At 41.7% G+C, this 109034-nt stretch overlaps 5 protein-coding genes and 2 long non-coding RNA genes across 16 annotated transcripts; 2 read left to right on the top strand and 5 right to left on the bottom strand.

Annotated features, from left to right (window-relative positions):
- Nucleotides 1-7254: 7254 nt before the first annotated feature.
- LOC119490348 lies at nucleotides 7255-28351 on the bottom strand. The gene is made up of 3 exons (XR_005207382.1): nucleotides 28342-28351; nucleotides 26331-26337; nucleotides 7255-7399 (listed from the first exon to the last, which is right to left on the bottom strand). It is a non-coding gene; the product is annotated as an uncharacterized LOC119490348 (long non-coding RNA).
- A 16785-nt stretch (nucleotides 28352-45136) lies between these two features.
- csrnp2 (cysteine-serine-rich nuclear protein 2) lies at nucleotides 45137-55497 on the bottom strand. Its single transcript, XM_037772533.1, is given in 6 exon segments — nucleotides 45137-46464; nucleotides 48389-48607; nucleotides 48609-48686; nucleotides 51832-52094; nucleotides 52217-52389; nucleotides 54798-55497. Coding segments are annotated over 5 exon segments (1626 nt in total). The 5' UTR covers nucleotides 52377-52389; nucleotides 54798-55497; the 3' UTR covers nucleotides 45137-45558.
- Nucleotides 55498-56655: 1158 nt separating this feature from the next.
- Nucleotides 56656-72491, bottom strand: tfcp2 (transcription factor CP2). 6 transcript variants are annotated; one of them, XM_037772535.1, is made up of 17 exons: nucleotides 72091-72472; nucleotides 71823-71970; nucleotides 71523-71717; nucleotides 69968-70119; nucleotides 69314-69390; nucleotides 68410-68515; nucleotides 68043-68149; nucleotides 67585-67737; nucleotides 67370-67480; nucleotides 65535-65626; nucleotides 65303-65351; nucleotides 64447-64540; nucleotides 63257-63347; nucleotides 63043-63149; nucleotides 61354-61496; nucleotides 58248-58299; nucleotides 56656-58116 (listed from the first exon to the last, which is right to left on the bottom strand). In XM_037772535.1, exons 3-17 carry the CDS (start codon nucleotides 71642-71644, stop codon nucleotides 58079-58081), a joined length of 1494 nt encoding a protein of 497 aa, XP_037628463.1. In that variant the 5' UTR covers nucleotides 71645-71717; nucleotides 71823-71970; nucleotides 72091-72472; the 3' UTR covers nucleotides 56656-58078. The 6 variants fall into 6 exon arrangements, with proteins under 6 accessions (XP_037628463.1, XP_037628462.1, XP_037628464.1 ...); XM_037772534.1 differs by having other exon boundaries at nucleotides 71823-71949; XM_037772536.1 differs by having other exon boundaries at nucleotides 71823-71910.
- Nucleotides 72492-76815: 4324 nt separating this feature from the next.
- Nucleotides 76816-91223, bottom strand: pou6f1 (POU class 6 homeobox 1). 3 transcript variants are annotated; one of them, XM_037771737.1, is made up of 12 exons: nucleotides 91085-91126; nucleotides 90289-90382; nucleotides 88562-88642; nucleotides 87991-88180; nucleotides 87704-87843; nucleotides 85568-85793; nucleotides 85167-85402; nucleotides 84935-85063; nucleotides 81016-81351; nucleotides 80713-80848; nucleotides 80459-80627; nucleotides 76816-78136 (listed from the first exon to the last, which is right to left on the bottom strand). In XM_037771737.1, the coding sequence occupies exons 4-12, from the start codon at nucleotides 88169-88171 to the stop codon at nucleotides 77791-77793; spliced, it is 1899 nt and encodes a 632-aa protein (XP_037627665.1). In that variant the 5' UTR covers nucleotides 88172-88180; nucleotides 88562-88642; nucleotides 90289-90382; nucleotides 91085-91126; the 3' UTR covers nucleotides 76816-77790. The 3 variants fall into 3 exon arrangements, with proteins under 3 accessions (XP_037627665.1, XP_037627663.1, XP_037627664.1); XM_037771735.1 differs by lacking the exon at nucleotides 88562-88642 and having other exon boundaries at nucleotides 91085-91223; XM_037771736.1 differs by lacking the exons at nucleotides 88562-88642; nucleotides 91085-91126 and adding an exon at nucleotides 90503-90685.
- LOC119489402 lies at nucleotides 89850-90662 on the top strand. The gene is made up of 2 exons (XR_005207170.1): nucleotides 89850-90277; nucleotides 90592-90662. It is a non-coding gene; the product is annotated as an uncharacterized LOC119489402 (long non-coding RNA).
- Nucleotides 91224-94142: 2919 nt separating the features above from the next.
- Nucleotides 94143-100956, top strand: dazap2 (DAZ associated protein 2). Its single transcript, XM_037771738.1, has 4 exons — nucleotides 94143-94334; nucleotides 95770-95888; nucleotides 95975-96223; nucleotides 97923-100956. Exons 1-4 carry the CDS (start codon nucleotides 94322-94324, stop codon nucleotides 98049-98051), a joined length of 510 nt encoding a protein of 169 aa, XP_037627666.1. The 5' UTR covers nucleotides 94143-94321; the 3' UTR covers nucleotides 98052-100956.
- A 2287-nt stretch (nucleotides 100957-103243) lies between these two features.
- Nucleotides 103244-108139, bottom strand: LOC119490243 (cell adhesion molecule 2-like). Of its 3 annotated transcripts, none has more exons than XM_037773511.1 (6): nucleotides 107866-108137; nucleotides 107183-107297; nucleotides 105288-105341; nucleotides 105102-105161; nucleotides 104198-104245; nucleotides 103244-104102 (listed from the first exon to the last, which is right to left on the bottom strand). In XM_037773511.1, the coding sequence occupies exons 2-6, from the start codon at nucleotides 107187-107189 to the stop codon at nucleotides 103930-103932; spliced, it is 342 nt and encodes a 113-aa protein (XP_037629439.1). In that variant the 5' UTR covers nucleotides 107190-107297; nucleotides 107866-108137; the 3' UTR covers nucleotides 103244-103929. The 3 variants fall into 3 exon arrangements, with proteins under 3 accessions (XP_037629439.1, XP_037629438.1, XP_037629440.1); XM_037773510.1 differs by having other exon boundaries at nucleotides 107183-107260; nucleotides 107866-108136; XM_037773512.1 differs by lacking the exon at nucleotides 107183-107297 and having other exon boundaries at nucleotides 107866-108139.
- Nucleotides 108140-109034: the final 895 nt, after the last annotated feature.

The following is a 109034-nucleotide window of genomic DNA, read 5'->3' as shown; positions in this document are numbered from 1 at the left end:
GCTTTTTCTCAAAGATGGAAAAGGACTCTGCAGATCAAGTGGAGTTCAGTAACTCATTCCACCACCGGGGGACTACAGAGGAGTCGGGTGATCGGAAGGAGTCAGGTGATCTAGAGAAGGCTCTTTAAAACTCTACAAAATGAAGTTTGTCTGTGACTCTAACTAAGCAAACAATCACTACATCTATCTGCCACTTTCAAATGATCTTTAGTCCCCGAGGCACCAGCCTCCACCCTCATCTCTTTGTCTTTGTAGCACAAACGGTGAGCTGACACCGATGACACCACGGGGGGGCTGGGTGGGGAGACACCATTAGGCAACTGTTGTTAGTGTTTTAAGTCTCAGAATAAACGCCGTTTTACCACTCGGGAACAGACAGCAAACAAAGGCCACAACAGGCAACTTGATAGTTTGTAGGCCTACAAGGACAATTTAACTTGTGTTTGTTCCTTTAAGCAGTTTGCCAGTTCCTTTCGGATGGATTGGATTTGTGATTTATTTAGCTGCAGATAACCAGTTTTGTTAAGCAAGAAAATTGAAGGTAATGATGGAAAACGTGGTTTCTGAACAGAGGGCTGTACTGTTGTGTCATGTACAGTATTTCGTCTTTCAGAAGAATGGGCTACTGTGGCTTCTTGATCTAACAGTAAGCTTGAAACCTGCCTTTCATACACATTGTGAACTTTCCTTCCTCCTCCCCCTCCTTCCTCCCCTCTCCGTCTCTCCTTAACTGTAGAAACACAGTGATACACATCTTACAGGCAGGAAATTCCTCCAGTGTAAAAGCCTGCCTGAGCTTCCTGTTTCAGCCAGTTGCTACTCTTTGCGTCTCCATTATGCTCACACACACAAACACACTTAATTCCTATCTGCTTTGCTTTTCCCTCAGCTCTGTAACATTCCCCATGTACAAGAAGGAAAGGGTGGTGAGGTGTTGCTGATCGCTCCAGCCAGTCTGATGCATTGCATACTGGATGACAGATTTGTCATGAAAGGGTGGAAGTCCTGAGCTGGCCCGTGTTGCTGCATCCACTGTCCACTGTTTTCAACACAAGCTCTTAGCAACATAGTAGCTGAGTGAATCATATGATTGTTATAGACAGAGGAATCACCCGGGAGGCTCCTTACAAGGCAAAGTTCACCCACCCTTCTGCATTATGGTTTCCTCTTGTAAACTTTAACTGTCAATCCGGACAAATTGAGCCAACGTGTGTGGGGAGCGAGATGATCCGAACAGTGTCCATTGTTTAGTTGCCTTGTTAAAACCGCCACAAACGTCTGAAAATGAGCTGTTGTATTTTTATGTACATTTGCTAATCAGTCCAATAAGGGAGCAGAGCAGTAAAGCAGCAGCCTGAGAGCTGCTGGGGGGAAACGGCCTCGCTACCAGCTCCAGCAGCCTCATCCAACACTCCATAACACACACACAAGTAGCCCCTAACCTATTTACAGCCAGCGCTCTGCTTCCTGCAGTGTTTAGTCTCTGTCCTAGCTCACTGAACTTGTTTGCTTAGAAACATAACTCCTTAAGAGGCGGCATAAAATTCTTCACACTGTTTAATGGGAGGTCACCGAGGCAGAGTGGCCAAGCTGACGAACCAAGACAAGATGCAAGCACTCAGCTACAAAAACAAGACTCGGTCAATATGGCTGGACCGTGTACGGTCAGTCTGTGACATTGTGGCTAAATTGTTGCGCAAATAGTCAGTGGTCATGTCTATAATGTTAAATCCAGCGGTACATGTCCACCAGGTCAGGCGAGGACACTAGGGAACGCGCTACTCCACTCAACTGGCCGTTCAAGCGGTGACGTACCAACTCATGGAATGCACCTGATTGGTTCCTGGTTTTCTGCTTGCCGTTTCAAACAGGAAACAACATGGCGGCCTGCTCGTAAACTTTCTGTTATACCTTCTAAACAATCCACCAAAATCTACTTCTGAAAACATTTTAAGCAAGAAACTGGCTATGCTACTGCTGAATCTCATTTCATTTCAGAACTAGATCGCCTAGTTTCACAGCTTGGTCCATGTTTCGTGAGCCAGACGAGTTGCGCTGGATGGGCTCATTTGCATAAAAGACTGTTCCCTGCCTTTTCATTTTGAAAGAGCAACAGCCAATGAGGAAACTCCAACACTCTGCCAACCAATCGTGTAACTTCATCACTAAGTCACTCAGTCACAGTGACAGACCTTCTGCGTTTGTAGGGCTGGCCCTCTGCGGTTACAATGTAGGCTTATAAGAAAATCCTCTTCCCAACAGCAATTAATAAATCCAATGCTCTGACAGAAAAGCAAATGTGGTAATTGTGGCTGTTGCAGGAATGTAATAAGTCCATCCAATCATTTCATTTGGGCCGAATGTAATGATTGGACGGTCTACCGGTCTACCAGTCTACCTGCCTGCCTGCGCGTATTCTGTCCGAGCCTTCTACAAGCTGCTAGCTTTACAGCTGTGAGTACTAACAATAGCCATGTTCATTGTTTACCTTCATAATAATAATTTTGAGGGAGTGGCTTTGGAGGGAGGCCTAAAAGACCGGACTGTCAATGTTGCCGACTTAGCGACTTTCTCTCTAGATTTAGGGACTTTTGGAGCTAGTGCTGCTAGCTACTTTCATTGGAGAAGAGTTGGCAACACTGGGCTGGGTTTTTCAGTTGGGTCATTTTTAAAGAGGTTCTATCATGCTTATTTTCAGGTGCATACTTGTATTTTGGATTTTTAATAGAACATGTTTACATGCTAATGTTAATTTTTTTTTTTTTTTTTCTCATACCGGCTGTGCTGTAGCACCTCTTTTCATCCTCTGTTTGAGCTCCCAGTCCGCTCTGATTGGTCAGCTGGCCTGCTGTTGTGATTGGTGAACCAAACCAAACTTTTCGGACTCCACTTGAGCTCCACTCTAACTAACTTTGTTTAAGGGCGTTCCAAACTAGCCACTAGACAAAGTGGGTTACTTGGTAAGGAAAGGTGGGACTTCAATCAAGGCGTTTCAGGCAGCTCAGGTGCAGTGTTTCTGTGGGGAGAGTAACTCCCTTTGGCTTGGACTTTGGGCTAAGTAACTTTGCAGACCTTTCACATGCACCAAAAACTATACAACACACTAAAGGAAAGGAAAAAGCACAAAAGCATAATAGGTCCCCTTTACAATCTAATGTACTAATTCCTCAACATTACCAACCCTAGCTTTAAATACTAGAATCAACAGTGAAACACAAAACTGGTAACACTCTGAGCTGGATCACAGCAGGCAATATGTGCAGGTTATCATAATGAAAGAACAACAAATAAACCACAGACTTTCCAAAACCAGGTCAAAACTGTTTCGCTGTGTAAACTTGTGAACAGGAATGTTTGAGTTGAAACATGACATTGAACGAGACATGTGTGCACAGCCACTTTTGCATTCATGTCCCGTGTTCGGGGTGTCATGTTTTATTTGGATGGCCTATTTGTCTCTCAGAGTAATGGCGTGCCCCCTGACCTCCTCCTGTGTTTTGCTGTTGGGGCGGGCGGCAGTGCTGCGGGGCCGCCGCCGGGCCTCGGAGTGAAGGAATGCGGCTGTAAAAGTGTGTGTGTATCTGAGGGTACAGCAGGAGAGGGCAGTGAATCATTGTGATCACTGGGGAGCCTCAGGGTATTGTTTCACATGCAAATAAACACACACACACAACACACGTATAACCATTCACACATTCCCTCCAATTTGCCGCTGTTGCTTTCCCACACCCGCCCCCTCAGCCAAACATGTTTGACACAATGCACATGGAAACAGTCACACCCGGCTTCCCATGACAAAAACAAACTGCACTTAAAATAAAAATAAATAGATATAGAAAGTGTTTCTTCTTATACTCATAGACATAAACACCAACAGTTTCTATATTTTTACTGCCTTGTTATTGTTACCAAAACAGCACGACCACTGCTGTTTTAAGCACATCCAGATTTGTATTAGCTGTATGATTGAAGAGGGCACAGCAGCCTTAAAAGGCCTTCGGCTGCTCCACTCGTGTTGTGACTAGAGAAATCTCAAGATAATGGATGGGTGATAATACCACCGCCGTGACTTTCAACACTCAGCTGAATGGCGACATGCACTTCCTCCGCTGATGGAGACATTTCTAGATGAGATTGATAGAACAATGTCGGCTGATGGCAGAAAACAAAGGCTTCCCATAATGTATCCTCTATATGTTTGCAGTAAGACAGGTTGACAAAAAAAAGCTACATTTGCTATCATCATGTATCATCTACACCGACAGGTGTAACATAGCTTCCTGAATGTTTCTGGTTAATATGTCCAAGTTCCTTCCTGTGGTGGGGGTTCACATTTATCACTGTGGTTTATTTTTTGACAGTCGAGCAGTGCAGGATCCTTCAACACAGCATGCCGATCATCTTTACAGATTTCTTTTTTATTCACTACAAGTAGGGCTGTCAATCGATTGAAATATTTAATCACGATTAATTCATGATTGTCCATAGTTAATCGCGATTAATCACAAATTAATCGCACAATTTTTAATTTAATACTCTTATCAACATGGGAGTGGGCAAATATGCTGCTTTATGCAAATGTATGTATATATTTATTATTGTAAATCAATTAACAATGACAAATATTGATCCAGAAACCCTCACAGGTACTGCATTTAGCATAAAACAATATGCTCCAATCATAACATGGCAAACTGCAGCCCAACAGGCAACAACAGCTGTCAGTGTGTCAGTGTGCTGACTTGACTATGACTTGCCCCAAACTGCATGTGATTATCATAAAGTGGGCATGTCTGTAAAGGGGAGACTCGTGGGTACCCATAGAACCCATTTACATTCACTGATCTGGAGGTCAGAGGTCAATGGACCCCTTTGAAAATGGCCATGCCAGTTTTTTCTCACCAAAATTTAGTGTAAGTTTGGAGCGTTATTTAACCTCCTTCGCAACAAGCTAGTATGACATGGTTGGTAGCGATGACTCCTTTTCTAGTTTCATATGATACCAGTATCTTCACTCTAGCTTTAAAGCTAAGCTCGCTACAACCTAAAAATCGTAAGTTGCGTTAATGCGTTAAAGAAATGAGTGGCGTTAAAATTGTTTTACGTAAAAGTGTTATTCTTTGACAGCCATAGTCTGTAGTAAATTTGATGACAATCCATCCAATAGTTAGGACATTTCACTCAAAACCACAAATGTCATCCTGATAGTGGCGCTAGAGAAAAAGTGAAGGGATGACCAAAGTCATTAGGATTCATTATCTGGGGACCATGCATGTCTTTCAAATTGTTGTGCCAATGGCCCCTTACCCATTTCCTGCCCTCCTACTTCTGATGCCCTTGCTGTGACCTCCATTTTGATCTGAACTACACATCTGTAAAGTTTTGTGACTGCATCTTGCATGGATGTGACGCTATCGCTGTGACAAAATCTGCCCACATCCTGCTAGTAATTAGGATTCATCCTCTGGGGACCATGAATGTTGTACAAAATTTCATGGCAATACATCCAATAGTTTTTTAGATATTTCAGTCTAGATCGAAGTAGTGGACTAACCATCAGTCCAACATCGCCATCCCTCGAGTCATGCCGCTAACATGGCTAAAGATATAAAAATAACATGTTTAGCATGTTGTGTTCTGGTGACTCACATTTTAAGATCACTATTATTCCAACCCTATCTCTGATCTAACTACTTCCTGATGTATTGTGTGTTATGTCCTGTCCGAACTGGGCTGAAGCTGATGAACAACACAGTGGGTCTTGAACTAGGCCTCAAAAGAATGTGCCATACTTCAGCTGTGTCACCTTCTATAAACATAAAAAACAATGTTTGGGATGGTGAGTCACAATGCCCGTTAGAATGTTACACCTACCCCCCTGACTCCCGTTAATCTGCGCTGCTCCTCCTTATAAGTCAATGTTGATGTTAATGCTGTCCAGACCACCGAAGTGTCAAGCACACTCGCACAGCCTTATATAGCAGCCATCGGGGGTTTATGATCAGTGCATTAGTAGTATCAGCCGGTGTGAACCAACATGCGGAGGGAGTTCTGTCATCTTGCTAATGTACGAGTCATAGCAAGGTCACAACCCGTAGTCTGGTGGACTAGCTCCTACCCTTCCCTTATATGAGTAAGGGTCCCAGCAAGGCAGAGCATGACAGGTCCTGGGAAATGACTGGCGTGGTAATATCAGCTTTTTTAGTGGGAGTCGTGATTGATGAAGGCGTTAGAGGAAGACTTGGCACGTAAGCATGTCCTCTGCCTGGATAGGGTTACATCCCAAACAAACCAAAAGCATGCACACAAGCAAACACTAGCACAGAGGGGAAGTGTCTTCTCTCATGAAAGGGGGCAAGGTCAGCGGCATTATTATGGTTCAACTGCAGGTTTTTTCCTCCACTTGAAATCTGACACATCACAGGATCACGTGTTAAAATATCCGAGAACACCCAACTCCACCTGTTCCCAAAATGTATTTGTTCAAATATATGACAGGAGCCTTTAAAGCATTATACGGCGGGATGGATGGTTCTACCCGGTCTGGGAGGTCTCAGACAGACAGTTGTCCGATTCCTTGGCATCTCATGCCTCTGTGACTATCGATTCCTCTTATTGATGTTTCCGACAGTTACGCATGCACAATGACGCATACGCAGGCTGTATCAGGTTTCAGTTTGTTTGGGATCAGAGCCATGGGTGAGAGAAAAAAACACGCTCAACAGCATGGCGCTACTACCAGAGATACGAACGTCAACAGAGGTGCCATTGAGTTATTATTATGAGGTGTTCAAAGTCGGCTCAGGAAAAATTACTATTGGGCGAAGGTAAATTACAATGTTATCATGATGTGTTTTAGTTTTTGCAGAGAAACTTGAATAAATATGTTTTCACAGCAATATAAAATAGATAATAAGATGGAATTATGACCTGTTTAACTTCCTGACACTAGCACTAAGCAGCTTGCCAAGATTTCTTTAATTAAAGTAAATATTCAAATAATCATAATCATTGGAATTGTGTGTTTTTATGCAAACAACCACTATAGATGACAATAATAAAGTACATTGCAGTACTGTGTACAGTACCATCCGTGCCCCAAAAATAGGGCATATTGTATGCCCATGTATTTTGGCATGCTGGCAGATTTTTGTTAATGGAAACATTACTACCTAAAACAGTCAGTCCTGTACGGTTCAAAAACTCCTGTTAATTTTCTTAATAATATGCTGTATGGAATGATTTTCAGTATAATAAATGCTGAAAAATAAGTGTGCAGTATGTTTTCTATAAATTAATCTAGTGATAAAATAGAGGTTACGTCTGACAGAATTTGTTTGGCCCCCGGCAACAATCTGGGTTTCTCATGTGGCTCCCCAGGAAAAATATTTGCCTACCCCTGCTTTATAGCGAGCGTAGGCAGAAAGCTTTTGGCATCCTTGGGCAAAAATTCCATAATAACCTTCCAGCATATTGTCATTGAAGTGTTCTGACACAAAACTCAGCTCTGATTGGTTGTTGTCCTCCGGTCTGTGAAATCTTGCAGATATCATTAGGAGCACCGGAGGACACCAGAGGACACCGGACAGATTACCTGTCTCATGCACTACTGCCACGATATAGTGACCGTTTTATAAAAATAACTTTTTCAATCATATTTGCTCCAATTCTACCTACTGCTGCTTTAAATACATCAGCAGATGACTCTATGATGTGAACATTTAGTTTGAAATCATCATTGAAATTCAAATAATAGCCAGGGGGAAGAAATCCAGTCAGGTAATTTTATTGCGGCTTTATCCAGCTCTGGGATGTCTCCATGGAAAATCTTTTAGTAGGCCTTTTAGTTTGTGGGACGGTCGTTAATACTGAATCTGCTACAGCTTGTACGACCACTCTCCTGGCTGTAAGGAATTCATAGCCCAAACAGCCTGTTTTGGGCTAAAAATAGTTTCTACGTCTTGCCTTTTATTTTGCTCAGTAAAGGTAGGTTTATCCAAACACAGAACCGGGTTCTATTCACCACTTCTGCGTAACCCTAATTTATGAATATCACATTGATTGGGCACTCTTGGCATGTTTTATCTGTGAATATATGCTGCATTATTAGTGCCATGCTGCCACAGCCAAGTATTGAGCAAACAAACAATCCCAGTCTTCCTGTGTTTGTGTTGCGGAATGTTGTGTTTTGGTGCCGTCTTTTCCTTTGAAGGGCAGGCGATTCATTTTGCAGCTTTTAACGTCACATGTTCGGCCGAAATGTGTTGACGTCTTCATGTGTGATTGCTCTCTGAGGCCATAATGAATGCTGCATTATTTCTGTCATTGGAAAAACATGACAATCACACCCACTTCACTTTAATCTGCCATTAACGTAATACTGCTGTAATTATACTATAATAGCATTGACAAAATGCATTTTCCTGACCGCACATAACTGGCTTAACTGGTAATGTAATATAACACAGCTTAGGGCTTAGCGAAGGACCACCTACTCACCGGAGCAGCAGTGGTGTCTTCCCTGTGGGGGAACAGGACAAAAATACATTTTTAACAACAGAGATTTAACTCTCACTGAAAGCAAAAACTCAATAGTGGAACACCCAGGTGAAAAACAACAGGAACACATTATTTGCCAGTAGCCAACTTCCTTTCAAACTACCTACTAATGAGTACAGTTCCGAAACATGTGCATGAAATTTCACCTTTAATTTATCTGGGAAAGACTTGAGATTACTTAAAGTTCCCCTCCACTCAAAAATGTGTTTTCCTTATGTTTATGTTCCCTAAAATGTAGGACCTGAACTATACTGACTTCACAATCCCCCAGAAATGATGTCAAGGCTTCGCGTAACATTTGCTTATATATTAAAAATTACTATATAATATTTACATTTAATATTATATTATATAGGGCTAATTATGATAAAATGTACAAAAGTATGACCCCAAATCACAGCAATTATCACATGACCTCTGTGTTTGGCCAAATATGGTAGGTAATTTGCGGTGGAATTACTTGACAAATTGCGGACGTGGCAGATTCGCACAGGATTTACATCACAGATGACCTTATTATAAATTACTAGTGGTCCCCAGGTAATACTAGACCCTTATGAACAGGGCTTAATACGCAAATGACCAACACGTTCTCATCCCAACTCGTCATATACTAATGCTTTGTCAGACCCCTCAGCATCCCTTTTTTTGCAGTAAACACATGCTTAATGTTGTGAATTATATAAAAACACTTGTTTAGGTTTAGGTAACAAAACAACATGGTTGGGCTTAAACTTACTATGTTTTTACAGCGCAAATGTGACTTGACGCTGTGAACAGGACACAAACTAACAGCTGATTGTAACGTGAAAGTGAAACTTAATGCACGGGACATAAACAGCGTTCTCCTTGACGAAAGCTCTGTGTTTGTTGGACCCATCACCTTCCGCCCACCCTGTATGTGTCTTTCGCTCTTTAAACCATGTCACCACAGCACTGTGCCTTTGCATTTACTGTTGCTGCACAAAGGTTTACATTGTAGTAAAATGGAACGCCCAGTGCGTCTACCATTGCGAAAGGGTGCCTGGTGCGGCGGTATCGAACGCTGATGGCCATGACAAATGGTGCCTTCAAATGAAAATCGTGAGCTTGTGTTTACAATGGGAAGTCGTGTACACAATATGCTTGGCGTTCATAATCTTTACCGGCAGTCATAATCAATTTTCAAATTAAGATCTTCTTCCCACTTTCTAAAATAAATAAATAAAGGAGAAAATTAGTCAGATCTTTGTTGTATCCTTCCCCTCCATGCTTTTTATTATTCAAAGCATCTCTACATTACAATGTGTGACACTAAAATAAAATATGACCTTTTTGTTTCTACTTTGTCAGACTCATTCAGGAAGTGACAGCACAGCTCTGACAGCTGATTCATCTCCACCACCTGGAGACTAAATGTCTGACTCTGAGGAAGAATTGACCATTCATGGTAATACCTTTCTCACACAAAGACTGCTAAACACCAACACCTAATGTTTGTGCTTAAACGCTGATTCATTCTCTCTAATAAATTCCCTCGGGAGAGACTGTGCTGCCCATGCCTTGTGACTCAAAGCTTCCTCCAGCTGGGATTCTAAATAAGGCAGTGTACTGCTCAGTAGCGTTTATCAGTGAGTTCCCAACTCACTAGCACTCACTGTCCCTGCTTATGACCTTGCATGTAGTTCAAGCAGGCAGAAAGACCCTGAAGAGGAGGCTCTGTTCTTAATCACTCGATGTCTCACACATGACCGGCATGGAGCTTCTCCGGGCAAAGAGAGGGAAGATAGTAGAAAATGTGATGGGTTATATAAAAATGAGAGGAGACAAGAGGAAAGGAGAGGAGATGAGAACAGCGGAAAGAAGAGGACACAAGAGGAGAGGAGACAAGAGGAGAGGAGAGAAAAGAAGAGGAGAGGGGATGAGACGAGAGGAAAGAAAAGAAGACGAGAGGAGAGAAGAGGAGAGAAAATAAGAAAGGAAAGGAGACGAAATGAGAGGAGATGAGACATGAGGAAAGAAGAGGAAATGAGACGACACAAGTCGACACGGCACGAGACGACAGGAGAGGAGACTACAAGGAGGTTAAAAGGTCTGGTGGTCTTGACAAAACATCTGATTCACAAAATGATGATGATGATGATGATGATGATGATGATGATGATGATGATGAATCATCTGATCTGAAGCCCCAATGTCCCAAATTACACAAGTTCTCCAGTTCTTCCCCCTCTACTCTCATTTCAGACTTTTTCACTTTGTCTAATAAAAGAAAAACACCATTACACCATACTCAACTTTGCACATTTTGTATATTTTCTAACACGCTGCTGGCTACGGTTCAGTACAGTGTCAGTCGAGAATTCAAAGCTGAAGCTGGGTGGTTATCTGTGTGTGTGCATGTGGTTGTAGTTAGGTTGCTTTATCCGTTAAGCCAAATCCAAAAGCTGTCAAGAAGAGTAGAGTATTTTCTCACATATACAGTTTTAAAGAATTATCTCAGTTAAGCGCTATGCCGGCTTCCCCCCTTATCAGCTAGTAGTGCTCATCTTCTGAGTGGATGGAGAAATGTCAGATACAAATAGGGAGTTAACGCTCCCATTTCGGGAAGCCTCCGAGGGCAAATAACGGTTAAAAGTTTGTTATCTGCCCGATTCTGTCTTTCTTTTTTTGCCTACTCGACTTCCCCTCCCCACCTCCTCTCCTCCGTCACTCCTCCAGTGGTTCCCTCTAGAGCTGTGCAGTGAAAGCCTCACTCCTCATGCGCCATGTGTCTGGTTTCTATTAGTGATTTGGCACCGGCCTGTGCGTGCGTTCTGCTTAGGTACGGGAGCTGTTAGGGCAGAAATTTCCCTTTTACAACACAGCCCCCGTCCCTCAGCGTGTCTCACTCACTTTGACTCACACACATGTACTATATATAATGTATAAATCCACAGCGGACCCCCCTCTCCACCCCCACTGTCACACCCCTGCAACCAGGGACATGCACAACCCGGAACATTTGAGTCTCCCAGTAAACTTGTGTGTGTTAGTACACTGGTTTCCATGGGTAACAAGGAGGGGCGGACTCCCTGAGGAGTTGCTGTCATGGGCGCGTCCACTTTCTTTGGACGGACCCACCCCAGCTCATCAGGATCTGGCCGGACCTCAGCCACTGAGGAGTTGGGTAACTCCTGGAAGAAATACCTTGTTGTCTTGTAATACCCCCGTGATGTGAACGATAATGACCTCTGCCTGGGTGGAAGGCCAGAGGAAGAAAAAAATAGTACTGGTATGATGGGAGGATCAGAGAAAATGTCGGAGGAGCCTGTGAGAAGTGAGCGGTGAGAAAAATGATCATCTGGATTTGGAAATAATTACATGGATCTTGTGAGAATGAAAGCCGCTGGTGTGGATCCAGAAACAAAAAAATATTTCAAGACCATATCATTGGCCTTGCATTTTTTTTTCAGCACATTAACTGTAAATTCCAGATATTATACATTACTGCTGACCATTTTCAAAGCATACCATAAGTTCTTGGATTGATATGCTTTTCTTATGGCAGCTTCAGTTCATTACAGTAAGAAACTTACAGACTTTGTTGGGCTCAATCATACTTCCTTAATTTGTTGTCAAAGTTATGATATTGTTGAATGTTATGAATTGTAGTGTAGAAAGAGAAGTCTGAGGAAGAGCTGAAATGTTACAGCATAATAAAAACTCTTCTAACAGGAGCTATTTGGTGTTCAGATCTATCTATTTTATTCATGAATTGTAGTCATGAACGTATGACATCATGCTTTGGAAAAGCACTGAAGGCAAAGTATAAGTAGTTTGTAGTTAAAGGATAGGTTCACATATTTTAAAGGTCTCTTGAAGATACAGTGTCTAACATTTCGGGGATCTATCAGCAGAAATGGAATATAATATTCATACCTATGTTTTCATTAATGGATAAAACACCTGGAACTAAGAATCGTTGTGTTTTTGTTAGCTTAGAGTGAGCTCTTCATGTCTACATAGGGAGTGGGTCCTCTTCACAGAGTCCACCATGTTTCTCCTCCATGTTTCTACATTAGCCCAGAACAGACAACCCAAACACTGACTCTAGAGAGAGCCTTTCGAGTTTTTACATTACCCGAAGGCCACCGTAGTTCTCCGACACGCTTGTTGAAACTGCGGTAGCCGCAAAGTGCAAAACCATGGTACCGCCAGCCGCTGTCTGACTTCTGCTGCTCCTATAGTGTTTTTATGGTAAGGATGGCCTCTGAGCGAGGCGAATGGCGTTACCACGGTTTTGCACTCGGTGGCTAACGTTACCGCAGTGTTGGAAAGGGTGAGCGGAGTGGAGGGGTAATCAAGTTGGTTGCAATCTGCAACCACACCACTAGATGCCGCCAAATCCTACACACTGTCCCTTTAAAACAGTATGCTCATGCCCCTATGCCTCGTATGCCCATTTTTGTCTGTGTTTCCATAGTGTGTTTCCGTGTCTGCTTCTAATGACCTGCGAAGATTAGGCCAATTAGTCCAATGACAACGAAACATGACTTGAGACGAGGGCTGCTGGTGGTGGCAGCGGTAAACACACTCTGCAGCCTGTAGTTCAGTGTGTCTGCCCATTTCATCTAAAAAACACGTTGGAAAAAAACCCTCACTGCGATGACATTTACTGCTGCATTACTGATGCACATTGGATGTAATGAATGAAATGCAGAGGAGGAAAATGAAACTAAGAGCGTCTGCCTCCACAGTAAATCATCTGTTGAATATTTATTTGTGCTTTAGAACATAATCCATGAAACAATTTCCAAACATGCAAAAACAACACGTATACTTCTTCTAAAGGGGCACTCAAATTTAGCGTTACAATTCCATAAAATTGGGGGACTTGCAAGAAAAGTGGTCAGAGTCAATGCAGCAGAGGCTGAAATGTCCTTACATTTAATCTGTAAACTGAGTCATCTTCCCCTAATCCAACTTGATAGTCAGACCCTCCCTGCATGGTAAACACCCACTTTCAAACTCTACGTCCACAGTTTGTAATGCAGGTTGAAAATGTGATGGCTCCTAGCCCAAGCTGAGATAACCCTCATGACACCATCAGGGTTATTTTTATCTATAGCTCCTCCAGAGCCAAAGAAGACATTAAACTGCTGTTTTCTCTGGCTGAGTAGTACTCGATATAACAGGCAAATTGATCTAAGAGTTCTCCTTCTCACAACACAACTCTTCCTGACGGCCTCCTGAATCACTGATCAGCACCCTGGCATGCTAACACAGAGGCAGAGCTTTGATTCTCTTGCTCAGATTCGACTTCACCCTGCCTACACTGTGTGTTCCCGTGCCTGCTGCTATAATTGCTTCCATGTCTCTCAGTTGTGGTCCGGGCCATGCTGATGATGTTAGAGAGAGGTGGAGAGTGAGGACAGCAGCTGGGTGGGGTCATTTACTGGCTGAGGAGGGACCCATTCTCTCAGCTGAGAGGCTCGCACGTTGATGACACAACTATGGAGAGTAGACCTCTCTGTGTGCGCTGTATGAGTAAGGCTTTCCTCTGCTCATAACGTGCTATTTCCATAGCAGTCATGTCGGGCATCCTTACGTCTCGAACCGCAACCTCCTACAGCCAATTAAAGTCATCACGCTCTTAGTAAAAAAGTTTTGAATTGTGAAAGGCCCTCAGATGTCAAACGGAGATATATTGATTTGAAACACATTGAAAATAATCTATAAAGTATTATGTTTCCAGTTAAAGAGACATTTTTGATCCGTGGCTCTGCAGAAGCTTCTGAAGATGATTTCTTTTTTCACTTTTTCACTATCAACACATGTCAGTCTGATAAACCCTCAGCCAGACAGTCAAAGCCAGATATTTTTACAGATGAACTCAGTGCCCCCAGACTATATCCAGGTGTTTGGATGCTCCACACCCTGGCACCAAGTGAAGAGGCTAAATTCCACAAGTGCCATCGGGTTCCTCTGACCTCGCTTTGCCAGGTGTTCCCATCTCTCTGAAGACACCTTCTTATAAGAGCAGATTTGAGGTGATACCAGGACAAACATGTGCGTCTCTATCGAGGAGCAAAAAGAAAATGACAACTGAAACCAACCTCTTTTTAACCCCACATCACAGAGAGAAACTCGAGCAAGACAAGCTGGAGCTTCATGAGAACAAGAGCCTACTTTGTTCCCCCACTCCTGGGATCTGGAGTGTCTTTATTCACCACATTACCACTGATCTGAGGGTGGCCTGCCCTTTCTTTGCTGATGTTCACCACATGTAAAGCTTTATACTCATATCATCTGTTAATAACACAATTGAACGCACTGTTAAATGGAGTTTGGTCATAAAGACAGCCTTACAGATGAGGGAATGTGATACAAAGATGCAGAACTGGGATTGTGGCTTCAGCCTGTGACTGCACTCCGACTCACTGCCAGCGTCAGAGGTCGAGTTCAGGAGACGTCTGTTCGTCGGGAGACTCAGCTGAGTCGCACACATCAGTGATGCAACACAAACAAGTTGTGGTTTTACAGGCAGTTACGTGCTGTAACTGTTTGTTGACCGGGAGCAGTGACTTCCTGGAGCCTGGTCATCGGCGTGAGGTTGCTGACTCTTTCTGTGGTCGCCTTTCGAACATACTTGACAGAGTGAATAACAGAATAACTACAGAACATTAGCGTGTTCAAAGAAAAATGTTATAGAAAACTGAACTTCTGCTTCAAAGCTGCTGAAATGCTTATCTGTCAGGAAGATATTCTCTTAGGAAAAAAACCACAGAACATCCACAACCTGACTGTGAGAAAAGAGCAAGCATCTTATCAGAAAAAAACGACTTAAAGCTGAAATATGATTAAAAAAAGTTATTTTTATATATCGTGACATTAGTACATGAAAAAGGTAAGCTGAAAAAATGATGTGCCTCTGTGTCCTCCGGTGTCCTTCGGTGCTCCTAACGGCATCTGCAAGATTTCCCAGACCAGAGGAAAACAAGCAGTAAGAGCTGATCTGAGGTCTCCTAGGCAAACTAGGCAGTGCTGATCAAATATGAATCAATATTCTGTTACTGTAATGTCTATTTCTCACCTCAAATGTTTTCAGAAACATCTTGTAGTGTACTGTTTAGCTGTAAAATGAGACGATTGTGACGGGGCAGCCATTGTGAAATCTGTTGAAGGAACGCCAAGTTCCGGTCACATGACCGGAGCACAGCCAATAGGAACGCTCTCTCTCAATGAAATGATCTTTGATTGGTCAAAGTCTCTCGTCACAGGCTAGATGTTCTAAAGCCTGAAAACAGAGCCATGAGGAGGAGCAGAAGTCTAGTTTTCTCTCAGAACAATTGAATTGCAATATGCCGAAAGGTTATTATGGAATTTTTGCCCAATGATGCCAAAAATATACTGCCTACTGCCACTTTAAGTGAATAGTTTCACTTTTTGGGAAATACTTATTTTCTTGCCTAGATTTGATGAGGAGATTTAAATTACTCTCATGCCTCATGCCTGGACAGTAAATATTAAGCTAAACATTGGCAGCTGGTCCATGGATGTATAATGAGTAGGGCTGTCAAAGTTAATGCAATAATAACGCGTTAATGCAAATTTGTTTTAACGCCACAAATTTCTGTAACGCATCAATGCAACTTGTGATTTTTAGGTTGTAGCGGGCTCACCTTTTAGCCAGAATGAGTATCCTGGTATCATATGAAACCCTAAGGAACCCATTGGTAACCATGTCCTACTAGCTTGTTGTGAAGGAGGCTAAATAACGCACCAAACTTACGAAAAACTGGCATAGCCATGTTCAAAGGGGTCCCTTGACCTCTGACCTCCAGATATGTGAATATCCCATAGAATGGGTTCTATGGGTACCCACGAGTCTCCCCTTTACAGACATGCCCACTTTATGATAATCACATGCAGTTTGGGGCAAGTCATAGTCAAGTCAGCACACTGACATACTGACAGCTGTTGTTGCCTGTTGGGCTGCAGTTTGCCATGTTATGATTTGAGCATATTGTTTTATGCTAAATGCAGTACCTGTGAGGGTTTCTGGATCAATATCTGTCATTGTTTTGTGTTGTTAATTGATTTCCAATAATAAATATATACATACATTTGCATAAAGCAGCATATTTGCCCACTCCCATGTTGATAAGAATATTAAAGGGACTCTATGTAAGAATCAGAAATTGCTTGTTAACAGCGACCCCTGTGGCCGCTAAGTCAACGAAGGTCAGCATCCTGTTGCTCGCGCTTGTGCTCGCTCTAAATAGACATGAACGAGCATCGGTCAAAACAGTGAGGAGACACACGTCAGCTAAAAGCACAATATCACTCTATATTTCAGCTGCTTGGCAGTAATGTTAGCTGACCAGACGAAGGTCTCTCCATGAATCAATGCTGATACTGTGTTGTCCTGCTTCAGACTCCCGTCTTCTGCAGTGTGTAGTGTGCACGCACGCACGTGAGAGGTGGAGCAAGTGAGAACGAACGCGGTGTGTGAGTGAAGGCAGGCAGGCAGAGCAGCATTGATTCCGTCCCTGAAGACCAAAGCTACGGTCTCCCCTGTGTCTTCTGACCACAGTCGGGGGGCTGGAGCAGGAAGAGTTAACACTGTTTAACAGACAGGCTTCACTAGTTAGAACTTTGCGGTTTTGGTGATTCCATGTAGTTTATGTTGGAACAGCGTAGCCACACGCGAGCGCGCATTGGACACAGACACGATTTATACGTGTAAGAAGTTACAGTACCTTTAAATACTTGACAACCTACCTTTAAGGTACATTTTGAACAGAAAAAAAATGTGCGATTAATTTGCGATTAAACAATTTAATCGATTGACAGCCCTAATAAGATGTATGGTAAGATTTTCTCCGTGGCCACTCTTGGTATTGCAGCAAAAAATCCCCCTGCGGCCCAAAAAGCATTTTCCCCATAGACCACCATTGTAAAAGAGACGTCCGTAAAACTGTTGACAAGCAAACGAGGTTGATTAGGAAACTCTCAATTTTTGATCCTTGTATGTTTTATATTTGTAAAACTTTCCTCAAGCCGAGAAAAGCGATTTGAAAATCGGTGACATCATCCCGATATAAAGTCTATGGACCAAGCGGGAACTTGCGGAAGGGGCCAGTGTGAGAGACACTACTGCGCATATTCAGTGGGCTGCATACTCCGAAGTAAACCCGGAAGCTAGAAAACTTTTTTGGCGTATGTGCCAATTCTCATTGGAATGAATAGGCGCCATCTTTGGGTCTGGTATGTAGTTTTTATAATACATCCATAAGCTGGTCTCAATGCTAAGTTAGGCTAACTGCCTCCTGGCTCTAGCTCCATACTTAATAACGGTGGTATCAAACTTTCATTGAATCTAAGCAAGAAACTAGTGCATATTACCCAAAATGTTGAAAATGGGAAAACTATTCCTTTATAACTGAGGGCAGGGAAAGTTTTTACTCAGTTTTGTGTGTCCTTGGACACTTGCTAAAAAGCAAAGTGTTGAAACATCATGGCTGTGGTTTGAACACAAACAGCAAAGCCAAGCTAAAAATCTGGGTGTGTTTCTTCCTGTGTTTCATTAACATGTCTGTGAGAAGAAGTCACTTTGAGGTGCCATCTTTCTCACATCGTGTTTAGCCCTGTTGACTAATCTCTCATCATCATCATCATCATCGAGGTCAATACAGAAGCTTTGTGGTTTCATTTTGCTGCTAACTGCAACCACACAGAATCTAAATGTGAGATGCTGAGACACACATGTTATCCATTAAAAGACCAGTGTGTAGCATTTCTGGGGATCTATTAGCAGAGATGTAATATATTCATAAGTATGTTTACATTAGAGTATAATCACCTGAAACTAAATAATGTTGTGTTTTCGTTAGCTTAGAATGAGCCCTTCATATCTACATAGGGACCGGGTCCTCTTCACCGAGTCCGCCATGTTTCTACAGTAGCCCAGAATGGACAAACCAAACACTAGCTTTAGAGAGAGACTTTAGCGTTTCTACATTACCTGAAGGCCACCGTAGTTCTCCGATACGCTGTGTAAAACTGTGGTAATGTGAGCCGCAGAGTGCAAAACCGTGGTACCGTCAGCCGCTGTCTGACTTCCGTTGCTCCTATTATTATGTTATTATGGTACGGATGGCCTCTGAGAGAAGCGAACGGCGTTACCACGGTTTTGCATTCGCTGGCTCACGTTACCGCAGAAATTGAAACGGAGGAGTGAGCAGAGGGGTACTCTGTTGGTTGCAATCTGCAACCACACTACTAGATGCCACCAAATCCTACAAACTGTCCCTTTAAGACACATAATTTGATTTAATAATTTTTGTTCAAAGCAGATTATTAGCAGATTTATTAAAGCAGAGGTATTTCATTTGCCATAGTTACTCAAAACACTTTCCTTCAGCCGAGGCTTTGAAGTGGGGTTGTATTAGGTTCCTATCCAGTCAGTGTATTACCTACAGTAGATGACGGTTGGCACGCCCCCAGTTTGGAAAAACAGATTCCCGTACTGAAGCAAAGCAATGTACTGCTGTGGACGGGGCCGGCAGCAAAGTTCCCCATCGTTGCCTCACGACAAGTTAACTGGCAAAAATATTTTAAATATAGCCTATACTTAACTGATATTGATTTGTTTAGGTGGGCCTTTCTTTTAGGTGGCTAAAATATGTTTTGCTGCTGCCCCCGTCATTGTTTTGCTCCTGTGCTGGTACTCCTGTCTGTTTCTCCAAACTGGGGGCATGTCGACCGTCATCTACTGGAGGTAATTCACTGACTATGGATAAATAAAGTAAGTAAAGTGGAAAGACAGTAAAATAAGTAACAACATTGTTTTGTTTTCTATGACATTAATCTGATGTGAATTTAATAGTGTGAGCTTGACAAATTGAAAATGTATAGAAATGCATACAGAAAAAAAACATGAACATGCTGCTGAATTTAAGATGTTGATGATGTCAAAATGTGAGTGTTGGATATCAACATTTTCTAAATGTTAACACAAAAAGCTGGTTTGGGTGGAGCTGAGCGATGTGAATAAATGTTACTAATAATATAAAATATGAAGAGCTCTCGGCCATTTTCATTTAGTCAAAGTAGCTCTCAGAGGACAAAAGGTTGGAGAGCCCTGCTTTAATTCACCTACCAGCACCTCTAAAGCTCTTACACTTTTCTGTTACAGTTTCTGTTGAGATCAAACAAAAAGATTAAATGCGTGAATTATTGAGCTGCTGGTGGGCACATTCTGTTACATTTGGAGAGAGCTGGGCTAACTGTTTCCCCCTATTTCCAATCTTTGTGATAATCTAAACTGACTGGCTGCTGGTAGCTTCATATGGCTTCATAACTGCTAATAAGCGTTCTTCCCCAAATGTTATTCCTTTAACATTTATAATGCCCATGGATGTGGATGACTCATCAACCATCCAGATGAAAGACACACATATCTCCTGACTTCAGTTTCCTCATACTAACTTTCTAAGACTGTGGAACATTTTTCTTGGTGCTTCTCTACCCAGATCCTGTAGACTTCCTCTCTCTGCGGCTCAATTTTCCCGCAACCTTCTCCACATGTAGGAGCACCCATGCTGGGCTAAGGCACCGGGCGCCCTCATTAGCACGGCATGGGGCTCCAACTTCCCGTATTCTCTAATAGGGACACACCCTGCTGCACCGACAGTGATTTAAAGCCAAGCGTCGACGGCAAGGGTTCCTAAACCTTCCACATTCATATATCACAATCTTGCAATCATGATTCTCCTTCCTCCCTCTCTGTTCTTCCTTCCTCCCTCTCTGATATGTGAACTGATTCATTATTTTCCCATCTTCCCTTCTTTAGTTCCATACACAATTTGCGAGGCATAAATTCAGGATTACACAGACGGAGAGAAATTGGAGAATATCTTGGTCTGATTCTAAACATGAACACACACTCACCACATAAATACAAGACGATGCCTCACAAGAGTCCTCTGTGATGGCAAAGAAAGAAAGGAAACATTAAGGTAATGAATGAGGAGCAGCTGTTAGTTCAAACCCAACAACGGTGCGTCTCTGACTCACTGGCTTTTACCCCTTAATCAGTAACAAAACAAGGATTCAGGGGGAGAAAACAAGCCTTCAGGTGATTTGACAAAGAGCACGTTGATTCACCTGCCAGCTGCTGGTGAGGGAGTCTGTGGCTGGGATTAGGAAACGGCTGGGAGATGACCTCCCCTCCCTGGGTGAGTGGCCACACTCTGCAGGAGCTTAATGACGGGGCCCGAATGCAAAGAAAGACCTGCAGGGTCAGAGTCTGATGTCAGTGAGAAACTACAGAACCCTCTAATCTAGTGACACCCAACACAGGGAACTGTGTGTGTGCGTGTGTGTGTGTGTGTGTGTGTGTGTGTGTGTGTGTGTGTGTGTGTGTGTGTGTGTGTGTGTGTGTGCGTGTGCGTGTGCGTGTGCGTGTGCGTGCGCGCGTGCGCGTGTGCACGCGCACACACTGCATGGCTCCAATGATGTAGCCATGCAGATTGCTTTGGTGTAATTTGTCCAGGTTTTCAGTCTCACACTTCCCCCCCTAGCCCTATATATTGAGGGGAAGTAATTCATTTTTAATTCTTACTGCATTGAAAAATTACATTTTTAAAAATTCAACAGCAACATGTCCTTTCAGAAACAAGTTGCTCTGGATAATCTACACAACACACTGTTAAAAAATAGTTTTGATGTTTTGGTAAATACACTTATACCCCTACCCCCAAAAATAAGCACGTATATGCTGTTTTTTAAACATCGGAAAACCCGCCAAAAATAGGCAATAGAAAATGGGAAGTCGGACATTTTTGGAGGGTAAAGGGTAAGCCATCCGCTGACTGTTTACTGCAAGTGCCAAAAGAAGTGCTGAACTAACAGAAACACTACACAATGACTAAGATTCAATGAAATGAAGTATATATAGCATACAGTCAGACAGGGTATAGGCTAACGTTATGGGTTTCATTTTGAATTAGATGAATTATGCAGTATTAGCCAACGTTTTGTTAGCATTCAGTGAGCATAACATTAGCTAGCTTGTCTTTGTCCGGATGATTGTGTAGGTGGTATTTGGCTTGTAGATCGTAATGTTATATACCTACCCATTTGTAAGTTGGACATCGGCCTCCAGAGATTGACATACAGTATTTTGACCTGCTGACAGGTGTTCACTAACGCCAAAACACATCAATGACAGTTAAGGGTGGCAAACTGTCACGGTCCTCCTAATTTGTAAGGATCGATATCTTAAACTAACTTCAATTTTGTAATATACTTTGCCTCTGTTAGCTTCTCTTTATATGGGCATTTGTCATTCGCATGTACTTTATACATTTCTGATGATGAACGATTGACAGATGACCGATGAATAAACCAGTGACCGATAATGACAATTAGCTCCGTAAGCAACTCTCCAAAAATGGAGTTTCCCTATAGTCTATTTTCCCATTGCAAGTATGCCGTAGCCGTTTGCACTGGCCTTTCTGGGGTTTTTTTGCTGTTGTATCACATTCAACGTTACGGATGCACCGGCTGGCCCCGGCAGCAGGTTTAGTTAACAGTGAAAATGTTACGGTGGTTACTTCTTTTTTTATATCTGTTACTTGTTCAGTCTCTCTTTCGCATTCTAAGACCAGAGTTGGTGATTGATGGAACAGTGGAAAGACTAACAAAGGCGGTTTTGATGAGTTTCATCTTGTTTCTGTCGTCTGGATTAAGTGTGTTTTACAAAAATCAGCAATGTAAAATTGTTGTTTCTGTCAATTGAGTCTGTGGCTTTGAAGAGAACATATTAATTCTATGTTTTGTATGTTAATAAATAAAATAAAATAAAATAATTGTCCAAATCCCTGTTGATTTTTTGTATTATATATTCACTTCAATGCGCGTCACATAGCATAGCGCCGAAAAAAGGGGCAACAATTAGCGCGTTTACCCGGGTGTAATGTTTCCATCACTGCCTATCCGAGTTGGAGCCGATAAATACCTGTTACTACTGCAGTCATTTATCCCGGGAATGAATGCCGATTATAACCTTTCCCAATAAAGACAAAAGCCAGATGTTAGTGCATGTTGGTTAGTGAGTTATTTGTGCAGTTGGAAAGGACTGTATTCTCTTTTCTTAGAGTTAGACGAGGACATCAATATGTCATCTGTATGCTAAATATGAAGCTAGGGCGATATAAGAATTCACAAGAAAGCAAATAAGCATGTTTCCCCAAAATTGTTGAACTATTTCTTTAACAATTTTCATGGATACTATTTCTTTGGTAGACAGTAGTTCCAATGAAAGTAATGGTGAAACTGTTTTTGGAGAGAACCTTTTGATTTTGCTTCAATGTCATTTTCCAGTGCTGAACTGAACTCCAATCACCTGTTGACGAACATGCCAAAATAAATAAAACCAAAGTTGTCTGTTGGCAGAACAATCTCACCTCAAGGACCTGCAGCTTTTGATCACATCACGTGTTCTTCATCTGTTCATCAGCAGTTGGAGTTTGCTCAGTCAAACTGTATGCAGGGGAAACATGGTTTTTCATAATTAGGGTGAACCAACCCTTTAAAGGGCACTTTGTCTAAATCATTTCCTTTAAAGAGGAAAATCACTTTAATAGTGGAACAGTTGGGAAAGAAACCCTTCAGCTGAGGGTATGAAATATGGGGAATACCCTTCACACACTGGGATGTCAGCCAGGGCATCTGCTGAGAAAAGAGTTAGCATAAAATATATCCTCTTAAAGATACAATCCTCAAGTCCTCCAATATGTACAAGCAAAGATCTAATCTTGTTTCATCAGGCCGGGAAGAGAAGACTAATTGCAACTATTTAAGCCTTTGTGCTCACTCCAAACAACCACTTTTCAGTGCTACAACCTCAAGGAAAAAGTGGTGGCCTGTGGGAAACAGAGCCAGAGGGCGAAATGAGGCGGATCGGTACATATTCTAATCATTAACCATCTAGCTGCTCTCCATTTCACGTTACTACTCCAAGAATTTATGGCAGTTTGAACTCCTCATCTCTCTCTCTCTCTCTCTGTCTCTCTCTCTCTCTCTCTCTCTCTCTCCCTCCCCTGGAGCTTAATCTCTGGGAGGGCGTTTTGGGTTTCTATTGAAATACTTTATCAGCTCCCAGGATGCTGCCTGACATGGGAGTCAAGTAAATCTGTACCAAGATCACAGCGGCGTCCTCTGATGTTTTTCAGGAACGCCTCGTCAGTCTCAGTTAACTCTTAAAAACCCAGACAAATGAAGATCCCTGGCAACCAGATTACTTTGTGATTCCCTCGAGGGGGGTCAGTGGGAAAGCCATCGCATCTCACGGGAAGTGCTGAACCATAACATGCTCTCTGGGAGCAGCTGGGAGTGTGTGGTCATTAAAAGGATGAAGCAGGAGATCAAATTGACATTCAGCAGTGTTATGACCTTCTAACTCTGCATTCTTGCTTCTGCATAATCTCCCTTCTTTACCAATTTCTACAGCTCAGGTGACTCTGCGTGCCAGAATGATATCTTCTGAATCCTGCAGACACGATGAACAGAAAGTCTTTTAGAACAGATATGTGTTTGCTTCTGTTGTGTTGTCTTTATTTCGCACCCATATTGTTTTTTAGTGATTTATCTGAGACATAAACTTAAAAAACAACCCAGAAGGAAGGAAGAGTAGAGTAAATAGAAACCGATTCGAGATTCCAGAGCATTAGAGAGCTTGACCTCACGTTCATTTGGTGGATTTGTTATCTGTTACTGATCGCTAACACTTAAACTTGACATCAGCTCACAGATGCAGAGCAGATCTCTAAAAATCCAAACTATGACTGACCTCACATTACTTTGTTTAGTCCACAAATGGAAGGGGTGTTGCTCAGTGTCCAGTTTATTCCTAGAGAAAGGCCTCTGATACTTTCATTCTCTCCGAGGGGATCCTCTTTCCACTAAAACCCCTGAGAGAGGCTATAAATAACCTTCTCAAGTCATCCCTGATGCGTAATTAATTTTCAGCAGTAGTTCCTTGGTGATGAAGCACTGCAGTGTTATGACAAGTCACTAAATCAAGCCCATCACCTGTTGGACTCATGCTACGCCTGTTTTTCCAGCAGTAACCCGAGACCAGGCTCTGATTTCCAGCACGCACTGGCACCAATGAGACAGCACGTACAAAATAACATTAGACAAAATTCCCTTACATTTAAGATGGGAAAATGTTCTTAATGTATTGTTTAATGGCAGTTAGGATCTAATATATGATCAGATCTTTTTTTTGTTGAGTTTACCAGTTTTTTTTATATTTGTGTCCAACATTTTGTTATAACATGAAGGTTAAAAGACATTTCTTAGGACATTTTCATATTATAAACACTCCCTCATCCACCTACTCTACCCATCCTACATCTCCATGACTAAATAAATGATACAAAACTCTAAAGATACTAAGCAGTAATACAGTACAAAGAGATAGGTTTGTCAGGAAAAAAATAAAATAAATAAATAAATAGATACATAAATACGATAATGGGCTATCTTAGTTGACATTTGCTGTGCATGATGCGATTAGAGGCCTGTACTGCCAAGTGAGTTCAACATACCCAGGCTATTTTCTCCTTATCTGGTTTAACTAACCCTAACAACCGTGATCACACTAAGCTGTCCTATGATGGTGGTTATCAACTTGATAAATCAACCCAGGGTTTCTCAGCATGGACAACTCTACTTTCAGCAGAGCGACACATTTTACAAAGGAGGAGCGAATTATAATATTAGAAAAACACTAACAAGTTAAACACATAATCCAGACTAAAAGTAACACAGTTGAAGCTGCAAAATGCATGAAGGAAAGCTGGTGAAAGAAAATAATGCTGAATGCGTAAATCAACAGACTAATATCACTGCCCCATCTAGAGCCAGAACAGATCAGACTATAATGACTTTGTGTGTTCCGTTCAATAGTATGTTACTTTAAGAATAGAAGTTTATTCATTATTACCTTTGGAGATAATGTGTCTGTATGACAATTTAACCTTCTTTCAGCTACATCCCCACTCCCGATGGTGTGAAATAGATTTGGGAGCAAATAAAAAATAAATATGAAAATATAATTAAAAATGGTAAGCAGGCTTATTGCCATCTGTCCTTTCTGTATTTGTCAGTTTAAACTGTGTTGCTTTGATTGGTCAGTAGCTTTATCTGGTCTTAGACGTTGTCTGTTGTTGATGTGGTCCAGGAATGGGCTCCATATTTTCAGCAACAAGTCTTGGCCCCCTGAGAGTCTGAGAATGACTCGTTCGTAACCTGCTATGTTGGACATTAGTTCAATCCAGTGCTTGAAAGACAATTTTCCATTGTCTCACAAAAATTCTGCATCCTTTAATCATTTGGCAGCACAGTTTACTGAAACCACGTATTTGCAGTTTTTTCAGGGAGGTTACCCAACATACATAGGGTTGGGCTCTTGGTCAGGGAGACATTGAACAGCTTGTTTATAAAGTCCGAACTTTATAAAATGTGATTCTGAGAAACTGGTTCATACCTTCATTTTTAACAGATTAGATTACTGCAATGCACTTTTCACTGGATTATCAAAACAGTCAATAGGAAGATTTCAATTTATACAGAGTTCAGTTGCCAGAGTTCTTACCGGTACAAGGAAGCATCATCACATTACTCAAATACTTAAATCACTTCATTGGCTTCCCATTCAACAGAGAATTCAGTTTTAAATCCTCCTATAGGTTTTTAAGGCACTACACAGCTCAGCTCCTCAGTTTATTTCGGACCCACTCACTGACTATACCCCCATCAGACTTCTCAGGTCTTCAAACAGTGGCTTTTTGGTTGTACTGCCCAGAATAATATCAGGAGCAGGTAACATTACTTTTAGTTACTGTGGACCTGCCCTCTGGAAGGCTTTGCTTGTTGAACTGTGATCTATAAAAAACTGTATGTACATTTAAAGCTAAACTCAAAACCCTCCTGTTTTCTCAGGCCTATGAACAGTGTTAGTGTGTGTGTGTGTGTGTGTGTGTGTGTGTAAATATGTTGTCAGTTTTTTTTCTCTCTTTATTGTTATACTACTGTGTTGCATATGCTTGATATTAATTTTGTAATGCCTCTTCTTTTATTTGTTATTTTAAAATGTACAGCACATCAAGTTTCTTTGTAATGAAATGTTCTCTATAAATAAAGCTGCCTTGCCTTTTCGTCTATAAAAGATATTATCTTCCCCCATACATCCTTATCCATGTAACAGTCATATAGCATGTGTATCATTGTTCCAACGTCTTTATGACGTCAACACGCCGACACAAATCATCATCATCAGCCTAGTCATTCTGCTCGGGGTCCAGTAGCATCAGTTGATTTTATAGTTGGTGAGTTGTGTCTGGACTTCTGGGGCGGGGGTGTGCCAGCTCTATGACTTCTTTCCACTGTTTTTCGAAATATTCCCCAATATCTTTCTGCCAAGCCAATTTAACAGCACCAAGTTGCAGTGGCACAGTTTAGTATACCAGGTTCATTTAAGCACGGATGGAACCTTTTCCTCTAAAACCTGATCTTTGAAAACAGTTATCATGGAGCAACACACTATATCAAGCTAGTGCCAACAGACAAAGGACTCAACATACTGAGAGGTAGAGAACTAAAAGTCTTTAGCTGAAAGTAGGGTACGGCACACAGGTAGCAGTCCAAACACTGAAGTTTGGTCCGAATTACACTCGTAAATCACAAGGAAAACACAAGGAACTTACAGCTGGAATGCTCACTGAAACACATTACTGTTACAGACGAAGGGGAACACACAGACTAAATCCACAATGAAAAGAGGGTGAGAATGAGGGAAAGGTGACAGCAGGGCTAATGAGGGACAGGTGAACACAATAAGGGCGGGGCACACAATCACACAGGCAAGAAAGGGAAGTGAAGTATCTGAAACGATAGCAAAATAAAACAGGATATAATAACTGAAAACAAGGAAAACATAACTTTAGAGGAGAGCAGGACATGACATGAAAAAACCTAGAATGTAGCAAGAATTGAAAAATTGTTTTCATATATAGATATATATATATATATTTACAAAAAAAGTGTATACTTTATCTCATCACTTTAATCCCTCCAATGACAAGCAGTTAGTTAAGATACAAGATTGTTTATCAGCTTCAAACTAAACTCCACCTGTAACCTTAAGCGGCATGTTTCCTGAGTAAACCCCACCCTTTGAGATTATTCCACAAATGGACAGCGTCCTCCACCCTCCAACATCCCTTCTCTAAACACATACTTCTGCTTCTGCATACATGTTTCCATGACACCGAGGGCAATGAGAGGGAAAACAAGTTGTAGCCCACCACACACACGCACACACACACACACACACACACACACATAGTATGGAAACAGGGGCAAAGCATTGTTTTTACAGGTAGACCAGCGAAGCCCTTTGTTACAGGAAATGAGGTCATTTGTATAAAACAATCACAATACAAGAGCGCTACTGAAAAGTGAACCACGATAAACGTCAGCACAGCCTGGCCTCCTGCTGGGAGTGACTACCACTGCCAGCTTTGCCCAAGCAAAAGAAAAACACAAAAAGTGCTGTAGGAATATGGAATTAATTAAGGTTGACTTGTCGGCCGTGGGGTTAGACATTTGCCACAAGCAAGCAGGGAATTTGACATGATTCACTTAATTGTCCATTAGGGAATAGGGCACATGGACAGGAAGTGATTCTACATCCTTTCCCAGATTTGCAAACACACATATCCCTCTTATTCCCACCACAGCTACAACACAAAGTCTGACCTCCACAAACATGCTATTGATCACGTGAGCCTGAGGCGACAGCAGCATCAGGATCAAGAGCACAACAGAGCTGGAACAGCATTGTTAGAAAGTGCAGTTAGACAAAGACACATCTGTTAAAACACATTTGAAACACTTTGATTTCGTTCTTTCTTCACTCTGTCAGCTGCACTAAGGGCACAGCAGTGTTCTGAGCTAAATGCTAATATCGCCATGCTAACATGTTCACAATGACAATGCAAACATGCTGTTTTATCATGTTCACCATATACTGTAGTTTAGTGTGTTCCCATACCAACATTTGCTAATTAGAACTTAAAGCGGCTATAATATATATATTAACAAAAAATGTAGAAACTTTTTGACAATGTCAAAGGGGTCGAATCTGCAGCCCCTCTTAGCTTTATGGAATTTCATAGTGAGTTCATTGTTTAGCTGTCCGATCCACAACTTTACTTTTCTGCTGCAATCTCACCGCTCTCATAGTGTCATTTTCAGCCGTAGAAGGCAGCTGTTTACTGCTAAAAAGCTCTAAAAACCAACAGTACAACACCAGCTTCTGAGCACCTACCAGCACACATGCAGAGTTAGCGACCAGTTGGTGAACATAGTGGAGCATTTAGCTGCTTAAGAGCCAGAGTCCGAATGTGTTTTAAATGGTAAGGTTTTAGCTAAAATGCATGTGTTTTGGAAGTACTGAGCATACGACTGGATAAATGAGTCTTGGATTATAGGCCTACTGCACAAGTTGTGTGGGAGTTTGTAAGTGGATGTTTTGATAGAGTTTTGCTGTTGTTAAATGTGGCCCCCATTTACTTCAATTCATCCAGAGTTTTCTCTGCTTTTGGATTCTCCGTTCACCATGGAGGCATGCGAGAAACACAAAGTTTTCTTCAAGAACTCAAGGTAACACAGGGTGAGTCATTGATATACAAATGGTCATTTTGTGGGTGACGTATTCCTTTAAAATGCAATAATATGTTAATGTTGGATTCACAACTTGTTTCTGCTGCCTCCAAGAGGCCAACAAAATCAGTTATTGCAGGTTTAACACAAAGTTCAACTGAGGCTAATGGGAATGAAAGTTTTGAAGGTTTTTGAACCAAGTATATACTGTAAGTAAACTTTGACCTAGATGAGGCGTCAGGAGATCTTCAAAATTATTACAATTTATCCTGAGGAAAATAATTCTCTGTATCAAATTTCATGTCAATCCTAACAGTAGATTTGGAGATATTTTCTAGAAAATTGAAAACTAAAAGTTTTCAGTCTTGACCAAAACAATTGACCAACTGACCAACATTGCCAAGAGCCTCGCTGCTAGTGTGGTAACATGAAATGCATTGTCTGACTAATATTGCAACAACATTATTTTAATGACAAAAAATAATATTACCACATGAGGGGGATATCATCATTTCATCCATCAGTCCCTGAACTTTGCCACTTTTTTCCGGTTAATTAACGTCGTAACTATTCAGTTGCCAGATGAGAACTTAAAAAAAGAGAAGTAATGATGAAGAAAACCTCAAACAAGAACAGACAGTCAACAAACAACATGGCTCACCACTTTCAACAAATTAACAACAGACAATTTGTAAAGACTGACTATATGTTTCCATTAATTAAAAGTATCCTGAAAGCTTCAAAGGGTCCGACAACTGATGCGGATTCCTCTTTCTCCAGATACTTCTGATATGAAGTCACCTTCTTTCTCTCCTCGGTAAGATAGAAAACATCCACATGAGGTTACCCACTGGTTGTTGTTAAGAGACTATGTAAGCATATAGATATTTAAACTTCCACCTCGAGGAAAGCTGGGCATGCAGCCAGCTGCTTAGCTAATGGGATGGTTTTTATTACGGGACTGAAAGAAAGCGAGAACATCTAACAATAAAAACATGCACGGAACAGAAACTACGTGCTGTTTTCTTTCAGTATAACCTCCACAGTATATGGAATTTCAGAGTTGTTGTTGGGGGAACTTGGATGTAGCCATGACGGACATGTCCTTGGGGACCAGCAGGCAGAGCGAGATGCACCATATTTCACACAGCTGTGGACACACAGCTGTTTTTCTGGTTCTGCTGGGAGTCGCTCGGCTGTGCTGCCTTACTTTGCTCGCGTTCAGTTTTTCTTTTGTACTTGTTCTGGCGGTGCCATCTTATACCCACAGCTTGATGACATAATAGAAATCTTCTGGTTTTGGCCTCAGTGTGTTATTGCACATGTCAAACCTGGACTGCATTCGATGCTACAGCTGTCCCAAATGAATCATATCCAACCCATTTATATCAATAAGGGTAGAGTAAATCATAAAACACCTCTCAGTAAAACATAATACTATTCAACAGCACCATAAACTGCAGCCTCCAAAATGATCTTACAGTTTGAACAAAAACTGAACATTATAACCTTGATGGAGGTGAAATGTATAGCAGGGCTATTGTGATGGACTGCATTAGTTTAACCTAGCTGCACTTAATAAACTGGTACCCTGTAACCACAGATAAACTAAAAACCTACTGATCTTTGCTACTACCTCCTGTTAACAGCCCATACCACTATCTCTGTGGCAACAGGGAGCTTTTACCGTAAAAATCATGATAAATGGGAAAGGGAATTGCCCTTCGCTTTTGAGTGGCTAAATGATTAAGAGGATAAAAAAGCAATGAAATATTTCTGTTCCATGAAACTGATTATTTTTCTCTAATTGTCTTGCTTTTTACATGGGAAATACTGGGTTATTTCACATCTTCAGGCCTAAAAATTCCACAAATGAAACAATCTGAGAAAGAAAAATCTCTCTAATGTCCAATAATGTAATAATGTCACCGTTAGCTACAACTGTTGCCATGTTGAGAGCCATGCGGAGGCAATAGAAATGCTCCCAATCACGTATTTAGCACCTTTAGGCATCCTTAAGATACACATACATTACACTATTATAAAGATACAGATAACAGAGTTTTTTTTTGTTTTTGCATAGAGGCACCAAATATGAAGCCAAGCTTAGGGAGAAGTATTTCCATTTCACTGAGCAGCTTTCAGTTTTGTGCTGACCTTCACTGCCCCCATTGTTTCCTTCTTCCTGCTTTCAGGAGGGCATTCGGATCCTCTCTCCTGAGCACACGGAGTGAACTTTGTGTTGGAGGGTCTGTATTTCCCTCCTCAGTTCAGCCAGCATGTGAAGAGCACGGCAGACTGGTGAACATACCACGAGCCAGTTTTATGAATAGTGCTATTTAAAAGGGATTGGTTTCGGTGAAGGCCTAATGATGCCATAGCACTGGCGTCACAGAGAGAGAGGGAAAGAGAGAGCATTCTTTCCAGGCGCTGGAGCAGCACTTCCAGACTGGTAGACTGGAGTGGGGTGGTGTGGCAACTTTCCACTTCACATACGTCACTCCTAATGCCCAGTTGCTCTCTGTCCAGTCACAACAGTTAAAGCCCAGATAAAGCTGGTGATTTTGCACATCTGTCAACATGCTCTGAGGTGGCTGTGGGAGCTATTCTCTCCTCTGATTATGATCATTTTTGTCTTCTCAAAATTTCCACAAGCTCGTGAAGGTCTCCATCATCAACCCTAAAGCTATCCAGCCCATCTGACTTCTTCCGGCCATTGGAGAGGTGAAACAATAGAAAGCCAGCTGCCGGATAGTTACACAGATGATGCAGTGTTCTCAGAGCTGTGGACTGCTGCCACAATTGTTCCAAAGGTTCCAGAGGTAATCTGTTTTTGCATGTTTGTGGTGTTTGTTTGTGTGTGGGGGCCTACTCTCAGACTGTTGACTCATTACATAATGGCACACAGTGACTGGCAAAGAAGAGTAGGGGAATTTTGGTCAGATAACTTCAAGTCAAGAGACACACTTAAAGGTACAGTGTGTAGGATTTGGCGGCATCAAGTGGTGTGGTTGCAGATTGTGTAGCACCTGAGAGATATATCATTTTTTATATATCTATTCCTAGTTACATTTATCTAATATGTCATTCAGTAATATGCTGTGATATTCAGTCTTTTGTTTAAATATGTATAAGTACACCCGCCAGCAGGGGGCAGGGTGAAACTCTCTGTCGTAAATGACTACCAGCGAAGAAGAAGAAGTTTCTGTTGTTAGACGGAGCCCTTGTTCGGTGAAGTGTGTGTGCCCGGTGCTGCTCGACAGCTAGTTTGGTTTTGCCAGTTCTGCCGGTGAATTAATAAAAGTGAACTCTCTCTTCTACACCAAACCGTGTGTGTGAGTGGTGTAACAATTTGGAGGTCCCACCGAGATGAGTATGGATATTATTTCACGGCGAAGGACTTTTTAACTCTAGAAGAACACGGTGACGTTGGACACGTGTGAGAGCAGCAGGTCAACTAAGTGAGCTAACGTTAGCTACAGAGAACAGTTGAAGTCTAGCTAGCACGACGCCGTCTCGTTTTATTGTTTTCCAAGTGTTGACGAATTAAAAGCGCTTTAAACAAGATGTCGGAGCACCGAGAAGAGTTTCTGTCAGAAATAGAAACTAAATTGTTTGGACTGACTGTGAAAGAACTGCACAGAGTTTGTGAGTACTGCAACATTGCTGGCAAAGACTCTGAGGACATTAAGAACAAAACCCGCCGTGCAATGGTGAAGCACATTGTGGAGTTTTGTGAACGTGAGGACTTTCTGGAGAGGGAAGATGAAGGCATGTCTGTGCTTTTGGAACTGAATGATGTACTGGAAGCTCTGCCAGAGGACCCGGCGGAGACCGACGTCGCGGGAGCGGCGCTACTCTTCTCTTCACCTGCGGCCGACGAGGAGGAGGAGGAGGCGGCTCGCTCCGCACAGCCTGCGTCGGGACGCCGACAGGGAGACCGCGCACCGCTCATACCGGCGCCGAAGCAGCGGGTCGCCCGGGAGACAGCGCGGGACGAGGGGACGCAAAGCAGAGGCAGAGACTCCATCAGCAACAGCTTTCTGGCTTCCAATGGATTCAGAAAGGACTTCAGGATAAATGGACATGTTGGTGAGTCAACATCAAGAGACACTTTGAGCTATAGCAGCCTTGAACACCAGATTGAAAGTGGTCTAAGGAAGGGCTTTGCAGAAGAGGAAATTATGGAGGTTGTCATACGTGCTGTGAATCCTGGCTTGAAACTGAGGAGCTATTTAGAGGGGAAAATGGATCTCACCTTAGCCACTCTCAGACAAATATTAGGAAAACACTATGCAGAAAAGGATGCAACAGTACTGTACCAACAACTGACAAAAGCTGTACAGGGACCTGGTGAAACTGCACTTGATTTTCTGGTCCGAGTACTTGACCTGCAGCAAAAGATCCTGTTTGCATCTGAACGTTCCCAGTCTGGCCTGAAATATAACAAAGAGCTAGTTCATAGCCGATGTTCTCAGTCCATCATGACAGGCTTGTCAAATGATAACATAAGAGCAGAAATGAGGATTTATCTGCAGGATGAGAACAGTAGTGATGAGCTGCTCCTTCAAAAAATGCAGCTAGCACAGTTGTATGAAAATGAGAGAGCCCAAAAGAATAAAGCTACAATTAAAGCCACTCATAAAGCAAGTCTGAGCACAGTAGAGAGGAGTGAGGATGAAAATGACCCTTTGACAACCCCAGTCTCAGCTAAAGCTAACAAACCCATTAAAGACAACTCCCTATTTACAAAGATGGAGGAGAGCAACACAGCAATAAGGGAGCTCACAGGTCAAGTAGCATCCCTTGTGCAAACTGTCCAGCGGGGAAGAAATACTGTTGATGACGGCCATACCAAAGCTCCAGCTGATGCTTTTAAGAGGCCAAGGAGACAATGTGTAGCATGTCAGCAGGACAAAAGGGACTGCAATCATTGTTTTAAGTGCGGCAGTGACACACATTGGGCAAGAGGGTGCAGAGTAGGGGAAAGACAGAAGCCGTCGGGAAACTACCAGAGGTTGTGATGGAGGGACGTGCCATGACCTCGGAATTAAAGTCCCAAAATCACCCAAAGCGGAACCCTCAAACAGAGCCTGTAACCCTGTACGCAGTGAAGGGGAAAAGAAAAAAACTGCCCTCTCATCACCCATTAGCACCATTAAAGTCAAATGTGAAACTTAAAGGAGACCAACCCTCTCACTCACACAACCCTTGCACAAAACGCAAGCAAGTAGCACAACTGGTAGGCAAAAAGTGTCTTGTCTGGTGCAGAATGAACAGTGTCAAGACTCAAGCCCTGTGGGACACAGGAGCACAAATGTCCATCATGAGTGAGACATGGAAGTCACAAAACTTACCTGATGCAAGAATCCGTCCCATCAGTGACCTGCTAAGTGATGATGAACTGCTGGACTTAAGGGCTGCAAATGGCACAGAAATCCCCTTTCAGGGATGGGTGCCAGTTAGTTTCAGTCTGTGTGATCCTAAAGCTAAAGCAGCAAGATCTGATGAGATACTAGTTCCAGTACTAGTGAGCAGGGACATAGTGCAGAGGCCCATAATAGGATTTAATGCCATTGAGGAGATGTTGATAAACAGAGAGGACCAGGTTCAGTCTAGTGAAAGAGTAGCTTTGCTCAGAAATTCACTCAGACTAGGGTCAGTAAAGGCAGAAACATTGCTTAACCTCATTCAGGGAGCTACAAATGAGAATGTTACTTACCCTGTCCTCACAGGACGCACATCTGTTGTAGTTCCAAGGGGGGAAATAAAGTGTATTACCTGTCCTGTCAAAACCAATCTCAAAGTGAAAACTGAAATGCTCTTTGAACCTGAGGAGAACTTGTCATTGGATGAAGGCCTCAAAATCACCTGTCAACTGATAAATGTTTCCTGTTCCTCACGTAAAGTGAACATTTATGTGAGAAATACCACGCAACATGACATCACAATGCCAAGTAAAGCTGTGATAGGAAGCATGCAGAGAATAACAGACTGTTACCCAGTGTACTCAGAAGAACACCAGGTTAATTCTGTAGTTGTTGAAAATTCTCAGGCTCCACCATGCTCCACCACAGAATCATCTCAAGGTGATCCCCAGGACAAACTGCTGGATCCACCTGTCAAGGTAGACCACTTGACCAGTGAACAACAAGCAGTGGTCAAACAAATGCTCAGGGAGGAATCAGGAGCATTTGCCAGACACAAAGATGATGTAGGTTACATTAAAAACTTAAAAATGGACATTAAGCTAACTGATGAGATCCCAGTAGCCAGAACATATAATGCCATACCTCGCCCATTGTATGAGGAGGTAAAGAACCACATCCAGGACTTGTTAAGCAAAGGCTTCATCCGCAAATCCACCTCCCCATATGCTGCTTCAGTGGTCTGCGTGAGAAAAAAAGATGGGAGCCTAAGGCTTTGTATTGACTACAGGGGTCTTAACAAAAAGACAATCCCGGACAGGCACCCCATACCACGCATACAGGAGATACTTGATGGCCTTGGTGGAAATGCTTGGTTCAGCGTGCTGGACCAAGGCAAAGCTTATCATCAAGGGAGTGTCAGTGAGGACTCAAAGAAATTCACAGCCTTCTCAACCCCATGGGGGCTGTACGAATGGAACAGGATTCCATTTGGCCTCACAAACGCACCGTCAGCTTTCCAGCGCAGTATGGAAGAGAGCCTGGAAGGTCTCAGAGACAAAACATGTATTCCATACTTGGATGATGTCTTAGTTTACAGTAAAACATTCACACAGCATGTTGAGGATGTGAGGTCTGTCCTCAAACAACAGCAAGCTTGGGGAATTAAGCTGAGGCCAGACAAATGTGACCTATTCAAAAATGAGGTACGCTATGTTGGAAGAGTGATTTCAGCTGAAGGCTACAAGATGGACAGTAAAGAAATCGCAGCTGTGCAAGCGCTTAAGACAAAACCCCCTACAAACATTAAAGAGTTGCGCAAACTTCTGGGTTTCCTGGGGTACTATAGAAGCTATGTGCAGGATTTCTCTCGTCATGCAAAATGCCTGTATGAACTACTCTCAACAGATGTAACCCCAAGTCCTAAGTCAAAGCCCACCTTTCGGTCAGCAGGGGCAGGACAGCTCCCCCCACATCAGAAAATAGTGTGGAGTGACACTCACCAGAAAGCCTTGAACTATCTAGTTGATGTCCTGACTAACCCACCTGTAATAGCTTATCCAAGGTTTGAAGATCCCTTCATTCTCCATGTTGATGCTTCAGAACAAGGACTGGGAGGAGTCTTGTACCAGAGGCAGGAAGGCAAACTCAGAGTTATTGGGTACGGCTCACGGACATTGACACCAGCAGAAAAAAACTACCACTTACATTCAGGGAAGCTTGAGTTTTTAGCGCTCAAGTGGGCTGTTACAGACAGGTTTAGGGATTATTTGTTTTATGCCCCCTCTGTAACAGTATAAAGTGATAACAACCCTGTTACTTATGTTTTGAGCACAGCTAAACTGAATGCGACCGGACATCGCTGGGTGTGTGAGCTTGCCGACTTCAACATAACACTGAAGTACCGTCCAGGAAAAACAAATACAGATGCAGATTTCCTGTCCCGCACACCTGTGAGTATGGACTCTTATATGAGCGAGTGCACAGAGCAGTGCTCCCCTGAAGTTTTAAGTGTAATATTCAATGCAACACAAAAACAACACGAAGTGGACTGGGTTTCAGCCATTACATGCAGCCCACATGTTCAGGAGTTAGCTGCAGATAATCAGCCAGACATAAAAGTAACACAGCAAGAGTTACTACAGGCACAGCTGCAAGATCCTGTCATATCCCATGTACTCCAGTCGAAAAGGTCTGGGGAAAAACCAGACAAGAGGATCATGCATATGGAAGCAGCAAAAACTAAGCAACTGCTACGTGAATGGAAAAGACTGTATGTTTCTCAAGAAGGTCTGCTGAAGCGCAAAACGGCGACCTGTAATCAAATTGTGCTTCCAGAAAAATACAAAGAGCTTGTGTACAAGTACCTTCACTGTGAAATGGGACACTTGGGGGTAGAACATGTCTTACACCTTGCTAGGCAGAGGTTTTATTGGCCTGGGATGCAAAAAGACATTGAGTTTTTTATAACCCAAGTTTGTAAGTGCAACATCCAGAAAAAACCTGCCGTGCATAGCAGAGCCCCTATGTGTCATGTACCTGCAACAGCACCGTTCGAAATGGTTTCTATAGACTATGTTCACCTTGAAAAAAGCAGGGGAGGGTATGAGTATATTTTAGTGATTATTGACAACTTCACTAAGTTTGCACAAGCCTACCCAACCCGTAACAAATCAGGCAAAACAGCAGCAGAAAAGATCTTCAATGATTTTTCTCTCAAATTCGGTTTCCCTGCTAAAATACATCACGATCAAGGCAAAGAATTTGAGAACCACCTATTCAGACGCCTGCAAAAATACTCTGGCATGACCAACTCAAAAACAACTCCCTATCATCCACAAGGGAACCCAGCTGAAAGATTTAATCGCACCTTGTTGTCAATGCTGCGGACCTTGGATGAGGAGAAAAAGGGGAATTGGAGTGACTATGTGAGTAAAGTCGTACATGCTTACAACTGCACAACCAGTGAAGCAACTGGATATTCTCCTTTCTACTTGCTTTTTGGCAGAAATCCCCGTTTGCCTATTGACTTGATCTTTGGAATAAATGATGAGGAAGGATGTAATTCACACCAGGAATATGCTCAAAAATGGCAGCAGCAGATGAAAGAAGCATATGACATTGCATCAAAAAACCATCCAAAAGACTACAGCAAGAGGAAAAACGTATTATGACCAAAAGAGACAAAGTTCAGTGCTTTCTCCAGGAGACAGGGTCCTTGTGAGAAATATGTCAGAGCGTGGCGGACCAGGAAAACTGCGCTCATATTGGGAGGATCAAATACACATTGTGGTCTCTCAAAAGGGGAAAGACAGCCCAGTCTATGAGGTAAAATCTGAACGTGGCACAGGGAGAGGCAGAATCCTCCATCGCAACATGTTAATGCCATGTAATGCTTTGCCACTTCAGGAACCAGCTCAAAGCACTGTGAGAGGACAAAATCCTCATACTCAACAAAGAAAGCGACACAAAGAGAATACACCAAATGAGATATCAGAGGACTCAGAGAGTTCAGATGAGGAGGAATATTACTGGGCTCATAGACTGAGGCACCATCACCATCAGCCTGCAGAGCAAAATGTTGCACCTCCCATTACTCCTGAAACAGTACCTCAGCCTGAACTTGACGCTGAAGCGGAGGAGTTCAGAATGGATGCTCCAGCGCAAATGCTTGTGGACAATGACTTTACCGGAGATGTCACAGCTGGACATGACACTCAAGAGGTCGCAGAAACTGTTCAGTCTGAAGACCTGCCCAGCGAACAGGAGTCAGAGCCTTCTGACACACAGCCACGCAGGTCACAGAGGGAAAGACGACCGAAAGAGACATTGACCTATGAATCATTAGGTCAGCCTACTCGTCGTGTGGTGGGGCTTCACACTAACCCGCTGTATGTAAATGCACTGGTACCAGTATATGGACAATACAGTGTGCCCTGGCTACCTCCACAGATGTTTGGAACACAACTGGTTTATCCTGCTCTTGTTCCCGCAGGATATTACTGAAAGACTGCTAATGGGTTCATTATGGACTGTTGCAGATTATTCTGGAAGAACAGATACAGTAACATGGACTGTTTGTGAACTGAGTAGTTACTGTCCAGTATGGATGTCATGGGACAATGAGGACTGAGATAAATAAAGTATACAGAAGAAAAGAGTCTGAAAGTAATGTGAAGTTATCTACTGTGATTTAATTGTTGTTTAAACTTACCTGGTTTAAACAAAAAGAGAAAAAAAGATGCATTTAGTAAATTGCTTATATTTTCAAAACGTTACTCATATGGGATATGCAACTGAAAAGAAGTTTAGTCATAAACTATATAGTTTGGATTAAGATATGGCATATTTAAGTAATGCATATGGAATGTTTTTGGTACATGTGTGTATGATGTGAAGTGTATAGCGAAGTGACAGAAATGTTTTGTTCAAAGTATCAATTTAGTACTGTATATTGTTACAACTGCTCAGAGTTAAGACTATTCTTAAGTTTAAACACTGTGGTGTTATTTAAGAGCAGAGTGTGATGAGATCACATGGTATACAATAGTAATGTACACTTAAGGTAAAATCTGTTCAAATGCACTGAAGAACATTTACGTCTTGCTAACTTTCAGTGAAAGCCATTGCCATTATATGACATGTTAAATGTAAAGTGTTGTCTTAATGACGTAGTTGTATTGGTATACATCCGATAGTCAGAGTTGCACTGAAATTGAATGCTAATGTTGAGGACAACATTCATTTGGCAGGGGAGGATTGTAGCACCTGAGAGATATATCATTTTTTATATATCTATTCCTAGTTACATTTATCTAATATGTCATTCAGTAATATGCTGTGATATTCAGTCTTTTGTTTAAATATGTATAAGTACACCCGCCAGCAGGGGGCAGGGTGAAACTCTCTGTCGTAAATGACTACCAGCGAAGAAGAAGAAGTTTCTGTTGTTAGACGGAGCCCTTGTTCGGTGAAGTGTGTGTGCCCGGTGCTGCTCGACAGCTAGTTTGGTTTTGCCAGTTCTGCCGGTGAATTAATAAAAGTGAACTCTCTCTTCTACACCAAACCGTGTGTGTGAGTGGTGTAACAATTGCAACCAACTGAATACCTCATAATAGCACTACTTTAGGAGCAATGGTAGCTGATTTTACCATGGTTTTGCACTCTGCGGCTCACGTTACCGCAGTTTCACAAGCGTGTCAGAGATCTACGGTGGCCTTCAGGTAACGTACAAATGCGAAAGTCTCTCTCTAGAGCCAGAGTTTAGTTTGTCTGTTCTGGGCTGCTGTAGAAACATGGCAGAGCAACATGGCGGACTCCGTGAAGAAGACCCGCTCCCTATGTAGATATGAAGAGCTCATTCTAAACGGAAACACAACGATTCATAGTTTGAGGTGATTATACACTGACGAAAACATAGTTATGAATATTATATTCCATTTCTGCTAATAGATCCCTGAATGCTACACACTGGCCCTTTAAAAGAGTGAACCAGTGATATAGTATTGCACTTCCAGGTTGGGGAACTTAGTAAGAAACATATTATAAAGCAGAATGGTCAACATTGAAGCAGCAGAAGCTGAGTTTTCCTGACTTTTAGCATGGGGCAAGCTCCAAAAACACTGGATCCTACACTTTGCATGCAACGCAAAAGCATCTTTTGTTAGAAACCTCCCCGCCTGATGAATGCCCATTTCTTTAAACTCCACACTCTCAGTAGTACTACTCAGGGAGAGTAAACTGAACTTCATGTGTAAAATTGGTGGATTGTCCTTTAAATGTAACAATGTAATCACCATATTTAATATAATAGCAATCTAATAGGAATTCTCACTGCTGTGACTGTTATTTGTAGGGGTTATCAGTATTTGGTTTGCAAAGCTAGTTGAAGGGAAGTAACAGTGAGTCAGAGCAGTGAGTCTGCATTCTGCATCCCAGAGCAGAGAACGCAGAGCTGTGTGGGTTCCACTGGCAAAAAGGCCGCTCATAAGAAGCCACTTCTGGCTCAGGCCGATGGGGAATACAGGCATTGTGTCACTTAGCAACTTCCTGCTATTGAAGAGAAAAGAGAGCAAATATTTTGGCTTCCACAATCAGCTGTTGAACATAGTGAAAAGCGAGAGGCCCCCAATAGACCGTAAGATAACATTCTGGAAAAGATGTTACTCGCTGCCACTGATTATTCTGAGGAATCAAAGCCAGGTCAGTAAGAGTGGAAAACTGGGCTGTGAAAGAGAAAATTTAAATAAACCAGATGAGCTATAACTATGGTACTATATAATCTGTGGGGTGGATAAGATGTACCGCCTCAGATTTAGAGTATCAACTGCAGTGAATGAACCCTATATGTGACACACATATCTGCATGTGGTTGTGTTTAAGACTGCGCTGTGTTTATGCTGCCATCTAGTGGTCAGAGATTGTACTGCAACCAGCAGAAAGTCATTGTCATGACCTCCAGCGTCTGATTGAGGACAAAGGGTTCACATTTTCTCCTTTGTTTTAGAGTGACTACACATAATCTACAGATTTCACACTTTAGGCCAATCACATCAGTTTGAAGTGAGCAAATGCACTGACAAAACAAACAGATAAACATTCATTAAAAAATATTATTTAATCATTATTTTCTAAATTAGAAACAATTAAATCTGAAATATAATTGTATTGAAGATAATTTCTGAGATGTCTTTGAGAACATTAAAATCACAAAAAAATGGATCATCATTGGGGTCATGCTTTTAGGAATAAATATTACATATCACATCCATGTCTAGCCATACACAATAACGCGTTAACACAAATTTGTTTTAAGGTCATCAATGGCACGCGATAACGCGTTAACACAGATTTGTTTTAACGCCACCAATTTCTTTATTGCATTAAGGCAAACGGTCTTTCAGAGGTTGTAGCGGGCTCAGTTGTAAAGCTAGAAGCTGAAGATACTGGCATCATATGAAACTATAAACCTGATGAATCCATCGGTACCAACCATGTCCTACTAGCTTGTTGTGAAGGAGGCTAAATAACGCTCCAAACTTACACTAAATTTTAGCGATGAAAAACTGGCATGGCCATTTTCAAAGGGGTCCCTTGACCTCTGACCTCCAGATCAGTGAATGTAAATGGGTTCTATGGGTACCCACAAGTCTCCCCTTTACAGACATGCCCACTTTATGATAATCACATGCAGTTTGGGGCAAGTCATAGTCAAGTTAACACACGCTAAATGCAGTACCTGTGAGGGTTTCTCGACAATATTTGTTAATTGATTTCCAATAATAAACATATACATACATTTGCATAAAGCAAGCATATTTGCCCACTCCCATGTTGATAATGTAAAATAAAGATTTATTATCCACTAAAATCAACACGACACATAAAACGTCATCCTTTTTTAAAATGAGTGTTTTATTGTTTTTATTTTGTATAAAAAAAAAACTTTTTGTCCACTTTAGGCAACAGTTAGCATGAGAGTAACTCTCACAGCTTTTAGATGAAGTCTAAACTTGTCAGTCCTTTTAAACAATCATACCCCCCTTTCACACAGAGAAACACACAATCACATAGTGTACTTGAGTTCATTCGATGCAGTGGTCCCAAACCTAAAGTCTATTAGTAGAAAGCCAAGGACAAAAGCAGCTTTTAATCATCATCACTTTAAAAGATGGTGCGATGTCAAGGCGAGTCACGCGAACACACAAAAGGGCCACAATAAATCTAAAAGCCTCACAATAACTACAGGAGACAGCTTTGTTATAAATCGGATGGTTGAAAGCGTCATCTAATTAGGTTTGAAACCACTGCTTTGGTGCAACTCTTAAGCAGATTTATATTAAGACAATAAAAAAAAAGAAAAGGCAAAGAAATCAGACATCTCATACACGGCAGCGCGTCCTGTTCCGTGCCAAAAAAGCAACAGCTGTAATTTTAGGCGACAAACCAAAGGACTGGTTTTGTGTAAGAAGAGTCGGCACACTTACACGCAGATCAGTATTAATCAGACGTGGCTTTAAAAAAAGACATTTAAAGACAAGAAATGTTATACGATTGCATTTACATACACCTCATTCCAGAGTTAATAATTTGCAGTGCAGTAGCTATTGCGTTCCTACGAGAGGCTCTCTAACACCTCTAACGTCAATCATCGAGAAACATCTCCAAGAAATCAGATTTCTCATTATGGTGATGAGGAAAAAAAACAACAACAGTAAATTAGGGATGCACCGATACCGGATTGGATATCAGGCCGATACTGACTCCAATAGCAGGATTGGATATTGGTGACAATGGTGCCGATCTATTCAATTCTATGTTTATATAACATATACATCATATACCGGAATTTTAATTCCTGATGAAGTTTTGACCAATTTGTTGCTGCATTAAAAAGGTTTACACTTGAATTGTAATTCTTGTTAATTTCAAAGATTTTTTACCAATTTACTGGTGTATGATTTAGTATTTTAATAATAAATAACATTTCAGTAAATTTAGATCTATTTATTTATGTTAGGGCTGTCATAGTTAACGCGATAATAATGCACATTCGTTTTGATGCCACTAATTTCTTTAATGCATTAATGCAACTCAGGAGTTTTAGGTCTAGAGTGGAGATACTGGCATCATATGAAACTAGAAAACCTAAAGAATCCATCGGTACCAACCAGGTCATACTAGCTTGTTGTGAAGGAACATAACCTCTGACCTCCAGATCAGTGAATGGGTTCTCTGGGTACCCACGAGTCTCCCCTTTACAGACATGCTCACTTTATGATAATCACATCGCAGTTTGGGGCAAGTCATAGTCAAGTCAGCACATTGACACACTGACAGCTGTTGTTGCCTGTTGGGCTGCAGTTTGACATGTTATAAATTGAGCATATTGTTTTATGCTAAATGCAGTACCTGTGAGGGTTTCTGGATCAATATCTGTCATTGTTTTGTATTGATAATTGATTTCCAATAATAAATATATACATACATTTGCATAAAGCATCATATTTGTCCATTCCCATGTTGATAAGAGGATTAAATACTTGACAAATCTCCCTTTAAGGTACATTTTGAACAGATAAAAGAATGTGTGATAAATTTGCAATTAATCATGATTAACTATGGACAATCATATGATTAATCACGATGAATTATTTTAATCAATAATTGTTACATTTTGTTCTTCAAATTTAGGAAAGCAATGTGTAAGTCCAGCCTGATGTTGCCTCACACATAACAGAATGATCCCAGTCACGTCCACACAGTGAGGCATACAGCTGATTATTAAACACTGGTATCAGATCAGTACTCGGTATCGGCCGATACCCAAAGCCCAGGTATCACTATCGCTATCGGGACTGGAAAGTCACATCGTTGCATCCCTACATGAATTGTAAATCTGTAACATCAGCACCTTTCAGGAATAAAATATGTATCCTCACTAATATACTCCCCCTCCACCTTTTCATAATACAGTACATACACATGTACATGCACACACACATTCTCTCTCACATAGACACACTAATGTAAAGTACACACACATACTGTACAGATTAAACATAAAATATACAAATTCAGGTTTTCAATCTGTTTCATAAATTAGTAACATCACATCATTTTGTATAACTACTTTCTTTGACTCTTTAAATGCTATTTTTCTTATGGAATTTGATTCATCTTCTTCCTTACAGTATAACTTATTAAAAGAGGAGAGGATCTATTCTGGCATTTCATCAGGACATGACTGACTACAAGGTATTACAGTGTAGCAGTATGAAGGAAATTCCTTTCGCTCAAAAAGAACTGCGCGGACTCCAAACCAACAGTCTAATCCACAAAAGACACAAAGAAATAATATCGTAGGCATCGGAACTACAGGTAAACTAGGTTTTTGTTGACAAAATCGCCCGCGTTTGCACAAGCAGCCCGCGGTGAGCAAGAGCAACAGCTAAGGCCAGTGTCAGTCCGTTGCTCTGTGTTGGTTTAGCTTCATTACAGCAGAGCCACAAACACCCACTGCCCTCGGTTCACAATGTGCATACAGATCAACAACAAAAAAAAAGCAGCAACCTCGGCTCCGTCTTGCACATCGCATATACAGTACACAAAAACAAGTATTTCCAGGATTATTAGGTCTATTTTCAGCGGAGGATGCTATCGGAGGCCTTCATTTGGCTTGACTACGGCACAGGCTGCCGTAATGGAAATGTGAGTAAGTATCGAAATTCACCAGCGAAACAATTTGTATTGATAGCGTTATACATCACCAAACAAAAAGGCTTATGTCAGCATTCACACGTGTTTTTTTCTGTTCGCTACGTTGGAAATTAACTACTTGCTGCACTGTGTCATCGACACTTCTACACACAAATGTTTTTTTTCCATTAAGGCCGCATTCATCACCCCCAACGACACAATGACGTACAATGTTTTCTTGTAGCTGCATCCATATTACTTCTGGGGAGTGGTCTGTATGTGCTTTCAGCATCCCCTCCACTCATGTATTGTAATACTCCACATAATTCAGTCACTACAAGATTGCAACCTGTAATAATTCATGATGATAGCAGTATTAAATGTGTGAAATGTGGATTTTTTTTCATCCTAGATGAAGCTATTGTGCAAAATGTCTGCAGAGAAGCTAGAGCTAAACTTCAGGAGGCAGTGGGTTTACTTCGTCCTCGGAACACGCCTCCCGTTGGCACTGCAACTCAGAGAGGCTCTGCTGGGGACTCTCCTCTACGATGGACATGCACTCCTCTGAGCACAGAATCACGTTGGTCAAAGACTTGCCTGAACTCTGCCTGCAGGTGATCTCTTCAGGCTTCAACACCTCTTGTTTCCTCTCGCCTCCTCCTGAATCTCTCTCCTCTTGTTCAGCCTCCTCAGCTCTGGGTAGGGTCTCGAAGGCTCCCGGCTCTATGGGGCTGAGCTGATAGTAGAGCAGAGAGGTGGAGTCTTTGAGGAGGTCAGAGGGGCTCTCCTCCTGGTTGTCAGTGATGCAGAGCACCGTGGCCCCCGTGGGGAACGGCCCCTGCAGGAGGACCTGCTCCACACCCGCCACCTCCGCCTGCTCCCCTCCCAAAGCGCCGGGCAGCAGGCAGAGAGGCTGCTCCGCGAGACCTCCAGCGCCCAGCTCCCGCTGCACCGCCTCCCCCTCCGCCTCCTCCCTCTCCCTTCTCTCCTGCTCCTCGGCGCTCTGCAGGTGCAGCACGGCCGTCTCGTTCTCTCGCTCTAGAATGTCCTGCTCCACCAGGAGGTCCTGGACCTCCACCACCATCTGCACCTCGTTCTCCTCCAGCTCGGAGTCCAGGCCGGCGACAGAGGATAGGTCTGGAGAAGTGGGGCAGGTGGAGGAGGGGGAGGACATCTGGTCCAATTCAGCATACTGGTCTCCGGTCCCCTGTATCAGCATCCTCCTCTTCTCCAGGTCTAGCTTCATGATGGTGTGCAGGTAGTGAGTTCTGACGCGCAGAGGGTTGAACTCGATGCGGCCCGCTATGTTGCCGCAGCCATCTCTAGAGCAGCCACACGGGAACGACATTCGATCCACCTGGGGATGAAAGGAGAGGGAAGATCAGTTCAAGTTTTAACGACTTTATTATCTCGTTATCTCAAGATAACGGCTTTAAGAAAAAAAGGTTTCAATCATGTCCGTGTAGGTCTTCCATAGTAACCACTTTACTGTGTTATAACAAAGAACGTATATTGATCAGAAGTGAAAGTCAATTGTTCGTTCCATTGCAACATCAGCGCCCAGCAGCAGAGCTACGCTTCCGCCATTTTGGACTGAAAGTGACTACCGGACGCCAGTAAATCGTCCGCCTACAAAGTGCCATACAAAAGTAAAAAGAATTATTTCTTTTCTATTGTCATATTCTGCCGAAATGACCTGTGTTGAAACAATAAACATATTATAAATATAATAGGCATTTTCAGTCTAAAATGGCGAAGGGGCTGTTGAGTTTTGTCTCTTTGCTTCTATAATCTTTGGTTATAAGTTATATGGCAAAAGACAAAGACAGATGACAGAGCACATGCCAAGTTAAGAGAGAGAGAGAGAGAGAGAGAGAGAGAATATCTGGTTACTGTGATACAAACTTACACTATTAATCAATTAGCAAAATAGTTGCCAATTCATTTTCTAATTTTGTAGCTCTAAACAATAGAAGAATACAGCCTTTAATGTTTTATATTCTTTCTTTTTAACAAACATTAACTATATATGTTTAATACTTGTTTATTATAACTTTAAACTCTATTTGAACATAGTGAGTTGTTGCATGGTTTCTGTCAGCACACAGACATGCACTTGCACATGTGCAAAAAGAGGTAAAAAAGCATCTGAATATTCTGATTGGATCAATATGCTTTGACAATTAAGGGATAATGTACAGCGAGCCGGTCATTGTCTTGTCAAGCCGGTCATTTTCGAGCCCTTTCAGGGCGATGCAAGACCCCAACGCGAAGGGGTTTATTTCACAACAATGACCTGCTAGCTGTACATTATCCCGTACGTTATTATTATTACACAACAATAACCTGCTAGCTGTACATTATCCCGTACGTTATTATTATTACACAACAATGACCTGCTAGCTGTACATTATCCCGTACGTTATTATTATTACACAACAATGACCTGCTAGCTGTACATTATCCCGTACGTTATTATTATTACACAACAATGACCTGCTAGCTGTACATTATCCCGTACGTTATTATTATTACACAACTACTTACTGAAGAAATCAATCATTTGAAACAAAAACGGTCCGCCAGAGTCCGACATCAGAACTGCACTCGTAGCAACGGTCTGTTATACATAGCAAAGGTCTGTTATACATAGCAACGGTCTGTTATAAAGAAATAACGGACCGTAGAATGCCGTGATTGACCAATCAGAATCGAGTATTAAACAAAGCTCTGTAATAATTTTTGTTCATCAATTTTGTTCATCATCTTTAATTCCAGTTAATTGAATACATGATTGTGTAATGATTATTAATTGATCAATTGATCACTGCATTGATACGTTGATTTATAGGCTACATTCTGCTGATTTCAATGCATCGATCAATTCAGGAGAAATTGCATTTCAAGCTCAACGAATCAATTTGGCTGCAGCCCTGTATCAGATGGAAATGCTTTGAATATAATATTCACATTCCCTAACAAGAAAGAGAACAAATTATCGCTGATTTATTTTAACAAATTGAAACAGTCAAATGTGACAGAACTACTGTATACATGCACAGAGGCAGAGGGTCCTTTAGGTTGTTCTCTGGCACGTAGAGAGTTTTTTGGGGGGGCCGAAAAAGGCTTATGGGAAAATAAATTGCACATCACTTCAAATTAAAAATGATATATTATCAGGGCACACATTTTATTGAGCACTGATTCATTTGAGTCTCAGCAAACTGCACAGTGGCCCTTGTCTCTCTGTACAGGCACACAGCCGAGCCAACAGCCCTTACCTGGCACTTAATACCGGCCTGGCTGCAGCCGCAGTGGCGAGGGTCGCAGTACAGGCGGCAGTCGCAGCCGCATTCTTCCCGCGAGAGGCGGATGGTTCTGAGCTCTGCCTTCTCCCGCGCGTCTATGCGGCCAATGCCGGAGGCTCGCAGGAGGGCTCGGCGGCGCTTTGTGGGCAGCGGCTGGAGGAAGAAACAGTCGTCCACCTCCACGCCGTCCACAGTCGAGGTCCTCGTCTGAGACATCCTCCAGAGTCAGCAGGTCGGCCTGAGCGCACTCCACCGTGCCGTTCCTCGTCAGCTGTGGATGACAGTTAGTGTAGAACTGTGAGCTGGACACAATGAGAGACTGATTCCCTGTTTCAAGCTCAAGTGCATAATAATTATCCTTCAAAAACAGCTTCATCATTTCATACTGGAACTTTCAAACGGACAATGATGGAAAACATTTAAGTAAAAGTACCAACACAACAATGTCAAAAGTCAAACTTCTTTGGGCCTCAAAGAATTATTTAAATGTAAATGGGTTCTATGAGTACCCACGAGTCTCCCCTTTACAGACATGCCCACTTTATGATAATCACATGCAGTTTGGGGCAACAAACATGCAGTATTATGAATATAGTATAAATGAGATATTTTCGCCTATTCTAAAATGGTGTACTTGAATTTCTGCATACTGGGATCCCTAAACAGTCTTGGAATTGCATACATCGGGTATGACTGTAAAGCTGAGACTCTTGTGGATCCAATGAGCCCAACTGTATTCAGGTGTGATGATGTTAGTCCCCATAGGAGACATTTCATATAGTGAGACCATGTTTTGAAAGTTAACCCACCGTATAAAATGACCTGTGGTGACCTCTAGGATAATCACAACCTCATGAAACTTTACAACCACAAACTAGAGACCTAGAGCATTCAGAGTATGGATGGATCAAACTAGAGACCTAGAGCATTCAGAGGATGGATGGATCAAACTAGAGACCTAGAGCATTCAGAGGATGGATGGATCAAACTAGAGACCTAGAGCATTCAGAGGATGGATAGATCAGACTAGAGACCTAGAGCATTCAGAGGATGGATGGATCAAACTAGAGACCTAGAGCATTCAGAGGATGGATGGATCAAACAAGAGACCTAGAGCATTCAGAGGATGGATGGATCAGACTAGAGAACTAGAGCATTCAGAGGATGGATGGATCAAACTAGAGACCTAGAGCATTCAGAGGATGGATGGATCAGACTAGAGACCTAGAGCATTCAGAGGATGGATGGATCAAACTAGAGACCTAGAGCATTCAGAGGATGGATGGATCAAACTAGAGACCTAGAGCATTCAGAGGATGGATAGATCAGACTAGAGATCTAGAGCATTCAGAGGATGGATGGATCAAACTAGAGACCTAGAGCATTCAGAGGATGGATGGATCAAACAAGAGACCTAGAGCATTCAGAGGATGGATGGATCAGACTAGAGACCTAGAGCATTCAGAGGATGGATGGATCAAACTAGAGACCTAGAGCATTCAGAGGATGGATGGATCAAACTAGAGAACTAGAGCATTCAGAGGATGGATGGATCAAACTAGAGACCTAGAGCATTCAGAGGATGGATGGATCAGACTAGAGACCTAGAGCATTCAGAGGATGGATGGATCAAACTAGAGACCTAGAGCATTCAGAGGATGGATGGATCAAACTAGAGACCTAGAGCATTCAGAGGATGGATAGATCAGACTAGAGACCTAGAGCATTCAGAGGATGGATGGATCAAACTAGAGACCTAGAGCATTCAGAGATGGATGGATCAAACTAGAGACCTAGAGCATTCAGAGGATGGATGGATCAAACAAGAGACCTAGAGCATTCAGAGGATGGATGGATCAGACTAGAGACCTAGAGCATTCAGAGGATGGATGGATCAGACTAGAGACCTAGAGCATTCAGAGGATGGATGGATCAAACTAGAGACCTAGAGCATTCAGAGGATGGATGGATCAAACTAGAGATCTAGAGCATTCAGAGGATGGATGGATCAGACTAGAGACCTAGAGCATTCAGAGGATGGATGGATCAAACTAGAGACCTAGAGCATTCAGAGGATGGATGGATCAAACTAGAGACCTAGAGCATTCAGAGGATGGATGGTTTCCTAGCTAGATTGACAAAAAGGGGTTTCTGAGCAGTTTACACAACATAAGTGCTCACCAATCAATCACCGAAAAATTAATTCTTGCAGAAATCTCCAAATGTCAAAAGTTTTTGATCCCAAATCACAGCATGGCTTTTTTATGGTGTTTCCTCAAGTTCTTGGTGTCTTCAGGTGGTATTTTGGAGGGATTATTGATCATTTTTATCAATTCTCCAGTGGTAAAAAATGGTTAAATTTAGCACCAAATCTGTGGAACAAATGCTACAACAATTTATGAGACATAATAGAGCATGGGGATGACCATCATATACTACCATCATAATGCTCTTAGCCCTTATACACTATCACAATTTATTTTAATTCATTCATCCATTCCTTCATGATTATTTCTGATTTATAACTAGAACAAATTGACACACAGTGCTGAACAAACAATGCTCAAATTAATCTCCATGTTCCAGCTTTCAGATGATGTACACCACTTCTATGTGACATCTACTGTTGACCTGCTATCTCCCCCCCAAAAAAGGGACAAAAACCGCAAGAGGAAAATTGATGACTAATTGAAGAGACGGATAATACGAATGGTAACCAAAGAGCCCAGAACAACTTCCAAAGAGATTAGAGGTGAACTCCAAGGTCAAGGTACATCAGTGTCAGATCGCACCATCCGTCACTGTTTGAGCCAAAGTGGACTAAATGGAAGACGACCCAGGAGGACGCAAATCATAAAGAAGCAAGACTGGAATTTGCCAAAATGCATATTGACAAGCCACAAAGCTTCTGGGAGAATGTCCTTTGGACAGATGAGACAACACTGGAGCTTTGTGGCAAGTCACATCAGCTCTTTGTTCACAGACGCAAAAATGAAGCATCCAAAGAAAAGAACACTGTACCTAATGTGAAACATGGAGGAGGCTCGGTTACGTTCTGGGGTTATGTTCTGATTTCAGTGATTGCCTCAAAAGGTTGTGCAACAAAATATTAGGTTATGGGTACCATCATTTTTGTCCAGGCCAGTTTCATTAGTTTGTTTCTTAAAATGATTCTGTTGAACCACAATTCAAAAGCAATGTCTGATTTTCATTAGTTAATTTTCAGTAAATTTTTATTTATTATTACTATTGTCAGTTTCAAGTTATTTTAGTGACCATTGTGGGTTTTTCTTTCTTTAACGGAAGGGTACCAACAATTTTGTCCACGTGTGTATGTGGGTCTCAAAACAAGGCCCCTTGATTTACTTCAACTCATCCCTTCAGTCCCACACTCACAGATAAAACGTGAAACCTACCTTCATCTTGCGGGCGTTGAGCTTCTCTTGGCGCAGGTGCTGACGTAAAGTGTGCCGGTGGCTTGTCTCCTGCTCGCGGGCGAACTCGCCCAGCGTGTAGTGTCTGATGGAGGAGTGGTGGCGGGCCATGCCCAGGGAGCTGCCCCCCTGGCTTGGCACACTGGTGAACCCCTGCCGCCGGGGGAAGTAATACACCGTCACCACGTCAAAACGTACCCGTTTCCCCCCCGGTGACGGCTTGTGCTGTCTGAGGATGGACGTGGCTGAAAAAAGGGGAGACATTTGGGATGTTACACATGAGTAATTAAATACTTGTGCTAATGAGCTGTTTGAGTGTGTTTTTAGAGTGTATTGCCTTTAACGTGTGTCTCCTGTTGTTCCTTACGGGTAAATGCAGTGCTGGAAGGCGGGTTGAGGCTGTCACAGCTGTCGGCGCTGTCACTGCTGGAGATGTCATCGTCGGAGTCCTTCGGTGTAGAGAATGGAGAGCTGTTGTCCACCTCTTCATATCTTCGTTTGAGGCTGAGGGACGAACCTGCCTCCATGGAAACTCGTTGTCTGCGAGTACAGAGGAGCACACGTTGAGCCAGAGACGACACAATCATGTGAACCAAAAGGTGTGAGAAAATATGGGTTCTTAGTGGATGATTCAAACCCCTTTCATCAATGAGAGGCAGAGTGGATAATGTTTGTTGGCACCATGTTATATTTGTTTACCAATTGTACACCTTAAAGACAAAATGTTCCTGGATAACCTGAATCAAACTGCTCCAGCATCATGTCAGCTCTCAACACCAGAAACAAAAAGGTGGCATGAGCTGTTTGGTCTCCTTTCATCTGTATTCCAGCTCCATCATTTCCTCTCTCTGCCCCCCCCCATCTCACATGAAATCCTACTTTGAAATCATCGAGTCTAGAAACGTCACCATGGCAACTAGGCAAGCACTGTTTAAGAGAACAGCCTTGAAGCGAATGATCTCAATGGCTTCTCACTCTTTTTTTCCTTTCTAGTTACTGCTATATGAGGGAACCTGAAAGCTAAAGCTGTTCAATCACACCGGCGGGTTGAGGTCAAACAAGGTTAATGTAAGCAGCATGGTATATTATGATCTGTGGTTATACCTGCATTTCATAAAGGTTGGTATTTTCAATCCAAATAAAAGAACAATCCCAATCATATTCCATATAGACATTATATTCCCTATGAATAAAGTACTTCCATAGATCATTAATAGTTTACTATGCAACTTTACATCTGTATGAGGCCCATTTTAACTGGGTCTGGGTTACCGTGTCACGTGCTGCAGATATGCTGCATCTTCATCCCTAATTGGGACAGTTACAAATGAGGCATTTTCCAGGTGGTCAAAGGGAAAATCCAGCATTAAATAGGACTAAATATGTACCATTTGTATAGTAATGTACAGTGGAGTTGGTCCTTAAGCTAGATAGAGAGGGGTGGGTGATGATAGATAGTTAGGGGTGATGTCATGTAGAGACAAATCCTGGAGCTGACTCTGAGGACGGATGTAATTAGGGCTGTCAAATTTGCCACTAATTTCTTTAGCAAATCGATCTTTCGGAGGTTGTACCGGGCTCAGAAAAAGAATCCAATGATACCAACCATGTCGTTCTAGCTCCTCGCGAAGAAGGCTAAATAACGCTATTATAACACTGTTATGATTTGAGCTTATTTTTTATGCTAAATGCATTACCTGTGAGGGTTTCTGGACAACACCTGTCATTGTTTTGTGTTGTTAATTGATTTCCAATAATAAATATATACATACATTTGCATAAAGCAGCATATTTGCCCACTCCCATGTTGATAAGAGGATTAAATACTTGACAAATCTCCCTTTACGGTACATTTTGAACAGATAAAAAATATGTGATTAGCTTGCGATTAATCGCGATTAAATATTTTAATTGATAGACAGCCCAAGATGTAATATCTCAAACTAAAATTATGAACCCAGTAGGGCTGTGCATTGGCAAGAATCTGGCGATGCAACATGTATCATGATACAGGGGTTACGATACGATATACTGCGATATATTGCAATACTGCAATATATCGATATCCATATATTACGATACTGTAAGAAAGGTGATATATTGCGATTTTTTTTAATCTAATTTCAGGAAAACTGTCATAGTATAAAGAACACGCCACCATATGCATAAAATCTGAGTAAAAAAAGTTTACTTTTTTTATGCAAGCAGAACAGTGGGATCTGTATCTGCATTTATTACAGTCCCTGTAAAACACTGGGAGGGGACGTCTCTTTGCAAATGAAATAAAGTATTGACCGAGTTAATCTTTGCATGTAAAGTATTGATTAAAAATTGATAGAGTTTTTATTCAATTTTTTCAATATTTTCTTACACCCCTAGAACCCAGAGTGTGTCAATTCCCGTCTTGCTGCTTAGGAGGATGCTGTTTGTGTTGTGCACTGTGCAAAAGCATTGAAACGGCATATAAATTCAGTTTTATGTGGATTTTCCATTCATGTTCACCTGAAGAGGCTGCAAAGTCTTGAATGTTCAGTTAAGATGCTATAGTGTGCTTATAGCATGCATGTGAACCATTTTCCACCTGGAGAATAGAAATAGGGCAAATACAGCAGAGGCTGCATTCTGATAGTGGGCTCACACCAGACTTCCCCTCCTGTTCCTTTAAGGACTTCTAGTGTGCTTACAGACAAGTGGGACTTCATGGTGCCTTCAGGGACATGCAGTGTTGGTGGGGTATATGTTTAACTGTGTGGGCTACATGCAGCAACTGTCTGTGTTGGGGGAGGTTAGATATCATCAGTCTGACGGCTAAAGGCTCAACCGCCCTCTCTCCATCTCTCTCTCTCTCTCTCTCTCTCTCTCTCCAGTACACCAGCTCCCCCATTTTTACACACACTCACTCACACAATGGCAAACCGGCCGGTTAATGAAATACTAAACCCTCTTACCTGGGGCAGAAACAGGGAGCCTTATTCCAAGCAACTCGCCGGTCGTTTCCCTCTCCAATGTGAGCCGCACACCAGTCTTTCAACGCCCTATGAGATGCTGTTCTGTGTGCCAAAACCGGTATCCCTGAACCGAGACTGCAACCGTGAAGCAATGAAAGTAATCTGGCCCAAAGCTTGTGTGACTGTCAATTTACACCACCAATAGGACAATATGAGGCTACTAGATGAGGCTACTCCATGCTCATTGTTCTGCACACTGAAATAGGAAGACAGAGCCGGGGCTGTCTGCTAGACCTGCGGCTTTTCTTCAAATGTTGCATGCCCATCTATTTAAAGGACACACGGCAGAAAGAGGGAACGTCGTATGATTAGCTGCGATTTATTTCCCAACATTTTCGGTGCAACGCGACTAATGTGAATGAGCCGAATGTCTTCTCTTCTCCTCCTGATGTCAAGATGCTGGCGATGGAGAAATCCGCTGACATCTGTGTTCCTTTCTCCTTCTCTCTCTCTTCCCGGGGCGGGTTCAGTCGGCGGTGCTTACTTAGCTGTCTTCTCGCTTTAACGCGGGTTTTGGCTGCTTTTTTTTGTTACCGAATGGTGTCAAAATGTTGCTAATGTTGCTAATGTTGGGACGAGAAGACGCCTTTCTCCTCGCTTCGCCCCGCTTCGCCCCGGCCCCGTCTGTTACAATGTAACAATGGAGGAAGAAACTCTTCCCTGTAGCCGTATATATACTTATTGTGACGTCACAGGCATGCCCTGCACCGGAGCATGCTGGGAAATGAAGTGGAGTTTTTTTTCCCCTTTGCTTCTTTGTTCATATTGTACAGAAACAGACGTGTCAAATTTGACAGTATCTTGACACGGATGGTATTTAACATAAACCTGACTCTGATTTACAGTATATAACATCGTTATCGTGTTAAAGCTACAGTTTCCATGGCAACAAAATGACATGCATGTCTGTAGTAGGCCTCTACATCTGTCCAGCAAAAGGAAAGCTATTCATTTAACGCTGGAATAAGTAAATTGGAGCAAATATGATTTAATTTTTTTATAAAACAGTCACTATATCCTGACAGCAGCACATGAGACAGGTATTCTGAAAAAAAGAATGTGTCTCTGTGTCCTCCGGTGCTCCTAATGGCATCTGTAAGATTTCACAGACCAGAGGAAGACAAGCAATCAGAGCCGAGCTGGAGCCTTGCCGTCTCTGAGCAGCATTCAATCACTCGCGAACTCCTATCAAACAGTCAAACTAGGCAGCGCTGATCAAATATTAATCAATATTATGTTACTTTAATGCCCATTTCTCACATCAAATATTTTCAGAAATATCTTGTAGTGTAGGCTACCGTTTAGCTGAAAAATTAGAAAGTTTGTGACACAGCCGCCATGTTGAGATCAGTTGAGGAAATACCGAGCACTGCCCACTAGTCAGAGAAAACCTTATCATTTTACAGCTAAACAGTACACTACAAGATGTTTCTGAAAACATTTTACGCAAGAAATAGGCATTACAGTAACAGAATATTGATTCATATTTGATCAGAGCGTCCTAGTTTTACCATTTGATTTGAGAGTGATTGACAGCTGTCTCTGTTGAATGAACAGCCAATAGGAACGCTCTCTCTCTGAAATTAACTGTGATTCGCAAAGTCTCCAGTCAAAGGTTAGATGAAAACAGAGCCATGACGAGGTGCAGAAGTCTAGTTTTCTCAACACTTGAATTACAATATGCTGAAAGGTAATTATGGTATTTTTGCCAAATGATGCCAGATATATTCTGCCTACTTTAATATGGATAAAATAATTTGTCACCTTTTCTCCTGAGGAGGTTAAAGAACATTTAGGATATTGTTAAAAATCACATTTTTTATTTATTTTTTTGCAAACATCAAAAGGAGACAGACAACAGATGGCTGCCAGTACATGGGTAAGTATTTTAATAATGCTGATGAGCTGGGGCTCTAAAGATGGGTATCTAAAATGTCAAGCTATCAATTTCATGTAAGCAGCACAATGGACTTAACATAAACTAACCATATATCTTTTCACATGCAGCTCTGGTGTGCCCAACAGCTCCATTACATGTATTAGTATTTGGAAGTGGTAACATCCCAAAACAATGATGAAGAGACAAGTATGTTAAGACTATTTAAAAAAAAGAACTGCCTAAGAAACACATGAATCCTCATGAAAACATTAAAAAAATTATCTATTTACAAATAATGTTGGAAAATGGCCAAAATAAAATTGAAATGTGCTAAATAAGCGGATAGGGATAGGAAGCACATGGACCAGAGACAGTTTGCTGGTGTTGCCACTGTAATCACTAACATAGACAGTGTTTCATCATTATTCAAGGTTCACCACGAGTGGCAGTATGCGCTCAACACTAACTACAAGGATCTAACAGTGTTTGGGAGTTCTCAAAAGTAACAGTTCAAACCAGTGAAAGACTGACATTGTTCTCTTTCAAAAAGGAATCACAGATGTTATGGCGGACAGCTGGATTCCAACAGTTTCCCTTCATGTCCTGATTGTGGATTTGATGCCTCTTGTGGTTCTTTGATGTCACTGTGATTGTGTTTGCTCTACCATGTTTCTTGCAGACTGGCTTTAAGTGGATCCCTGTCAGGGTCGGAAATTAGCACTAGCCAAATGCTGGTAAAATCATTAAGTGGCTGCTAGATTTGCTCTGGTAGATTTTGGATCCACCAGCCACAGTGCCAGGTGGACAAAAAAGTTAATTTCCAACCCTGATCTCAACCTAGCATGAAGAGGAGAAGTCATGCTGCATTGCAGGCTGAAAGTCAAGTACTGTCAGAGTAACGCTCTCTTTTTGTCGCTTTGATTTTCTTTCTTTCTTATTTGGTTGTTTTTTAAAGAGACAACAAACTGTTTCTGAAGCACAGAGCTTTGGCACACCAGATGCTCAGCTAACAAACAAACAGTGATAGCAGCCTGTAGTGCCACTAACCTCTTTCATGAGACATAAGCAACAGAGGGAAATGCAACCATTTAAGGGAGACAATGGCAGGGCGAGAAGGAGATCGTTCACTTCACTGTGGTAACAGTCACTACCTTTAAAGTAAGACAATAAGGTATAGTGAGGAGAGGGCCAGGTGCTTCAGTCGCATGTTCCTCCTAGCAGCCTCAAGACGTTTCTCAGGGCGTCTCCACGTATTCCAGTAACAGCAAGGAATGTGAAGCTCTAGAGGGGCAGACTGGATCGGGTCTAAAGAAGAGAGCAACGCTATTCTCCTGCCCAGGATTCATTTCAAGATGATGTGGTAGCCGTCATTTGTGTCATCTGGAAAGAAAAGAAAAAGAAAACATAGCAGGGGGGAGGGGGTTTATAAATAAACTTGGAATGATAAAGTTTATCAAGGCTTAAATATAGAAACAGATAAATCATCATTTATTAATGCCACACTCAAATACCTTTCATTGTGTCCAAAACGAAACATACTTCATCCTGGAAGTTCTGAATCATCTGTTAAAGAGAATAGATGTTTAAAGCAGGAAGGAAACAAGCTAAAAGCAGGTTACAAGAATGTGTAACAACTAGTCTATATCAGTTTCACACCATCTGTGACTGTGATGTGAAAGTGTAGCCTTAAAGGGACTATTTGTAACTTTCAGAAATGCTTGTTAACAGCAACACCTGTGGCCGTGAAATCAACGAAAGTCAGCGTCGGGCTCGCGCTTGCTCGCTCTAAATATACCTGAACGAGCATCACTCAAAACAGTGAGGCGACACACGTCAGCTAAAAGCACAATATCACTCTATATTTCAGCTGCTTGGCAGTAATGTTAGCTGACCAGACGAAGGTCTCTCCATGAACATGATTTAGATCTGATCCTAGTGTTGGCTTTTCCTGCCTAAGTGCAGGCTGAGGCAGCGGGGCTCTGCAGCATGTCTCCCTGCTCTCTCCGCCCACAGCCGGAGAGAGCAGAGGAGACACCGGCACCCGGTCGGTAACGAGAGGGTAACATAACTCTCTGAAGAGCTCCGTCACTTCACAAGACACGGGGAAAGCTCTGTTGGTCTGGAGGAGCTGCAGCAGTTATTTCTGCACAAACGTCCCCTGTGCATTCACTAGATATTCTCAGAGCTAAACTAACTCTTCTGCAGTGTGTAGTGAGCGCGCGTTCACGTCTAGAGGTGGAGCGAGACAGCGAGGACGCGCGCGCATTCTGAGTGAAGGAGAGCAGGCAGCGGAGACGAGGCTCCAGCCACACGCGAGCGCGCATATGCGAACGCGCATGTGTAGCGACCCGCTACATTTATACGCTTAAAAAGTTACAAATAGTCCCCTTAAGCTGGGCATATACACTGTACGATTTGAGTCCGTTTCTAACTCGATTTCTGAGCCGCATGACTCATTTTAGAGTAAGACCAAACTTCAGCTTCGTCAGGCGTCGTTAGCTTTGCAGTGTACAGGGGGAGCAACTGATCAACTTATCAACTGCTCCCGACCAGCCGTCGGACGTTTGGTTGAATTTTTGACATATTGGAAATTTAAGTCAGCCATCATCAGGCTCTCACAGTTGAAGCAGAGCCACAAGTTGATTCCCCAAGGTCAGTTCTCACTGCGCCTATGCGCAGTGGCAAACAGAGCATCTGAAAGTGCCATAGCAACACAATGCATCATGAAAACAGAAAATATCAAAGTGGTGCGTGTGCTGTCGCCACAGCTCGATCAACCTGGCCTCCAGGTTTCCTCTTCCTCCTTTTACCACGACCGATATGAATGAGAGAAATGTTGGCAGACGATGTCTTGTTAACAGCATTGTGTGTGAACCTTACTGTTGCAACGTTACAGACTTCGGCTACCAAACAAACTTCTACCTGCCTAGTAGTGATCGTTCACAAACGATTCGTTCAAAAGAGCAAATCTTTTGGGTGAATGAACTCAGCTGAAGTTCTTCTTGAAACGATTCGTTCATTTCTCTGTTCAGTTGAGCTCTCAACTTGCGAGCAAATGTGCAACCATGGACTCGCTGAGTGATTCAAGTCATTTATTAGCAGGAGGAATGGAGTGTGTTGTGTTCAAGACAGTAAATACACAGTTGATTCAGGTAGGGTTGCTAACACACCAACAAACAATGTACATATAATATAAAAGCTTTGATAAAAATAGATATATTAGGGATGTCAATCGATTAAAATATTACATCGCGATGAATTATATGATTTTCACATTTTTTATCTGTTTAAAATGTACTTTAAAGGGAGATTTGTCAAGTATTTAATACTCTTGTCAACATGGGAGTGGGCAAATATGCTGCTTTATGCAAATGTATGTATATATTTATTATTGGATATCAACTAACAACACAAAACAATGACAGATATTGTCCAGAAACCCTCACAGGTACTGCATTTAGCATAAAACAATATGCTCCAATCATAAGATGGCAAACTGCAGCCCAACAGGCAACAACAGCTGTCAGTGTGTCAGTGTGCTGACTTGACTATGACTTGCCCCAAACTGCATGTGATTATCATAAAGTGGGCATGTCTGTAAAGGGGAGACTCGTGGGTACCCATAGAACCCATTTACATTCACTGATCTGGAGGTCAGAGGTCAAGGGACCCCTTTAAAAATGGCGCGTGAACATGGTTACCAATGGATTCTTTAGGTGTTTTAGTTTCATATGATACCAGTATATACACTCTAGCTTTAAAACTGAGCCAGCTACAACCTCCAAAAGATGGATTGCGTTAAATGTTAAAGAAATTAGTGCAATTAAAACAAATTTGCGTTAACTTCAACAGCCCCAGTAAATAGTTCTGTTTTCTGTGTAATAGAGACTCTATGAATAGAGATTGTATTTTTTTGTTTTTCACCTGAGGGCTTGGGCTACAAATGTGAAATAATATTTGCACATTAAAACGAATATGGACGGTTGTGATAAAAATGTTTTGTATCACAACTGTAGAAATTATTATTTTATAAAGAAAAGGATTATAAAGAAACTATTACTTCTTGCTTTCATTTCATTGTAATAAAAAATATTTAACAAACATTTAGTTGCATACACCTTTTATTTGCAAACAGAAACTTTATCCAACTAAATTCTCCGTTCTCAGTTCAGTAGTTCGCGAGCTGAACTGAACGTTCAGTTGTGTTTCAGTTCAGTGAGTGAGTTTACGTGTAGTGCAGTTGGTGCTCCGCACTGAACGATTTAGTGAACGAATCTTTTGAACAAATCTTTTTAGTGAACGGATTCTAGTGATTCAGTACACTGAAAAGAACTGCTTTGCCCATCACCACTGCCTAGGAGCTTTCAAACAAATCTTTATTAACAATTGCCAAAGCCAGAACGGTCCACAGGGGCCGACGGGACGTTTTATTTTCGATTTTACACGTACAGTGTAAGCATTCAGGTCGTGGCTTGATGATTGGACCGTACAGTGTGAGCACATTTGGCTTTACATTGAATTGAATTGAATTGAATTGAATTGAATTGAACATCAACATCTCTAATATCGTACAGTGTATACCCAGCTTAAAAGGCAGAGAGCAGGAGGATTTCTTACCTCGTCACTGACCAGCACATGGATGCCAGTGGGACCCTGTTTGAAGATCTGATTTATCTGCCTGGGTGAGATATTGAAGAGCTGAGCGATCTTCTCTGTCAGCTCAGCAGCTGTGAGCTCCTCCAGGTAAATGGCGTGATATACTGCAGGAAAAAGCACAAACCAAAACAATAATTAAAAAATGTTCACCTGCCATTTCTAGACCGTAAAATCTGTACTTAATGTGTGAGTATGTGTTGTGATTACAATGTGACTTTAGTGAGATTTTAACGATTGTAAAAACTGTGTCCGTATTTTTTGAATTAACATTTACTTTGTAAAAAACACAACACAAGTAATAAACTTGAGTCCTCTTGTGCACAGCAAGTGATACTTCAAAGGCTACACCAACAGCAACTTGTTTGACATAAATTCAAGAGCAAGGTAGAAGGCATGAGCAGCTACCAGCAGAACAAAAATAATAGTGCCTACAGATCATTTAAAGGTGCTAAATGCGAGATTGGGAGCATTTCTATTGCCTCTGCTCTCAACATAGCGACAGCTGAACCGGCATCTCGCAGCTAACGCTGCCAACAGCACTAACAGTGAAAACAATGGCAACACTGCTGACAGAGAACAGGAGGGTGGGTGCTACGCTTCCTCGTCGACGCCGTCGGTCGGTACGGTGTTATCCGCTGTAACCGCCATGAGTGCAGTGCATGCGCAGCCGGTCCAGGTATATAAACAAAGCGCGGAGAAGCTCCAATTACAACACACAAACAGCGAGAGTAACTTCATTCTCTGCTCAGGTAGACATTAGTCCTCTATATCTTTACATAGCAAATAGTTGTTTGATGCTATATTAATGCTCTGAATATTGTATAGAGCACCTTTGAACTAAAATGAATAGTTTGACATTTTGGAATAATAATAACAATAATAACAATAATAATAATAATAATAATAATATGCTATTTATTTCTCTCCACGAGTTAGACAAGATCAATACCATTACCATGCCTGTATGGTAAATATTAAGCTACAGCCGGCAGCCAGTTAGGTTAGCTTAGCTTAGTTTAGCTTAAACCCTGGAAACAGTTGGTGTGGCTCTGTCCAAAAGGTAACAAATTCCACCTACCAGCACCTCTAAGTGTAAACACATGAAGTTGCGGTTTTGTTGCCCAACTATTTTTGAGCCAGGGCCACAGTCTCCACTGGTTACCTTCGCGATGTCACATCATGTGAGAATCGCTGGCTCACACCTCAGACAAAAATACATCTTGTCAGGCTTAAAGTAATGTGTTTGTGTCCTGCCAATCAGCATCCTCTGAGGAGCTACTGGCAGCTATGGGCGTAGCTTAGGTGTGTGTGAGGTGACACGGAGAAGCAACTGTTCGTTCTAAACAACAATGGCGGCTCCTGAAGAGGTTAGCGTAGATGCTGCAATAGCATCAGTTATTTCAGAACCGGAGAGTATTTCTTCACTGAAAGAGGAGCAGAGAACGCCACTGACGGCTTTTCGCGATGGAAAAGATGTTTTCACTCTTCTACCGACTGCAAGAGTTTGATTGATAAATGGTTCATCCTATCACCTGCTAAGTATTTTTTTTATAGCGCCTGCCCTGTTCCAAACAATTTCAAACAACGGCTTCTCAGATGGTTCTGTGTAACAAACCATCTGGTGGGTCAGGTTAATGAACATGCACTGACCAAAGAAAGTGTTGGCGGCACCATCTCCGTTTTCATGTTTGGGTTGCTGCTCCCGTGCCTGCTGAGACTCCTGGCAAACGTAAATGGTCAGCCTCGGGCGCACCACCCTGTAAACAGCATCCACAGAGAGGAAATAACATAATGTCCATTAATGTGTTATGTGTATTAGTTAAGTGACATATTATAAGATGGGATTTGATTAAAGAAGACCCACCGTCCCTTCAGTGCATTGAAGAGTCTTATACCATCTGCTGGCCCACAGATCTGAATGACGTCCTCCCTGGTCAGCTTCAATAGGTCTGCCCCTGGTACACCAAAACAAGACCTTGCTTAGAGCATGAAAACCTTCCATCTACATGTGACCCGGAATTATACAACAAGTTTGTTTTGGGGATTCAACAGTTAACATGTGGATAACACTTCATAGATCCCTGTAAACAACAATAGGACATATAGGGTCAGCTGCAGACCAGAGTCATGGAGGCTTTAAGGGATTTGGTGTGTCTAGCTAAAGGACACTTAAGGAACAGTGTATAGGATTTGGCAGCATCTAGTGGTGTGGCTGCAGATTGCAACCAACTGAGTACCCCTCCGCTCACTCCTCCCTTTCCAAGACTGCAGTAACATGAGCCACCGAGTGCAAAACCGTGGTAACGCCATTCGTCTCACTCAAAGGCCATCCTTACCATAATAACACTACTTTAGGAGCAACGGATCTCAGACACCAGCTGGCGGTACCACGGTTTTGCACTCTGCAGCTCACGTGCCGGAGAACTACGGTGGTCTTCAGGGTCAAAGTCCCTCTCTAGAGTCAGTGTTTGGTTTATCCATTCTGTACTACTGTAGAAACATGGTGGAGCAACATGGCGGACTCCTTGAAGAGGACCAGCTCCCTATGTAGATATGAAGGGCTCATTCTAAGCTAATGAAAACAACGATTCTTACTTTAAGGTGATAATGCACTAATAAAATAGATCCCCCAAAATCCTACAGACTGGACCTTTAAGCAGAATGGATGCTTTGTGCCATGCAGGGTTGAGGTCTCGATCGCCTCACTTTCTAACTCTTCTTGCAGGTTTTACCCCACCCTGTTGTGGCCTTTACGTTAATCAGATGGCATTGAATTCAGTCTTGTGCCATGTTGAAAGTGATACAGAAATATTACTAGGTCTAACTGCTGTTATGACATTAAAGTAAAAGTGACTCATGCGTTTATTCAGACATGAGACCCACATGTACAATCGCCATCACATTTACATAACAGGATTTCCACTCACATTCCTCACTCTTTACTCTCTGAAATGACCAGAGCCCATGAACAAGCAGTTTTGTGGCAGTCACAAGTGATACTAAAATGAATGGGTGTTTGATTTGTAATAATTCTATATATAAGAGCCATTTTACCTGAGAAGTTGGTGAAGAGCCGACAGAAGGGTGAGAAGCGGTTTCTTAAAAGCCACTGTTGTGCGTCCTGTGGCGTTGCTGTGGGTAACAAATTCTGAGGAGGAAAAAAAGACAGAACTCAGAATAAAACACTTAATTGCAACAATCTCAAAGAGTATCTCAGAGTTAGCTTGCACAATCACGTTTCAAATTGCTGGCATTTTATACTGTATGGCAGTATAGCAATTATAGGCTAAATGTTGGCTGTGTCAGGTAAAAAATTCAGGTCACCTGCCACCATGGCATACATTTAAAATAGTCAGGGATTAAGATTACATGATATATTCCATATTTCTACTGTCTGCTACCACTGACTCAGTGTTAACAATTCTAAAGCGTTATACGGATTTCAGAAGTGGCAGACAAAAAATAATTGAGTTGCCAGTAGAAATGTTCAGTGACCTGCCACAGTGGCAGGTGAAGAAAAACTAAAAGTAAGTAACTAAAGTATAACAAATCAGCTAAACATCTACCCAAATATACAGAACGTACAGCATGAAATATTCTGACAAGTCGTGTTTCAAGGTTAAAAAATAGAAACTTTAAATCATTGGCTGGTACCCTGTAACACAGAGAAGAGTTCAGATGTCTTGAATGGGAGTTGACCTTGTATAAATTCATGCCTAGAGGCAGGTTAGGCTTATTTTTGTTTATTTAATGTTGTCAAAGTGCCTTAGAGAATCTACTGGGAGGCAGAGGGTTAACACCCAGATGTCACCTTTGCATTTGTCAATATTAATCTTAATATGCAGTGGTTCTGGGAGGCAGGACATAGCCAGGCAATGAAACAAGAAAGCTAAAATGCACTTGTACTTACATCTGCTACCTGAACGACAGGCTCAGGCTGGTGGGTTGGTGATCCATTTCTGAATAGGATGAAAAATGTACCATTTTAGAACCCTGGAAGAAATCTACATTAAGAAGAATCTAAACATCATATGTGTTCTTCACCAAACAAAACCACTAAACTACTATGTGGATTTCATGGTAAATTAAATTCAAGCAGCATTATCCATGAAGCTTTGGCAGAAATCGTGAAACATTCATACCCTTCCGCCACTGGGAAGCTGTTGTGTTGTGTGCTGTTGAAGCCAGGAGATGGGGAGTTACTGACGTATGTGACCTCGGGCCAGGGACAGCACTGCAAGAAAACAACTGTCTGTTATTGTTGCATCCAAATAACATCAGAAATACATTTATGCTGCCACCAGTTATAAGCTACAGCTTTCCCTTGCATTTAAGGCTACTATGAGCAACTTCCATTTTGTGATGATTTTGGCAGTCCCTGTGGACAAAAGAGGAAGTGGTTCAGAGCACCAAAGTCCCTTTAGAGAACTTCTAATTTTACAGCAGCAGAGTCTGATAGTGTTCCCCGCGCTGTCCGGGTTCTGGTTCTTCCCTCTAGCAGGCCCAGCAATACGGCCTGGGCCTCCAGCAGCGTGGAGTCGGTGATGCTCTGGTGGAGCAGCTAGGCGAAGCTCTTCCCCTGGCAGGAGGAGGAGCCGCTGCTGCCGGTTGCGGAGCTCTCCACCTCCCACCATAGCTCCGACTGCAGATCGAAGGTGGCAGTGAAGCCGGATCTGGGTCTGTCCGCATGGAGGGGTGGTCACTACCGGAGGCCCAGCTAGAGTCTGAGCTGAAGGAGTTTCTTGGGAACCTACATGATTTCATCTGATTTTGCTCGGAATTGGACCCGGTGGCACTGATGACAAACATTAAGAATAACTATATAGAAATAGCTGATCTTCTTGCTGATGGTGTCGTTTGTTTATTGTAGGTCATACAGAGGCATCAGTATTAAATTGAGACCATTTCATCACCAGTTCAAAGTTCCTCACAGTAACTTTAATTTAACTACACTGTGCTTTAGTCTGTATGTCATCATTAAAGTTCATTAAAAGGAAGGATTGGTGAAAACGTTAGAAACATTTTTTGTTATATTAGTTGAAATTCTCTTTACATCCCGACAGCAATCAAGAAATCACATGCTCTGACAAAAAAAAGAAAAAAAATCTGTGCTTGTTGCAGGACTGTATTAAGCCCGTCCAATCATTTACTTTGGCCCGAATGAAATGATTGGACGGGCTACCTGCCTGCCTGCACACACTCTGCCCATGCGCACTGCACGTCACTGGAGTCTTCCACAAGCTGCTAGCTTGACAGCTGGGAGTACTAACAATAGCCATGTTCGCCGTTCACGCTCATTATAATATATTTATGTTCATAATTCATTTTGGGGGAGTGTCTTTGGAGGGAGGCCTGAAGGGACGGGCTGTCAGAAGTCTTGGCGACTTTCGAGCTAGATTTAGGGGCTTTTGGAGCTACTGCTGCTAGCTACTTCCATAGGAAAAGAGTTGGCAACAATGGGCTGGGTTTTGAGGTTGGATCATTTTTAAAAATCTAGCATAGTCTTGCTAATTTCTCAAGATCACCCAACCTGCCTTTTATTGATTAGATGGACAGAAAATGTATTTCTATACTATTTCTAATTATCAACTTTTTTGATAATTTATAAATTGTTTGTTGCAAGAAAACCTGCCATTCATTCTCTGCAATTACAGTTTTGCTGATTTGCAGATGTCACTCTGGGAAATTGGAATGAGCTTTTTTCCCCTATTTTTTGACTATGACTATGTGATTAAATCCAGAATATTATTGACAGATTATTCAATAATAAATCTAAAATAATCAGTAGTTGCAGCTCTAGTTGGAATGTTTGTTAACATTTTGACCCACAGCACATTATACAATTGTTTTTGTTCTTTTCCTGCGCCATATTCTTCACTTCATTGAACTTTTTGGTTAAAGAGGCTGTGTTTCAATTTGATGAGTTTTCTCTTCTATCTAATCATTCATCCCTTTAACACATTTGTAATATGCTAACCTCCGTCAGGATTGTGGTTTCATAGGAGGACTGGTACTTCTCCTTTTCCTGTGGCGCCCTCTTCTCCATCTTCTCCCTGTCCGTCTTCTGCTTTCTGTCTGCACCTTTAGGCTGAAACGGGTCATGTGGGAGTCATTTAGGTGGTGGTCATAAATAACAAATGTTTGCATTACAGTACATAAATGTTTTTTCTTTTTTTTTCTCATTCCCCTCACCTTGAAGACTTTGACCTGGCAGGAGGCAGAGTGGAGGTGTTCTGTGTACTCTTCATTCTCGTTCTCCTTGAACGTGTCGATCTGGATCCGGAAAGGCACACCCTTTTCTCCTCCATGCTTGCGCATTGTGAATTCTGTGCTGATGCAGTGTACCTAAAAAAGGAAAGATATATAAAATTTAAATCTCTACAGGAATGATGACAAAAGACAAACCTTAGGTCAGTTAAATCAATAAATAAAACAGATCTTGGCTAAACTGTTGTATTAGTTTAATTACTGCCTGCAGAATGAGATTCAGTTCACTTGACATTTTGCCAAACAGAATGGATGAGTACACTAAATGTTAACAAGCTTAGCTTTATCATGCCAAAGTGATCAAAATTGCCTCAGATTACTGATGTTGTCTTTTAATGAATGAAAGTAATTCAGGAAAACAAGAGTGTTGTCCGTCATGCTACCTGGATAAAAACTGAGGTTCGTTTTGATGGGTCCCAAAGGAACTCCACAGTGTTAAGCTGAGTAGGGTTAGCCCTGGGGTCGATTATGCCGACGGACATGGGGATATCTGCAATGGAGCAACGTAAAACAGGCTGTTATCAAAAGAGTTCTTAATGCACACCATCTTCTCCATAATATCACGGTTGTCATCTAAACCTTGTACTTGTAGCTCAGTATTCTGAATTTATCCAAAAAACTATTGGAGGGTTAATATGCATTCAAGGCTGCACAGCAACAGTCTTTCCACACACAAATCAAATACAATACACAAGGACCAGAACCTTCTGGAGCTGTCAAAGTGGACCGGCCATTTTTTTCAGTGCTCACCCAGGTCGAGGATGCGATCCCCAGGCCTGTTCCAGCGCCAACCCTCCAGCTGCTGGTGCTCTGTGTACTGAAGTCGTCGGTCATGAAAAACCACACGGATGATGCTCTGAAATTCAAACGGATTCATTTTCACAAAGAAATCAATGTAGATGTAAATGCTATTGAAGCTAACATGTTTATACCATAGACTGTACGACATGACTTCTGTATAGGTCATAAATCGCGCCCCCTCCATGTTAGCGGATGGGACATGGGCAAAACTAAAAAGTCAAAATACACGTCAAATTCATTTTTCCCAAAGATGGTTTCTGTCGTTTTAGGTAGTTTTTAATCATGCTGATTTATGTTCAAGTGTTCATTTTTCTGATAAGTTCGGTTTTAATTAGTTATTTGATGCTATAAAAAGGGGGTGAGACGTCATGATTCACAGCTGTGATTGACAGCTGCTCTGAGTGAAATAGTCGCAACCGGAGGCTCGGTAATTGTATGAGAGAGGAGAAGCAACCTTAATTTTCCATAACTATAATGAGTCTGTGTAGTATACAGTATGTGTCAATCTAATCATAAATGTAGTTACAGAAAAAATTATAGTTATTTGTCGTTGTGTCTTTCTAGCCAAACAGCTACCATGGTGCTAGTGTAACAGCTAGATGGCACACGCTAACAAGCTGCGGCCATGCTCAGCTAGCGATTGGCTCGGGCGAGTGTTTGGGCAGGACCTCAATACTGCGGCTCCAGTCCCCCGATCACTACTGTGTCGACTCTGGCTCCAAATGACGTCAAAATCTCAAGATGGCAGCTCCCGTGTCCGGGATATTTTGTTTCACGTTTGTACAGTTTGAGGAAGTGGAGACCAGTGCAAATATATTCTAATGTACTCTATATGTGTGAACTGGTATCTTACCTTCACCATTTTATCAGTGATTTCTGGAAGTTCCCCAATTTTCCGATTGTCAAGCATTCGAATTTCATAGGACTGCCCTGCAATGACAAATTCATAGAGTGAATAAAAACATCTTAAGCATTCACAGTTGATAGCTAACCTTTGTAGAAATACTAATCACAGTGATGCATAATATCTACAATCTTGTTTCGTCATTTATTTCACAATATGATATTATCAAGCTACAGTATGTTGCCCATGGCAGCAGCAGGACTATAAAGCCAATTCCGCAGTACCACATAAACCGCAAGATAATCCTGATACATCACTTAATATCTGTGTAACACAAAGGCAAAAAATTCTGTCACATTTTCAGTGTAACACAGACACAAACTGACAACCGGTTGAATTGCCAGAAAAGAAAGTATCACTGTACTGGTGCCAGTTTAATAAAAACAGACCACATTGCATAATATTTCCATTTTGATACCCCCCCCCCCCGCCCCAAATTTCCACTACCATTAAATTTGTCTTTGAAGATTTACAGTCATACAGGTAATACAATACCTAGAATTACTAGGTCAAAGGCAACTGAATTTGCTTTCAGTGGCTCTTGACATCAATAAGTTGACACAAATGTGAAAGGTAGAGCGGGGCTGTGATCCTGACGCTGACCTTGGTTGAGGTAGGTGAGTGTTTCATCGTGCAGCTTAACAGCTGGCGAGGTAGCTGCACACAGAACATACTGAAAGGGAAGGATCTTGTTGTCGGTGTCTGGAGGCAGGTTGGACTCCTCCTGTTTGAAGATAGGGAGGGCCAGCACGTCGCTGGAGAACAGAGACAAAAGAACAACGCTGTTAGTGAGCTGCCAAAGCCTGATCACCACACTGTGGGACACATTCATTATTTCCATTTCATAAAAACAACTCTACAGAAGATTATTCTTGATATTTGATTGCTAGAACTGATTATTTCCAACCTCATGATTAAAATAATTCTATATCAATTGGGGAGTCTAACACAACACTTGAGGCTGAAAGGCGGATTATTGTGTCCGTCAGCTTTGCAGTTCATTAATGATAATGCAGGCAACACTACTAAATACCAATGTATCCAGTTGGTATCTCGTTGCTCCTCTCAACGGAAGAATTTCAGGGACAAGCACGCACTTTGCAGCTTGAACGGTATCATTTAACAGAGAACTTAACCAGCCAGAAAAGGGCACAGAAAAGAGGGATCTTTCTTCAAGTGCTTGAGTCAGCAAAAACTAAATGGATTTCACACAATTCCAATCATGAAAAACTGAGCACAAGCATCATTAATATCCATTTGGACTTTAAACTCTTGAATAAGGCCCCACAAAAACACAGAACTGTGTGCAGATGTGTTTATACTAATGTATCAGGGATATGCTGCATAGTAATAGGAGAAGTCTAATGCCTTAAACAAATTTCATCAAAGAGTATTCTTCATCTGACAGTCACCGAGCAGTGCACTGCTTTGCAATTCATCTGCATGTGGTGATTAATTTGCCCTTCTGTTATCACTCAGTGCAGGACTTCACATACAACAGATAGACGGATACAGAAGATAAAACTAAACTACGTTTTTGGCATCATATGGCAAAAATTCCATAATAACCTTTCAGCATATTGTAATTCAAGTGTTCTGATAGAAAACTAGACTTCTGCTCCTCCTCATGGCTCTGTTTTCGGGCTTTAGAACATCTAGCCTGTGACAGGAGACTTTGACCAATCACAGGTCATTTCAGAGAGAGCGTTCCTATTGGCTGTGCTCCGGTTGGTGGGCGGTGCTTGGTATTTCCTCAACAGATCTCAACATGGCTGCCGGGTCACAAACGTTCTCCAAACGATGATTTTATTTTGTAGCCATCCTCGGCACACTCCTGTGTCTGACCTATGCAGGCAGTTCCTTTAAACCCATGGCATGATTTTTGCTCAGATATGCATTCAGTCAACTGTGAGACCTATTAAAGACAGGTGTGTGCCTTTCCTAATCATGTCCAATCAATTGAATTTACCACAGGTTTACTCCAATCAATGTAGAAAAATCTGAAAGATGATCAAGAGAAATGGGAGGCCCCGGAGCTAAATTTCGAGTGTCATAGCAAAGAGTCTGAATACTTATGTCAATGTGATAGGTCTGTTTTTTCTTTTAATACATTTGCAAATAATTCTACCATTTTTATGCTTTGTAACTCATACAGTACCTCATGCTGTATGCCCCAGCACCAAGCTCCTGCCCAATGCCCGAGAGACTGGCATCAAAGTCCTGGACCAGACCGGACTCAATCACTTCATCCGTGAGAGGCAGCTTCAGAGCCCACGCCATGGTGACGATGTGGAGGTCTTTCGGAGTGCAGTCCCAGTTCAAACTTGCGCCAAGTTTCCCACAACCTACCAATCTTTAGAGGAGAAAGAGAAATAAGCTGATTTATCATTGAATGTGGCTCCAACTTTAAAAATTGTGAAAATGATGCAAAATGTGGGTGTTTAATGGAAGGACATACCCACTAAAACAAGAGAACAGATCAGATTAGCAGCCTGTGTAACTGACGTGAACGTTAACAGGTTGTCATGCTGAACAATGCAGAGCTCCTGAGGGGAACGGGGTCGTTAACGGGAGTCACTAATGCACTGTTGAGATCAAGACAATAACTAGTGGAAAGCCATGTTGACTGTTAAGATCAAGAACATAAGAACTATTGTAAAACGAGATTACTTTGACTAGTTTCATTTAGTAATAGAACGTTATCAGATTATAGAAACATAGCCTACCTGTTCAGTGAGAGTTGAGCTACTGTCTAACACTGCGACAGTTTGATGGCATCATGTCGCGCTCCTTCGCCCCCCCACCCCCAACCCCAGCACTAGAATACACATGACGAGCTAAAGCTAACAGCTAACCGCTACAAGCTAACCATAGCCTGCCAGCTAGCTGAACAAGAACGATGCTAGCCCTTCTTTGCCTCACCTATTGGGGGTTCACGTTGGTAGACATATCTATACATAGGATCACATCAAAATGATCTCCGACTCCTCAATAGAATAATATTATAATAATAGAATGTGTTGCTTTTGTTTGTTTATCTAGCTTCGTCAGGAAAAGGAGCTACCGTAACTTCCGGTTTTCACTCTTCTTCGTGTTATTAATTCATAGTAGTAGCAAAGAAGGTTGGGGCTCATTACCGACACCCACCGCTTATGGTCGGTAAAACATGTGGTTGAGGAAGGGAGTGCTTTTAGGAGTGATATTTTACTTAAAAAAAATAACCCATTTTTCATGGGGGTCAGTATCAAATACAGCCAATGCAAAGGTTGAAAATATATCATTACACAACAATAATTGAATGACAGTGTGCTGGCAGGGCTACAGGGCTGCTTGGAGGCCACAGACATGAACATGTTCAAAGAGGCGACATACAACATCCATGAGTACACAGAGACTGTTATCAGCTATGTTGACTGGTGCACTTCCATGTGTGTTCCATCCCTGACTACTCCTCTCTTTCCCAATCAAAAGCCCTGGGTTAATGCAGATGTTCGTCTGAAGATCAGGAAACGGTGTGCAGCTTTTAAGTCAGGGGACACTGTGGAGTATAAAATTGCCCGATATGAGCTACAAAAATCTATAAAAGATGCAAAGAGGGCGTACTCCCAGAAACTTGAGAGCTGTTACCTGGATAACAACACACATAGTATGTGGCAGGGAATCCAATCTGTCACTAACTACAAGAGAAGCACGACGAGGACAGAAGCTCGGGACACCACCCTTCCAGAAAACCTCAACAGCTTCTACGCTAGATTTGACAGACTGAATGGAGACACCCCCTCAAAAGCCCCCCATAACCCTGATGAGACTGCATTACAGGTGACACACACACAGGTTCTGAGGGTTCTGAAGCAGGTGAATCCACGCAAGGCAGCTGGACCTGATGGAGTGTCACAGAGAGTCTTGAGGGCCTGTGCTGAACAGTTGTCAGGGGTGTACACAGACATCTTCAACACCTCTCTCACACAGGAACAGTCCCTGGGTTTTTCAAGTCATCTGTCATCATACCGGTCCCGAAGAAAGCAGATCCACATACACTGAACGACTTCAGGCCAGTGGCACTCACCTCAGTGGCCATGAAGTGCCTGGAGAAGCTGGTTCTTCAATCAATTAACATAGTGATTCCTGACTCACTGGACCCCCTACAGTTCGCTTACCGCTCAAACAGGTCAGTGGATGACGCAGTGGCACTGGCACTTCACTCCACACTCCAACACTTGGACAGTAACAGGACATATGCACGCATACTTTTCTTGGATTACAGTCCCGCTTTTAATACGATCCGGACGATGAAGCTGACTGTGAAGTTAGCTAACCTCGGGGTCCCAACAGCCACCTGCAACTGGATTTTGGACTTTCCGATTGACAGACCACAGGTGGTGAGGATGGGAGATAAGATCTCTGCTGAGCTCACAGTCAGCACAGGAACCCCTCAGGGCTGCTGCCTCAGTCCAAAACTGTTTGCACTATACACCCATGACAATGTTTCCACTGAGAAGAACAACATCATTATCAAGTATATGCAGATGACACAACCATCCTCGGCCTCATCCGAGGTGGGGACGAGTCTGCATACAGGGAACAGGTCAAAAAAATCATCAGCTATGGAGAGGACAACGACCTTGTTCTCAACATAGAACAAACAAAAGAACTCATCGTGGACTTCAGGAGGAGAGCCCCCCCATCTACAGCCTCTCATCTTCTAGGACACAAAGGTGGAGCGGGCTGACAGTTTGAAGTTCCTCGGCCTTCACCTGACTAACAACCTGAGCTGGGCCAAAAACACTACTGAAACAGTGAAGAAAGCTCAGCGGCGGCTGCACTTCATTAGGCTGCTGAAGAAGGCTGGACTCAGACGTCAGCCCCTCACCCTGGCCTACCGAGGACTGGTGGAAAGCATCCTCAGCAGCAGAATCACGGTGTGGTTTGGGAACGCTACCCAGGCTGAAAGGAAATCGCTGCAGCGAGTCATAAAAACTGGAGAAAAAATCATTGGCTCTATCCTCCCCTCCATGGACACGATATACACCCAGCGCTGCAGGAGGAGGGCACAGAGCATCCTGAGGGACAGACACCACCCAGCTCACTCTCTGTTCAGGTGGAGGGAATCAGGACACAACCTGAGGCAGCACAGGCCAGAGAGCATCTCCACTCTCAGAGCACGCTTTCACAACAGCTTCTTCCCAGCTACAATAAGACTGGTGGCAAAGGACATTAAAGAGGGACACAAATACCCCACACCTCACCTCACCTCCATACCATTATTGACACACAGTACACCTGAATTGAATGGACTGTAATGCTGTGCAATATGCTGCCTTCCACTGTGGAATTGTCTGAAATATATTAATTATTTTTTTATATATTTTTATTAGAGCTACAAGTTCTTTTAACATGGTCATGGAGCATATATATACTGTATATTTTCATTCTGGGGGTATCGTTCCTATGCAGACAGTAGTTTAGTTTATTTATTGACTACACTGAGGGCGCTTTATGTTTTAATAATTTATTTATTTATTGTGTTGAGTTGAATGTTCTACTTATTTTGTACTGTAATTACCTTGTGCCTTTTCTACCTTTTTTCTTAAAGCTGACTCTGTGTAAACTGCTCACAATTCCAATGTAATTAGGTGCAAATGGCAAAGGAAACTCTTGAATCAATAAGGAGTGATTAATAAAAACAGGGTTTATTTGAGTTATTTGACAGAAAATGACAAAAAGCACCCTTTTCTCACAAAGACCTGAACTTTTTATGTGCTTTGCAGAGTTAAATGACTATTATCTTCTTCTTCTTATTCTTCTTATTATTAGATTATTCTTCTTATTATTATTTAACTCTTCTTTTCTCTATTGATAACTTAGTATATGAAACAACATAAATTGTCCTCCCATATCGAACATGAAGGAAAAACACATATTAAAGCAAGACCTTTGCAATATTACTTATTTTGTAAGGTTAGGTCTACTGTATGTCCACTGCAAAATAGGCCTATTTATACAAAATGATTCTAAAGGAAAATGAGGTGGACCGTAAAATGCACCATATAATTCCCCAAATCAAAGAATGTGATTAATGCATATGAGCTTGTATATTTAATCTGCAGTATTTTACAAAAAAGTACATTAATCTTAGTGATAGATGTTGCTTGTTAAGTTGATGATTGCAATTTTGCCAGTACTGCTACATTTTGCAAAGCAAAGATTCTTGCTGTTCAAGAACATTAAAACACATAAATTTAAATCTCCCACAAACATAACAGAAACTTTGCACTGTACATAACCATTCGTATCCCTTTTACTTAACTTTTCCTGCTGTCACTAAAGTGCAAAGAATTATTGAAGAATTGGCAAAGATAAACAAAACCGCCATAGTATTGTTCCTACAGAAAAATAACTTCATACTGCACATGCAAAAACTCTTTCTTACTCATTCAAATTGAAATACATTAAACCACAAAAAAAACCTTCCTTGGCTGAACATTTAATTACATTTTTTATTTCCGTAACTTGATTGATATTACGTTTAGCAAGAGTATCTAAAAATCTGTTGCTAATGTTTCTAGGCAACGTGAGACTATTTTAAGTTGACTTTATAATAGGCCAATTAAGCTCTTATTTTGAAAATGTACTTTATCTAATTTGAGATAAGTCAAGCTATGAAGGGAACAGTCACAACAGTGAATAAAGAGGAAATGCAAAATACTCTCAGAGTATTATAAGCACATTAAACAGAAAGTGTAAAAACAGGACAGACTGTGGTGAATTCAAACAAATACAGAATGTGTATTTGCACCATCAGTAATTCACAAATGAAACAAGTAGGGCTGTCAAAATGAACGCAATAATAACGGGTTAACGCAAATTAATTTTAACGCCACTAATTTCTTTAACACATTAACGCAACTTGCAATTTTTAGGTTGTAGTGGGCTCAGTTTTAAAGCTAGAGTGAATATCCTGGTATCATATGAAACTAGAAAACCTAAGGAATCCATAAATAAGGCTCCAAACTTACGCAAAATTTTGGTGAGGAAAAACTGGCATGGCAATTTTCAAAGGGGTCCCTTGACCTCTGACCTCAAGATATATGAATGAAAATGGGTTCTATGGGTACCCACGAGTCTCCCCTTTACAGACATGCCCACTTTATGATAATCACATGCTGTTTGGGGCAAGTCATAGTCAAGTCAGCACACTGACACACTGACAGCTGTTGTTGCCTGTTGGGCTGCAGTTTGCCATGTTATGATTGGAGCATATTGTTTTATGCTAAATGCAGTACCTGTGAGGGTTTCTGGACAACATCTGTCATTGTTTTGTGTTGTTAGTTGTTTTCCAATAATACATATATATACATACATTTGCATGAAGCAGCATATTTGCCCACTCCCATGTTGATAGGAGTATTAAATACTTGACAAATCTCCCTTTAAGGTACATTTTTAACAAATAAAAAATTACTGAAAATAGTTGATTGCGAAATCAACTATTTTAATCGACTGACAGCCCTAGAAATAAACAAAAAAAAATCAGTTTACAGTTGTGGCGTCATAGGCAATAGCCAAAGCTACGACCTTATTTATTCTGATGAGAAATTGTTGTCCAAGGAACATCAGAAATGACCCTCTCTATGGACACAGTGTGATACATTTCACACTGCTGAAGAAAAGTATCAAAGCCAAAAGAGAGGAAATGACTACAGATTTCAAGCTCATCTTCGTGATTATCAATACAAAATATCAAAATGCTGATTGTCCCAAGACATAGGTGCATTGGAGTCAGGAGTCCATAGATGGCAAAGTCATTTTTGGCATTCGTTAGACAACTCATTCTGATGAAAATGAGGTTTCAATCTATTGCCTACTTTTAGTCTAAAGAATCTTATTTGCAAAGCGGCTCACACAGTACAAATACTACGTGAATATAAAATGAATGAGCAGCTAGAATTTTGAAAAGAGCCACTGTAGCAAATGCATGTTACTCTAATATAAGCGTAATGTCAGCGATTGTGACAAAGTGACAATTATGTGACTAAAATCAATGTGACTCAATGCACTGCCACTTATTATACTTCAGAGGGATATCCTATAAAACCACTTGTATAAAAGGTCATCAAATGTTTTTAAATATGACATGTTATTATCACTGTATTACCATCACTGTATAGGATAAAAGGACCATGCAGTTTGACTTAGTACTGACCACACAGGAGTTGTGTACACATGTAGCCTTAAAATACAATAACAACTCAATTTTAGTACTCTTTCGTAACACTTGAATTATGTGTAATTTCTTAAAAAGTTAATATTCTTTACTGGGGTTTGGCTTGTAATTACAACACAATCCACAACTGTGTTGCTGTATTAAATGTTCAATTTCCAAAAACGACAAAAGGTCAGTGGTGAACCCTCCCAGAATGAGATCACTACTGACACTGGAAGACATTGATTTTGCTCGTGTTTTTTAGCGTCTGTCGCCGGTTGCAGAACCAGACTCGCACAACCTCTCGGTCATAGTTTAGCTCTCTCGCAATCTCTGTAATCTCTTGGCCTGTTGGCAACGCATTCTTCTCGAAGTAGGAGTTGAGAACTTCTATCGCCTGCGGTGTGAAACTAGTGCGCCGCTTGCGTTTTTTGGATGGTTCACCGCCAACAAACTCCATCAGATTCTGCTGGCCTTTCTGGTTCCAGTGCTCGGCCTCGGCCAGCCACTTCTCCAACACCGGCTTCAGCTTCTGAGCACTCTTGGGCGTAATGTCCAGCTTTTCAAACCTGCGATACAAAAGAAAGTTCTGTCCAAACTATTTCATGAGAACACACACTCTATTAACTGTACCTCAATTTCATCCCTAATAATTCACATAGACCCAATTTCAGGGAATTAACTTAGATATTTTCGTTACCAGTCCCCCAAGCTTTAGCCAACCTAAATATTGACAAATGTCTCATTATTTCACTTAATTTACTTACTTACCTCTGTTTAATGAGGTCTCCATTGCTGTTCATATTAAAATGGCACTTTAAGATCATGAACCATTTGATCAATTCTTAAAGGTACAGTGTGTAGGATATGGCGGCATCTAGCAGTGAGGTTGCAGATTGCAACCAACTGAAACTTCTCCCGTGTGCCAAGCGTGTAGTAGAACTACGGTGGCCAAAGCAAAAAAAAACGTGAAAACGCGAATGGCCCTAGCTAAGGCCAGTATTTGGTTTGTCCGTTCTGGGCTACTGTAGAAACATGGAGGCCAGCTCTGCGAAGAGGACCAGCTCTGTATGTAGATATTTAAAAGCTCATTCTAAGGTAACAAAAACACAACGATTCTTCTTTTCAGTTGATTATATACCAAAGAAATATATTATACATATCACATTTTATATTCCATTTCTGACAATAGAAAGACTAAATGTTACACACTGTTCCTTTAAAATGTATTTTCACAGACGTCTTTATTTTTCCGAATACCTTACCATTTTAATTGCTTTCCATAACCTAATCAATGAAATATTAATTTAGAGGAATAGTTTCCACATTTTGGGAAATATAACTTTTGGCTTTCTTGCTGAGAGTTAGATGAGAATATTGGCTCTCATACCTGTACGGTAAACATGAAGCTCCGGCCAATAGCCGGTTAGCTTAGCTTAGCATAAACGCTGGAAACAGGGGGAAAGAGCTAGCGTGGGCTCTGTGTGAAGGTTACAACTTCCGCCTACTGCAGATTTTGTTAATCATTTGTATTTATATGAAATAGACAATATGAACCATAATTCACAACAAAACATAATTTATACTCACAGACTTCCTTATTTGTATGTAGAATGTAGCCAATGTAAGCAATGAAAATGTTTTTGAATGTTATCGTTAATTTACATAAAAACATTCACATCGATACATTCATTGAAAAGCGCCAATTCCTAGATTGGGAGCATTTCTATTGCCTCCACGCAGCTCTCAACATGGCGACAGCTGAGCCGGCGACTTGTAGCTAACGGTGCCAGCACTGAAAACAACGGCAACACTGCCGACAGAGCTAACAGTGTTAACCTGGGAGGGAACCTGGGGGGAAACCGGAGGGTGGGCGCTACGCTTCTACAATGGCGTCGTTGGTCAGGACGACGTTATCAACTGTAACCGCCGTACGAGAGCAGTGCGGAGCAGTGCGGAGCAGTGCGGAGCAGCGGCCGTGAGCAAGCCAGCCAATATTAGGGGTGTAAGAAAATATTAAAGTATTGAGTATCACAATATTATGTTTTGTGATACTGTATCGATTCTCAAAAACACTGTATCTATTTTTAATTAATAGTTGACATGCAAAGATTACCTCAGTCAATACTTTATTTCATTTGTAAAGATATGTGCCCTCTCAGTATATGTGCCCTCCCAAAGTAGTGCTATGATGTTGGATGTTACAGGGACTGTGATAAAGGCAGATCCCACTGTTCCGATTGGATAAAAAAGTAATCTTTCTTTTACTCAGATTTTATACATATGACATATGTTTTCTTTATACAGTGACAGTTTTCCTAAAATTAGATTTTATAAAAAACATATTGAACCGTAACGCCTGTATCATGATACGTATCGTATCGCCAGATTCTTGCCAATACACAGCCCTAATGAACACGCAGTAAAAACGTACGCAAGTCCGGCCCGGCTATGTCAACAAAGCACAGAGAAACTTGGATTACAACACACACAGAGGGAGAGCGACTTTATTCTCTGCTCAGGTAGACATTACTCCTCTATATCTTTACACAGCAAATAGTTGTTTGCTATTATATTAATGCTCTGGATATTGTATAGAGCACCTTTAAGGAGTTAATACTACAGTCTTTATAAATGTCATACATATGTCACTGTGATACACTCACTCCACTAAGCATGACTGCACTAACATAATGAGAGTAGATGAGTAGATGTTTGCATGGGTGCCTTAACTACATTCATGTTCTAATAAATTATAAATTAGGTCAGTGTATGCACATATCATATGCACTGTATACACGCTTTATAAAGAGAGAAAAGCTTAGCATTTTTTTTACATTACTGAAGAAAGCTTCCATAGGCGAGGCAACATGAACAGGGGAGTCACTTACCTGCAAATGGCAGACTGGCTGTAGGCCGGACCCTCGGTTGCAGTTAGAGCCTGCCCTACTTGTGTCTGAGTAAGCCCCAAGGACAGCCGACGGATCTTGAAATTCTTGGCAAACTCTCGAATCTCTTCCAGATTAATGCCTTCCTCGCTGCTGACTACCTGCTGGGGTTCTGCAATTGTGAAGAATGTTGTTAAAAATAACTAGCTCTACTTCAAATGGATTTATGTTTATATAAGAGAAGCAGGTGTACATACTGTTGACAAGTTGGCCCACTTTCGCTATGTCTCCACAGGTGATGGGTACTGTGGAGGAGAAGGTGGTGGCAGTCTTCAGCACAGACGGCTGCGGGGCGATAACAATGGGTGACTGACTGACAGTTGTTACCGAAGCCTGGGAGGGAAACAAACAAAGTTTATAACCTGCAATGATGCAAATGGCAAAGTTGAATCATATTTAAATACCTTCAGGACATAATACAAGTTTTTGGTCTGTTTCAGCTTCCAAGTGTAAAAGCAGAAATGACCTCTGACCTCAGAAGTCAGATGTTTGTTGTTCACCTGTGTGATAGGTTTGGTGAATGTTGGAGCAGCAGCAGCAGCTTTTGGCAGAACTGCAGCAGAAGTTGCGACTGCGGATCCATTCCCTACTGTGGCGATGATCTGGCCCTGGGAGTTGAGAAGCAGTTGTGGGGTGACAGTCTGGACTTGGAGGCCCTGGAGACCCTGCAGACCCTGGAGACCCTGGAGACCCTGGAGACCCTGGAGACTCTGGAGACTCTGGAGACACTGGAGGCCCTGGAGGCCCTGGAGACCCTGGAGACCCTGGAGGGTGGGTGTCGCAGCCCCTCCAGCCAGAGAGGCTGGGTTCAACAACAGCGGGAGTGTTCCTATGACCTGTGAATATTGTTTGAATTTAAGAGAGATATATACAAATAACTGAATGTTAACTCTCTGTGATAGTTTTTCGCTTACCAAACCCACTTTCAGAGCATTCAACAAACCTGTCAAATGCGTCCTATTAGCAGTTCACTTGGAATAAAATCATATCTTTCAAGATTAAACGCTGCACCACTATCTCCAATGATCTGCAATAATGGCAAGATTGAGTAATGGAACTGTTTGAGAGGACAAATCAGCTTTCACAGAAATTGTCTTATGCTCCACTGACTTGAAATAGCACTACTGACTGGTGTTAGCGGGAGGCTGTTTTTTTATTCCCGACAACAGAAACACAACACAAAAGCATTTTGATTGTCCTTGAAGAGGGTGTGATTGCCAATCAATATGCCTAAAAATGAACATGTGCAGAAAATGTAAATGGCACTGTGTTCTAGTAAATCTAAGTTAATGATACAGTACAAAGGCAAAGATGATGTTATTTTCTTTCTAACAGATCCTCATATTTAAAGGGACTATTTGTAACTTTCAGAAATGCTTCTTAACAGCGACACCTGTGGCCATGAAATCAACGAAAGTAAGCGTCGAGCTCGTGCTTGCTCGCTCTAAATATACCTGAACGAGCATCGCTCAAAACAGTGAGGCGACACACGTCAGCTAAAAGCACAATATCACTCTATATTTCAGCTGCTTGGCAGTAATGTTAGCTGACCAGACGAAGGTCTCTCCATGAACATGATTTAGATCTGATCCTAGTGTTGGCTTTTCCTGCCTAAGTGCAGGCTGAGGCAGTGGGGCTCTGCAGCATGTCTCCCTGCTCTCTCCGCCCGCAGCTGGAGAGAGCAGGGAGACACCGGCACCCGGTCGGTAACGAGACGATAACGTAAATCTCTGTAGAGCTCCGTCACTTCACAAGACACGGAAAACCTCTGTTGGTCTGGAGGAGCTGCAGCAGTTATTTCTGCACAAACGTCCCCTGTGCATTCACTAGATATTCTCAGAGCTAAACTAACTCTTCTGCAGTGTGGAGTGAGCGCGCGTTCACATCTAGAGGTGGAGCGAGCTGAGCTGTCTGAGTGAAGGCGAGCAGGCAGAGGAGGAGGGTACAGCTGCTACACGCGAACGCGCATATGCGAGCGCGCATGTGTGCCGACCCGCTACATTTATACGCTTACAAAGTTACAAACAGTCCCTTTAAGGCGACTGCCCCTCTTGGTGCCCTTCCAGTGGAGAAAACATGATAAAGTGCCCTCTAGGTGCCCTTCCAGTGGAGAAAACATGATAAAGTGCCCTCTAGGTGCCCTTCCAGTGGAGAAAACATGATAAAGTGTCATCTGGGTGCCCTTCCAGTGGAGAAAACATGATTAAGTGCCCTCTAGGTGCCCTTCCAGTGGAGAAAACAAGATAATGTGCCCTCTAGGTGCCCTTCCAGTGGAGAAAACATGATAAAGTGCCCTCTAGGTGCCCTTCCAGTGGAGAAAACATGATAAAGTGCCCGCTAGCTGCCCTTCCAGTGGAGAAAACAAGATAATGTGCCCTCTAGGTGCCCTTCCAGTGAAGAAAACAAGATAAAGTGTCATCTAGGTGCCCTTCCAGTGGAGAAAACATGATTAAGTGCCCTCTAGGTGCCCTTCCAGTGGGGAAAACCAGATAATGTGCCCTCTAGGTGCCCTTCCAGTGAAGAAAACATGATAAAGTGCCCTCTAGGTGCCCTTCCAGTGGAGAAAACAAGATAAAGTGTCATCTAGGTGCCCTTCCAGTGGAGAAAACATGATTAAGTGCCCTCTAGGTGCCCTTCCAGTGGAGAAAACATGATAAAGTGCCCTCTAGGTGCCCTTCCAGTGGAGAAAACATGATTAAGTGCCCTCTAGGTGCCCTTCCAGTGGAGAAAACATGATAAAGTGCCCGCTAGCTGCCCTTCCAGTGGAGAAAACAAGATAATGTGCCCTCTAGGTGCCCTTCCAGTGGAGAAAACATGATTAAGTGCCCTCTAGGTGCCCTTCCAGTGGAGAAAACAAGATAATGTGCCCTCTAGGTGCCCTTCCAGTGGAGAAAACCAGATAATGTGCCCTCTAGGTGACCTTCCAGTGGAGAAAACAAGATAAAGTGTAATCTAGGTGCCTTTCCAGTGGAGAAAACATGATTAAGTGCCCTCTAGGTGCCCTTCCAGTGGAGAAAACCAGATAATGTGCCCTCTAGGTGCCCTTCCAGTGGAGAAAACATGATAAAGTGCCCGCTAGCTGCCCTTCCAGTGGAGAAAACAAGATAATGTGCCCTCTAGGTGCCCTTCCAGTGGAGAAAACATGATTAAGTGCCCTCTAGGTGCCATTCCAGTGGAGACAACCAGATAATGTGCCCTCTAGGTGCCCTTCCAGTGGAGAAAACATGATTAAGTGCCCTCTAGGTGCCCTTCCAGTGGAGAAAACAAGATAATGTGCCCTCTAGGTGCCCTTCCAGTGGAGAAAACCAGATAATGTGCCCTCTAGGTGACCTTCCAGTGGAGAAAACAAGATAAAGTGTCATCTAGGTGCCCTTCCAGTGGAGAAAACATGATTATGTGCCCTCTAGGTGCCCTTCCAGTGGAGAAAACATGATTAAGTGCCCTCTAGGTGCCCTTCCAGTGGAGAAAACATGATAAAGTGCCCGCTAGCTGCCCTTCCAGTGGAGAAAACAAGATAATGTGCCCTCTAGGTGCCCTTCCAGTGGAGAAAACAAGATAATGTGCCCTCTAGGTGCCCTTCCAGTGGAGAAAACATGATTAAGTGCCCTCTAGGTGCCCTTCCAGTGGAGAAAACCAGATAATGTGCCCTCTAGGTGACCTTCCAGTGGAGAAAACATGATAAAGTGCCCTCTAGGTGCCCTTCCAGTGGAGAAAACATGATTAAGTGCCCTCTAGGTGCCCTTCCAGTGGAGAAAACATGATAAAGTGCCCTCTAGGTGCCCTTCCAGTGGAGAAAACATGATAAAGTGTCCTCTAGGTGCCCTACCAGTGGAGAAAACATGATAAAGTGCTCTCTAGCTGCCCTTCCAGTGGAGAAAACATGATCAAGTGCCCTCTAAGATGCCCTTCCAGTGGAAGAAAACAAGATAAAGTGTCCTCTGGGGCCCCTTCCAGTGGAGAAAACAGTATAAAGTGCCCTCTTGAATGCCCTTATGGTAGATAAAACATGATAAAGTGTCCTCTAAGGTGCCCTTCCAGTGGAGAAAACAAGATAAAGTGCCCTCTAGGTGCCCTTCCAGTGGAGAAAACGGTAATATACTGTCCTCTTGGACGCCCTTATAGTAGATCAAATATGATAAAGTGTCCTCTAGGGTATCCTTCCAGTGGAGAAAACATGAAAAAGTGCCCTTTATGGTGCCCTTCCAGTGGAGAAAATGGTATAAAGTGCCCTCTTGGATGCCCCTATTGTGGATAAAACATGATATAGTGCCCTCTAGGGTGCCCATACAGTGGACAAAAAACAAGATGCAGGAAGTACAAAGTAAAGGGGCGGTTGGGGGAAGGCGCACATGACAGACATCATGGGTCAAATCCAAACTCACTAGTATAAACTGAGTAGCGATATTTTATGGCACCCACCTGTCCCTGGGCATTTGTGATGATCTGGCTGGTGATGCCAGCCATGTTGGACATGGCACTGGTGATGATGGGAGTGGAGGTGAGGGAACTGAGGAACTGTGGCTGAGCTCCCAATGAAGCAGCATTGATCTGAGCAGAATAAATACAACATGTGTGAAGTATCCCAGGTAATTAAATAGCTTGATGTTATAAACAGTACAGAAAGTATAAATCATTGAAGCAGCATTCTTACAATGGCAGGATTGATGGAGAGTCCTGCAGTCTGGAGTGCTGCTAAAGATATGTTGGACTGAGAGACAGTAGTGGCGGCCGAGGTCGCCTGGGCTGCCGCCACCTGAGCGGCGGTGACCTGCACGTTGGTCACCTGTGTGGGCTGAGACGTCACCTGTATGGAAGCTGCTTGAGGCTGGAACATCGTCTGAGCGTTCGTCTGTAGCTGGGGCTGGACGGAGTTCAGGACTGTCGCCGCTGAGTAAAAATTCAAGAGTTTCCAACCTGTTATTGTTCTGTGATGAAGTAATTCATTGTGAGACTAAGAACATTATAACAAGACTTAGAGTCTACAGCCACGACAAAATCTAAATATGAAAGGCTAAATGGGGAGCACACACACACAGACAGTTAGTGTGTTACCTTGGAGGCCAGTAAAGGGCAGTTTGAGGAGGTTTCCGGCCGTGTTAGCTGCTGTGAGTCCAGGGAGAGTCGCTACATTGGTGGTAGGCAAGGTGAGAACAGCCAGACCACCCTGGCCACCGATGGAGCCTGCCATACTGAGGGGGATGAGCAGGGGCTGCCCCAGGGATCCTGTCTGGGCCATCATACCAGTCATCAGAGCGGCCAGACTCTCCTGGGTCAGCACCTAATGGAGTATAATAAAAGATTTGCTTTCCATCAACCTTTGTGACTGGGATGAACAGAGTAACTGTTTTTCCAGATGATTTTTTATTCCTCTTTTATCTCTCTTTATTGGCATTCTGGTGTTTTGACAGGGGTAATTTTACTGAACTTAACAGTAATATATTTTCCTTGCATTTGTACTCAAATACTCCATCTTTCTCCACTCCACTATCAAGTTGTTTTTTTTTACATATTGGGTATTTCATTTTTTGTTGTTGCAGCGGTAGTCTGAATTTTAGCTGTATAATATAGCTGAATATGTTTCTTCAGCCTGAGGCTGAGTGTATTCAGGTGTTTGGGATCAAATTTGTTCCATTTTTCACATTTACAATGCACTAGAGACAATTGCCTCTGCCAGTAACTTCAGCAAATCACCTACTGTGGGCGACAGTACTGGGCTGGGTGGGTGTTTTGAAGTGGGGTTGTATGAGCTACTTATCCTAGTCAGTGTATTACCTACAGTAGATGACGGTCGGCACGCCCCCAATTTTGGAGAAACAGACAGGAGTTACCACACGGAAGCAAAGCAATGTACTGCTGTGGACGGGGCCGACAGCACAACGTTCTTTAGACACCTAAAAGAAAGGCCCACCTAAAAAATCAATATCAGTGTACACTATATTTAGAATATTTTCACCACTTTATCATGCCGTCAGACAACCCTTTCCGACGGGTAACTGAACTGAAAGTGAAATTTATCCAAAGAACGTATATTGCCAAGAAGTGAAAGTCAATTGTTCGTTCCATTACAACATCAGCACCCAGCAGCAAAGCTGCCGCCGTGTTGGTCTGAAAACGACTACCGGACGCGAGTAAAACGTCTGACTAAAAAGTGCTGTACAAAAGTAAAACAAATGTATTTCTATTCTATTGTTGTATTCTACAGAAATGGCCTGTGTTGAACAATAAAATATTATAAACGCAATATCTGTTTTCAGTCCAAAATGGCGGCTGTTTTAAAAAAAACACAGGAGTTTCATCTCTTTACTTCTATACTCTTTGACTTGTCTCTGTTCTCTTCAAAGCCAAAAACAGTATGGATAAGGTTCACTTTCAGTTCAGTTTCCCATATGAAAATATTGTAAATATAGCGTATACTTAAATTGATAGATTTTTTTATGTGGCCCTTTCTTTTAGGTGGTTGAAATACATTTTGCTGCCGACCCCATCCACAGCATTACATTGCTTTGCTTCCGTGCGGTAACTCCTGTTTGCTTCTCCAAACTGGGGGCGTGCCGACAGTCACCTACACTGAACTATGGATAAGTACCTCACACAACCCCACTTCAAAACACCCAAACTATTCCTTTAATCTCTCTGAACCATGAATACTGGACAAGAAATAATAAGTGAACAGGGTGAAATGCAAATAGGGTCCTACTAAAGTTCAGGATCTTTTTTTTCCCCCTCATTTGAAATGTCACAGTCATAATAAACTAAATAGTCCAACCAAACTATAGACTACATGATGACTTAAGATGAATATTGAAAATGTACTCAATGTAGGGCTGGATATTATATTGATACTGTGATATGAGACTAGATATTGTCTTAGATTTTGGATATCGGAATATTGTAATATGGCGTAAGTGTTGTCTTTTCCTAGTTTTAAAGGCTGCATTACAGTAAAGTGATGTCATTTCTGAACCTACCAGACTGTTCTATTTGCCTTTACCCACTTAGTCATTATATCCACATTACTGATGATTATTTATCAAAAATCTCATGGTGTAAATATTTTGTAAAAGCACCATTAGTCCACCCTACAACATTATTGCAATATCAATATCAAGGTATTTGGTCAAAAATATTGTGATATTTGATTCTGTCCATATGGCCCAGCCCTAACTCAGTGTGTAAATGCAGTCATACCTGTGGACAGCCTTGTACAGTGATGGGCATGGCGGCCTGGGGCTGCGACAGGGACAAACTGACGGGAACAGCAGGAGTCAGCGTTTGGACAGCAGGGGCAGGGACCTCTACAGACACCACCTGCTGCTCCCCCCCCAGCGCTGCAGGAGCACAGACAAGGTTTAGTTCTGACTGACATTTGAAGTGGTTTTCGCAGCTGTTATTAACATTTCAGTACAACTCTGTCACATACGTATGAATAATAAGTCATTTGCTATCCATCATTATCTAGTAGGACCATGATTTACCTACTCCCCCGGCGCTATGGGGCACAGCCGAGCCGTCCTGTGTGCTGCCAGTCTCTGGTTGCTCTGCAGGCCGAGCGGCTCCCTCCTCCGCTTTCACTTCACACCTCCCATCAGGCACTGATGATGGCAGAGATGCATCGACCTCTACCTCTAGCACACGGATAGTCTCATGGCTAGACATCACAATGACCTGCACAGCAATTAGGAGTAAAAGCTGACATGACTAATATGCAAAACTATTCTACTTCTTTTGTTCAGGGTTCTATTAGAATTTCATAGAAGTTAAATTAGTTATAAGTGTGTTATTAGTTTGGGAAAATAAAAAAATTTGAATATGGTAAAGTCTCACTTGATCTAGCACCTGAAGGGCCACAAAAAATAGCCAAAAACTAAATTTAGTATTTTTCTGCTTTATCAATTCCCCCTTTAGCTACATGTGGTAAATCTGACTTAACTGATGATTCATGGTATGCAACACTGAAAGCACTATAGAGGAGAGGCAGCGAGACAACCTGGGCTGGAGGACAAGGTGCAGAGAGACAATGCAGGAAGAGAGAGGAGGAATGCATACCTGGTTGTCTTTGGCAGGGAATTTCAAAGTGCAGGATTTTAAATGGCTGAAAAAAGACTTCTGCAGTCAGACAGTGAATGGCTAAGGAGAACAGAGAAGCCGAGCACATGTTAGGACACAATGACCAAAAACAAAACCAAAAAAGAGACACAAATAAAAAAGAGCATGAGTACACAAAAAACAATGAGAAGAGCATCAGCCAACAAGCAGCTCAAGCAATGCTTTCTTCAAGCTCCCCTCCGTGCATCCGTGAAGAGCATTGCTTTTGTTTGCTGACTATGTCTACACAGGATGTTACTAGATAAAGAAAAACCACAGGTTATTATTGAGCATGGCAGTTTAAAGACCCTCACAGGCATAGAGCAGCAGGTATTATGAGGTGATAAAACACAAAAGTGGGTCCTGATTTCAATGAACTTCTGATGAAGTTAAAGCAGCAGGCCGGGTCACAAACTTCAGATATTTCTGAAAACATTTTATGCGAGAAATAGGCATTACAGTAACCGAATATTGATTCATATTTGATCAGCACTGCCTAGTTTGATCGTTTGATCGGAGTTCGCGAGCATGGGCGCCGGAAGTAGGGAGGGCAAGGGGCCATTGGCCCCCTACTTTACGGCCCTATCCCACTTTCTTTTTAAGGTTGCGAATCACTGTATCCCCGCAAATGCCCCTATATTGCGACACAGTAAAAAAAGGCAATTCAATCATCCCCGTCCACCCCGTGCATGTCAATACTGGAGAGTTGCAGACTCTACAGTATAGTACTCTACAGATCTGCTCTCATTTTAATCAGTGCAGCAGCCGTCTGCACGGCTCCGTCTCAGCTGTGTCTCACGTAACCGCAACCTGAACTGAAGCATTTATTTATGCTTCAAATCTATTTTTTTTGACAATACATGTGTAAATGTGAGGTTGATGCCCAATAAAAAAGCACTGAATAATATATTTATCCACATTTTGCAATCGGCGGAGTGTGCTGTGGACCTTTATCCAATCATAATCAACCATTGTGTAGCCATTGTGTTCAAATGACATGAAAGAGATCTGACATCCAGCCCGCTACAGTTTCATAATGAACCCAAAATATTTTTACACTTCTCAATTGGGTGGCTGGCCCTCGCCGGGCACATCGTCAGGTGCGCCATGACTAAAGTCTGCTTGGAAGGGCCCGATCGTGGGTTTTACAGCTGTCAAAGTGCTCCAGATTGATGCATTTAACTTTAATATGTTGAAAACATGTCTTCAGGGGGAAGCACCACATCACAGTCTCTCAAAATGTGGGAAATGCTGTATTACGTTATCCAAAGCTGACCCTCCCAATCCAAAACTCATTCCAGTGCTGCTGTTCTTATTGACAGCTGCCTCGTTGAATACACAGCCAATAGGAACGCTCTCTCTCTGAAATGACCGGTGATTGGCCAAAGTCTCACGGGCTAGATTTCCTAAAGCTTGAAAACAGAGCCATGAGGAGGAGCAGAAGTCTAGTTTTCTCTCAGAATACTTGAATTACAATATGCTGGAAGGTCATTATGGAATTTTTGCCCATTAATGCAAAAATATTCTGCCTACTGCTGCTTAAACCTTCCATTATGATATGTTGGCAGATTGAGGGTGACGGGAGCAATCAGCAGCAAAGAACATGAAAACAACATAAGTTATCAGGCTAAGCTCAGAGTGGTTACAGTGGGGAGAGAATCGTGCTTAAACAGACAGGTGAGTGTTACCTGCTCATTGACAGTAAGTGGGGCATCTTTGGCAGGGGGATCCTGGGAGTTCATGGCTGGGCTGCACCACCACAGTCACTGTCTTCTTGACATTCTGGGTAAACAAAGATTAAACAATTAAACAAAGATCTCTCTTCCTGATTTAGTGTCTGACTCCTTCTAATGTTTTGCAGCCATGTCAGAAATACAAAGAATTAAGTTTCATGAGGGTGACCTCCTTTTAGGGGAAAATCCTGGTTGAAACAGACCCACATGCATGCAGATGACTGTTTTTTTTATTCGTGGCTATTTCTGTCATTGCAGGACCAGACTATTTGGAGGGGCCTATATAAACAGGCCATGCTGTGTTGCACTTGAGCTGCAGGAAACGTGATTAAAAAACACGCTGATCGTGGACATGAAGTGGTTACATGTTCATCGCAGATCAACAAAAAAAAGATTCAAGATGGTGCATTTCCTGCTGCAAAGCCCTGTTGGAAATGAGGATCTGTCAAAAGTTCAGCGGGTGTTGATGAGCTCCCCACCCCCATCCTGCCTCCCCCATGCTGCCCAATAAAAGTCTCTCCGCGGCGGCCACTTCTGGAGGCGAGCACTAACCGCCAAGTACAGGCGACACAAATCATCTCTACCCGTGCCTAGAGACCGATTATTATGGATTTCCCTCTCTTTATCATAAATATATAAATTATGCTAATTACGAACATTGCATATTAACCCAAACTCATTTCCTCTCGCCATGTCGCTGCTACGCGCGAGCAGCAGGCTCGAGCAAACTCCGGTTCTTCATTCAACTTACCGGTAAATGCAGCTTATTTGCTGTAATCCCCCGCTTTTATACAGCTCCTTGTCACAGTTTGTTTCAGTCACACATAATTACAAATTCATCTCAGCTCCAGACAGGCGCTGTAACTGCACACAAAAGAGCTATTTGCATTGATAAGGAGGGTTGCAATGTTAGGATCTCCCCTCTCTTAATATTTAATGACGATGTCCATTCTGCAACACTTCAGACAATCGGATATCCTTCAGGTGTCTCACAAGATCCTATTTGAGCTGGAAAGTCGGACAAAATTGCCACAAAATTGGCCTTTTTGCACTACGTCATGAACATAATTTATGCAAGGAAAAATCTTGCATTGAAAAATGTCTGCTTCGACTTGCGAGGTGCCATGGTGCTCTTAAAGGGGACGTAGCACCAATAAGAGGCGAGTAGAGAGGAGCAGTGACACAGTGGACTAAGAGATCAAACACTTTGCTGCTCTTATTCTGTTTGCTGAACTGTGTTTGTGTGCTGCACTATGGAGAGGACATCCTCTGCTTTTGTATGACCTGCTATTTTTTGTATTTTTGTTTATTGAAAGCTGAATTGAATAGCCCTATTGAAGGACTTCCATCTGCCTAACAATTGGACTAGGACTGTGTGGTAGTGTCACACCTGCTATGGCTTTGTGTGTGTTTTGTTGGTTAAGTGGAAATTATTATTATTACATATATATATATATATATACATACAGTATGTGTGTGTATATATACATATATATATATATATATATATATATACATACAGTATGTGTGTATATATATATATATATATATACATACAGTATGTGTGTGTATATATATATATATATATATATATATATACATACAGTATGTGTGTATATATATACATATATATATACATACAGTATATATATACATACATATAGCACATATATATACATACATATATATAGCACAATCAAGTATTTGGTATCTATAAATATGATAAATATAATAGTCTATTAAAGGAAAAAAAAAACTTTTACTTCCAAAGATATTTTTTTTCTTTCTCCATTCTTAGTTTTTTTTTCCAAGTATTATGAAATGGAATAATAATCTGAAAGGGGGAGACAAAAACTTCCCACCTGTTTATAATTTTCTTCTTTAAAGGGACTGTTTGTAACTTTTTAAACGTATAAATCTACCGGGTCGGGATCCCATGCGCTCTCGCATATGCGCACTCGCGTGTGGCCGGAGTCTCTTCTGCCTGCTTGCCTTCAGTCACACACCGCGCGCGTTCTCGCTGTCTCGCTCCACCTCACGTTCATGCGCGCTCACTCCACACTGCAGAAGAGTTAGTTTAGCTCTGAGAATATCTAGTGAATGTACAGTGGACGTTTGTGCAGAAATAACTGCTGCAGCTCCTCCAGACCAACATAGGTTTCCCGTGTCTTGTGAAGTGACGGGGCTCCGCAGAGAGAAACGTTATCGTCTCCCTGCGGGCGCAGTCGGGAGACAATAACGATTCTCTTCCTGCTTCAGCCCCGGCACCCACCCGATTTTCCTGCTTCAGCCCCGGAGGCTGAAGCAGGAAAAGCCAACACTAGGATCAGCATTGATTCATGGAGAGACCTTCGTCTGGTCAGCTAACATTACTGCCAAGCAGCTGAAATATAGAGTGATATTGTGCTTTTAGCTGACTTGTGTCGCGTCACTGTTTTGAGCGATGCTCGTTCATGTCTATTTAGAGCGAGCAAGCGCGAGCCCAACGCTGACTTTCATTGACTTAACGGCCACAGATGTCACTGTTAACAAGCATTTCTGAAAGTTACAAATAGTCCATTTAAAATACCCAAGATAAATTTCTTTTTACCCAATTTGCATTTTGTTTATTACGTTAAACTTACACTTTTAATGTCAAAATAATATATATACATATATGCACACATACGTAATTCCTTGTTACTGATAGAGAGTTCAATCATCCAATCCACCAAACAACTCAAAACAAGAGTCAATACCAACAGGAGAATACACTGTTTATCATTGGCAGAGCATTTTGGAACATTTTTCTTGGGCGCTCCCCACATAATCAGCTGTGCTGCTCATCCCACAAATGCATGATCCTTACAAGTTGGACATCATTGTGAAGGTAAATAAACAGGCTTTCCAACGATGTAAAATACAATGACCATTAGCATTGTAACAACAGAGAAATAATCCACCAAACACAAGTTTCCCAACTTTTTTTCCCCAGTTTATATATCTATCTCTCTATCTATCTATCTACCTCTCTATATATATCGATCCATCTATCTCTCTATATATCTATCTACCTCTCTATCTATCTATCTCTCTATCTATCTATCTACCTCTCTATCTATCTATCTATCTATCTATCTATCTCTCTATTTATCTATCCATCTATCTATCTGTCTCTCTATCTATCTCTCTATATATCTATCCATCTATCTATCTATCTCTCTATCTATCTATATATCTATTTATCTCTCTATCTATATCTATCTATCTCTTTATCTCTCTATCTATCTCTCTATCTCTCTATCTCTCTCTCTGTCTATCTCTCTATCTCTTTATCTATCTCTCTATCTCTCTATCTATCTCTCTATCTCTTTATCTATCTCTCTATCTCTATCTATCTCTATCTATCTAACTCTCTATCTCTCTATCTATCGCTATATCTATCTCTCTATCTATCGCTATATCTCTCTATCTCTCTATCTCTCTATCTATCTCTCTATCTCTCTATCTCTTTATCTATCTCTCTATCTCTCTATCTCTTTATCTATCTCTATATCTCTATCTCTTTATCTATCTCTCTATCTATCTATCTATCTATCTGTCTATCTATCTCTATGTCTCTTTATCTCTCTATCTCTTTATCTCTATCTCTTTATCTATCTATCTATCTCTCTGTCTCTTTATCTATCTCTCTATCTATCTCTCTATCTCTCTATCTCGTTATCTATCTCTCTATCTATCTACAGTATCAGTTCACCTTCATTCACTCTTGAACGTTCTTCCCGTTTCTACCTGTAGGGGGCGCGCGCACGCACGCAGTTAAAGCACGGAATGCGTGGAAGCAGCGCTAGAGAGCGACTGACGTCACCACTTCCACAACAACAAGAAGCTGAAAAACAAGGAAGTGAAGAGAAGCGTTGTGAAGCCGTAAGCTGTTCTAAGGCCGTGACCAGATCCGCAGAGCTCGCTTTAATCACATATTGCTCATCCTCCGGACCAGACCAGAACCATGAACAACAAAGGTATTTATCCACACCTCGGTTAGTTCATTAGTCAGCTGTCCGTTTGACGACGCTGACGGGATAACTGGAGATGAAGAGCTCTCTCTCTCTGTCTCTCTCTGTCTCTCGCTCTCTGGTTGTGTTTATCTGAAGCGGACTGAACGTTCAGCTACGTACATGACAATAAACGGACTAGTGTTCTGCTAACTGCTTAGCACACACGTTGATGTCGGCCATCTAGGCTATTCTAAAATAGTGTAGATGTAAATAATGAACGGCTGGATTTACTGTCACCATCTAGCATTATGTAGCATCATGTAGCATTATGTAGCATTAGCTAGCCAGCAGCTCTCAATACAGGCTGCTGTTAAAAGCGAAGCTAACGGTTTAGCTAACAGGATTTCACAGTTGTGGTTTCCATCCATGGGAATCTAAATCTGTATCCATCATTTGAGTAACAGTCCATCTGTATAGTTCCTTTGTACATACAGTATGTGTATCCGTATATTTATAGGTCCATAGTCTAGCTTTGTTCCTCGGCTTTATGCACCTTATCTGAACATACTCAGATCTTTTGTTGCTAGCAGGTTTTTGAAGCGCCCAGGCCTGGAACTAAAGATTATTTTCATTATCGATTAATCCACCGATTGTTTTCTCCAATAATTTCTTTGTGTAGCTTCTGTCAGCAGATAGCACCACATATAGCACACCATGCTCCTCGGTAGGTCCCATTGGGATCGTTTCAGGACTTGTTTAGTCCGACAGGAATACAAAGAGAAGCAGACTTCTGGGGAAGTGGAACCAGACAATTTGACCGTTTTTGCTTTAAATAAAAATACTTAAATGATCAATTGATTATCAAAATTAATTTTCTCTCGAATAACCAATAAAGCATTCAGCTTTTAGTAGATGTGTTATATGATCACCTGGATGCATTTATGTTTTTCTGACGTTTTATCCGTTTTTAAAACCCTGGTCCTGAAAAAAACCCAATACTTTAAACTGTATTAGTTTATACTTAGTTCACAGTTTTCTTATGTAATTTAAGGATTTATGGAAACCCTTGAAAGAACATTTCTCAGGGCCCGTTTTATCTTTGTGTATAAAATGAAATGTACTTATGGGCTTTATCCATCATGGGGCACTGGAATTGACACTACCTTTCACCCCACAAGCAATGAAGTATGTGCTCAATTTCTATATATTCTATTACTGCTGAAACTGTGTATTCTTGGTTTTATCCTGACAATAAACATGACATCTATGTCTTTTTCTGTTCATATTCTGTTGTTTCTGTGAAACATTTGACCTCTAAATTCTTAGTTTAGTGTTGTCATAATTTCTCAACACGGTGCCATCAAAAACCACCATCACTCACTCAACCTTGGATTTCTGTGTCAGTCACTGTTGAGACTAAATGACAACCGTTTGCTTAAAGTCAAATGTTGTTTTGCAGGTTCATATCCACAGCAGACTGTGTACCCTCAGCAGAGCTCTGCACCTGTATACCCTCCTGCTATGCAAATGTCTCCTCAGGCACCTCCTTACACAGACACACCACCTGCATATTCTGAGGTAACTGTCACATATGTATGTCCTATGATGACACACTACTCTAAGTGAACAGTTCTATTCAGTTCTTTTCATCTCTGTGTCCGCAGATATATCAGCCCAGATATGTGCTTCCACATCAGGTGCCCAGTCAGGTGGCACAGATGTCCTCTCACTACCCTGGTGCTCAGATGTTCATGCCCATGCAGCCACACATGCAAGTTGGGCAAATGGGCCAGAATGTCCCCATGGCTTACTACCCCATGGGAGCCGTGTACCCCCCTGGTTCAACAGTGATGGTGGATAGCGCCTTTGATGCTGGTGCTCGCTTCACGGCAGGCAGCGGTGTTTCCATCCCAGTAAGTATCCACCGAGTGTCTTTGTATGTCTGGAGAACAGAATATATCCAATCCAAAGTTGATCAGTAGAGTCTGATAGCAGCCACGTGGGGGCATTCCTGTATAGCATGACAGGAACGCCAACGTAGATCATTGGTTTATGTAGTTAAGAAACACCCATGTAGCTACTGACTTTTTATTTTGCCCAGTAACTTTATTGTCCTGTTCATGTCAGTCAAATCGGTGGCTATGCATTCAGTTCAAAGTAGGATTTAACTCTAATTTGATCAAATTCTCAAATCATTTTACCATTATTTGTGACTGCAAAGACACAAGTGGAACAAACTAAGCTAACTAATTGCTTAGTGTTACATTAATATAGGTCATTTGTACCAATTTCAATCTTAACAAAGCTAGCAAGCTTGACTAGCTAGCACAGGGGTTCTCAAACTTTTTGGGGCCAGGGATCTCTTAAAGGACCCGTCGTAATCGTAACACCAATTTAAGCATAATGCTGACTACCATTTGTACTCTTAGATGCCATGGGAGCTATTTGTGTCTAAAACCTTCACCATGAATACCTCAGACATGTTTCATACTGATAAACAGAAACACATTTACATTTGAATCATATTAAGATAAGATGACATAATCCTTTATTAGTCCAATAGTAGGGACATTTGTAATGTTATTGAATGTTAATATCATTTCTTTACCTTTTTAAAAAGAGGGTGATTTCATTCAAATTGCATTTGGACTCAACTTGACAGGATTTATAGCCTATATTTCAAGTAATTGATCTTAAAAGCTTTCAAAAAATGTAGCAAGACTGGCATAGTCCTAATAAATCCAGATATTAAAATTTACCAGTCTACATCTGACTTTCAGTAAGTGCTTCAACTTAAAAATAATAAACTTATTGCTGTGTGTCACAATTATATCCGTTTCTATTGGCCTGGGTTGGAGTAATGGACACAATCTATTTGTTTTATTGATGAAATGGTCCCCATCTGTAGATGTGGACTTTTTAATGATACAGCACAATTTTATAATTTATAGCAAATTATTTCAGGGACCGAACTGAAAGAGTGCCACGGACCCCTGGAGTCCCTGGACCCCACTTTGAGAATCACTGAGCTAGCAAGCAATTCAACATCCATTGATACTACTAATAATGTAATGATGCTGTTAGCAAAACATTAATTCTTCTTTTTTTTTAGCTACATAGCATGATTTTAAAAGGAAGGAGCTGCCTCGGATACTGGTGACAAATCTCTGGTATTACTGCCTTTTTGCAGTAGGCGAGGTGGCTGTACAGAAACACCATCAGAGTATAGAGTATATATCAGAGTATAGAAGCAAACAGACATGTTTTTTTGTTTGTTTTTTTAACAACAGCCGCTGCCGCCATTTTGGACTGAAAATGCTTATTACATTTAGAATATTTTATTGCTCAACACAGGCCATTTCAGCAGAATATGACGATGGAATAAATTAGTTTGACTTTTTTACAGCACTTTTATAGGCGGACGTTTTACTGGCGTCCAGTAGTTGCTCTCAGTCCAAAATGGGGGAAGCGTAGCTTTGCTGCTGGGCGCTGATGTTGCAATGGAACAACCAATTCACTTTAACTTCTTATCAAAATCTGTTCCTTGGCTGCAATCTGAGGCGTCTCAAGTTGATCAGCTCTCTACCAATGTTTATGTCTCCCCTTCTCTAGCCCCCACCTCCTGGACACCCCCCCAACGCAGCTCAACTGGCTGCCATGCAGGGTGCCAACGTTGTAATGGCACAGCGCAAGAATAACTTCTTCCTGGGCGGATCCAATGGCGGTTATACCATCTGGTAACAGCAACTGTCCAACTCCTCCTCCATGCCTAAACCGTGTCCCCGTCCCAAACGACGCCCCCAGTTCTTCCCCTATCCCATACGCCTCCCTCTTCAGGCTGCTTGGCCATGCCACAATACTGATATCACCTAACGGAATGTAATATTTTAGAGCCCTCGTGAAAAGGTACAGTACTCCACTTCTGACCTAGAGATCAAACGATGAATGCCACTGCCTGGAGAGGACAAATGCAAATTTTTTAAAGTTGTAGAATTCATTCCATAATTCTTCATTGGGTCTAAACCTCTTTGGTCATTCCAGATTGGACCTCTTTCAGGCATCTGTATTTGTTCAAGAGACCTGGTCTCCTTTGATCGAACGGATCGCAAATAACATCGAGATGTTCTTGTATACCTGTAAAAGCTAAATGAAATATTGAAATATCAGACCCGCATTATATAGTTTAGCTGCTTTATGGTGAAAGTGAAACGCAGTTACAAAGTTGCATTAAAAAAAAATAAAATTCCATTTGTCTTTTTTGAGAACTTTTAGTGTAGTTAAATTAATAGATGTGTAATAGTTTCATGTAAATACCAGTATGATGATCATGAGAAATTACATCTCAACTATACAAAATAAAAAAAGAAGAAGAAGCATCTTGGATGCTTTTAGCTAGAATCGTCTTGTCCTTTGCACACTATCTAAAATATCACAGCTAAATTTTGTTGTACAGTCTATCTGACAAGATTGTTACATTTAAATCACTTGTAAATTAAAATAAATTAAACTGAAGCAAATAATTTAAGAAAAGATTTCATGCAATATCCAAAGTGGTTTACTGTACCTTGTTGGGCAATTTGTAGATGAACATAGTCAAGTGCCAAAGAGCACTGGGGATAGCCCTAATTTAAAGCAAATTAACTTCAGTAAACTTAAAGGAAAGAAATTAAAGTAAATCCAAATAGTAAGTTGAACGGGAAGGGGTGGTTGGTGTAACATTTTAGCTTTTTTTTTTGTCTTCTGTTTCTATTTCACAGTCGGATACCCAGAGTTTATACACTAAATGTTTTATTGTACAGACTTCAAGAACTACCCTCCACTGTTTGTCTTTTCACACAATATCATTTGGTATCATCAAATATTTATTCACCGTAGAAAATGGTCTCCTTTGTGAAAGCATTAGTTTGGACGTTTTCAAAAGGTCGAGGAGACTTTAATAAATATTTCTTTTTTTCCTTCACTACTTTTCCACATTGACATGACTAGTTAGGCGTGTGTTAATATAACCAATGAGCTGGTTGGACCAAACATTTGGTCTACAATGCACTTATGTTTGGTTGTGACTTGAAATTTGAAAAGTCTCAATTTCAAAGCAAACATATGGTTGAGTGAGCAGGTATGAGATTGTCGGTCCTTCAGTCCGACATGACTGCAGTTGTTAGTCAGCGTGTTAATGTCACTTTACGTGGGTTAATCACATCTTTTAAGTTGTTGCATACTTTTGCACCTTTGCTATGTAAACATTTGATTAAACACTTTTTATCTGAGATGCACTGCAAAGCAAAATGGGAGAGGTTGCAGACAAGGGGTTACTCTCTTTCTTTAAATTCTGTTTTCATGACTTTTTTAAAAAAGCTGTGAGATTTCTGAACATTTTTAGATTAAACAAATCATCAAGTCCATTTGAAAGTGTCGTGTTGTGTAGTAGCCTGAACGTGTATGCAAGCTTGCAATGAGGCTACATCACTGTCAGAATAATTGTTCATTTCCAAGACATTTTTGTGCTGCTAATTAAACTTTAGAATACTTCCATGTTATCTTACAAACTTAAATAAGGTATCTGAAACTAGCCGAGTCAGTATGGATGCCCTATATTTGTAGATATCCTTCATTTTGGTGTCTGGTAGCGTCAATGTGTCACTGGGTATCCGACACGCCGTATCAAGTTTTAACAGCTGTGGCCACCAGAAAACAAATGCTGTCGACCGACAATCAGCGATTTCAGCGTTAAGTCCGAGAGACCAGCTGTCTGGAAATGTGCTCCGTTCATCTGATGAACTCCTATCAGCAGCTCGTACACAAAGCTTCAACACCAGACGGGACTGACGTGTCACTTGAGTGTTCTTTAAAATGGCTCAATGTTCATTTATTGTCACTCATGCGGTTGTTTCACACGGAGGCCACAGCTATTAAAACTTTAAAATAGAATTCTTTCTTTTTTTCCATCTCTTGTTTATAAAGCAGCATAATGGTGGCTTCGTCCCAGCAATATGAAGTACTGTAAACTACAGCTGACCAGTAGATGCTATGCCAACCACAGCCAGCAAAATGGATTAACTCTCTGTTGAAGGATTATGGACATTTATAGTTCAGGGATTCTCTTTACAATATTTTGTAAAATAGATGTATGTACTAAAGTGATGTGATAGACTTTGGTACACATTCTATCTTTTAAGATTACTAAAGGAGATGAGTGTCAAAGATGGAATAATACTTTGAAAAAAGGTCTTAGGTGCACTTAACTTTTTTATACTAAACTTAAAATTTAAAATGTAAGTTTAGAATAAAGGTTATTTTGGAAATTTGAAATGCTGCATGTTTGTTTAATTTTATTTACATATACAATGTATTAGGACAAGTTTTTATTTCAAGATTGTGACCTGAGATAACATCTGGGATTCTTGTTTTGTTGTGATTAGAGCTTAACTGTTGTCTTTCCCTGGCCAGACTGCATCACAGGTGATTGATCGTTTTACCAACTTACTTGATTGTTTGAGTGGATGCTTCTACTTGCTTGGCCTTCATACCGATATCAAGATTTTTTTGTCATAAATAATTACCACCCACCTTAGTTTAGTATACATACTGTATGAAAGAGTCAATAACCAAAATATTGTCACTTTGATATAAAAGGTATTGAGTCAAATATGGATCTGTATTTTTGTCTAAATCCCCTTAGCATTACACCGAGTTACACCGCATTGTAATGCAACAGCCCACAATAAATCACACCTTTAACCCATTTGTGCGCACAACTGAAATTTTTAATTTGGTGGAGGTATTCTCCGAGCTTGCTTCAGCACAAATGTGAAAAAAAAATTCAAAATCGGTCAAACCGTTTGGCTGAAAAGTGAGTTTTTCTTACCATACTATATTTAGTATTTGGGCACGTGGGACTACTATTTTTGCAATATACTTTACATTTAAAGCAGCAGTAGGCAGAATATTTTTAGCATTATTGGGCAAAATTCCATAATAACCTTTCAGCATATTGTAATTCAAGTGTTCTGAGAGAAAACTAGACTTCTGCTCCTCCTCATGGCTCTGTTTTCAGACTTTAGAACATCTAGCCTGTGACGGGAGACTTTGGCCAATCACAGGTCATTTCAGAGAGAGAGCGTTCCTATTGGCTGTTCATTCAACAGAGGCAGCTGTCAATCTCTCGCAAACTCCGATCAGAACTCCGAAGAGAGTTGGCTCCGGCTTGTGAGCGGTGCTTGGCATTTCCTCAACGTGGCGGCCGGGTCCCAAACTCTCATTTTACAGCTAAACAGTACATTAAAAAAGTGTTTTGGGAAAATTTTACACAGGAAAGTCATTACAGTAACAGAATATTGATTCATATTTGATCAGCGCTGCCTAGTTTGACCGTTTGATCGGAGTTGGTGAGTGATTGACAGCTGCTCAGAGACGGCAAGGCTCCAGCTCAGCTCTGATTGGTTGTTTTCCTCCGGTCTGTGAAATCTTACAGATGCCATTAGGAGCACCGGAGGACACAGAGGAGCATGATTTTTTTCAGATTACCTGTCTCATGCACCACTGTCAGGATACAGTGACAGTTTTATATAAGTAACCTTTTTGAATCCTATTTGTTCCATTTCTACCTACTGCTGCTTTAAACAGTCCCATGTGCCCAAAAGCTACATTTATTATGATGTAGAAGAAAATGGCTGTATCTCAGAAACTACAAGGAGCACAATCAAGTATTTGGTATCTATGAACTCATAACAAGTTGAATATCAAAGATATGCACACGTATGCAGTGTAAAAAATGTCATATGGAAAACAATGTTAGCATTTTTCCTAATTTTTCAAAGTCCTGATTTTGACTATTATTGACTAATAAAAGTGTGATTTTTCATTCCATCTAAAAATTTCAAAGTTGTACTGTTATATACTTGCCCAAAGTATGTCCGTACCAAATTTCAACACATTTGACCAATCAGAACAAATGTGGCATTTTCCCTCATCATACTAAATACAATCTTGGGGCACAAATGGGTTAATGAAGCTCATCAAGCCAAGTCACTTCTTGTTGATTGTGATGATTCACATCTATTGTAATCATTTGAAGCTGTAGTTTGTCATCATTTATTGGAAATGCAAGGTGTGTCCAATATTTTGTCATCTCCTGGACTCAACAGTGTCAACAAGAAGTGAACAGAAGCTTGAGAATAGTGGGGTTCTGTACTGGACGGTTGGATGGGATTATACTGGAGTTAGCCAGGTGTCTCTGACAAACGCAGTGGAAAACATTTCAATTGTTTGTGCACTGATCAGCGATTCAAAGTCAGATTGTGGGTTTATGACATTGCCTATAGAGTGCTGCAGGAATGAGTGCTAAAACTCAGAAATGAGTTTGCATTTTAGCACTTTGGGTTCCGTCGTCTGGAAGTCAACGGGTTTTTAGTTAGATGGCTGAACTTTGGTCTGTGGTTAACACAAGCTGAAGAGACTTTAACGTTTTGTTCTACGACATAAAATACATCAAAAAAATACCCCCACTCATACATTTTTGAGCTTTTACGTGTCTTAAAAAAGGCAGTGGCTAACAAGTGGCTAAATGAGACTACTAAATGTCATCACGCCACTCGTCCTCCTTCACAGCCTCGTTGTGTTTACTCTTTCTCATGCCACCGTGATGTAGTTTGTTTATAGCCTAACGTTAGCTTTTTACTTCTGCTGATTGCATTCATGCTTCAAATATCATAGAGGTGTTCATTTGTGAAGATTATCTTGCTGAACAAAACGTGTAAGTATCATAAAAGTGTGTTTAGCTTATTTTCTGCAATAATCCAAAACCCAACAGAACAATCCCATCGGCTCTTTGCCTAGGCAACCAGGGTTGGCCCTAACTTCGTGGTTGGGCTTTAAAAATGTGTCATCCCTGGAGTACTCCATTTCAAAATACATTCAAACATCACTGTAAGCGGTCATGTTGTAATGGCACCAGTCCAAGAACAAGTTTTATTGCCTTCCATATTTATCTCAAATAGGGAAGTCATCAGTAACCGTGGGTCACAAGCAATAATACAAACCATGTACAAATCAAATAACGTTTAGGCTGTCCTGAATACAAAAAGGAGGACACTGTCTTTAACAAGCTTATAAAATAACTGCATAGAAAAACCTGTCATTTTAAAAGCAAATCAATATAAAAGTGACTTCCCCCAATGGCTTCATAACACATCTTGTACAAGGTTTGTTAGGTGGAGAAAAAAACTGTCACAATAAAACATATTGCAGATACTAGAGAGAACAACTGAAACATGGCTGATAAATAGTGCAGACAAGCTTTTCTTGCATTTTGATTGTTGCTGAGTATTTACTGATCATGTTAACTGTGACATACTAAAATCCCACCACCTGTGTCACGCATAGCTCTGCTAATTGAACACACACCTGCTCCTCATCCGTCAGTACTCACTCTTGCTGTAACTATCTTATCTTTGGTATTGCCTCTGTGTTTTTCACAACTAAATCTGAAGGTTTCTCTGCACCCTTGTGCAGGAAGTCTCAGCCTTCCCTCAAAACAACACACACATCAAAAAACAATCCTATTTCTTCTGTCTTCCAATCTGTCTTTCTCCACTCCCTGCCTGTTAAGTCTTCACCAGCTTCATATGAAGTATTCCTTCTTTTCGCTCACAGCCTGGTTATTGTACTCCTCGTCGGGGTCCTCGCCTGGAGCCGGCTCCCCCGTCGTCCTGTAGTCTCCTTTGTTGTGGCAGAGGTACCGGTACAGCAGGAAGCCCAAAGCAGCTACCGTCAGCAGGATGAGAACTATAACCACTGGAAAAAAATGAGGCAAAAAAAGAATCTTTTTTTGTATGCCGTTTTGAGACATTATGATAAGAAACAGCTCAGGATAAAGTGTGAACGCGTACCTGCTACAACTGCGGAGTCTGGACTGGAGGGGGCTGCTGTGGTTACCACTGAAATTCAAACAAGTTGTTTTTAAATCACTGGGGACTGGGAACAGACTAGGTAGAAAGGTCATACCATTGTTCTACTGTGCAGGAGAGGAAGTCAATTGTCTCACAACATACTTTCCAATCCTCCCCATTTTCCTGGGAGCCTCCTGTTTTTCATTGTCCTCTCCCAGTTTCCTCCCGGGGTCACAATTCTCCTGCATTTCTCCCAATTTATGAGAAACGGTCACTTTTTTCCCCTTTTCATTATCTCACTCTGTTTCTGGCACTGTGCAGCGTGTATAAGCTCTACTGTTTCCTCCCGGACAACAATACAGCTACACCTAATGCCGTTTCCTGGGGGAAGAGAGCTGCTCACAGTTTGAGCTGCGCTTGCCGCTGGGTTCAACGCACATTGTCAGTGTGCACTACACCCAAAGTTGGGCTTTTGACAGCAAAAAGCCGTCGTGGTTTGGCGCAAGCCCTTGGAAATAATGGGTCTGAAAGGATCTTCAGTGAGAGAATGAGAGAGAAATGGACAGTAGTAGACGTAGTCTAGCAGGGGCAGAGATTTAATGAATGAAACCTGATGCCAGAGATTCACACAGGTTCACATTACTCCGTCAAATTAAAAGTATTTAACATAAAACTGCTGTTGCAGTGTACTTTACAATGATAATTATTTTGTTATTTTCATTCTTTAAAAGTCACCAGAATGCAGGAAACAAAGTGTCTGAAACTCTACCCCGACACCCCTCGCTTTGCTTTTGAAATCCTCCTCATGTTTGAGGTCTCAAGGTTGGCAAGTATGTCTCACAACTGTGTGGGTCCAGGAGGAGACTGGTTTGTAATAGAAAACATAAGAAAGTGTAGGAGTTACCCTGAATCATGGTGGTGTCTGCTTGTGTGGGAAGCGATGTTAAAGGCCCCATATCTGACGCTGGAACAAAACACAAGCATGACATGTGTTGATAAAACAGCACAAACTATCAGGTTACCATATCAGGATACTTGTTGGCTGCAACTCAGAGATTTGAAGCCAAGCGAGTAAGTTCACAACACTCACTCTCTGTCGCATTTGTGTATGTGGTGAGGGTTGTCGAGGGCGCCATATCAGAATCTGGAAGATAAAAAAAGTGAGTTAAAAATGTCACAGGGCTCTTTCTCTTCAGCACACTGTCTGCTAGGAGGGAGTTGTGTAACCACATAGCTGCTGGCTGAGGAGGGCATATTAAGTGTTGTGACACGGTAATCTGGTTATTAGGGGCTGGGACTGAAACAAACCTGTCAACCTCTTGTTGTTTATTTCAGAATCCTCTGTGTCACAATGACTTAATCAGAGAACACACCGGTGGTAGAAGTTCTGAGAGCATTTCATTTAGTAAAAGTAGCAATACCACACTATAAAAACACTCCATAACAAGTCCTGCATCGAAATTTGACTAAAGTAGAAGTACAAAAGTATCATCAGCAATAGAGACAGATTAATCGATCGATAGAAAATTAATCAGTTGGTATTTTGAGAATTCTTTTAGCAACGATGCCAACAAATGTTATTAAATGTGAGAGTGTCCTGCTTTTCTTGGTCATAAGTTACTCAAAATTTAACATTTTGGGGTTTGGTGGAACAACATCTGATGACGTCGCCTTGGGCTTGAGGATATTGTAACGGGCATTTGTTCACCATTTTCTTACGTTTGTAGGACCAAATGATTAATAGAGAAAGTAATCTGAAGATTATTTAATTACAGCCCTGATCAGCAAAATGTAAGAAAATGTACTTAAAGGGACAGTGTGTAGCATTTGGTGGCATCTAGCAGTGTGGTTGCAGATTGCAACCAACTCCGCTCACGTCCTCCCTTTCCAAGACTGCAGTAACGTGAGCCGCTGACTGCAAAACCGAGATAAACACTGGTTCGCCTCGCTCAGAAGCCATCCATACCATAATAACACTACTTTAGGAGCAAGTCAGACGGCACCACCACGGTTTTACACTCACGTTACCACAGTTTCACAAGCGTGTCAGAGAACTACGGTGGCCTCCCAGGTAACATTAAAACTCTAAAGTCCTCTCTAGAGCCAGAGTTTGGTTTGTCCGTTCTGGGCTACTGTAGAAACATTGAGGACTCCGTGAAGAGGACCCGCTCCCTATGTACATATGAAGGACTCATTCTAAGTAACGAAAACACAGCCATTCTTAGTTTCAGGGGATTATAAAAAATTCCATTTCTGCTAATAGATCCCCGAAATACTACATACTTTGCCTTTAAAAGTATCAAAAGTAAAAGTCCTCTCATTAGGCAGCAGAATGGCCCCAGTCATTGTTATGTCCTATTATTGGATTATTGGATCTGGTGGAGGTGGAGCCAGTTCTAACTACAAAACTAACCGTTGGATAGGTTCATCCATGCCACATATCATATTCTATATAAGATCATCAACTGTTTTGTATGTAAAAGCTGAATCTGCAAAGTGTCAATATCTAATCATGAAGAGAAATGTAGTTCTGGGCTGCAACTAATGATTGTTTTATTGATTCATCTGCACATTATTTTCTTAATTAGTTGATGTTCTAGAGCACAAGTTGACGTCATTCAATGTCTTATTTTGTTCGACCAACAGTTCAGAACTCAGTCTACTATAACGTTAGACAGAGAAACAGAAAATGATTGTCTTTTCTTCTTGAAAAACTGCTTTATGAAAATGGTAGACAATTACTTTCATTCCAATCAACTAATTGATTAATCATCGAATGTCTGTAATAAGTAATAAGTAGCATGAAATTAAAATACTTTGGTAAAGTCTGACAACCTCAATATATTACTCTGAAGTATAGCATGTCTATTATTATTTTATTTAAATATACCTTCAAGAATCAAAGGCGTCATAACAGGAAGATAGTACAGATAGGAAGACCGACATACAAGCACTTCATTGAAGTTGATTAAAAGGTGGACTTACTGTTCATGGTTATTATTAGTGGCAGAGAACTCACTGGCTCCCTGGAAGGACACAAACACCAGAGAACTCACTGGCTACCTGCAAAGACACAAACACCAGAGAACTCACTGGCTACCTTGGAAAGACACAAACACACCAGAGAACTCACTGGCTACCTGCAAAGAGACAAACACCAGAGAACTCACTGGCTACCTGGAAAGACACAAACACCAGAGAACTCCACTGCTACCTGGAAAGACACAAACACCAGAGAACTCACTGGCTACCTGCAAAGACACAAACACCAGAGAACTCACTGGCTACCTGCAAAGACACAAACACCAGAGAACTCACTGGCTACCTGGAAAGACACAAGAAACAAACAAGCACACATCTCACTCACATTTCCGCATCACGTTGTCAAACCATGTTCACGTTACACATTATTGATTCAGCAGATTAACTGGTCAACACCTTTCCCTCCATTGTTAGCGACACGCTGACTTTCTTTGTCTCAGTCGAAGCTTTTTAAAAAGAAATACAACTTCTTCTTCGTCCTCATTAAGTTAACTGACTTAACATAAAGTCCCCTCGAAGAGAAACAGCGACGTTTAAACCACGTTTTCTTCGTGATTCTCAACCGATCAACAATCAGACAACATATGAGACAACATCCATCCAGCTGCAGCTGTTGGTTCACCTACCTGGTGGCAGCGGAGCAGGACACACACCGAACTGCTGCTTAACAAACCCGCTTTATTCCCTCCTCAACCCGAGGCAGAGAACACCAACACACACTGGATAACTTCACTTGGAAATTGAAGCTGCGTGCGAGTGTGTGGAGTCGTGTGAGAGTGCATGTGTGAACTCCAGTAATAGTCAGGAGCTGTACTTCTTCTCACAGCCCTCGTGAGTCGTGCTCGTCATGCTGCTGCACACGCTCTCCATTTCCGCCCCTCCCTTTCCTCCCCTCTCCGTGTCAAAGATGGTCTATCAGCAAGATGTATCACTCCTGAGGTAAAAATGTGGAGCAGAGTAGAGAAGTAGGAGGACGTGCTAGTTATCTACCTAGCTAGCTAGAAATCTTATTTTAAGGTAGATCTGATTTTTTTTACATTTCATAATTTTCTTATTTTGACTGTCCATTCTACAGTAAAATACAAATAAATTATTTTCATATGAATAAATTTAGCCTACTAATTTTTCAGTTAAATTAAGTATTCCAATATATTATTTCCATGGTCTAGTAAAGTTCAATCAATATCTGTGAACATGATCTCCTCTCTCTCAAAGCCAGAAACCAGAGAAGTAAGTCTCAAACTTGTGATGGCATCAGGTATAAAATGTGGAGTTGCTCCACAGACAATGAATGGGAAGACTAATTTTGTGGACACACAGAATGTTTCTTTTTTATACCCAAATGAGCTTTATTCTATTGTAATGTTCTCAGTTGTGAAACAGAAAATGTTCACATATAGTCAGAACATTCCTCTGGATGCTCTCAGTGTCATCTGTAACATCTCTCCCCATTCATTGTCTATTGAGCAGCTCCACATTTTATAAGATAAGATAAGATAAGATGAACCTTTATTAATCCCTGGGAGGAAATTCAGGTGTCAAAGCAGCAAAGCGCAGGTATACATAGTGAATGAACATAGCGTGTACTGTCCATCAATAAAAAATGTAGTATACAATAAATAGATGTTATATGTACAGTCTATAAAATGGTATATGGGATGTAGTGTAAAGTAAGTCTAAAGTGTAAAGTGCACCAGTGGTTAGAAGAGGTGGTTGCAGGTAGTGCAGATAGATGCAGATAGTCCAGATAGTGCGTGTTTTAAGTTTAAGGTCCTCATAGTTTTCATGTGGGGGT

This window comes from Sebastes umbrosus, chromosome 6 (assembly GCF_015220745.1).
Source record: "Sebastes umbrosus isolate fSebUmb1 chromosome 6, fSebUmb1.pri, whole genome shotgun sequence".
Lineage (NCBI taxonomy): Eukaryota > Metazoa > Chordata > Actinopteri > Perciformes > Sebastidae > Sebastes > Sebastes umbrosus.
Note: the sequence above shows the minus strand (reverse complement) of the source record. Positions and strands in the feature narration are given on the sequence as shown.

Bases quoted from the DNA above. Each gene is read 5' to 3' on its own strand.
- pou6f1 (XM_037771735.1), bottom strand. From the start codon at position 90,342: ATGAACTCCCAGGATCCCCCTGCCAAAGATGCCCCACTTACTGTCAAT. The intron at 85,064-85,166 runs GTAAGAATGCTG...TATTCTGCTCAG, and splicing joins TCTCCATCAATCCTGCCATT to ATCAATGCTGCTTCATTGGG. The intron at 80,628-80,712 runs GTATGTACACCT...TCACAATTGCAG, and splicing joins AGTGGGCCAACTTGTCAACA to AACCCCAGCAGGTAGTCAGC.
- dazap2 (XM_037771738.1), top strand. The intron at 95,889-95,974 runs GTAACTGTCACA...CTGTGTCCGCAG, and splicing joins CACCACCTGCATATTCTGAG to ATATATCAGCCCAGATATGT. The intron at 96,224-97,922 runs GTAAGTATCCAC...CCCCTTCTCTAG, and splicing joins GCAGCGGTGTTTCCATCCCA to CCCCCACCTCCTGGACACCC.
- tfcp2 (XM_037772539.1), bottom strand. From the start codon at position 71,644: ATGGCGTGGGCTCTGAAGCTGCCTCTCACGGATGAAGTGATTGAGTCC. The intron at 68,516-69,313 runs GTAAGATACCAG...TTTGAATTTCAG, and splicing joins TCACTGATAAAATGGTGAAG to AGCATCATCCGTGTGGTTTT. The intron at 58,117-58,247 runs GTATTTGAGTGT...TTTTCTTTCCAG, and splicing joins CGTTTTGGACACAATGAAAG to ATGACACAAATGACGGCTAC.
- LOC119490243 (XM_037773511.1), bottom strand. The intron at 105,162-105,287 runs GTGAGTGTTGTG...GTTTTGTTCCAG, and splicing joins ATACACAAATGCGACAGAGA to CGTCAGATATGGGGCCTTTA. The intron at 104,103-104,197 runs GTACGCGTTCAC...ATTTTTTTCCAG, and splicing joins AGACTCCGCAGTTGTAGCAG to TGGTTATAGTTCTCATCCTG.